At 40.3% G+C, this 116,381-nt stretch overlaps 1 protein-coding gene across 1 annotated transcript; it reads right to left on the reverse strand.

Annotated features, from left to right (window-relative positions):
• Nucleotides 1-13,963: 13,963 nt before the first annotated feature.
• taf2 (TAF2 RNA polymerase II, TATA box binding protein (TBP)-associated factor) lies at nucleotides 13,964-98,809 on the reverse strand. Its single transcript, XM_052022623.1, has 27 exons — nucleotides 98,744-98,809; nucleotides 92,348-92,401; nucleotides 92,095-92,255; nucleotides 87,882-88,000; nucleotides 87,003-87,144; nucleotides 86,100-86,331; nucleotides 78,905-79,089; nucleotides 75,794-75,907; nucleotides 73,187-73,286; nucleotides 70,773-70,858; nucleotides 67,153-67,288; nucleotides 65,558-65,712; nucleotides 65,121-65,235; nucleotides 64,270-64,379; nucleotides 63,077-63,142; nucleotides 62,676-62,928; nucleotides 59,226-59,365; nucleotides 58,820-58,871; nucleotides 58,349-58,459; nucleotides 57,870-58,063; nucleotides 56,851-56,990; nucleotides 52,851-52,920; nucleotides 47,603-47,712; nucleotides 23,347-23,576; nucleotides 17,362-17,514; nucleotides 15,983-16,088; nucleotides 13,964-14,500 (listed from the first exon to the last, which is right to left on the reverse strand). Exons 1-27 carry the CDS (start codon nucleotides 98,795-98,797, stop codon nucleotides 14,235-14,237), a joined length of 3,654 nt encoding a protein of 1,217 aa, XP_051878583.1. The 5' UTR covers nucleotides 98,798-98,809; the 3' UTR covers nucleotides 13,964-14,234.
• Nucleotides 98,810-116,381: the final 17,572 nt, after the last annotated feature.

Below are 116,381 nucleotides of genomic sequence, written 5' to 3' on the forward strand. Positions count from 1 at the left end.
AATAAGGAGGTCCAAAATTATTTTCTTGGGGTAAATCCAGGTGCAAACAAATGGAGGTGGGAAAAGCAGCCATGCTGTCTCTGTTTAAAGCCGGGCGTATCAAAAAGAAAACTGGTGAGGGCTTTCTGCGACAATTGGACATGGAGGGCTGTTATTGGAGGAGCATGTCAAAGAGCAAAGAAAAATACAGCAGAGGAACAGGCCCTTTGGCCCATGATATCTGTATCAACCACGATACCAATTTAAACTAAACCATTTGCCTGCACACGGTCTATGTCCCATTTGGCTGAAGGCAAATTGAAAAAAGGTGAGAATGAATAGTTTCCCAATATTGCCATCACACAGGATGCAATTTACAACTTGAATTTCATGCTAATATTTCAGTCAACAAGTATGTTTATGTCCTTCTGCTCTCCAAATCACTTGTGCTAAGTCAGCTTGATCCTTTTTCTTTTGCATTGTGCAGTCTTAATGCAACAAGTTATTTGTCCTAAAATTATTGGGGCAGAGCTTATACTGGATTTACAGATGCTGGTATTTATGCTGGAATTTGTAGGCAGTCCCATTCAAATTAATGGGAGAAATCAGCAGCTGGATAAAAAAGCTAAGTATCATTATTTATTTAAGACTGCTTTGATGCTATCAAATTGATTTTTTAGTAGCTGATTGTTTTGAATGTAAAATGTGAAAATACTTTTAAAATGTCTTAATTGTTACTGTTTATAAAATGTTTTTGGATACACTGTCAGGAGCAGTTCTCTATCTCACAGCAGGTGAGGCTTCTCTAGCTGTCAGAGCTATTCTGCAAGTTATGCTTCTTGTGGTGGACTACATCAGGTTCCATGCAGGAACAAACAGCGCAGCCAAAGACAGGTAGCCAGCAACTTTGGAAAATCTGGGAGATTTACAACACTGGGGTTAATTCAAAATGAAATTCAGCTGTTTTGGACATAATGAGTTACTACTGTAACATTTTTGTACAGAAAACTTTGCAGATAGATTCACTAGTTAATAACAAAAACAATTAATTAATACGATAACTTTCAGTTTAAGATCTCGTTGAGAGGAAATGAAAGAAAAACTCTCTCATGATGTAACTGTACATATTTTGATTTCATAGGACAAGTGCCCTAATGCAGAATATACATTTACCACATTGAGAAATATTCCCTTCTTTATGAAGGCAACACCTTCATATTTTTTTTCCAATAAGATATCTTCCAATCTAAATTCAAAGCGATTAAATTTAAAGGTCAGCTGGATGTGGTTTAAGGCTTTTATATTCATTGTCATTGCTTTACCATTAATTTATATGACTGATGTAATACTTTCCTTTTACTAATTCAAACCTTGGGGTTTTGGGAACCTTAGGAGGGTTAACGACGTAACAATTAGACATAGGCTGATAAGTGGCAAGTAACATTCATGCCACAGGAAGGGGGGTGGTGCACACGCTCCTGTCTACATCAATGGTGCTGAGGTCGAGAGCGTTGAGTGCTTCAAGTTCCTAGGAGTGAACACCACCAATAGCCTGTCCTGGTCCAACCACGTAGACGCCACGGCAAAGAAAGCACCTCTACTTCCTCAGGAGGCTAAAGAAATTTGGCATGTCCCCTGTGACACTCACCAGTTTTCATTGATGCACCATAGAAAGCATCGTATCTGGATGCATTACGGCTTGGTATGGAATCTACTCTGCCCCTGACTGCAAGAAACTGCAGAGAGTTGTGGACACAGCTCAGCACATCACGGAAACCAGCCTCCCCTCCAGGGACTCTGTCTATACTTCTCGCTGCCTTGGTAAAGCAGCCAGCATAATCAAAGACCCCACCCACCCAGACATTCTCTCTTCTCCCCTCTTCCATCGGGCAGAAGAAACAAAAGCCTGAAAGCACATACCACCAGGCTCAAGGACAGCTTCTATCCCACTGTTATAAGACTATTGAACTGTTCCCTAATACGATAAAATAGACTTTGAGCTCACAATCTACCTCGTTATGACCTTGCACCTTATTGTCTGCCTGCACTTTCTCTGTTGCTGTTACATTTTATTCTGCATCCTGTTATTGTTTTACCCTGTACTACCTCAATGCACTGTGTAATGAATTGATCTGTATGAATGGTATGCAAGACAAGCTTTTCACTGTACCTCAGTACATGTGACAATAAAACAATCCAAGGCAATGAGCATCTCCAACAAGATGGAGTTTAAATCATCCACTCTTGATAATGCAATGGCACTACCATCATCGAGTCCGCACCGTCAAGATTCCAAGGGGAGTTGGTATAGACCAGAAACTCATCTGAACCAGCCACATAAATACTGTGACTACAAGAAGCAGGTATCCTGTGGCAAGTGACACATCTCGTGACACCCCAAGACATTTCCACCATCTATAAGACACATCAATGCGAAGGAAAACTCCCGAATTGCATGGATGAATGTCGCACCAACAACTCTAAAGAAACTCAACACCATTCAGGACAAAGTGGCCCCCTTGCTGGCAACTTATTAACAACACTAACCATTTAATTTCCTCCACCACCAGTGCAGTAGTGTGGACTAACAAAAAATGCAGTGCATTCACTCACCAAAGCTTTTTCTCTTTCTTTTTTATATATTTTTTCCCTTTAAATATAGGGGAAAAATTAGGCCATTCAGCCCATCGAGTTTGCTCCACCATTCAATCATGGTGAACTTTTTTTTCAACTCCATTCTTCCACCTTCTCTCCGTAACCCTTAACCCCCTTAGCAATCAAGAACCTGTCAATCTCTGCCTTAAATACCCCCAATGTCTTGGCCCCCACGGCCTTCTGTGGCAATGAATTCCACAGATTCACCACCCTCTAGCTGAAGGAATTCCTCCTCATCTGTTTTAAAGGGATGCCCCTTTTATTCTGAGGCTGTGCCCTCTCATCCTAGACTCACCTATTAATGGAAACATCCTCTCTACGTCCACTCTATCCAGACCTTTCAGTATCTGGTAGGTTTCAATGAGATCTGCCTCATCCCCTTGAACTCCATCAAGTACAAACCCAGAGACATCAAATGCTCCTCCTATGTTAACCCTTTCAGTCCTGGGATCATTCTTGTGAACCTCCTCTGGACCCTCTCCAGGGCCAGCACATCCTTCCTTAGGTATGCAAAACTACTCCAATAGCATGTCCCAAATCCATGACCTATATCACCAAGTGCAAGGGGAGAGGGACACTACCACCTGCAGGTTCCCCTTAAGGTTGCATATCGTCTTAGCGTGGGAATATATTGCCAGTCCTTCATCATCAGTGAAACTCCCTTCCCAACTACACTGTAGGAGTTCCTTCACCAGAATGACTGCAGCAACTTAAGTAGGTGGCTCACCTCCACTCTAATCTGGATGGGCAATAAATGCTGGTCTTGCTGACAATGCCCAGATCCTAAAAATGAATGAAAGATATTACATATTACAAAATAACCCAGGTTATGATTACTAATCAAAGGTGTGTAACAGCAGGATGATAACAGGATGCAAAAGTGGGTGGTGATGCTTTCAGAAGAATTAAGATGAACATAGAACACTACAGCACAGTGCAGGCTTTTCGGCCCACAGTGTTGTGCCGACATTTTATCCTGCTCTAAGATCTATCTAACCCTTCCCTCCTACATAGTCCCCCATTTTTCTATCATGTGTACATGGTTGGTTGAAGTTTAGAAAATAATCACTTCCCTTCTCTCACAATGCTTTTTTGTCCCCCCAGAAGGGTTAAGGGTCATGCAATTTTTATTTGGCATTGAGTCCAAACCTTCTGTTTCTGGTTAATGTAATGTGCAAAATTACAAAAACTGAGACACTGAAGTGAGATAGTTCAGTTGGATTGCAAGTCCATGCTGGTTTAGCTGATCGCGACCTGCACCCCTCAGTTAGGGAGGTGAAAAAAAAACACCCAGGGTCATTAATCCTAATGACTCGGACTCAGCTGTGATGCCTCCTTTAGTGGACTAACATGATGCAATGCTGTTATCAATCTCCCCATCAACCCAAGCAACAATTCACCAGAGCTGGTCTCATGGCATCTGTGGATTATACCCAAATGAGATAAATAACTGACGTGGGGAAAAATATTAAAATGATTAATATGCAAAGTTATCTAAACATTTCTTCTCTCCAGCCTTGAGATTGAACTATCAAGAAGCAAAACCACTGGAGCTGCGTTTCCCTTGCAGGCAAAAGAGGCAAACATAATCAGAGTTTGCGTAGTAATCAAAAAGCAGAAAAACTGAGATGCTGGAAGTCTGAAATAAAACCAGAGGAAGCAGGTTATGCGACATCTCTAAAGGGGGGGGGGGAAAAAAGAGGTCAATGGAACTATAAAAGAGGAAGCGTGTAGCTGCCGTACAAGGTGGGGCCAGGGACCTGATCCTTGGCAATACAGGGCGGGAGGAATGAAGAAAGATAATAGAATGCATTCCCTCACTATTTATTGGGTGAAAATTTCAGATTGGGCGACTGCTTGGGGAGCACTTCTGTTCAATCCACAGGAGTGGCCCACACAGCTTCCGGCTGCCTGCCACTTGAATTTCCTATTCCACTCCCACAATGACCTTACAACTTCATGAAACTACAAATAGATTTCTGGCCACCTACACCGTTACAACAAAGTCCAATGTGGGCTTGAGGAACAGCAGCTCATCGTCCATCTGGACATGCTGTAGACTTTTGGACTCGATATCAATTTCTCCAACTTCAGGTAGCTTGCTCTTTCATGCTGTTTGTACCAGAACTGACCATTCCTGCCAGTCATCCATCTATGATTTGTCTCTCTCCATTCGTACAGCCTGACCTGGGCATGTCCCATAGCCTTGCTGTTAGCAACAGATAGCACTGGCAAAATAGCATAATCTGAATCTAAATGCCACAGTAACCCATTTGATCTGTCACAGACATGCCCTTTCTCCTATTCATTCCTCCTAGCACCTTCTCTTCAACTTCAAATCAACTATTTTTAAAAAAAATCCATTTCACAGTTTTGATGAATGGTCTTGGACCTGAAATATTAACTCGTTCTTCTTTCCACAGATGCTTCCTGACATGCCGAGTGTTCCCAGAACTTTCTATTTTTATTTGAAATTTTAGGCAACGATTTTTTTCTCTTCAAAACCACTTTGCTGTTAGAGAGGTTAGAAGCCAATGATTCCAGAAACAAATAAATTTCATTCACTTTCAAAGGTATACGTAAAGATGAATTTTGAAAACAAATGCATACCTGTGTCCATTGCTTGGGTTATGACAAAAGAGCCATGCAGAAAGATCTATAAAGCAGATTGTCAATTACAACTGCAGCTCTTGCTAAATAAAGAGAGAAAAAAGTGGTTTGCAAAATGTGGTTGAAGCACACATTGGAATCACACCCGAGGAGAGAATTGTAACACCTGCAAAATAATCACATTTGCTCAATTATTGTAACCTAAAATTTTAGTAAGGATTCAATACCCTTTTGATGATCTACTGTGGTGCTTTAAGAAAAAATATGTACAGACATGCAGTGTGCTGGCATCAGAAACATGGCCTCTTGAAGCAATGTAATAAGACAGACACAAGATGATTTAACAGAAAGCAGTCTGTCTAGAAAGCCACACCGAAGCAAGTTCAAAATATCAAACTACTTTGCATTTAAGAAAATTCTAGCATGAATTGTCCAAAGTAATTTTTTTTTGAAGTATCCAGCATCAATGGATCAAATGTAAAAAACTAAAGCATCAGTTATCTCTTCAAAATGTAGTATTTAACAAAGCACAGTGAAATGCACTGAATTACCACCAGTAGAATGAACAGGAGATCACATCAAACTTCCTGTCTTTGGTCATAAGTTTTTTTGCAACATTTTGCCAATAATTTCCAGACAGTTTACCTCCTGTGGGTCATTGAGACCAAACATAAAAAGTACCCCTGCAACTCTAGACCCAGGAACAGGGATAACATAAAGTCAAAAATAATTAATGCCTGGCTGACAGGTCTTCTAAAGTAACAGAGCAATGCAGATCAAATTAACGTTGGCATTAAAATTCTTGACTGTATTAAAAGCAAAGCTCAGTTTTAAAACAAACTTCACTTTCCCCCACTGTTCAAATTCACTTGCAAACAAGAGACTGGGAAATAGATGGAATAATGGATTTTTTACGTGCCAAGGCTCATGAGCAGAGAAAGACACGGCCAATAGTCTTTACAGTCCTGTGGAATTCTATGGAAGTTTATTGTTGTTTGGTCTGTCATATGAAGACCTGATGTGAACTCCTGCAGTGAAATCTAGCATAAAATAAACATTAAACACCTAAATATTTGTCTAATGAGCCACCAAATATTGATATGTTTATCATCAGTCTCTCTTCAACATCATGACGGTTTACTTAAGGGTGTCCAAACTAAAATGCAGTGGTCCAATAATGCAAGACCTGCATTATGATTAGGGGAACACATTCTTGCTTCCACAAAAATCTGAAGAACTCTAGCTTCTGGCTTCATTCTCTCCTCCGACCATCATTACACACTGAACTTAGCTATTTGGAAATCCAGTGTCATGACTAACACATATCCTCCCCATCACAAATACCATACACTCCATCATCAACACCAAATCGTAACTTAGCAGATCTATCACTGATGTCTTTGTCTAAGCCTACATCACCTTTCAACTCACATCTCGGCTATCCTTCCATCCTCTATAAACTTCATCTTACTCAGGCACGCCTAAGCCTACATGAACCCCCAGTTGTTCATGTTCAGTCTTTGCTGGTTCAGTGGTACAACGTTTCAGACTTGGAACTCCAATTCATTTTCAAGTCCCTTCAAAGCTTTACTTCTCTCATTAATCCTCCCCTATGTTCCTCAGACATCTTGCACATCTCTCCTACTTTTTGTTCCATTATTGATAAATTCTGCTTTTGAAGTAAACTTTCTAACATTTGTTCCTCAACCACCTCCAAATACTCAATGTCCTCCTTAAAACCAATCATTTCAACCAGGCTTTAGTTATCCTTCAATTATTTCCTTTGTTGACATCCAATTAGCCTTTTTGCACCAGTTATATAGTTTTTAATGAAGTGCATCCTGACTCAAAAGATCCTTCGTTCATCTATCCCATACCATCAATTATTTTTCTATCCAATATTTCTGCAAAGACACTATTTCATACTGCTCTACCTGTATTCTGTCTGCTTTCTTCATTTACTTTTCTGTTCTCAAAATCTAGAATCAACTTGAATTTTCTTGCTTTTACCTGAAGCTCTCTCCAATTCCAAGTTTCCATGGGTTCAGATTTTTGGATCACAGGATCAGATGTGTGTCCGGTTATCTATTCATTTCCATAGAACCATAGAGCACAATACAGGCCCTTCGGCCCACCATGTTGTGCCGCCCTTCAAACCACACCTAAGACTATCTAACCCCTTCCTCCCACATATCCCTCTAACTTAAATTCCTCCATATGCTTATCTAACAATCTCTTGAATTTGACCAACGTATCAGCCTCCACCACCACCCCAGGCAGTGCATTCCATGCACCAACCACTCTCTGGGTGAAAAACCTCCCTCTGATATCTCCTTTGCACTTCCCACCCATTACCTTAAAGCCATGACCTCTTGTTTTGAGCATTGGTGCCCTGGGAAAGAGGCACTGGCTGTCCACTCTATCTATTCCTCTAAATATATTGTATACCTCTATCAGGTCTCCCCTCATCCTCCTCCTCTCCAGTGAGAACAGCCCTCGCTCCTTTAGTCTCTCCTCATAATCCATACTCTCTAATCCAGGCAGCATCCTGGTAAATCTCCTCTGCACCCTTTCCAACGCCTCCACATCCTTCCTATAATGAGGCGACCAGAACTGGACACAGTACTCTAAGTGTGGTCTAACCAGAGTTTTGTAAAGCTGCATCATTACTTCGCGGCTCTTAAACTTGATCCCACAACTTATGAAAGCTAACATCCCATAAGCTTTCTTAACTACCCTATCCACCTGTGAGGCAACTTTCAGTGATCTGTGGACATGAACCCCCAGATCCCTCTGCTCCTCTACACTGCCCAGAATCCTGCCATTTACCTTGTACTCTGCCTTGGAGTTTGTCCTTCCACAGTGTACTACCTCACACTTCTCTGGATTGAACTCCATCTGCCACTTACCAGCCCAGCTCTGCATCCCATCAATATCCCTCTGTAAGCTTCGACAGCCCTCCACACTAGCCACAACACCACCGATCTTTGTGTCATCTGCAAACTTGCTAACCCACCCTTCCACCCCCTCATCTAAGTCATTAATAAATATCACAAAAAGTCGAGGTCCCAGAACCCATCCCTGTGGGACACCACTAGTCACAGCCCTCCAATCTGAATGCACTCCCTCCACCACAACCCTCTGCTTTCTACAGGCAAGCCAATTCTGAATCCACACTGCCAAGCCTCCCTGGATCCCTTGGCCTCTGACCTTCTGAAGAAGCCTACCATGTGGAACCTTGTCAAATGCTTTACTAAAATCCATGTAGACCACATCCACTGCACTACCCTCATCAATCTTCCTGGTCACCTCCTCAAAGAACCCTATCAGGCTAGTGAGGCAAGATCTTCCCTTCACAAAGCCATGCTGGCTGTCGCTAATCAGTCCATGATTCTCTAAATGCTCATAGATCCTATCTCATAGAGTCCTTTCTAACAGCTTACCCACCACAGACGTAAGGCTCACTGGTCTGTAATTCCCTGGACTATCCCTATTACCTTTTTTGAATAAGGGGACAACATTCACCACCCTCCAATCCTCCGGTACCATCCCCGTGGACAACGAGGACGCAAAGATCCTAACCAATGGTTCAGCAATCTCCTCCCTCGCCTCACGAAGCAGCCTGGGGAATATTCCGTCAGGCCCTGGGGACTTATCTGTCCTAATATTTTCTAACAACGCCAACACATCCTCTCTCTTGATACCTACATACTCCAGAACATTACCCTTACCAACACTGTCCTCAGCATCATCAAGACCCCTCTCCTTGGTGAATACTGAAGAGAAGTATTCATTGAGAACCTCACCCACTTCCACAGCTTCCAGGCACATCCTCCCACCTTTGTCTCTAATCAGACCTACCTTTACTCTAGTCATCCTTCTGCTCTTCACGTACAAGAAAAAAGCCTTGGGATTCTCCTTAACCATACTCGCCAAAGCCTTTTCATGTCCCCTTCTCGCTCTCCTCAGCCCCTTCTTAAGTTCCTTCCTAGCTACTCTATATTCCTCACGAGCCCTGTCTGATCCTTGCTGCTTACACCATATGTATGCTGCCTTCTTCTTCCTAACTAGTTGTTCCACCTCTTGTCACCCACGGTTCCTTCACCCTGCCATTCCTTCTCTGCCTCACCGGACAAATTTATCCTTAACATCCTGCAAGATATCCCTGAACATCGACCACATCTCCATAGTATATTTCCCTTCAAAAATGTCATCCCAATTTACACTCCGAAGTTCTCGCCTTATAGCCTCATAATTCACCTTTCCCTGATTAAATATCCTCCTGTCCTCTTTGCTCCTATCCCTGTCCATGACAATTCTAAAGGTTATGGAGCAATGGTCACTGTCCCCCAAATGCTCACTCACCAATAGATCTGTCACCTGTCCCGGTTCTTCACCTAAAACTAGATGTAATATGGCATTCCCTCTAGTCGGCCTTATCAGCTTTAAAATTTATCTTCACATGATTTTCCTCACACAGGAGAACATCACCCAACTCTGTTCCAGACTGTGAATTAGCTTTCAACTGTTGAACAAATTTATTAACAATTAAAAATGTGCAAATAGCATGAATAGCATGGAGTTTTCAGCAGTTATTAAACTTGTTGCCCATTCAGTTATTAAACAGTTATCCACTCTGTAAAATTGCTTGGTTTTACCTAATCTACAAATTTTACACTATCCAATGTGAATCCAAGGTGTGAAAAGTCCAGGAACACACAATGGCGAATGAAATTTAAATAATTGCATTGACTAAAGCATATATTTGAAGAAATCTAAAATAATGTTTGTATTTGGCTTAATTCATTCTTTGGACATTTGGTTGGGCTGGAATTTAAATAGACAAAGCAATTTATACATACATATTATGATGGAACAAACAAGCTCGTTCTAAAGCTTAATTTTTTTTTAAACAATCCTTTCCTCCTCCAATAAGTTCAACCACGATCACAGATACATAGATGATACACGTCCACAAGTTCGTTTCTGTCAACAAATACATCAGAAGAGTACAAACATTTAATTTTTGGTCATATGGAGAATAACTGGTCTGTTAAACGCATAGGGATCAACAAGCAATCTGCTGGAGTTAAGCAGCACCTGTGGAGGGGAAAGGAATTGCTGACATTTCATGTCGAAACCTTGTGTCAGGATGTTGCTTTGCATTTGACATCATCAGCACAAAAACATCAAGTTCCATCAAATCAGTGATAATAAAAAAATTATAAACAATATTTCATTGCATTTTTATAGATGTATTGTATTTGAATTACAAACTCAAAATAGTCATAATGCACTTCCAAACTAAAAGTCAGAATATTCACATCTATTTCCTGTTTCTATAAGCAAATGAAACACATTCTCTTTACTTAACAGCATTACCTCCATGAGTTCGAACATCATAAAGACAGCTAAATGCCCTAAATAAAATAATTTCCTTAGTATTCTTAAGAATGCAATCTTGTAGTTTATTCATTGTTCCAGATTCTCATTGTATCAGGAAATATTAAAGTTACATATCTCGTTAAGCAGAAAGCAGCATAAGGTTTTAGATCCTGATTCACTCGCGCCTACTTAGCAGGTATCTTTGGTGCTGAGATGATAAATGGAAAACAATAATTCCATTTAATATTTTAAATACACCATTCAACAAATCTAGTCCTAAGTTAGCAGAGTGCTGGACAAAACAATGTAATGTAAATGTTTAGCTTTATTAAAATACAGTAATATCTGGAGTGAAGTAAATTAAAAAATGTTTAACTTGGAGCCCAATGTCAAATAGTTGACATTCTGACAGCCCTAAATTATGGTGCTCAGCACAAACTTAAATCACTGATATCGCTATTCACTAAACTCTGACGCCTATTCAGATTTAGGGAGCATACAGTGGCATGCAAAAGTTTGGGCACCCCTGGTCAAAATTTCTGTTACTGTGAAAAGCTAAGCGAGTAAAAGATGACCTGATTTCCAAAAGGCATAAAGTTAAAGATGACACATTTCTTTAATATTTTAAGCAAGATTACTTTTTTATTTCCATCTTTTACAGTTCCAAAATAACAAAAAAGGAAAAGGGCCCAAAGCAAAAGTTTGGGCACCCTGCATGGTCAATACTTAGTAACATCCCCTTTGGCAAGTATCACAGCTTGAAAACGCTTTCTGTAGCCAGCTAAGAGTCTTTCAGTTCTTGTTTGGGGGATTTTTGCCCATTCTTCCTTGCAAAAGGCTTCTAGTTCTGTGAGATTCTTGGGCCGTCTTGCATGCACTGCTCTTTTGAGGTCTATCCAAAGATTTTCGATGATGTTTAGGTCGGGGGACTATGAGGGCCATGGCAAAACCTTCAGCTTGTGCCTCTTGAGGTAGTCCATTGTGGATTTTGAGGTGTATTTAGGATCGTTTTCCTGTTGTAGAAGCCATCCTCTTTTCACCTTCAGCTTTTTTTTTACAGACAGTGTGATGTTTGCTTCCAGAATTAGCTGGTATTTAATTGAATTCATTCTTCCTTCTACCAGTGAAATGTTCCCCGTGCCACTGGCTGCAACACAAGCCCAAAGCATGATCGATCCACCCCCGTGCTTAACAGTTGGAGAGGTGTTCTTTTCATGAAATTCTGCACCCTTTTTCTCCAAACATACCTTTGCTCATTGCAGCCAAAAAGTTCTATTTTAACTTCATCAGTCCACAGGACTTCTTTCCAAAATGCATCAGGATTGTTTAGATGTTCCTTTGCAAACTTCTGACGCTAAATTTTGTGGTGAGGATGCAGGAAAGTTTGTTGAAAAAAGGGTGCAGAATTTCATGAAAAGAACACATCTCCAACTGTTAAGCATGGGAGTGGATCGATCATGCTTTGGGCTTGTGTTGCAGCCAGTGGCACGGGGAACATTTCACTGGTAGAGGGAAGAATGAATTCAATTAAATACCAGCTAATTCTGGAAGCAAACATCACACCACCTGTTAAAAAAAAAGCTAAAGATTTAAAGAGGATGGCTTCTACAACAGGATAACGATCCTAAACACACCTCAAAATCACAATGGACTACCTCAAGAGGCACAAGCTGAAGGTTTTGCCATGGCCCTCACAGTCCCCCGACCTAAACATCATCGAAAATCTGTGGATAGAGCTCAAAAGAGCAGTGCATGCAAGACGGCCCAAGAATCTCACAGAACTAGAAGCCTTTTGCAAGGAAGAATGGGCAAAAATCCCCCAAACAAGAATTGAAAGACTTTTAACTGGCTACAGAAAGCGCTTTCAAGCTGTGATACTTGCCAAAGGGGGTGTTACTAAGTACTGACCATGCAGGGTGCCCAAACTTTTGCTTTGGGCCCTTTTCCTTTTTTGTTATTTTGAAACTGTAAAAGATGGAAATAAAAAAGTAATCTTGCTTAAAATATTAAAGAAATGTCATTTTTCACTTTATGCCTTTTGGAAATCAGGTCATCTTTTACTCGCTTATTCACAGTAACAGAAATTTTGACCAGGGGTGCCCAAACTTTTGCATGCCACTGTATGCCACATTCACATTGATCTAATGGCAATTATAAGTTATGTAGTTCCCACATAGCTGAGACTACAAGTCCAGTTGATACCTAACAGTTGAGATGAAGTGTGATTTCTTCAGTTCCAATGTTCAACTTCTCACAGACTTGGAGCTTCATTATTCCTACTTTAAAGAAGGTAGAAATTTTATTTGAAAACTACTAGTGGCTGGAAGGGGACTAATGAAAAACCAAGATTTGTGGGTGTATTATGGGAGAATTGTTTTTGCTGTCATATGACAAGGAAGTTATTTACTGCACTGTGGGGGACTTTGAGGAACAAGATTGGAAAGTGTGAAGTTCGAATCAAAGGTTTATGCAATATTATTCATAAACAAGTATTAAAAATAATACTATTACATTTAATAGAGTAAATAAAAAAACACTGAAGCAATGAGGAGGAAAGGACATTTAGCCAATTAGGAAAAGGAAAGTTACTTGCACTCACAACAGACACAATCACGAAAGACAAAACATTTTATTGTACAAACTTATATGGACCCCATAGCACACTTATAAAACCAGATTAAATGTACTACAAACAATCATTATCTTTTAAAATACCATGTACCATAAGTCCGTGGATGCAAGTAAAAGAATCAGCACCATCATCAATTAACAAGATATCAATGCCAATTAAATAGAGCATAGGTTGACAGCGCTTAGGAACAATTTCTAAAATAACTAAGTTATAAGGAGAGTGGGTTCACTTCATTACCTTGAGCGAACTGTGACTGCTAAGAGACCAGAACATGCTTGACTCCATTCCAGAACTGGGCTTCATTGCTTTCAGGGAATTGGAAAATGTAACATAACCAAAATCCATAACATTCTGCTCCACATTTTCTCCCCTCCTTATCTTAGTGTTTCCCACCACTGTCTCCTGTCCACTGCTCCAACCCCATTTGCATACCTGGGAGAGTCCCTGGATGATCCGAGGCATTTTACCTATTGCCATGTGCAAGCTTCAGCAGTACTCTTGCTGAGGAACTTCTGGGTTGAGCTTTTCCTGCATTGCATGGTAAATACCAATAATGTTCATTGCATCGAGTTTACAACGAACTACATTTCCCCAACAAACTTGTGCAGAACAAAAAGCAGATAAAGAGTGCAATGTACTGCAGGGTTGTGCAAACTAGCAGACCTACTGGAAAGATATGCTTACAAAGAACAGTTGTATGGATGCGTGGAAATGCAAGGGTGGGGGTGGGTTGGAAAGGAAGTTGATTTTGAGCAGTTTGTAAAGGCAAGGGTAATAAGTTTGGAGAAACCAGTAACTGCAGTTTAGGTCAACTAAACATATGTGTTGAGTACATATTCATTTTGTACATGTACGTTACATAATACCAATAGTTTGCAGGAAAAAGTGGGCACAGAGGTTACCACTGTTGCTTTGCAATTGGTCCTTGATTCTTGCACGTTTGTTGGGCTGCTTGGACAATTCACCATTTCATTTAGTCTGAAATTGAAGGAGAGTTAAGAGACCGTCCACTAGCTGGGCTGTTTGCAAAAGTAAACAGGTCTTTTTCTTTATCTTTCCCATCATGTTTGTGTTTATGCTTATGCTTGTGTTTATGTTTTTTCTTCTTTTTCTTGTGTTCATGATGGTGGTGATGATGGTGTTCCCCATGTCTTGATGAACTTGACTCTTTGCCAAGTGAAGGAACCGGCGTGGTTGGCATGGAAATCATGCCAGTTTCTATGGCTGGTGCTTCTTTGCCTAGGAAAATAACAAACACAGTGATACGTTCATCCGTATCGCTTCCTACTCAATTGTATCATCTGTGTAAATGCAGGTGGTGTAATACGTGTTCATGACAAACTCATTACGTGTAATATGCAAATATGTGCACATACACACACAGGGACTGTCAAGGTAAATTGTGCACAGTGGATGATAATGATATTTAAAATAACTATAGTGAAACAACAAACATCCATCCCAACACCATCACTAACATTGGGTCTTACCACACATCCCTATGGAAGTCCCCGTTTCCAGTGCCGGCACTGGCGTAAACTAGCAGCAACATCTTCCACCCTGCTACATATGTTGCTTTGCTGGAATCCTCTGAGCGTAAAGGGGCAGCACCATCTTCTGCTTATACCCTAGACCACAGGCTGGGACATCTGCCCCTGAGTTCATGCTGGATTAAACCTGGCACCGCCAGAAACTCAGGGGCAAAGTTACCATTCGAATTAATGAGAGGCATTGAAAATGCCTGGGAGAAAGGTAAGCAGTTCTAATTTTATAATTTAAGTTAATAATAATGATTTAATTGAGTTTCAGTGCTTGGGTAAGCTTAGTTTAAATGTAAAGACAAAGTAAATTAATTTTTTGTAACAATACCTTTTTAATATGTGCCAAACGTCACCGAATTTTCATGAATATGAAAGATTTAAAGATCCTAATCACATGAATAGCCTTAGCAGCCTGTGAGTCTAGATGAAAGGCAGAGCAGTAGGATGTTGGGGTGGTGGGGCCTCACCAACTGTTAAAGTGATTTCTGTCAGTCCAGCTGGCTGGCTGTGCTGAGACAGTCCCTATGCTTCACTGGGCAACAGCTGACTGCTTACAGCCAAGTCACCGGTGGAAAACTGTGCCAGAAGCCATGCTGGAACAAAGAACATTGATGGCCCAGGCGCAGGTGGATAACAATTTTTTGAGTAACAGAAGATCTGCCCCAATGTTTTCTCCATTTCAGAAATGAAGTTTGAATAGCTTGAAGTCCAAAGAAATGCCAAATTCTATTATTTACGTTTATAGCAATTTCAGTGGCCTCTTGAACTCTCAGCTGGTCTGTAGCATATGCTGCAGATTGGGGATAATTGGCAAGGTGTTTCACTATTCATACAATAAACCAGATCTTGTTCCAATGGTAGCTGATGTTTTTCCAATTATACATTGGCCTCAAACTACTTGACTGAGTAGAGCACTTCATTCAGCAAAACAATTGTTATGTAAGTCACTCCATACAATTTTCAACTATCATTTTTTTTTTGAAATTGTTTTTTTTTTGTTTTTCCAAAAGTATTGGCTCTAAATCTGGCATATTAACTGATGTGATCACCATATATGTTGGTGCTTGGACAATGTGCACTAACCATCTATAAAAACAAATGCACACTCCCATATATCAACCTACTGTAACCGAGGACAACTAGTCCCTTTTTCTACCTTTAATACATCAACTTCTCTTACCTGGAGTAGATGGTCGTTCAAGTATGTTCAGCTGATGATATATGAAAGCCTGACTATCGTGAACCGAGTCCATGTCAATCTCTTCATCTTCTTGAGAATTAGAAAACTAAAAAAAATAGAAGATTTTCCCCCTCAATAGTTATGGTTTGGATTTAAAATGTTAACTAAGTCAGGTCAGTCCCCAGAAATAAACCAAGTGGCAAGTTAACTTCCATCCCAGTGTTACCTTTTCATATTTTTCTTTTTCTTTAAGCTGTTTCAGCTCATATCTATAAATAGAATCTATTATTATGCATGTGTTAACAGGGATATCAAAATCATGTGAGAAAGAGAATCAACTCAATATTATGCAAGTGGAGTTTTGGCTCCTTGAGGCTGTAAACAACAAGGTAGTAAGGATTTCTGCGCATCCAATGTGGTAAATTTGGATTTTCATAAAGCACTTCACTTCACACAAATGGCTGTTATGCACTTAGGATTCTTAAAGCTGGAGACATCATGTTTGCTTGCACTGAAGATTGGTTAACAAGCAAACAAAAGAGAGCAAGAATAAACAGAACATCAGTAAATTGTCAGGTTTTACGTAATTAGTAAGCTAATGCAAGGATCAGTGCTCAGACTTCAGCTATTTACAATCTTTATTCAGTTGGGTGCTGAGTACTTTCTTCAGTTCCCAGTTGATGAGCAACTTGAATTCTTCACCTCACTTCAATTCTGCCCTCAATCTTCTGTGGTATCCCAATGTGGCCAGTGTCAGCTTCAGGAATAGAAACTCGTCAACCTCCTAGCATTGCACAAACTTCAGACTTCTTCCTTGAGTTTAACTTTAGACCTTAACCATCGCTTCCATTTTCTCTCAGATTGCAAGTGCTGGTAATAGAGATAGACTCCAGCAGAGCTACTAGAAGAGGAACTGGGCTGGTTTTTAGGATGGGGATTGGTGCACAGTCAATAGGATAAGTTGTGCTCGGATCCTCCTGCCTTTCTCTTCCTTAGTCTTTGAGTTTTTCCTGTGCTTCCACGACTTTTTGCTGTAGCTATTCACATGTTCCTTGGTCCCTTTTTTTCCTATAATTGTTGTGTTATCATTGCTTTTGCCTTCTAATATTATCACTTGTTATCTAAACACTCATTTCCTTCACTGCTTAACAATATAATTTCTGATCTTTTCCTGCCTCCCTTTCCCTGTACTGTACTTATTTAATACATGCTCTTTAATAACTTCTGCTTCCAATGAAAATTCAACCCTTTTTCTCTTTCCTCACAGATGCTGACAACTGGCCAGATATTTCCAGCAAACTACTACTGCTGCAGTTAAGGTAAAGTATTGCTCTAATTTCAGAAAATTCATTTATAGACATTTAAAAGAACCTCCTTACCTTGATTTTAAGTTTAACTTTGCTGTTATCTTCATCTTTTTCCAGAACTTGGCCAGGTTCCAGTGGAGAACCGAGTGGAGTCTCAGCTTTTCTCTTCACACTCTGAACTCCAGATGCAGTGGATACAGTCTCCTTACCAAGATGCTCTTCTTCCTGTGAAAGAAAGAACTCGTGTTTAAAATATATCTTTCACAGTTTTAAGGTCTCTATAAATGCTTCACAGCTGAAGTATTTCTGAAGTAAATAATAAAATAATGATGCCTTAGTGCAATAGAGAGGAATGACCTAAATTCAGGAAACCTTGATGTAGAAGTTGTTTGGGTGGAGATGACAATTAGTAAAGGAAAGAAGTGACTATGGGACTGGTGTACAGGCCTCTGAACCACACGGTAAGATGGAGTATAAAGGAAGATTAATGGGAGTTTGTCAGAGATATGGTGATAATCATGGGGGATGGTAATCTACACACAAACTGGAAAAATCAAATGCAGAGATAACCTAAATGAGGAATTCAGACAGTGTTTATGGGATGGTTTCTAAGAATAGCACGTTCCGAAGCCAACCAGAAACAAGACTATAGTAAACCTAGCACAGTGCAATAAGATAGGATTAATGACCTCATGGTGAAGATACACCTAGGTAGCAGTGAACATAAATTGACCGAAATTTTAGTTAGTTTATGGGAGAGCAAAATGGGTTCAAGATTAGTATTCAAAACTTAAATAGGGGGAATTAGGTGACCATGAAAGTAAAGCTAGCTAAAACAAGTTAGCAAATTAGATTAGTGGTCAGTTAATTGAGATGCAGTGACAGACATTTAAGTGCATTTTTAAGAATATATGGAAAAGTTATATTCTAACAAGGAATGGCCCACCATTTGTGGTTAACCAAAAATAAAATTTGTGATATCAAGTGTAAAGAAATAGCATGTAATTGCACAATAAATTGGTGGCAGGGAAGGTCGTACAGAAATATAAAAACAGCAAAGAATGATTATAAGATCAATAAAAAAAGATAAAAAGATAAAGATTAGAGTAAGAGACAATGCTAGTTACAAATGCAAAAAAAAAGTTTCTATAGATATTTAAGAAAACGGTTAATCAAGTGAATATTGGTCCTATAGAAGGCATGTCTCAGGAATTAATGGAAAACATGAAAATGATAGTGGAGATAAACAGGTATTTTGCATCAGTCTTCACTGTAAAAGATACAAACAACATCACAGAAATAGCTGTAAATCAGGAATTAGAATGGAAGGAGGGAAGAATTCAGGAAAATTACAATCACCAAAGCATTGGGACTGAGCAAACTGCGGGCTGCAATGCCCAGGTTCTAATGGACTTCATCCATCTATAACTTTGAAATGAAGCCAAAGTAGGAAAGTTATGCTTCAGTTACAATGGACACTGGTGAGACTACATCTGGAGTATTGAGTACAGTGTAGATCTCCTTAATCTAGGACTGTACTAGTCCTAGATTCTCCCACATGAGGAAACATTCTCTTCACATCCATCCTGTCAAGATCCCTCAGGATCTTTCTATCACCCCTTCTCAGTCTTCTAAACTCCAGTAGAGACAAGGCCAATCTGTGCACATTATACCCCACTTGTCAGATAATTGGCTGCTCATTCAGCCTTTCTATAGCATTTATCACTGCCTTCTGTCTTCTTCACAACTTAGAGGTCACTATTTAAAAATAAGACATCACTCATTAAGACACACGTGAGGCAAAATTTATTCTTTGAGAGGACCACGACTCTCTTCCTCAAAGGGTGGTGGAAGTAGAGTCATTGAATATTTTATTTTTAAGCATCAGTTGATAGATTCTTGATAATTAAGGGGTGAAAGGTTACTGGGGGATAGGTGGGAACACAAAGTTGAGGTTATAAACTGATCCTACTGAATGTTAAAGTAGGCTCAAGGGTCTGAGCAACCTACTCCTGCTCTTAATACAGTAGGGTCTCACAAGCTACAATGAGATGAACCCAGCTAATGTTTATGATGTGGTTGATACATATATAGTCTTTGGATTGTTTTTAAATAATCACCAATGCAGGATTCATGATGGGTGAAGAGCAGAAAGCAGGTAACTTATTTAAAAGCTGGCACATCAGACAATATAGCATTCTATTAGCAAGGTACCAGGCTATGTTTTGTACTCAATTACTGGAGTAGAACTTGAATCACAACCTTCCCATTCAAAACCTGGAGAGCTACTTCAAAATTAAGACTGACAATCAGAAAAAACAGCAGATTGAATCTCATTACCATTTTATAACAGACTGCTATTAGAAGGGAGAATTTTTAACATCTCACAACCTCACAAAGTGTTTTATAATCAAATTCGTAATTCTTCCTCACCTTCAAGTAGAAATTTCCAGCAAGTGTGAGCTGATTACAGTTAGGACAAGTGAACATTTGAGACAAATAAAACGGAGTCAAATCAAACACGAGAAAATGAAATAAAAGGGAAACACAAGATTGAATTGAAAACAGAATGGAAGGTTGCTGAGCTAAAATGTTGACTTTCTTTTTCTGCAGACGCTGCCTAGCCTGCTATTTCTCACATTTTCTGTTTTCATGATATAATGAAAGGAAGAAAAGAATATTTTTAAAACAAAAACATTCTCAGAACATATGACAACTTTCATGAATGACACAACCTAAATTTTAATTGCTTCCTGATAATCAAAAAAAACTGCAGATGCTGGAGAGCTGAAATAAAAACAGAAGAGCCTTGAAGTACTCAGCAGGTCAAGCAACATCTATGGGCCTGACCTGCTAAGTATTTATAGCATTTTTTGTTGTTATTTTACCTGTTTCCTTTCCAGCACAAAAAAAAAATTGAGTGGCAATCCAGAAACATAAATCTTGTGATATACTCACCAGAGTTAAGAATCAGAGATATTACTGAAACATACAATATTCCAAGTAGGACTAACAGGGTTGATGTAGAGTCCACTTCCTTTTAGTGGAGAAAAAGGCAGGATAATCTCAGGAGATAGAGTCAGCCACTTAAGACAAACATTCTATTTACATCAAGAATCGTAAATCTTTGCAATTCTCCATCACAGAGAGTTATGGATACTCAGTTGTTAGTATATTCAAGGCTGAGTACAGAAGATTTTGAACACTAAAATAATTAGTAATGGTAATCAGACAGCAAAGTGGTCTTGTGGCACAGGATCAGATATGTTACTGAACAGTGGAGCAGGTTTGAAGGGCTATATGGATATTCCTGTCTTGATTTCTTCAGCTGTCATTATAAAGGGATTTGTGCCATTAAGTATTGACTTTAACGTGAAAGTAAATTACTTAATGTGTAAATACAATTTCTTGCAAGTTAGGGTAGGCTGAAGGGCAATCTGCCTTTTTCACAAGGATATGGGAAACATGACACATATAATGCCCCTTTGCAATTCACTGGCTGCTGATCACTTACATATTAATAACCCCAGACAGGGCAGTTCGGTGTATGGTGACAGCGTCCAGTGAGCTTTCACCCAGCAACTACAAGGACCTTTCACGAGAACAGAGAGAGTGGGAGGAAAAAAAAAAGTTGTGCAATGATATATGCAAAGATGAAAGGCAGCAAAGAGGATTTAAGGATGCTGGTCACTGGAAAAGATCCAGACGACTCAAAACAAAACATAAATCTAAAGCTGGCTGGAACTGCAGAGAATTCACCAGAACCAAGCCTACAGATGGGAAACCTCTGTGGCTCTACTGAAGCGTGTCAAACTTCTTAATAAAACAAACAAACATGGAAAAACAATTTTTAGTCTTGTAACTAATCCAACACAGCTCAAAAAATGCACCAAACTAAACCAAAAGAAAAGCAGATAATCCAAAATAATTTAATTATTGAATTAAAAAATGATTATTTTTCCCTATAAGAAATACATCAGAGAATGGTTAGCAACTGAAAGGCAAGAGGAAAAACTGAAGTAATCAAAACAAAACAGGGCAAAGTAAAGTAAGGTGAGCCGTTTAGAAAGGCACAAAGCTCATAGAGGTAACGTTCTCAGGTAATACATTTTTTTCTATTTTGGAAGACAAAGATCAATTAATGCTTCATTCAATCAACATCAATGTGAATATACAGAGGACAACTAAAACAGAATATGCTGGAAACACTCAACAGTGTTTCCACTCAGCAGCATATGTGGATATAAGTAATTCCCAGACTGAAGACCTGGCTCTCCTTCTACAGATGCTGCCTGATCTGCTGAATGTTTCCAGTATTTTCTGTTTTTATTTCAGACTTCCAGCATCTGCAGTTTTTAAATTTTCATTTACAGAAGACAAGTCACTGGGATTAAAAATGATGTCTCAGAAGAATACACGTAATTCTATATTTCATGATAACAACATTTACCAGTTAATTGATAGCAAAGATAAGGAAATTACATTTAATCTCATAACTCTAAATGTAAATAGAGAAATTTTGTTTAAATTTTTTTGTACAAAATCAGATTCAATACATTTGACGATGCTCGTTTTCACAATTCTTCACTAAACCAAAACTGAACAACTGAAATAACTGCTATTGTTCAGCGAAGGAATCAAGAAACTTTCCAGCACTAAGGCTAACAAATGTACCTTCCAACCAGCTCATCTTGAATTTGAGGACTGGGTCACCTACCATGAGCACCTCCTTAATTTAAAAAGACTTGAAGTAAAGATTATTTCATTCTTCTTCTGGAAGTGATGGCAGTAAATGAGAATATTAATGAATAAGTTATATTTAAATTGTAGCATTGCCCACTCTATTATGGAAGTATGGTATTAATGTAGGAATATCACAAGTCAAGATATTGCTTATTTTTGTTCTTTAGAAAGTTTATATTGTACCTACATAAATTGCTTTAATATATTACCTTAAAAATAATTAATTATCTCAGCTGTTCTACCAGACAAAGTTTGACACATCCACAGAAGGACATATTGGGACAGTTTATAATATGGCATGGTGACACAAAATCAGAATCAGGTTAATTATCACTGACTTATACGCCATGAAATTTGTTGTTTTGCGGCAGCAGTATAGTGCAAAGACATCAAACTAGTATAAATTCCAAAAGAAGATAGTGCAGTTGACATACAACTCTAGGAACCTGGGTATTTTCATGTGTAGTTTGCACATTATCTCCGTGATTGTGTGGGTTTCATCTGGCTGCTCAGGCTTCCTTCCACATCTTAAAGATATACTGGTAGGCTAACTGGCTACTGTAAATTAAGACTGCGTGCAGATTAATGACAAAAAAGTGCCAGAGAAGGTTGTAGAAGCAGATACAATTTACGACATTTGAAAGGCATTTGGGACAGGTACTTGATTAGGAAAGGAGCAGAGGGCCAAATGCAGGCAAAAAGAGTTAGTGTAAACAGGCGTCGTGGTTGGCATACAGAATAAATTACAGGGATACAAGGAAATAAGTAGAGGGGGAATGGAACCAATAGGATTGCTTCCCTGGGAGCCAGCATGGACACGAAAGGGTAAATTGCACTTGTGTTTGTCATGATAAAGAAAACCAAAGAGAATGGATTTTAGGAGGACCTATTAGGAGGAGAAAGAGACAGAAGGAAATCCAGAGGTTAAGGCCAGGTCAACTGACATCAAAATTGTTCATGTGCTTGGTAGGGTGGGAGGGAAGGAAATGGGGATGCACAAGAAGTTGGATTGAAAGGGTGCAGTGATCTTGGAGGGATGAATTTCTGGAGGAGGATGCAGATATAAGAAGTAGCTAGGCCATGGAAAGAATTGTACCTAAAAAAAAAGTAGCTCAGAAGGTGGAATATGAGAGAACATGGGTTGGAGACCACAGGTAAATGGATCCACTCTTGGCTGCATCCTTAGTTTAGGGGAAAATCTGGACAGGCCACAGCCTTACCCACAAGCTTCAGATCCCATGAATAAAGAAAGGAGGTCTTGTAGCATTCATTACCACAGAAATGAAATGTTCAAAAATACTATTACTCACTTACATTAATCTGAAAGCCAGGCATTAATCCATGCATGCTTGCACTGCCCAAGGTTTCTTGGCCACTTGCTCCCGTCTCAGGAATAATAATAGGATTCAGCACAGTCTTCTTTTCCTTTAAGTTGAGAACGAGACCCAACTCCGGTAGAGGAAGGCATGAAGGTCGGCTGAGGCCAAACAAAGTATAGTACATGTCCACAGCATCACAGCGAAGTCTCCAGTCGTGGGAGGTTCCTTTGATTAAATTTTTGAACAAAAGAGGATTTTTTTCATTATCAACATTGTTATTCACAATAGGCACATTATTAAATAATAAAAAAAAGGAAATGCTGGAAATACTCAGCCAGTTAGGCCTAATCTGATTCTAACTGCCTTACTAACTCATTTGGTCTCACTTTTTCAGAATCATTCCCTTTAATTCTACTCATCCCTTCCCTACCTTCACTCCTGCTGAGAACAAGATGTTTTCTCTCTTCAAGCAACACACATAATGCTAGAGGAACTCAGCGGGTCAGGCTGCATCTATGGAGGGAAATGGACAGTTGATGTTTCAGGTTGAGACCCTTCATCTGGACTGGATGTAGTGATCTTGGAGAGACGAAGATCTAGAAGAGGTAGTAGATATAGGACGTGGCTAGGTTGCTAGGCCATGAAAGGAATTGTACATAAGAACAAATATTTCACAAGGTAGAACATGAGAGAACATGGGTGGAAACCACAGATAAATGGATTGACTCTTGACTGCCTCTTTAGCTTAGGGGCAAATCTGGACAGACCACAACCTTGCCAGCAAGCTTCAAATCCCATGAATGAAGAAAGCTGGTCTTGTTGCATTTATTACTATAGTCTAGATGAAAGATCTTGACCCGAAACATCGACTGGCCATTTCCCTCCATTGATGCTGCCTCACCCACTGAGTTCCTCCAGCTTTTTGAGTGCTGCTCCAGATTCCAGAATCTGCAGTGTCTTGTTTTCTCTCTTACCCAGTTCTGACAAAGTTCAAGATTCAAGATTTGCTTTATTGTCATTTCTCTGAGTATTTACATACACAAAAAAACGAAATACTGTTTCTCACCAGCTCATATCAGTGCAACAAAAAGAACAGTGATAAATATCTAAAATAGCCTATAAAAACATCTCAGAGGTGAAACATTAACATCTCAAGTGTCTCAGAGGTGAAACATTAACTTTGTTTCCGTTTCTGCCTGACCTGCTGAGTGCTTCCAACATGGAAAACAGGATGCAGAGTACTGTACACCTGTCTTACAAAGGGGCTGTGTTCCTCAAAAACAGTCCCTATTGCGATGTTCTGTAATATGAACCCTTGATAAAAAAAAATGACAATATTTGTTTCTTTTGCATTTTATTTAGTTATTATTTCTCACGAGTTTTGTAATAGCAAATTTTATTCTGTACCTCAATTTCTTCAGTCGTGATTTTTTGAATTCCATTATGACAAACTGCCATAATGCAGGGATACACTGTAGTAGCATTGCAAATGAGGGGATGGAGTCAAATATAGAAGATATACTAAACAAGTCCAGTAGGCAGAACAGTTGGGGGCATGACAAGGCACAAATGAAGACTGCTTGGCTAAAGTGCATACATTTTAATGCAAAGTGCCTGAGAAGTAAAACTAATGATGATCTTAGAGCATTGATCAACACGTGGAAATACGATATTATTTCAATCACCGAAACTTGATTTAAAGAAGGGCAGGATTGTCAGATCAAGATTCTTGAGTATAGAAGCTTCAGACATGATAGAGGGGGAGGTAAAGAGGGCATCATAATACTGAGTAAGGGGGACAACCCTGCAGTGCTCAGGGAGAATGTCCTAGAAGCCTTGTGTGGAAAGGGGTGATTATTTTGCTGGGAGAAAGAGGAGCACATGTGTAGAAAAATCACCAAAAGGTGCATAAGCAATAGGCTAAGAGTAGTGCTGGATTTTTACCTTCCCAATACTGACTGTGATTTCCTTAGTGCAAGGTGTTTAGATGGGATGGAATTTGTAAAGTGCATCCAGGAAATTTTTTTGAGCCAATATGTAGATAGCCCTATTAGAGACAGGCTACATACATATACATATATATATATATATATATACACACATATACACACACACATTATATATTATAGAACAGTACAGCACAGGACAGGCCCTTCAACCCATGATGTTGTGTCGAACTAATTAAACGTAATTAAATGCCTAACTAAACTAATCCCTTCTGCCTACACAATGTCCATATCCTTCCTTTCTCTGCACATTCATATGCCTATCTAAGAGCCTATTGAACACCTCTTCTGTATTTGCCTCCACCACCACCCCTGGCAGCACATTCCAGGCACCCACCACTTACTGTGTAAAAAAACTTGCCCCACACATCCCCTTTGAACTTACCCCCCCTCACCTTAAATGCATGCCCTCTCATATTAGACATTTCGACCATGAGAAAAAGATACCAGCTGTCTGCTCTATCTGAGACTCTCATAATCTTCTCCACTTCCATCAGGTCTCCCCTCAGCCTCTGCTGCTCCAGAGAAAACAACCCAAGTTTGTCCAACCTCTCCTCATAGCACATGCCCTCTAATCCAGGCAGCATCCTGGTAAACGTCTTCTGCACCCTCTCCGAAACCTCCACATCCTTTCTATAATGGGCGACCAGAATTGAATGCAATACTCCAGATGTGGCCTAACTAGAGTTTCATAAAACTGCAACGTAACTCCCTGACTCTTGAACTAAACACCTTGACTAATGAAGGCAAGCATGCCATACACCTTCTTTACCACCCTATCAACCTGTGCAGCCACTTTCAGACAGCTATGGACTTGGACCTCAAGATCCCCTTGTACATCAGCCCTGCCATTAACAGTGTACTGTCCCTTTACATTTGATCTCCCAAAGTGCAACGCCTCATATTTGGCCAGATTAACCTCGATCTGCCATTTCTCTGTTCATATCTACAACTGATCTATATCCCACTGTATCCTTTGGCAATTTTCTACATCACTCACGACACCACCACTCTTTGTATTGTGGGCGAACTTACCAACCCACCCATCCAAGTTTTCATCCAGGTCATTTATATACATCACAAACAGTAGAGGTCCCAGTACAGATCCCTGCAGAACACTGCTAGTCACCTCCAGCCAGAATAAGTCCCATTGACCACTACCCTCTGTCTTCTACAGGCAAGCCAATACTGAATCTAAACAGCCAAGTCACCGTGGATCCCATGCATCTTAATCTTCTGGACAAGCCTACCATGAGGGACCTTGTCAAATGCCTTAATAAGATCCAAACGGACAACATTCACAGCTCTACCTTCATCAATCAGCTTCGTCACTCCTCGAAAAACTCAATCAAGTTGGTAAGACACAACTTGCCCCGCACAAAGCCATGCTGACCGTCCTTAATTAGGCCACGGTCTTCCAAATGCTCATAAATCCTTTCCCTAAGAATCCTCTCCAATAGCTTCCCTACCACTGATGTGAGACTCACCAGTCTATAGTTACCAGGATTATCCTATTTCCCTTCTAGAATAACAGAACAATATTAGCTACTCGCCAGTCCTGTGGTGAAAGAGGACACAAAGATCTTGGTCCAGGCTCCTGCAATCTCATCTCTTGTCTCTTTCAATAACGTGGGGTATATCCCATCAGGCACTGGGGACTTAATGTTCTTTAAGAGACCCAACACTACCTCCTTCTTTACCTCAAAATGCCCCAGCATATTAGCATGCTCCACACTGATCTCACTATCCTCCACGTGCTTCTATTTGGTAAATACCAATGCAAAATCCTCACTTAGGACTTCACCCACATTCTCTGCCAAGTACATATTCCCTCCTTTATCCTTGAGTGGTCCTACCCTCTCCCTAGTTATCTTCTTGCTCTTGATGTAGATGTAGAATGCCTTGGGATTCTCTTTAATGCTACTTGCCAAGGACTTTTGGTGGCCCCTCCTGGCTCTCCTAATTCTCCATGAGTTCTTTTTTGGCTTCTTTATAATCCTCAAGGGCTCCATTTGATTTTAGCTTCCTAAACCTTACACACGCTTCCTTTTTCTTCCTGACTAAATTCACCACCTCTCGACGTCCATGGTTCCCTGACCTCGTCATCCTTGTCCTTCCTTCTTACTGGAACATAACTGTCCTGTACTCTGTGCAGTTGGTCTTTAAACACCCTCCAAATGTCAGATGTGGACTTTCCCCAAAAACAGCTGTTCCCAATTAACTCTCCCTAGTTCCTGCCTAATACTCTTGTAATTTGCCCTGTGCCAATTTAACACTCTCCCACAAGGTCCATGCTTATCCTTATCTATAGCCATCTTAAAACTTGAGTTGTGGCCACTGTTCCCTAAATATTCTCCCACTGAAAGGGCAGTTACCTGGCCAGGCTTATTTCCCAACACCAGGTCCAGTATTGGACTTAATCTTGGGAAATGAGGCCAGGCAAGTGGTGGAAGTGTCAGTGGGGGAGCCTTTTGGGCATAGTGATCATAATTCTACAAGTTCCAAGGTAGTTATGGAATGGGGTCCTCAAGGTCCTAAATTGGGGGAAGGCCGATTTTAATAACATAAGACAGGACCTGGTGAAAGTAGATTGGGAGCAGCACAATATCTGACAAGTGGAAGTCTTTTAAAAGTGAGATGGAGAGAGATCAGAGCCAGCATGTTCTCACAAGGGTGAAAGGCAAGGATGGCAAGATTAGGGAACCCTGAATAATAAGGGATATTGAGGGTTTGATGAAGAAAAAGAAAGCACATCGCAGGCAGAAGCAACTGAAAACAGGAGAGATCCAGATTTCAGACGGTGTAGGAGAGTACTTTTTAAAAATAAGGAATGCAGAGAGGGGCCATGGGAAAAAAAATCACTGGTAGATGTGATTAAGGAGAATCCCAAGGCATTTGATATGTATTAGGAGCAAGAGCGTAACCAGGGAAAGAATAGGTCCCCTTGAGGACCAAAGGGGCAATCTGTGTGTGGAGCCAGGGGATGTGGCTGAGGTCTTAAATGAATACTCCTCATCTGTATGTAGCAGGGAGAAAGACTTGGTAGATGGAGAGTGCAGGGAGAGGGACAGTGATATTCTAAAGCAAGTTAGCATTAAGGAGGGGGTGTTGAATGTCTTGGAGCAACTAAAGGTGGATAAGTCCCCAGGGCTTGATGAGGTGCATCCTAAGCTGCTATGGGAGGCAAAGGAGGATATTGTTGGGGCCCTCATAGAAAGTTTTATATCTTTCCTAACCACAGGTGAAGAATCCGATGAGGCAAATGTGTTTCCTTAATTCAAGAAGGGCAGCAGGGATAAGCCAGGTAACTACAGGCCAGTGAGTCTTAAATCAATGGCAGGGAAATTATTGGAAAAAAATTCTAAGGAACAGGATTTATTTACACATGGAAAGGCACGAATGGATTTGGGATAACCAGCATGGCTTTGTTCATGGCAAACCTTTTCTCACTAATTTAATTTAATGCTTTTGAAGTGGTAATTAAGTACATTGATGAGGGCAGTGTGGTAGACTTTGTTTACATGAATTTTAGTTAGGCTGCTGAGAAGGTCCCACGTGGTTGACTGGTCCAAAAGGTTAGAGCCTTTGGAATCCAAGACAATCTGGCAAACTGGATCCAAATTTGGCATGTCAATAGGAGGCAGAGGGTGCTATTGCAGGAGGGTTGCCTTTCTGAATGGAGGCCCACAACCAGTTTTCTGCCTGGTCCCATTTATCTGCACCCAGACCACAGCCCACCATACCTCTCTCATCCATGCACCTATCCAAACTTCTCTTAAATGTTACAACTGAACCCACATCCACCGCTTCCACTGGCAGCTCATTCCACACTCGCACCTCCCTCTGAGTGAAGTAGTTCCCTCTCATATTTCACCTTTCACCCAAAACCTATGACCTCTAGTTCTAGACTCACCCAACCTGAGGGGAAAAAGCCTGCATACATTCACCCTGTCTATACTCGTCATAATTTTGTATACCTCTCCCCTCAAGATCTTCCCTCATTCTCTTGCATTCCAGGGAATGAAGTCCTAACCTATTCAACCTTGCCCTATAACTCAGGTCCTCGAGTCCCGGCAACATCTGTGTAAATTTTCTCTGCACTCTTTCAAGCTTATTGATATCTTTCCTGTAGGTAGATGACCAGAACTGCACACAATACTCTAAATTTGGCCTCAACAACATCTTGTACAACGTTAACAGGACATCCCAGCTCCTGTACTCAGTACCCTGATTTATGAAGGCAAATGTGCCAAAAGCTCTCTTTACAACCCTATCTACCCGTGATGCCACTTTCAAGGAATCATGGATCTGTATTCCCAGGTCCCTTTGTTCTACCGCACACCTCAGTGCCCTACCATTCACTGTGTAAGTCTTACCCTGGTTTGTCCTCCCAAAGTGCATCACCTCACACTTGTCTGCATTAAATTCCATCTGCCATTTTCCAGCTGGTCCAGATCACTTTACAAGCTTTGATAGCCTTCCTCGCTGCCCACTACGCCCCCAATCTTGGTGTCATCTGCAAATTTGCTGATCCAGTTTACAACATTATCAGTTAAGTCATTAATATAGATGATAAACAACAATGGACCCAGCACCGATCCCTGCAGCACACCACTAGTCACAGGCCTCCAATCAGAGAGACAACCATCTATTATCACCCAGTTTCCTCCCACATTCTAAAGACGTACGAGTAGGTTAATTTGGGGGTTTAAAAAATGGGTGGCGCGGAATCGTTGGGCCAGAAGGGCCTGTTACCACGCTGTAAATAAAAAAAAAACACACTCCGGCTTCTTCCACTAAGCCAACGTTGAATCCAATTGACTACTTCATCCTGAATGCCAAGCGACTTAACCTTCTGGACCAGCCTCCCATGTGGTACTTTGTCAAGGGCCTTGCTAAAGTCCATGTAGACAATGTCCACCGCCTCCCTTGATCAACCTTCCTGGTAACCTCCTCGAAAAACTCTAGAAGGTTGGTTAGACATGACCTGCCACACACAAAGCCATGTTGACTAATCAGGCCCTGTCTATCCAACTACTTATCCCGTCCCTCAGAATACTTTCCAATAATTTCCCCACGACTGATGTCAGGCTCACAGGCCTATAATTTCCCGGCTTATTCTTGGAGCCTTTCTTAAACAACAGAACAATTTCTGCTGCTTTAGAAAAGGTACTGATGGACTTACAAGTTCTACTTTGGTTTTGCTGAGGTTTGGTGAAGTTTCCTCTGATGTTGACAAAACTAACGAAGGATATTTTAGGATCCTAATTAATTATGAGGGAAATGGCTGCATTTGGGTACCATTGTTTGTTTGCCAAATGCCTTAGCCAGTGTGGTGTGATGCTCAGGACAGTGCTGCTTTGGGCAAGCAACTGAAGGAATATTTCTATTGGTATCTGAAAGATGAATGCAAATATAAAAAGATAAATGAACTCTGAAGAAGTTTGCCAGTAAGGCAATTGTCTCATTTCCAGTCATAGGTTTTATGGACGTCAGGCTCCAGACCACAACTTGACACAGGGAGTGTCTCACTGGTAATGACCTTGAACATTGTTAGTCAATGGGAACAGATTCGATATGATACTATACCTTGTCTGCTATACATTCCAAATTTTCTAATCAAGCTGCTCAAGAGAACATTAATTTAGCAGCTTTCTAAAACAGAGAATAGCTTTGAAAAAGTGTTTGAATTACACGATATTTCACAAACACAATGAACTGTTTTCAATGAACATTTGTTAGCTTAGGAAAACATTTGAACATATTTTGTGCAATAAGAAAAGCAGTGCTTTGCTTTTAAATAGTTAATGCGATATTTCCTTTCTTGAGTTAACTTCTTTAGCTGCCTTCATAACTAAAGGAAAGCTCAAAATCTCAAAGAAATAAAGTGCTAAATCATTATCCTTGAATATACACTTCACACCAAGCTGCAAATAAAATCTTTTCAGAAAATAGGCTTGCATTTTTAATACTGATGTTCCCACTGAACTTAAAGTTATGATTCCTTTAAATCATCCAGGACTCGAAAAAGGCTATTCAGTCCAATGTGATTCTGCCAGTTCACTGAAGGAGCTATTCAAGGTCTCTTCCAGTAGGTGTGCAATTCCCTCACTAATATGTATTTATCAAATCCCCTTTTAAAATATTGAAAACAAAACAGCTGCAAGACCAATCTCTGCAATTCCCAGCTAGTCACCTCTTTCTTTGGCGATGCCTCATACTGAGCAACTATGGCCAAAATGTGGATTGCTGTCCAAGGTTACGTGCAGTACATATTATGAACTATTGCTATGGAGATAACTGAAAATAATGACAAATGTTTTTAGATTTTTAAAAATTGATCAGGGTTGCCTTTAACAGATTATGGCCCAGAAATTTGTCTCTGCAAGTCCAAAATGGACTTTCTGGTGTGAGCTCTGTTTCTCTGCCCTCCAGCTCATAAAAATGACACCAATAGTACAATAACAGAATTTATTTCTGGTGAGATTTTCAACCATATTGGTCTGAATCTTAATTTGTGCCTCAAAGCAGCAGCATTTAATGATGAATGCTCAAAATGATCATCATTGAAAAGGTCAGACATATCTTTCCCAAAGCCATAGGCAGACTGCTTCATAACTCTTGGCAAAACAAACAAATCTGATCCAAACTGGGATCTGTCACTACGTCATTTCAATGGGCTTCCCCTCAAAAGTAAGTGGCCAGAAAAAATCCAGCAAAGTGAGAAGTGGTTCCACGTTCAGCAGGAGAATAGCCGAAAGACATCTGACTAAAGAAATGGTACCAAAAATCTTCTCCACTTGAAATTCACAGGGAGGCAACCTCTAATGAACACTTCCCTCAGCAGCAATACCCCTGTACGATATCCTTCCACAAGATAGTCTTCACTCTCAACTGTGTCCTCTCAAAACCACAAATACAAGCGCACACAAATGTCGGTTTTCCTGTGACCATGATGTCAGGAACTTTGGAGCCAATTTCTACTGTTATGTGCCATATATTACACTTTGCTGCCTACTGCTACAGTGTAGAAGTCAACAAGAACTCGATCAGTGAGTGGGAAGCCTTCAATTTTTAGTCAACGTGACTTTTGCATTCACACCTGGAGAGGGAATTTGCCTATACCACTCAACACCCAAAAACACAGGCAGTCATGCCCTTAACGACACCTCCCTGGTTTCCCGCTATTATAACTGTCCTTTGCACAAGAAGCTTACATCTTCCACACATTGGTCTTCAGAAACTCAACCCAGTTCCTCTGACCTTGTATGGATTCTGTGACTCCCTGCTCCCATCATTATAGCATGCACTTACTCCTCACCATTATACCTGATAGGTGAGTGTTCGTTACATAAGATGGGACTCTTTAAGGACCATTTCTGCAGGTAAGAGAAGGAAAAGAAAGTTGCTTCTAATTTAAATTCCTAATCCTCCTGTTCCTGATACAGAGTGGCATTACACACGGGAGCCTGCTATTGCTGCTTTGCAACTGATGGAAGTGAATTTCAAAATCTTTTCTTAAAACAAAAACATCTTTCCAGCTTTGTAGTGCTCCACATCACCACTACTTGCTTTTACCTCCTGCCCAAAATCCACAAACAGAAGTGAATGACCTGCCCAAGGTTTCAGCCTGTTCTTGCCCCAAACCTATTTCTTCCTACCTTGACTCCATCCTTTCTCCCCTGGTCCAGTCCCTTCCCACTTATATCCTGATACTTCTGATAACTGTGAACTGGAAAAATTTCCAATTCACTGGTCCTAACCAGCTCAGCTTCAACTTGGATGTTCTCTCTGCCCCTCCATCCCACATCAGGTGGTCTGAGGGCCCCAGGTTTCTTTCTTGACTGGAGGCCCAACCAAATCCCCTCCATCAATACACTGATTTGTTTGGCTAAACTCCTCCTCGTATTGAACAACTTCTCCTTCAATGCCACTCACTTTCTCCAGATTAAAAGGTATAGCTCTGGAAACTTTACATGGGCCCAAGCTAAGTCTGTCTTTTTGTGGGGTATGCAGGACAGTCTGTTTCAGTATTACTTGTGCCCTCTTCAACTATTTTTTGGGTGCATCAATGACTTCATTGGCACTGCTTCCTACATCAATAACCCAAAAACTTCATTACTTTTGCTACCCATTTTCACCCTGCTCTCATCACATAGTCCATCTCTGAATCTTCTCTTTCTGGATTTCTTTGTCTCCATCTCAGGAGATGGCAATCCATAAACATCCGTCACAAGCCTACAAACTCCACAGCTATCTTGACTATAGTTCATCCCATCCTGCTTTCTCCAACCCATTCTTCCAGTACCTTCATCTCCATTGTATTTCCTCCAATATGAGACCTTCCTTCTTCCTGAATCATGGCTACCCCTCTGCCATAACTGTTGATGCTTGACTGTATCTCATCTTTTTCCTTCACCTCTACTCTCACCCATCTTCTCTGGACAGACTACAGATAAAGTTCTCCTCATCCTCACCTTCCACCTCACCACCCTCCATAATCTCCGCCAGCTCCAACGAGATTCCACTACCAGACACATCGCACTCTCCCCTTTCAGCACTTAGGGACTTTGCGAATCCCTGGTTCACTATTCCTACTAATCCCAGGTCTTACACCACTTACCCATAAAACCAGAGAAGATGCTACACCTGTCATTTTACCTGCTCCCTCCCCACCATCCAAGACCCCAAACTTCTAAGTAAAGCAATGATTCACTTGCACTTCTCAAATTTAGTGTAATGCATTTGGTGCTCACAATGTGGTCTTTCTAAGCTGGAGAAACCAAACACAGATTGGGTGGCCATGCTGTGGAGCATCAGCAATCAGTCGACAGGGGCCACTTTGAGCTTCTGGTTGCCTGCCACTTTACTTTCTGCATCATATTCCGACCTGTTAGTCTGTGGCCTCTTGCACATCTAAGGATGCCCAATGCAATCTTGAGGAACAACACCTCGTCTTATATCTTAGAACACTATAGCCTTCTGGATTCAATATTTAATTCACCTACTTACTATAACTTGCTTTCTCTGCTAATATCAGAATTGGCTATTTCTGCTGCAAGTCATCAGTCTGTGATATTGGCTGAGTTTTCTTTTCTCCTTTCCATTAACACACATTTATCTGCTATTTGCAAAACATCTTACACTTTTGTAATGGGAATAGTTGGAAGGTGACAAGACGGCCTCACAGCAGCCCTGGTCTTAGACAATAAGATATTGCAGAATTAGGCCGTTCGGTCCATCGAGCCTGTTCTGCCATTCAATCATGGCTGATTTTTTTCAAACCCGTTCTTCGGCCTTCTCCCTGTAACTCTTAACCCCGTTACCAGTCAAGAACCTATCAATCTCTGCCTTAAATACACCCAATGACTTGGCCTCCACAGCCCTCTGTGGCAACAGATTCACCATGCTCTGGCTGAAGAAATTCCTCATCTCTGTTCTAAAGGTACATCCCTTTAACCAGAGGTTGTGCCCTCAGATCCTAAACTCTCCTGCTAATGGAAACATCCTCTCCACGTCCACTCTATCCAGGCCTTTCAGTATCCGGTAGGTTTCGATAGATCCTCCCTCATCTTTCTGAACTCCATTGAGTACAGGCCTAGAGACATCAAATGCTCCTTATTTGTTAAGCCTTTCATTCCTGGGATCATTCTTGTGAACTTCCTCTGGACCCTCTCCAGGGCCAGCACATCTGTCCTTAGATATGGGGCCCAAAATTTGTCACAATATTCCAAATGCGGTCTGAGCAATGCCTTATAAAGCCTCAGCAGTATGTCCTTGCTTTTATATCCTAGTCCTCTCGAAATGAATGCTAACATTGCATTTGCCTTCCTTACTACCAACTCAACCTGCAAGCTAACCTTGAGGGAATCCTGAACTGGGACTCCCAAGTCCCTTTTGCACCTCTGAATTTTCTCCCCATTTAAAAAATAGTCTCCACCTTTATTCTCCCCACAATTCTCTATGCTGTATTCTATCTGTCACTTCTTTGCCCACTCTTCCAAGCTGTCCAAATCCTTCTGCAGACTCCCTGCCCCTCCACCTATCTTGGTATCATCTGCAAAACTGTCCACAATCCCATCAGTTCCTTCATCCAGATCGTTAATGTATGAAGTGAAAAGTTACGGTCTCAACACTGATCCCTGTAGAACTCCACTCATCACCAGCAGCCATCCTGAAAAGGACCCCTTTATCCCCACTCTCTGACTTCTGCCTGTCTGAGCCTACTACAGATACTCCCTCTGTCCTATCCATCCCTCCCCACACGTTCATGGCAGATTGAAACTGACATTACTCTTTCCCAGTTAGAATTACACGTCTTGAACATAAACCCTGTTTCTCTTTCCACAGATGCTACCTGACCTACTAAGTGTTTCCAGCATTTTCTGTTTTTGTCTTTGGAGAGAGGAACAGTTAATTTTCCAGATCAACAATGCTGCTTCACCTGCTGAGTATTTAGAACATTTAGTGTTTTTATTCTGGACAGTTTGACATTTAGTGAAAATGCAAGAACAGCAGATAAGGAGCTGGAAACATGGGTGCAGATTTAACAAAATCATGGATGAGGTTTTCTTTTCTTGAGAGCAAAGATGGAAGCAAAAATAGGTGATATTGCAGGATCAATGCAATTTTGTTGAGCAAGACCTGGGGGTTTGAAGCCAAGCTTGAGGTTGAACGTTTTGTAAGTTCTGTATGGTTTGGTTTAGCCTGAACAAGAGAATATGGACTAACTGGGAAAAGGGCAGAGTTTATTGTGAAAGCGATAATAATGATCTGATCTTTCTAGTGAACTTTTGATTCAACCCTTCTCGTGTTTAGATAAAGCCCCACAAAATTGGAAGTGCAGAAGAAAGTTCTGAGGTAGGGTGAAGAGCCCTCAGGTTACACATGACAGCTCAACCTTATGCCTATGGATATCACAAAGGGCTCGGAAGTGGAGGAAGAATGGATCTTTAGAGGACTTAAAAGGCTACTGTCTTTTCTGATCTGATTTGTAAATAAATAGGGAATATAGATGCTTACCTATCAGTGCAATAGCTCTGAAATGCACAGGTCTCAAAGGGTTTTGCTAGTGAACATTTTGAATATTAAGTTGGTTTCTGCATTGGTTTTTCTATGAACATATTTATAAGATCATGTTCATAAGATAAAAGATACTTATTGGCTGCAAAGGAACTCTTCAAAAAAACCCACAATGTATGTCTTCTCTTATTCCTGTGGCTCCCTTCTCCCGCCTTGGGGGGGGGGGGGGGGGGGGGGCATTTCCTCTCCTCCCCCATCCTTTATTCCAAGGTCCACTGCCCTCTCCTACCGGATTCCTTCTTCTTCAGCCTTTGGCCTCTTCTACCTATCACCTCTCAGGTTATTACATCTTCTCCCCTCCCCCACCCACTACCTTCCCCTCTCACCTGGACTCACCTATCACCTGAACTCACCTATCCCCTGCCCGCGCGTGTTCCTCCCCCTCCTCCCATCTTCTTATTCTGGCTTCTGCCCTCTTCCTTTCCAGTCCTGATGAAGGGTCTTGGCCCAAAACGTTGACTGCTTATTTCCCTCCATGGATGCTGCCTGACCTGCTGAGTTCCTCCAGCACTTTGTGTGTGTTGCTCCAGATTCCAGCATCTGCAGAATCTCTTGTGTCTCCACAATGCATTAGACTGCAATAATGCATTAAAATTATATCTTCAGTTCAATGGTTTGCAAAGTGAACTTCTAAAATAAAATACAGCTTTATCATGATAATTGTTTAACATCTCGCATATGTGCAAGTGTTACTATTTATCAAATTAAGGTTGTTTTTTTTAAAATCACAAATGTAAATTCTCCATTACTGAAACAATATTTCATAGAACCAACTGCAACAGTATTCATTTACCAAACATGTTTAATTTCTCATAAAGTGCAAATGAACCAAGTTTCAGAAATGATGAAAATAGAATGCAGATACATATTTATGCCGAAGAATTGGTCACCAAGTGTAATTATGATCCATACTGCAGGTGCTGGTATAGTAAACTCCCAGTAACTGCCAAAGATCTTTTAGACTCATTCATCCTTGAATCTGAACTGAATGATCAGAACACAAAGACTGTAAGATGGTCTAAAATAATGGTTTATATGCAAGGTTCTGCTAATTTGCCAAGTGATGCAAATTAGTGTATCGGCAACACTGGAAAATATGCCCAACAATAATCACAGAATCAAGAGGCCCTAATAAGCCCCAGTTGTCACACTGGTTTCCTGAGCAGAAAGAAACTGAGTAGTCTTTACGTTCAGGACAAAATAAAACACCAATTGGGCTATAAAGGTAGAACCCACCAAGGTAGATGACCTGGTCACAATGCAAAATGAAACAGGAACATTTGTTGCCTTGACTCCAAGATACATTTCTCCTCATAAAACATGCTCCAGAACTTTTTAGTTTACAACCTATACAGATGGAGTTGTGGTAGCATTTCCTCTCCAATTTTATGAAGTATCAGCTTTTATTGCTTTTGCCAGTATTCACAATTCATCTCATCACCCCGTGAACACAGGATTCTTTTGCTACCCTTTAGGCCCCATAATCCATGGAGAGCTCATGGGGGAGGAAAGATCAAAGAGTCTATGCTAAGTCTCTCCAAATCTGGCTGTGTGCAGATCCTGGCAGCATTAATAAATTGTTAAGATGAAAAGCGAGCTTTGGCTAACCGTGAAGGCCAAGTCAAGCCCAACAAGTCTCTGCTCCTAGTTTGCTGCAATTCCTACAAATAATCAGGACAGTAAGTTCCATCAAAAGTTGGGGAATCTGGGGAGAAACTAACCAATATATTGTATGGCCATTTAATAAAATCGCACCTCATGCTCAACCATAGAGATACTTTCCCAGCCAATCTCCAACTCCCTCGATTCCATTCGTGCCCAAAGATGCCGCACGTACTCAATAAAAGGACCCACAATTCTCTGGGTAGAGAATTCCAAGGTATCATAATCTTTTGAGTAAATATATGGTACTCCTTAAAGCCCTGTGCATTTGCAGCAAAACTTCCTTATTCTTGTACTCCAACCCTTTTGCAAAAAAGTAAACACACCATTTGTCTAATTGGTTGATGGGCCTGCATGTTATCATTCTACTTTTCATGTACCAGCTTTTCCAGATCCCACTGTATAACAACATTCATTAGTTCTCTCACCATCTCAACATTTTTCCCTTAAATTCTTCCCACCAAAATGAATAAAGTGTCTTTCATTAAACCTTTACAGACTCTGCATCCTCCTTGGTACCACAAAGTAGATCTGATCATATTAAAAAGGAGCAATTGACTGATTGTTGGCACATATTCAGTTTCCTGCCACACCCAGTGTTTGGAAGTGTACAGGCGTATTCATTCTATTTGATAATCTATGACTGGGGAAAGAATGCCACTACTTTAATAGGAGGGAACCATGGTCTAATTGCACTGAGCAATGTAAATAAATTAGTGTCACTAAAGAAACTACTGTTGAAATTAAATAGATTAGAGGCCAAGAAACCTCCCAGACATGCTGAGCTGAATCCCAGAGTTGTAAACTTAAGAGTAGTGGAGTCAGTGGATGCAAAAGTGAACATTGCCTAGATCTTGGAGCAATGTCAGCAGATTGGAAGATTATAAATGTAATACTGCTATTCAAAAGAGGGAGAGAGAAAACAGGAAAATATACACCAGATAGTTTAAAATCAGATGACAGCAAAAGGCTGGAATGTATTATTGTGAATATGATAACAGGTCATTCGGAAAATCTTAATATGATTACACAACTAATGAGGAGATTTGAAAGGAAAATTCTGTTTAAGAATAGCTAATGGAACTCTGATAAAGTAATGGGTAGAGTTGATCAGGGAGGGTGAAGAGCTAGTGGATGCAATAACTTGCTGTTTTCAGAAGACATATGAGGCACTACACAACAGATTACAGTACTATCAGGGTTGAAATAACATGTTAGCATGGATAGAGATTAATAGACTTCAGTGATAAAGATAGAATTCAACACATCTATTTGCTAATGATATAAATTTACAGTTCCCTTGCCCATCCAAAAAAGACAGTCTGCAAAGAGGTAAAGGTGAGGCAGGTGGGTGAGAAGGTTAGAAATGGAGCAGGATGTGGGAAACTGTTCATGGTAAGAGGAACAGGAATACAGCATTTTTCAACAGTGGCAAACTAGTAAATATTGGCACACAGGGGAATCTAGGTAGGATGCTTTATGAATTGCAACGCAAATAAGGAGTTGCACCAAGCAATTAGGAAGGCAAATGTAAGTTGGCCTTCATGGCAAGGCTGTTATACTACAATAGGAAGGAAGTCTTGGGATTTTAAGGGGCTTTGGTGAGACTTCATTTGGAGCAGTGTGTGCAACAATGGTTTCTAAACCTATAGGAAGATATACTTAATTTGCAGTCAGTGAAGCACAGATTCACCAGTTTCCTGGGTGTTTCCTATGAGGAAAGATTGAGGAAAATTGTCCCGCATTCACTAAAATTAGAAGAACAAGTTATCATCTCACTGGGACACAGAAGGTTCCGGGAGGGACTGACAGAATTGATCGTGAGAGGCTGTTTTCTCAGGTTATAGAATCTAGAATTTGAGGGTGCAGTCTCAGAATACAATATTTACTATCCAGTACCACAGAAACAAATATTTACTTAAAATGTCTGAATTCTTTGGAACTCTTTACCTGTGTGCTGTGAACACTCAATTGGTGAGTGTATCCAAGATCAAAAAAAATCTTAAACATCAGTGGGATCAAAACATATGGCAAGCAGGTAGGAAAATGGTTATTGTACAAGAGTAACCATGAACTTAGTTACTTACTGGCAAATTATGCTTAAGAGACTGCTTGGCCAATTACAGATTCCATTTCTTACTTTCTTTTTGGTTTACTTATGAACAGCAATAGTAATTTTCTTGATAATTAGAATGAAGGAATATCTGATAAAATGCTGTTTAAATTAGCAAGGGCACAAATGGTAATTAACAGTGGAAAATATCATATCTAACATTGAGTTCAAAATTTGTATTTACTGCATAAAAACCCTCCACCATTGGATGCAGCATGTACAATGTAAACAGTGCACAGAAACAACTTGCTACGTCTTCTTCAGTGGCAACTCCCACACGTACAACACCACGCTGTTTACAATGCAAAATCTCTACAGAGCATGGTGATCCAGACTGCAGAACGGCAGCAAGTCTCATAGAAACATAGAAAACCTACAGCACAATACAGGCCCTTTGGCTCACAAAGTTGTGCTGAACATGTCCCTACCTTAGAAATTACTAGGCTTACCCACAGCCCTCTGTTTTACTAAGCTCCATGTACCTATCCAAAAGTCTCTTAAATGACCCTATTGTATCCGCCTCCACCACCGTTGCCGGCAGCCCATTCCACGCACTCACCACTCTCTGAGTAAAAAACTTACCCCTGACATCTCCTCTATACCTACTCCCCAGCACCTTAAAACTGTGTCCTCTTGTGGCAACCATTTCAGCCGTGGGAAAAAGCCTCTGACTAGCCACACGATCAATGCCTCTTATCATCTTATACACCTCTATCAGGTCACCTCTCATCCTCCGTCGCTCCAAGGAGAAAAGGTTGAGTTCACTCAACCTGTTTTCATAAGGCATGCTCCCCAATCCAGGCAACATCCTTATAAATGTCTTCTGCACCCTCTCTATGGCTTCCACATCCTTCCTGTAGTGAGGTGACCAGAACTGAGCACGGTACTCCAAGTGGGGTCTGACCAGGGTCCTATATAGCTGCAACAATACCTCTCGGCTCCTAAATTCAATTCCACGATTGATGAAGGACAATACACCATATGCCTTCTTAACCACTGAGTCAACCTGTGCAGCTGCTTTGAGCGTCCTATGGACTTGTACCCCAAGATCCCTCTGATCCTCCACACTGCCAAGGGTCTTACCATTAATACTATATTCGGCCGTCATATTTAACCTACCAAAATGAACCACTTCACACTTCCCTCTGCTATCAATCTGGTTCCCTGGATCCACCCAACATTCTGCTCAATTTCACAATGAGAATCAGGCTTAGTATCACTGACACATATCGTGAAATTTGTTGTTTTGTGGCAACAGTACAGTGCAAAACATAAAAATTACTATAAATTACAAAAATAAATAAATAGTGCAAACGAGGAATAAAGAGGTCATGTTCATGAGTTCATGGACCGATCAGAAATCTGATGGCGGAGTGGAAGAAGCTGTTCCTGAATCATTGAGTGTGGGTCTTCAGGCTCCTGTACCTCCTCCCTGATGGTAGTAACGTGAAGAGGGCATGTCCTGGGTGGTGAGGGTCCTTAATGATGGATGCCACCTTCTTGAGGCACCACTTCTGCGGTCCACTCAATGCTGGCCCATGGGACTCACCATTGCCAGAAATGGCCTCAGGAACCCAGAAACCAAGGGACCAGACTGGGCCCAGTACAATCTTTTGGGCCTGATTACAAATCCAGCTGCCTATTGAGTTCAAGATCCAGGGGTTCAGGAATGGTAGGCACCGACCTGTCACCATAAAACACTGGGACACGATACTGGTGGTCATGGGTCTATCACCATATAATGCTGGGTACATTACTGGTAGGCACAGATCAGGCATATACGATGGGGTACAGTACTGGTGGGCATGGGTCTACTAGCATATAATACTAATAAGGACATGTCTATCTCCATATAAAACTCGAATATGGTAATAGTTGGCACATATCTATCACTATAAAACACTGGGACACAATAATCATCAGCAAATAGGTCTCCATATAAAACTGGGGTACAGAACTGACCTCTCACTGGCACTAAATGCAACTTCAAAGAACTCTTTTAAAGAGCTGGTAGGGCAACAATGGGCTGTAACATTCTTTGAATTACCATTTCTTCTCTCTTCTTCCCAGATTTTACTCTTGGTAAAGGCTCATACACGTGAAGGAAATCCCAGATAAAGCTAATACTGTGAAGCACAGTAATTATTGAAGTTTGAAGAGGAAGACATGTATCCAGTTTCCAACATCAGGGTAGTAACAAATGTTTGCCTTGAGAGGAAAATGTGAACAATTGCTTTCTTTTTAAAAGAAAGTGTCTCCCCCTCCCCACCCCCCCCCCCTAATAGATTGGAGTGTTGCCTTTAGAGTTTGCCTCTAAATGTAACAGAACACATTTTGAGGACTGCATTCCCTTAAAATAAAATTCAGATGCCTGGAATGGGTATCTGTCAGATCTTGTGTTCTATTTTCTTATTTGTCTTTCACTCATATAATATAATTTCAGACAATGCCAATGGTTATAGGAGACAGTCTGGCCCGATAAACTTGTGCCGCTCCCGGGATCTCGTTATACAACGGGACTTGTGGCTCTGCCCATGAGCCACACCCAGAGCAAGCCTCACCAACAACCTACACCTTATTGTTAGAATTCAATAGTGGCAAACCCAACCACAGACTGCAATTACTCAAAAACGCAGCTTATTATCTCCTCCTCAATGGAAAAACAGGTTAGGAAATAAATGCTGGTCTCACCAGCAACATTTACATTCCAAGAATAAATAAAAAGAACCAACAAAACTGTGTGATGATCAAAAAGTGAAAAGGCACCTTTCCAGATGCTTCATAATGCTAAATGATACTGAATGGCATTACTTGGGATCAGTGAAGCTGAAGAGAGTACTGTACATTAACCAAAACATCAGTATATACTTGCAACAGTTTTTCCTTTTAGGTCATTATGACAAAGCAAATAGGCTAGGCAACATGAGTATATTTGAAAACATTTAGTTTCCTTCTTCAAGGTCAATAATTTTGTTCATTTTAGACCATATAATTTATAGAACACCATATTCAATGGCTGACCTCCTCGGTCACCAGGAACATGCAATTTGGCAGCTCTTCATTTTTCAAAGCCTATGTTTGTCAGTTAGATTTCATAAATCTATCATCCCCTACAAAGGCACAAAGTATTTCAAAAATAATCAGTAGCCTGAGGATTTCCAGGTGTCAACTGACAAATTCTAGGCAATTCCTAGAAATCTGCACGCCAAGCTGTGGAAACTTGGATTTGCCATCTATGCAAGTATTGATATATATACAAAACTGCTTGTGTTTCAGGGTAAACCACATAACCTCAATGGACTAAAGTGTAATAATCATTCCTATGCATGCATTTGCTGTGAAAATATAAAGTTAAACTGCAGTCCAGTAAGAGTAATAGGGTTTAATGATTTGCAAAGACCATGATGCTAATTATGTAATGGTATGATGAATAACGATTTGACAGGCAACTTAGTATAAAAGTTGAAATTGGTCAAGAAATTATAATACAATTCTTATAATACAAAATATTATGATAAAATATTGTTTCCTTTCCTTTGCAGGAAATTGCCTTTATGTCAATACCGCATAATTCTATTAATGACTCCTGGCTCTTGAGAGATTTATGATTTTAAACTTTCAGAATTAGTTTTTGTCCTTAAAAAAATAAATTAGCACACAAAACTCAGACAACTATTAAACAAACTAAATACTGCATAGAAAATTTAGTCATTACCGTGTCAATCTAACATGACTAATTTTAACTGCAAAACTAAGGAGAATTTATTAAACTGTCTGCTTGCAATACAGCATTACAAAAGGAACAAACTGGGACACTGATCCTAAAGACAGACTTAGTTCATGAAATGCAGTTAAAATCAAAAGCATAAGCAAATGCAAATAGATCCAAACTAAGTCAGTAACCTACCTTTCAGAAGCTTTCAAACTGAACTGGAGTAACTCATGTATTTCATTTAAGATGCAGACTAATTTGTTGCTGAGCAGATCTTGAACACATGGTCTCAATATTGAAAGCCACCTGCACAAGTGTGTCTATATTTTACAGTGTACCTGCCATGGCTGTTATGCAGGACTTTTTGAAAATGACAAAAGTCATTAGACTTTTGAATGTATTATCATTTCTCAAGTTAAAATTTACTTTTAACCAGCTATAGAAGATTGGAGCAAAACCACGGTTCAGCAAGTGTGCTTTATCTAGAGTTGGTTTGAGCAATAGAAAAAAAATCTGCAAGTCTCCTTCTGCTCAATGATCAAAGCAATCATTGTATATTTCACTTCCTATTAATAATTAATATTCTTCTAGAAATCAAGTGTTTCTTCATTTTATGTCTATTTACTAAATGAAAACTTTCATAAAAGCCTTGCTCAGTCATTACATCGTCAACTTTTGAGATTACAAAAACATAAAATTCATTTTCCATTAAATCTTGGATTCTAAATTTGTTTGAAACCATCAAACCAAGTAAACAAAATACTCATGTCTAAAATTGAACAGACTTCAAAGCAACTGCTTCCAACAATTTGAAAGTTGCTACATTGAAAGAAAAAACATCTGGAGCAGACTTTCATAACATAAAACACTGAAAACTAAACCTAGCCAGAACCTCTGGTGCCCCAGTGACTGACATTTTTATTGAGCATATCAGAAAACACAGTTAACAAGTAAAAAGAATAACCATTTCACTACCAGAGTATTTGAAATTATTAAATTCAGAACAACTTTGAAAAATATTTTGTTTGAAACTTGACACACAATGATAAACTGTATTGGTAAAGAGTCTTGTATGTCCTATAAAAATCTGGAGAACAGTAGAAAGACACAACTTGTCAAATTCTTGTAGGAACAATTTGAGGACCACCAGACATAGCGCGAAAACCTCCAGTAATCAAAAGGTTGCTGCTGTCATAGCAGCAGTGAGCTACACTTGACAAGAGATTGCTGCGTATAATGGTATCTTGCACACAGTGAGTGGGTATGTTACTAACAGCAATTCCAGAGATATGGATTGATGAAAAGAAGCCTCAAATTTGAATCCCACCATGGCAGCAGAGAAGCTTAAATTCAGTTAATTAAACTGACCTGGGATTAAAAGGTAACAATGGAACTACCAGGTTCTTGAAAGGAACCCCAGCTGTGGTTCAATGATGTCTTTTCAGGAAGGCAACCAGCCATCCTGACGCTGTCTAGCTTAAATGCAATTCCAAATTCTCAGCAACATTTTCCACTGATCTACCTTTTGAATTGGTCTAAGCAAGTTAGATGGTCATATTGAATGATAATAAAACCCTACAATAGGAATAAGAAAAAACGGACAGGCCATCCATTGCAAACCCACACAGTGGATTCTGATATGACAAAGGTAAATCCAGCCCAGTCAATCATGCAACATTCTCTTCAATAACATCAAGGATTTGTCAAAATTGACAGTCCCAGGATCAGAAATATACTTTTCAAAGACACAGATATCACAATCACCATTTCTGGATCTGTCGTATCCCCAGACCTACAAGGGGTAACGGCACAATCAGGAGGGAGAGGCCCCAAAAAAAGTAACAGACCACATGAAGTCACATAGCATCAGGAGAATCATGTGGTGCTGATTAACACCCATCACCTTTTTCTTAACTAACAAATCATTATCCTATGCTTAACACCACATGGAAGTCATTAAATGTAAAGGCACACCTAGATGATAACCAAAAACAAGGTGTTATTTAACAGAACCACAACTAACCAGGCTCTGAGGATACAGCTGCCAGTACAGCCTTGCAACAGGTCATGAGAGAACAAAAGCATTTTCTGCATTCTCCACCATTTCCAAAGCACAAGTTAGGAGTGTGATGAAATACAATCCATTTGCCTCGATGAATACAGCTCCAAAAGCACTGAAGAAGCTGGATTTCATCCAGGAGAAACAGTCTTGTCAATTGTTAGCCCCATCCAAAAACCTGTGAACAACTGCAGGCCAGTACAATTACTTTCCATTTTGCTTTCACATACCACCTAATTCTCTCCAGGAAACATATTGTCAGTTCCTTCATTGGCATTAAATCAAAATTCTACCCAACATTACTGAAGTACCTTTAAGATACAGTTTTAGGTGGTTCAAGGTGTCATCTCACCACCTTCTCCTTGAGGACAATTAGATGTAGGAAATAAATGCTCTTCTTGCCAGCAACCTCTACATCTCATGAATATAAAGTTTGGAATATTATGTGAATTTTAAATTTAGCAGCTGTTGACAATGTCTCTGCAATAGTTATAATTTTTTGAAACAGTAGTTTGCACTCTTAAACCATTTTCTTTAAATACATTGTGGCCCTAAAGGGGAAAGATGAACAAAAAGGATGGCAGTTCAACAATCAATATTATTTTTAATGTTTGATTTGTCACATATGCACGATAAACATCTCATCCACCTGGCAATGCAATCCAAGAGTTTGATGCTAACATATTACTTAGCAGGAAGTGTTCGCTTTGATTGTTAATGTAGTCCATACAAAAGTGGGATGCACTACATTTCAATCAAGGTAAGTATAACTGCTGAAATGGTATGGCAAAATATTTCAAAATGTACTTGAAATTAAAGAGAATACTTCTAGAAACTAATTGTTTGTTGATTAAAGCTATTACTCTCAACTCTTAAAGTAAATATGCCAAGAAATTCAATTGCACGAGGGTATCTTTTCACCACTTCGAAACAGAAAGTCCATTTTTTTTTTGTGAAACGTGATAACAACAAATTTCTGCGTCACTCCAGAAATTTGGCGGGTCACTTCTGGGTTAAGTTACTCTTGTACTCCTAATGCATGGTATTCATTATGCAATGCTCTCGTTGGTCTTGAACTTGCCCTTGGGGCACTTGCCATTAAGCACCATGACAACATGACTTTGCATACATAGCTACTGGCTGGGCTTTCTCTGCACTCGCCTGTTCTCCTGGATGTGCTACTGGTTCCTTATCCCTGTAACAAGTGTTGGTCTCCTGCTTCTGATTTCTACTAAATGCCAATTTACCAATCTCCACCCCTGAAAACCCAATCTAATATGAAGTGCTGGTCTCCAGTCCCCAGTTCACCTCTAAGACTGTACCATTCTCCTGATTGACCTCTTAACCCCTAACCCACACTTTCATATGCTATGCTCTAACAGACCCCTTACCCACACCCTGGCCACTGGACAGGGCAAGTCAGGCCTATGGTCAGCAACTGCCCAAGCCTGGCCTCTGAATGGAGCTACTGTGCCTAAGGGCTTGGCATCCTGCTGAAGTTTACTTTAAGGTGCATTAGAGGTTTTAAATAATAATCCTTCATTGAACAGACCACAAAGAAGAAAATGACCAAATAACATGTCGTAAATAACTGTCTCATCTGTAGGGATTGCATACCTGAGTTCATTAGTTTCCAGAGCTGATCCACCAATGCCTCAGTGCACAAGGAAGAGTCTGCATTCTTGGTGAAAGGGGGATTTTTGTTGAGCATGCTCAAAACTTTATGCCTGTAAGATGTGAAACAGAAAGATTGGTTTTCAGTTACAAACATTCACGATAGTTTGATGACAGTACTTTGGAGAAATACGCCAAAAGGTTTGTGCAACCCGCTGGCTGGTACTCATTTAACTGTTTTCACAATATGGCAGCTCTGGCAGGTAAGATAAAGGGGAATCCTAAGAGACTTTTCAAGTTTATTAAGACCAAAAGAGTAACTAGGGCAAGAATAGGTTCCTTTAAGGATCAATTTCATCATCTATGTGTGGAGCCACGGGAGATGCACAAGCTGTTAAATGAATATTTCTCATCTGTATATACTGTGGAGAATGTCATGGAAGCTAAGGAATTGAAGGAAATGAATAGTGATATATTGGAACATATCCACATTACAACAGAGGAGGTGCCAGTGGTCTTAAGGTAATATTACGTGGGATAAATCCCTCAGGCTTGATCAAGTGCATCTTCGAACCTTGTGGGAACCTAGGGAAGAAATTGCAGGGGCTTTGGCAGAGATATTTGCATCATCTTTAACCACAGGTGAGGTACCAGAAGACTGGAGGATGGCTAATGTTGTGCCTTTATTTAAGAAGGGTTGCAAGGACAAGCCGGGGAACTACAGGCTGGTGAGTGTAATATCAGTGGTGGGAAAGTTACTGGAGGGGGTTCTGAGAGACAGATCTACAAGCATTTGGAAAGGCAAGGACTGATGAGGATAGTCATGGAATCATACAGCAGAGAAACAGGCCCTTTGGCCCAACTGGTCCATGCCGACCAAGATTCTCATCCAAGCTAGTCCCATTTGCCCGCATTAAACCAGAACAGGGCTTGCACAATAAATGGTAAGGCCCTGGACTCTGTTGTAGAACAGAGACACCAAGGAATAAAGGTACATAGTTCCCTGAAAGTGGCAACACAGGTAGACAGGGTGGTAAAGAATGTGGTTAGCATGTTTGCTTTCATTGGTCAGGACACTGAATACAGGAGTTGGATCGTCATGTTGCAACTGTATAAGTCGTTGGTAAGACCACATGTGGAGTATTGTGTGCAGTTCTGGTCGCCCAGCTTTAGGACGAATGTCATTAAGCTGGAAAGGGTGCAGAAAAGATTCACAAGGATGTTACTGGGACTGAAGGACTTGAGTTACAAGGGAAGGCTGGGACTTTTTTCCCTGGAGCATAGGAGGCTGATGGGTGACCTGAAAGAAGGATATAAGTGGTAGAGGCGGGTACAATTAGAATGTTTAAGAGACATTTGGACAGGTACGTGGATAGAAAAGGTTTAGAGGGAAGTAGCCTAAATGCAGGCAAATGGGACTAGCTCAGATAGACATCCTGGTTGGCTTGGAGAAATTGGGCCGGGGGTGGGGGTGGGGGGGGGGGGGGCTGTTTCAATGCTGTACAACTCTGACTCTGAAGCATAAAAACAATATTATCTGGTCATTATCACATTGTTCTTTGTACGACCCTGCTGTGTGCAAATTGACTGTAAAGGTTCCATCATCACTACAGTTACCATACTTCAAAAGTACTTCATTGGCTGTAAAATGTTTTGGCATGACAAGTCAATACAAAAAAGGGTCAGTCTAAATGCAAGTTGTCCTTTTTTCTCTCCTGCCTGCTGAATGTTAAACTTTTCGTTCTTACTCAATGTCTGGTCACTACGTTTCCATCTATTCTTACACTTCCCATAAAGGTTCAATGCTCCTCTCCCCCCCACCCCTGTCCCCCTCATTTTGCTCCAGTTTGTTATTTTCCCATCTTCTCAATGACTTTCGTTTTTCTTTTAAAAGTCACTCCTTTCTCAAACTGTCAATTTTATTTTCTCAAATCATTCCCTAGATGCAAACTTTCAATCACTCTGGGCTGAAGGACTTTCGGAGTTTCAAACATCTACCAATCCGAGGGATGAGACAGAGAATCCTTTTCACTTTACTTTGGCTTATTTTCTTTTACAAAAAATCTTGGGTCAGAAGTGTTGTCCCTCAATTTTGGAATCGATAGAACATCACAGTAGATCATTTGTTGTACAGTAGTAAAATACATGAAACAGAGCAATGACACAACACAGATCTTATTAGTTAATAACCATTCCCTTCCCTGTTTACAAAAGTTACCTGGCCTGACTACCACACCGAGTTAAAGACCAATTCTGCAAATTTAATCAGTTGTACAAAAGAAACAGGACCAATCCAAATTAAACAAGGGACTTTTCAGTTTTGACACATCGGTCATAATTTCCCCGGATATCAAAGATTCTTTAATCACAAAGTGAAGAGTGCCACATGATGTTTTAAAAGTAGAATGTCCGCCTGGCAGTTGTGTGTGCCCTAAATGATTTTCTCCTCCTTCTCTTTTGCTCCTTTCCTTTTCACTTTCATTTTCAATCTATTCATTTCCAGTTCATTCTTCCTATTATCTTTTGCTATTCTTGCCCAATCTCTCTTGCCCTTTAAAGTAAAATTTCCCTGGCCTCTTCAGTGCTGCAGGGTGCAAGTGGAGGCTGGGGAAAGAGTTAGTGATCACACCAAAAGTCAGCATTTCAGTCAGTGGAGTGGATCAGGCAATGAAATCATCAGGATCAGAAAGGGCCACAGGCTGGTGTTGGAGCAAAAATAAAATTACAGAAGCCTGGAGGAGACAATAGGTTTCAAAAACGTAAGAATTAAAGAATACCCCAAAAAAGAAATGCTTTTAAAATGAAAAACCACAAAAAAGCTCAAAAACACGAGATGTAGAAGTAATAACTTGGGATTTTAAAAAAAACTCAAAAATTGAAGAATAAACAAAAAAGAAAAGAGAACTGATCAAATATCTGTGCTTCCTCCTCCCCTATTATGAGATCTGCTTAAGTACAAAATTGAAACCTGACTATGGATATCCAACATAAACACTAGAAATTTTTTTCGTAGAAAACCATCACTGCAAATGTAAGATTCTCAAAGATGCTGATGATCTGAATGAGGATGGAACACTAAAAACTGATCAACAACATAAGACACAAGCAATAATACAAAACAAATCAGGATGAAGTATTATATTGTACATAGCTCTAAATATTTTAATCGGAACATGCACCAGGCCTGACCCAAACCCACAACATATGGTCAGTTGTCTTGGGCTTGGGTTGGCTGGCCATTGCCTAAAATCCTTGGGATTAAAGGAGCAACATTTGTGAGGTTGTGAAATTTACTAAGGGACTTAAGAAAAAGCTAAGAGGTACTCAGTAGTCTACAGACTGAAGTAACCCCATAAATTGAGGGGGGATTGCTGCTCTGTACAAAGCATAAATTTCACAGCTTGCAATTGTCATGAACCTTGAAATTGTGGTAAATAGGATGGATGACTGTAGCTACCAGAGGACATAAGTTGATGACATGGCCAGACACACGACAGATGAAATTTAACACAGGGAAGTATGAAATGATTCAGATTGTTGAGAAGAATTATAAGAAGCAATACAAACCAAAGAGTATAACTGAATGACTGCAGAAAAACAAAAGCAATGCACACAAATTTTTGCAAGTGACTGGAAAAGTTGAGAAGGTTGTTTAAAACAAAAATCAAATGGGACCTTTAGCTTTATAAACAGCAGAGTGAACAAAACCAAAGTTACACCAAACACTGACTAGGTCCAAAGGAGCATGGGGTGAATTCTGTAAATCACAATTTAGGAAGGATTTCAATAATTTATTTGGACTACAGAGTTTTAGTAAAATTGTACAAGGAATAATAATAAAAACTTCAGTTCCACAGAAAGATCAGAGAAACTGGGCATGTTCTCCTAGCAGCAGAGAAGGCTAGTTGAGGATTTGATGGAGGAATTCAAAATCAGAAATGTTTTGATCAGTAAAAATGGAAAAATAATATTTCCAGGAATGAAAGTGTCGGTAACTGGAGGATATGGAATTCAGGTAATTATTAAAAGGACCAGAGGTAACACGAGGAACTGTAGCAAATTAAGGCAACCATGAACGCAATGGCTGGAAGGGTGCTGTAAACAGATTCAAGAGAATTTTTCAAAAGGAAAATGGATAAATATTTGAAAAATATTTCATGGCTCTGAAGAAAAATGAAGGGAGTGAAAGGAATTGGGATGCCTTATTCAAGAAACCATGATCAAACGGTCAAGGAAAAATTTTGAAACCACGATCAAGTATTTATACTTGGCCTGGAGGCAATATAGTACAGAATACAATACTGAGATTTATCCCTGGCATAAGGTGTCGCCTTGTTAAAAAAAAGAGATCATTTTATGCTCACTGAAATTTAAAAGAACGAGAAGTGATTTCATTCAGAAGATAGGGGATAGAGGATCCATTTAGAAACGAGGAGGGAAAGTGTCTTTGACAGGAATTGATAGAATAGATTCAGAAAGACAACTGTAAAGTGTAGTACTGCTGGTATGGAGAATAAGGGAGTCACCCATTTGGAAATGAGTAAAAAAATATATCTTTGCTAAGAAAACTGTGAATTTTTGAAATGTTATATCCAGTGACATTATTTTATGCTCAGTTATTGAGTTTACTAAAGGCAGAAATTGAACACTGAAGAAATCATAGAATATGGGGATAGGGAAGAAAGTGGACTTTAGGTAAGGAATAGCCACAATCTGATAATGAGGGAGTTATTGTGCCGTTTTCTCATTTTCATTTTTATTTTATTTTATTATTTACTGTATTTTTATTGCTGGTCCTATTGTGCTCCAAACAGACCAGGATATCCCGTTATTTCTGCATATCCTTGGCACCAAGTCTACCCTCTTCCCTGGTTTATTCTTGACCTATTTAGTGTCAGCTCTGAAGATAATTCCATTTGCTTTGTCTCCTGATGTGATCCCTTCACAAGATAAATGTAGTTTTGCACAAATAAATGTATTTTAAATAAACAAGAAAATAACTGTGTTTAACACTAAAAGACTTAAGATAGCAGAAGTAAACTATGAATTAGAAATTTAAAAATATATCTTGCCATATAAAAGAAGCACAATCAAGGGATACTGTGGTACTAAACAATTTCCAAATACTATTTTAAAATCAAACATCCACAAATAACATCATCGACATATTGATTGGTCATATCTGATTAGCTCAACTCTTAAAAGTTCATAAGGATTCTGCCGTAGCTACGATTGCTTTAAAAACACTAACCTTATGTAGGGCACAGCATCGTTCTGGACCAGATCTAACAGCCACTGTAATTCATCAGTGCTCCTGTCCACTGGAGAAGAAAAAAGATTGAAAATTTAAAAAGGGACAAAACAAACATGAGTATTCAAAATGAAACTATCACACCGGATTAAATATGTAACAGTTCTACTCTTTTAAATCTAAATTCTATGTCTCTAAGAATTGCTCACCTGCTCTATAGCTGTTACACTCTATTCTACATTCTGCTATTGCTTTACCTCAATGCACTGTGTAATTAATTGATCTGTATGAATATTATGCAACACAAGTTTTTCACTGCACTTCAGTACGTGATGATAATAAACCAATTCAAATTTTTATTTAAGAGTTAAAGATTCATTGATTATAAAGTATTTTACAATATTTTTTAGATATCATACACTGGATAAAGGCAAGCTAACTTGGTTTGATAATCATTAGTCAATTCTGCATTTTTGTGGTATTTGCTAATTACAATCTGACAATTTGCACTGCTTTTAAATACCACAGTAGTTACACACATTTTTTTTATATAGGAATTTAGTTCTTGACTAAAGAACAATCAACATAGATGCAAGGCTTTCAAACATAACTCCTACTAAACTTCAGTTTTCAAACTTGCCACAAGTCACAAGAAAAAAGGAACATTGGACCACCTGGTCCTCAAGCCTGCCCCACCGTTCAATATGATCATGGCTGACCTGCCCCAGGCCTTAACTCTTCCTCTGTACCTGATCCCCATCGCCCTTCATTCCCTGATCTTTCAAAAATCTATCCATCTTCACTTTAAATTCTTCTAATGAGCTAACTTCAACAACTGACCAGAGTCAAAAATTCCAAGGATTCACTACCCTCTGTGAGAAGAATTGTATGCCCAAAGCAGGCAGAAGGCTCCATATCATAATTGAACTCTGCATATCAAAGCTTTTCCTCACGTGCCTCCTATACCTTTTGCCCTCAACTTCTAACCCATGTCCTGTGGTCTTTGAACCACCTGCTAATGGGACCAGCTCCACACATTTGCCAAATCTAAACACATCATCATGTCTCATTCTTTATTTCAGGGGAAGATCCCCAGCTCTTCACTCTAAATGAATAAAATCTGTCTTTCTTGGATTTCCTCAAGTAAATACTTTTTATACTCTCTTTAGGATCTTCATATCCCATAGACTTTACTAACTGCTCCCTGAACTTGTCCCATTGCCTTCAAAGATCTCTGCAAATGTTTAACCCAGGTCTCTCTCCTCCTCTGCATTGTTCACAACTTTGCCATTTCTTTCTACATCATTTCTCCTCATTCTTTCTACCAAAATACATCATTTCACACTTGCTTGTATTGAATTTCATCTGCCACTTATTTGTCCAATCTACTGGGCTATGAATGCTTGCAGTGCATTATTATCCTTCTCAACTAAACATTTACCACACATCTAAGTTTGGTGTAATCTACAAATTTATTTTCATTTAAGAGTGGTAGAAGTAAAGAAAGATTTAAAGTTCTTCTACAACTATGTAATATGGAAAGATTAGCAAACAAAGATGTGAAAGGCATGTAGAAAAGAATTAGGCAGAATCTTAATCTTTCATCCAGAAAGCAACCCCCACACCCCCCACTTACTAAATTCCTTCCAACATGCCCTCAAAGTTTACAGCAATCAGGGCCCTTTAGATAGAGGTATTTCTATACCAGGTATAGTTAGGTCCATATTATCATGAACTGATTTTTCTGGATTAGAGTTGAATTTCTAAGGCATGCTCTTCATTTCAAATAAATATTTTTAAAGAAAAGTAATATGAACACACCACTCCACTGCCCTGTGCATGATAGCCTATAGAATAAAATGCATACTGCATTAGACATCACATTCAGGTGAAAATTCATTGTCAGCTGTTTCCACTAATCATACAACATAGTGACTCCTGTTCTTCCAAAATTTGGTTTCAATGAAACTCGTAAACTTTAATGCCAGAACCAGAATTAAGTATGAACTTATCACTTCATTGCAAGCTTAGCTCAAGTGACCATGAACTTTTATTTACCTCACAATCTTTTTTGAAGTTCTCTAATAAAAGATCTTTTATTCTAGAATACTACAGATATGTTCCAGTGATTTTTTAAAAATTTACAGGAACTTGAGGTTGAATGCTCTGAATCTAAAATTCTAAGTAATACTGAGAATCTGTAAAATTCCAAGTAATATCAAGAAACATTATGCAGAACATTTTTTTAAACAAAAGAACATGACCATTTTCTGATCTCATTGTGCCATATGGTGACTCACTGATAAACAATATGTTTTCAAGGCTAGATGCCAACAAGTCCATGAAAAGATTTAAGGACAGTACACTTCCAATTGTAGAAGGACCAGTCAAGAACTTGCTGACTCTTTACAGAAGAAAATCCAAGGTCAGAAACTCAATTTAGAATAGAAAGGATAAGTTTATATCCCAGTATCGCTTTGCAGACCAGATGAAACAATACACACAGGCCATACATACAATCAAGCGTTTGGGAGACCAGCAGGACAGATGGAGATGGATTTGCTGGCTGCTGCAGGCTTCTTCTGTCAGGTGGGAACAGGGCATTTCTCCTTGCTTTCTCTTCCCACCCACCCCACCCACCCACCTCCACCCAAAGCTGCAACAATTATGGGCTTGGTCAAGCCAAGCAGAGCTGGGAGCACAGAGCAGACTCACTCACAGAGTCAGTGAGGCCGGCTGGCAGCACCTGCTCGCTCTCTCATCACAGCTTTTCTGTTCATTTCTGACTTACAGAGCATCTGGGAGGTGAACAGTTCTCAGGGACAGAACCCTGACGTAACCTGGGGACTTCCTGTGCATCAACAAGTTGCACAATACTTCCAGGACAAAAATTGTACAGAAAAGCTTTCACGTGATAGTTATACCATTGGTTTTGGTACAATCCCTGCCAATCTTTTTTTTCTCCACACTTTCATCAGTGCTGTCATATTCTTTTGATCAGTTACAGGCCTTCCGTAATGCTGGCCAGAGGTTAGAAATTGTCCTCAATAACAAAAGTATGCTTGAATTGTGAATGTATTATTTTTGTGGCATAATTTCAAGTCACTTAAGTAATGAATGAAATACTCGTTGAAAATAATGAAATTAATGAGAATGTTAAATAGAGAAATCTCATTGAAATAAGGAAAAGCAAATAACATGGAAAATACATAATTGTAGATATTTGAGGTTAAAAATTGGAGTTACATAAGCGAAATTCATTAAACGGTACATTAAAAGAAAATTGTGTAATGTATGTATAAAGTAGGCGTTGATCACTTGCGATAATTATTAAATGAGCTGAAGACCTTGGTTTATAGTGATAAGGTTGGGTAACAACCAAAATATAGCACAGCATGCAATACCTGCAACATTGAAAGGAGGTCTTGTGTGCAACATGCACCAGTGCATTATAGATTATAAAAATTTAGGTACAATAAGTATTTATAAAATAATAACCATCAATCACGCTCAAGAAGTTTTGTATTTATGTGGTGTTAATATATCTGCTAATTGGACTACAAGCTTGAAGCTGAATGCTATTGGGAAGATGGATACTATGAAACTAAGAGCTGTGCAGAGGATTAAAGCATTTGAAAGGAGAGGCAACAGTGAGGTCCAGAGATGTCATTGTCAGGGTGTCAGAAAGATGCTAGCAATAGGTGAGCAGCGAAAGTTAAGTCACAGAAGATAGTGAATAGTAATAGGTCCATTTTAAAAAAAGTTGGGTAATCTGGTGGCAATGAGCACTAAAAAGATTGGGTGGGAGAAAGTTTGAAAAAAAGAATTATGTTTCCATGCAATCTTCTGTTTATCATCTCAATCGCTGATTAAGAGTTACATACTAAAATTAACCACTAAAATCATTTGTGATAACTGAAAACAACTCATTATCCAATGTTCACAATATTTTGTCGTGGGAAGGAAAATATTGCTATAAGTTCACAGATCAAGATCATACCTTGTGTATAATCTACAACTGCTTCCAGAGCTGCAATGCGAACATCAACAAAGTGCCCATATTCTGCATATGACTTAAAGAGTGATGGATCACTGGGAATATGGCCATTCTTCTGAAGCACACGGATAGCTTTCAGGCAGCTGCAAAATGAAGAGGAATGGTCTTAAAAAAGAAACTTTTCGAGAAACACTTTTGGGCACACTGACCTGTCCAAGCAGCACATGTGGAGTGGCAGTTTCTATGACTGTTGTCAGGAATTACATTCAGTGTCATATGTAATTATCTTTCGCACATTGTTTCTGCTATATAGGGCAATTTCCACATTACCATGATGCATTATTTTAAATATGAATAAAAGTAAATCAACATAGAAGAAAAATACAAATCCTCCAACTCCTCCAGTAAAACATAGGTACACAGGCCAATCATCATTTGATGAATGCTCACTGACATTAAAATTATCTCTTCCTCTCCCCGAAGATGCTGCCAAATGAACTGAGTATTTCTAGCACTCTCTGTTTTAATTCCAATCATCATTATTTGTTTGTTCATATTTTCTTGAATGACCTCAGCTTGAATACTGCTATTTATCAAGGATACTAAAACAATTTAATTGACAATCATTGTTAAAATAATAAATAACAAAACTGATAATGTTAAGTAAAAGGGTTGCAAATCACACATTGCACCTCACAATGAATGCCATAGGCTGATAAAATATGTACTTAAATGTCCCTCATCCACAACCTATATTTACATGCTATAGCTTATTAAAAGACTACCATGAAATATGGTGAACTGTTGCCTTTACACTTAAGATGCAATTCTTCAGATAGTCTCATCAGGTAGGGATGAAAAAGAACAGAAAATATTCAGAAAGTTTTGCTAAAGTGAAAAAGAGTGGGAATAAGGAGAATTTTCACCGTTGTTATTACTGAAACTTAAATATTCAGGAACAAGAATTCCATTCATTTGATATCATGGTCGTGTGGATTTGTAAATGTTTATCAATTAAATACCTGACAGTTATTGTATTTCTGTAACTTGGTAGCAACTTCTCCATATTTAGAAATCTGGTTATCTCCTCCAAAATCAATCGTACATCAGGATTGAGATTATCCAATGTCCGGACCTCATTATTGATGCTAATTGCAGGTGTTACTGAATTTGAAAGTGCATCAATAAGTTCAGCACGATAGTAGTTGTCTGAAAACTAAAATGGAAAAGGATATTATTAAATGTAATGATTAAAATAAACTTGGCGCAAAGAACAACAACTAAGTAACATTGTTTTTTGGTTTTGTGTCCACATGGTTTTAAAATTAACACAGATGTATTTGAAAAAGAATGGTTGAAGGATATGTGAATTTTTCTCAATTTCTACCGATACACAAAAACCAGGAAGCACAAAGAAAAATGAAATCAGTTGTTCTAAGGCAATAATTGTAGAATCCCAGAGGTTTTAAAGATTTAAAAGGAAACTTTGATGATGTATTACCTTGTTCTTTCTGTTGTCATTATATTTAATTAAGTCCAAAATAAAGGCCAACACTTCTTTAGGACACTGATTATGGATATCCCGTAGCAATGCCATAGCAACAGGCATGGTCTGCGAGACAAATGAAATGCATTAGCTTACTTTCAGAGATACATTTTTTATAACCTGAGACATCAACTGTTTTTCAAAATAATCTGCTGCTATAGTCATGAATTTTAAATAAATGAATAAGTGTATACTTTCTTAACAATGAGAGATTCATCAATGTGCTTAGGTAATTGAGGTTGGTTATAGAAGCAAGAATGAATTGTAAAAAAAAATCCAACACAATTTCCTTAGCAGCGCATAATCGATACCAGAGGAATGAAAGAATTTACACTTGAGTAGCATCTGTCCCACCCTTGGCTCCACATCCAATTTAATATTATTGAAGTATAGTCACGTTTAAGCAGCCAAACAAGGTTGACAAACTGCACAGAAGGACCCATCAACTTGAAGCGGCTTATCTGTTTGGTGGTTATGCCTGAGGGGTTAATGATAGGCAAAATGCAGAAAAAAATCATACTCTTCTTCAAATTAGTTTGTTGGAACATTTAACAATTTAACATTAGTCTAATGCTCAAGTATCAGTGTTGATTCTGCTCTTAATTTCCTGAGCAGGGCTTAAACCCAAACCCTAACTTTGAACCAAAATATACTACCATTGGAGTCAAGCTGGCAGCTTAATTTTGATTGAATTTCCCAATTTAGAAATTTGGGGGAAGAAAACAAAACAAGAAAAATAGCATGATACTGTCCGCTCTATAGTTTCTAACTCAATTTAAGTACTATCAAGTATCATCAACTCACAATAGAGGCATTTGTGAAAAGCTTTTACCTTCTGTAAAAGTAACTCTGGAAGTTCATGAAATTGTTGGTCTTAACAATATTTGAACAGCTTTTGCAGCAAAACATTCGAGTAAAGAGTGACTTCATGGCTGGAGGGCCTGTCCAAGTGTTCACCATGGCATTTGCAATCTGAAGGAACAATTCCAGATACTGTGTACTGTTGAAGTTCATGTACTGCTCAAGTTTAAAGAGATATTGTACATAAAATATACAAGCCTAGCTAATGGGAATGCAATAATTCTGCACTTATGAAAAAATACACTTGCTGAAAATCAGACTGATTGGCTCCAAATACTGGACTTGTCCATTTGGTTGAGTCAGTGCCATGCTGTCAACCACTGATCTGGTTTATGGTTCATGTGAATCTCAGAAAATATATGACAGAAGTAACTCATTGGCCCAGTGTTTCTGTGCTAGATAGATATCTTTAGATATCTTCATTAGTCACACGTACATCAAAACACACAGTGAAATACATCTTTGCATAGAGTGTTCTGGAGGGCAGCCTGCAAGTGTCGCGACGCTTCCAGCGCCAACATAGCATGCCCACAACTTCCTAACCCATACATCTTTGGAATGTGGGAGGAAACCGGAGACCTGGAGGAAACCCACACAGACACGGGGAGAACGTACAAGCTCCTTACAGATAGCGGCCGGAATTGAATCTGGGTCGCTGGTGCTGTAATAGCGTTACGCTAACTGCTACACTACCGTGCCAACCTAATCCCACATTCCAGCACTAGGCCTGTGGCTCGGCAGGTCACAACTCTTCAAGTACATATCCGAATACTGTTCAAGTGCGATGAAGAATGCTGCATTGACCATTCTTTCAGGCAATGAGCTCCAGACACCTATCATGCTTTGGGAAGAAACAAAATGCCTTCACTTTCCCCGCTCCCAATCTTTCTACCAATTACTTTAAATCTATACCCCCTATTTTTTGACCCTTCTGTTAAGGTCAATAGTCCATCCTATTTATCTGGGTGTCTCATAGTTTTATACATCTCAAGCAAATCTTCTCACACCAACATCTGTTCCACAGAAAACATTCCTAGCTTATCCAATCTTTTCTCATAACTGTAATTTTCTAGTGTATAAACTCTTCCTGTACAATCACATCTACTCAATAATGATTGTAATATGCAAGAGAGGCTCTGCCACTTCCGCCATCTCCAACAGGACCACAGCACCAAGCATACCTTCCCCTCCTTACCCCTTTCAGCCTTTCGTAGGGACCACTCTCTCTGCAACTTAGTTCACTCCTCCCTCCCCACCCATCCCACTCCCACCCCGGGGACTCTCCACTGCCCCCGCCAATAGCAGTAACACCTGCCCCTACACCACCTCCATCCAGGGACCCAAACAGTCCTTTCAGGTGAGACTGAGATTTACCTGCACCTCCCTTAATATCACCTAATGCATTTGGAGCTCCAAGTGTGGCCTCCTCTACATTGGCGAGACCAAATGCAGACGAGGTGACCATTTCGAAGAGCACCTGCGCTGCTCCGTCCGTAACCGTGATCTGCATCTCCCCGTTGCCAACCACTTCAACTCCCCCTCCCACTCCATCACTGATATGTCAGTCCTCGGCCTCCTCCACTCCCAGGAGAAGTCCAAATGCCAATTGGAGGAACAACACCTCATTTTCCATCTTTGGACCAATGCAGCCTAACGGTATGAACATTGAATTCTCCCACTTAAAGTAAACTAAACCCTCCCCTCCCCCCCCCCCCCCCATTCCTCTTCTTTCCTTCCCTTTCCTAGCCTCTCTCTTTTTTTCTCCTTGCCTATTTTTTTTCCTCCCTCCCTGGTGGATCTGCTCTCCCCTCCTCCCCCACACCCACCTATCACTATCTCTTATCTGCATCTACCTATCACCACCTTGTGCCTATCCCACCTCCCCTCTTTTGTCCACCTATCACTGCTCTGCTTTTCCTTCCTATATATTGGGTTCCCCTTTTCCTATCTTCAGTCCTGAAGAAGGGTTCTGACCCGTAACATTGCCCGCCTGCTTTTCTCCACGGATGCTGCCTGGCCTGCTGAGTTCCTCCAACATTTTGTTGTCTTTTTCATCTAGATTCCAGTATCTGCAGTCCTTTGTTTCTCTGCAAGAAAGGCTCAACAGGTCAGGCAGCATCTGTAAAGAAGGAAACAGTTAACATTTTTGGTCCATGAAGATTGAGCAGGGGAAACCCAGGGAGGGAATGAGCATGAGGGAGGGGACAGGGAATAGCTGATTTAGGTTTCTGCAAAGTAGAAGAAACTACATCGTCAATACTGTATGCAATATACCAAACTGGTAGTTGTACAAGTGAATTGCTGCTTCCCTGGAAGAAATGACAATTAGCTGTAATTCATAAGCCTTCACAACCCTTTCCCAACCAGTATTACCACTTCTCTCACTCTTCCCCATTTCTCTGCAACTTAAAATGTGCTCTTTTTCTAACTTTCTCAAAATCTGATGAAAGATCATCAACCAAAAATGGAATATTTTTGTCTCCCCACAGATTCCACTTGTCCTGCCAATTATTTCTAACATTTTCTGGTTTTATTTCAGATTTCCAACATCGGCAGTCTTTTGCGTCTCAATTTCACATCATTCCGAAATTGCAGTGATCAGAAATGGATACAGTACTCAAACTGTGGCCTAACCAGTGTTCAAACAGACCTAGCATAATTTCACTTTTTCATATCCTTTGCCTTGACAGACAGCATATGGGAGAGCTGGGGCATGGAATATGAAAGCAGGAAGGAAATTGTGCAGCTATATAAAATATTAGTTAGGCTGCAAAACTGTGTGCATTTCTGGTATGAAGGATGTAACTGCACCGGAAAGGGTGCACAGGAAATTCACTTGGATGTTGTCCGAGATAGTTTCATGTACAAGGACAGAGTGGATAGGTTGGGTTTCTTTTCATTGGCATGAAGGTGGTTTAGGGGTGACCCAAGTGAGGTATACAAAATTATGAGGGGCACAATAAGATAGATAGTAAGAAACTTTTCACTTTAACAGATGCGTCTACGACCAGAGGACACAGGGTTAAGTTAATGGTAGATTTAGAGAGGATTTTAAGAAGAACTTTCTCCCAAAAGCTGACTGAAATCTGGAACTCACTGATGGCGAAGATAGAGGCAGGTACTCTCACAACATTTAAGTAGTATTTAGATGAGCACTTAAAGCACCATGACGTAGGAGACTAAGGGGCAAGGCAGGAAAATGGGATTAGTATCGACGGATATTTGATAGCCGACGTGGACAAGGTGGGTGGAAGGGCCTGTTTCTGTGATGTATGACTTCAAATCAAAACATAGATGACATAATTTTGTTTTTCAAAAAAAAAATCAAAGGAGTAATCCCATACATAGTGCACACCCAACCAAGCATCTCAATAAATCATACTCCATAATCATATAATTACAAAATTCCATCACGGTTCACCTTTGCTAGCCGGAAGCAGGCATGCATTCGGACTTTGTAAAAGCATTGCTCTTGCTCCAGGATATCTGTTAGTGCGAGTCGAGACGCTGGAGTGGGAAACTTTTCTAAAGCGTGAATTGATTCCTCTTGTGCAACAACGTCCCTCTCATAACGAAGCTGGTATTGCCACATGAAGTCAGCCTGCTCAAATTCCACCTTTCTCAAAACGGACATGTCTGGATCTATCCTAATCCAGAGCAGTGGGGAATCAGCACTAAAAAAAACCAAAAATACGTCTTTTAATCCCACTAAGCTATAAGAAAAATATTAATTTTGTGTTAAATGCTTTTGCAAACCAAAAGATACCTGTAAAAGTTACTACTTTCACTGATAAAAATTTTAGTGCAATGAAAAAGACCTACTCCATTGCAGAAAGATCCATGTCCACTTCCTCCCCATTCAACAACGGGATCTTCTTTTTCTTATTTCTGAACAGAAAGAAAAATGACTAACATAATGAACTAAAATAATGAACAGAAGTGTGAAAAGTCACTCTAAGATAAATAATAATTAAAATATTTCCTTTCAATTATCTCCCATGCTCAGAAACATTTTTTTATTTGTTTTGACCTGATATTTCAAAATCTTATTAAGAGTGAAGTTTCATTGTGTAGCCAATTGGTGGCAGTTAATGACGGTGTATCAGTGTTTTGAAGTACTTCAGTTCTGCCTTATCACATTTGGCCTCCAGTGATTGGTCTGCAATAACTTGGTCTAGGCCAAAAGAGACACTGCTACTCTTGTAGTTCCATTGCACAGTTCATTTCCTCTTGGTTTGACTGGAGGGAGACGCAGGGAGAGGAGCTGGCGAGAGAGGGAGACTCGGGGAGGGGAGGTGGCGAGAGAGGGAGACTCAGGGAGGGGAGGTGGCGAGAGAGGGAGATGTGGGGAGGGCAGGTGGTGAGAGAGAGATGTGGGGAGGGGAGGGTGGCTCAGATACTGGTTCTCAACAGGAGGCACAAGAAAAAACCTTCATCATCATCAGGTATAAAAGATGTTTAAGTATATATCATTCAGCTTTCTGCAATTTTTTTTCTCCAAATATAAATACCAGCTGAAGTTTGCATAATACTCCTATGAATAAAAAGGCATTATTGCTTTTCTGAAATTTGTGGCAGATTTACATACAAGAAGGAACAAGTATTGAAGATTATCCCGCAAATTCATTGGGCCTGTGTCCAAATACATGCTGGAGAGTCTGTTCTAATCTAAGTAATACAGGTGTTAATGCATAATCTTTCTTTTATCAAGGTTGCAAAGAGAAAAAAATAGAAAATAATTCATAAACCAATGAATATCTCAGACTGATTCAAGAAATTTGTCATCAAAAGGCATCTTATGGAATAAACCACACTACTGATTTTGACACATTTATTCTTATACTAATGCAAAATCTGCTTTAATTAATTTCTTATCGACATTTTCATAGCCATGAAAGATATTTCATGATGAATTACAATGCACATGGACAACATCTTAAAAAGTGCACATTTTAAACCAGGACAATTTTGGATAAACTTAGTAAATTCTGACCTTCCCAGACATCAATACCTACCGTCTGCTCTTGGAATGGCAAGGAATATCATGCTTTAGGCTGTTTTCCTCAATTTGTAGAGTGTGGTTAAACGACCCATCGAGTTCTTGTACGGTAACTTTCAGTGGTCCCTGAGAAAGGTTGAGAATGTTTGTGGAATATGTAATATTAATACAACAAGGCTTTCATTTAACATGGCAAAATGTCCCAACTCACTTCAAAGGAGCATTATCAAACTAGAAAGTAGATGCATAACCACTAAAGACAAATTGGGGCAGATAACCAACAGATTAGTCGAAGAGGTACATTTCAATAAGCGTCTTGAAAGAAGTTGGAGCAATTTAAGGACGGAATTCCAGACTTTATAGACTTGGGAGCTGAAGGCATAGGATCCAACGGGGGAATAATTATGTCTGGGTATGAACACAAGGTCAGAATTAGAAGAGCAGAAATAACTCAAAGTTATGAGCAGGAAATTACAGAGATAAGGAAAGGCAAGAATGTTAATGGATTTGGAAATAAGAATATGCATGATTAAATAATACTTGAGGATGGTTGGCAGAATAATACGTCCAATGTGAAACAGTCTGTTAATAAAATTAAACCAAGATTGTTTTACAATTTCTCTGACTTGTGAAGATGTTCCAAATATGTACTTTGAGAGTAAACCTGCTGGATTCACTGCACTCATCTTTGTTAGAAACCAGCCATCAAATTTCACAAATATATCTGAACTATCAGTATGCAGCTCCAACAATTGTAATTGGGAACATGCAGCATTTATGCTGTCAGATTCCAAGCTGAACTCTGCATTATTTAGTGATTTAGGACTAAACTTTTCAATCGCAAAGCTGAACTTGAGTTGGTCTTACCACGTATTTCTGAGTTCCCAAAGAAGTGTAATCTTGCTTCAGTTCCAGTTCCAAGATGTTCCTTTTCCTATTAAATGCAAAACTGCCGAAGAACTTCACCACACCACTCTGGTCACTACAGAATACAATTAAGGATTTTCCAAGTACTAAACAGTGTAACCGAGTCTGACTGTGGCATAAATGAAAAGGATACCCAGTCAAATTTGATATGCAACATCTACTTCTGAATTGACAGGAAAGGACTTGTAAAACCAAACATTAGCAAAGCTGAGGGAAGAAACATGTGTATGTATTTTGAGGCAGTTATCTGTCACAAATGGGATGATTTGCATTTTGAAAGAATAACATTAAAGAGCAACTATTGCGTGCCGAGCTAACGTTCTGATCGTTATAAATGATCACATGTTCAGAAGTAATAGGAAAAACACAAAGGATACACCCATTGCTTTATTAGAGGTTGAATATCTTTTCCAGACACATTTGAAATTGATTTTAAAAATCCGGTTGTCGAAAGCAGCATCTGGCTCCACATATGTGATTGGAACTTCTGTGAAGAAGCAGTGCTGGCCAAACTCAACAGTTTGTTGAAGACCTAAAGTAGTGAACAAACTTTGTTGGACAGCAATGTACTGTTTTGCAACTACAAAGTTTATAGTATTTGGAAGCTACAAGTTTTAGTTGATGAATGCCTACAGTTCATTTATCCTAACAGTGGCTTCTACAGATTCATTACTTTTCTGTTTAAGGAAAAAAAAAACAGCCTTAAGTTACTCCAATGGAATATCAGTAAATAAATGGATTATGTTCTTTCTTTATTTTGTTAAGAACCAAAATGGTGAAGCGGAGAACTTTGGCTTAATGTATTAAGTATCCCAGGGGGCAATTTTAAGGCTATAAAAATCTTTCCACAACTTTGCCTGGTGGCAAAGGATGCCGAGGATGCCCAATTTTCAGTGAAATTTCTGCTACTTTGAAGACTCGTAAAAGGGTACAGCGGATATATAGCAACAAGGGCTAAGTGCAATTGACGTACAGATTAGCCATGATATAATGAATGGCTGAACAATATTGAAGGACTACAAGTCCTGCACATCTTCCTTAATTATGCTCTGCTGGAATTGATGGCCTGTATTTTTCTAGTAAATGGAAGCAAGCTTGGGACTTCTGTGCACAAACTGTCAATTGTGGAAGTCCCAAATTTAGACATCTGGAAGGTTGTCAGACAACATATGCCACAAGGAAGAAAAAACACTTCTAAGATCCTGCAACAGCTTATAGCAGGTGTCAGATGTGCAAACCCAATAATTTCAGCAAGGACCATAGGTTTGGTGGACACAAAAGGAGATAGAAAGTTCCTTTCTATTTTTCAAAACTATTTCAAGAATTGAAAAAAATTTCATTTACTTCATTTGAATAATCTTTAAATGTATGAGTATCTCTAAATGTCAGTGACATTTAAAAACCCTCAAGGGTTTGGCAAACTGGGAGCAGGGCTATTCCAGCTGTCACATCTATCAGGGGTGCTACAAGGATGAGGTTCTTCACTAAGCCATTAGAAGCCCTGCTACTGCTCAGGCCATGTCTCTGGAGCACAGAATGCTTTAAGCCAGTAAGACAGACACTCTACATCCACACGAGGAAAGACAGATGTAGAGTGATCAGAGTGACTGATTCTGGGCAGCAGGTGATGCCATTAAGAACTGGTCCAAAGTTTCTAAATTATCATAGGGTTCTGGATATGAATCTACAACTTCAACTGATGCCTAAAAACAGCCAACACCAGAGTCAGTGAACTCCATGTCACTGAAATTCCTGAATCAATGTGGCAATTTTCACTGGCAGTCATACTTCATATTTCACTGACTGTAAGTGACTGTAGTGCCTGCTGACTAAAAAATCTAGGCTTGAACTTTATGGCGTGTGAGTGGAGAGAATCCAATAAAGCAAGTGAAGATGAAAAAAATTTAAAAATAAATTAGTTCTTCAGGAAACAACTCTTCCAACACGTAAATGAATTAATTTTCCCACAAACCTGAAGCATGAATTCCATGCTGATCCTGTTTTCAATGAGTCGCATTACAAGGTGGGCTTTGCACTGAAACATCTTGTAATACTTCCAGGACAAAGTGTGCGGATGTCGAATTGAAAAGTGCAAGTGCGGTGCTGGGCTGCAAGGGTTTAAAGAGAACTGAAATATTACTGTGGCACATGCAACAACAATATTTCACAAAGATTTAACGTTGTTTAAGTAAACAAATAGTGACCAGTTTTCATTTTGTTTTAAATTTCAACTTCAGTTACATATAACATGGTAACACTTTAAACACAAAATAAATTTTGAATAAACATCTAAAAAAAAGTATTTGGTCTGGACCGAAGGAAATTTGTAAGATTCTATCAGACTAGTACTTCCCCCTTAACACACCCTGCAGAGTGCTGATTCCATTCTGGTGCTTCCACATACTTTAAAAAAACACATCCACTTGGGCTGCGTGCTGCTGTGGTGAGAACCTGGCTCTCCTACAGCAAGGAAATGATCGCCTCATTATGGAGTGAACCACCAAGACAGCGTGCAATGAGTAATTGCAAGGCTGGGGCAAGCTACGAGGCCATTCACACTAAGATGCAAGACTCAGGGGTGCCTTCGGCTGAGCGAGACCATCAGCAGTTATGCCTTGAGTTGACAGCCACCTGAATCCTAGAGTCTCCATTACCATCTCTCACTGGATGTAATGGAAGCTACTCCCCCCAGCAATATCCACATTCACCATGTTGACACTGCTTAGTCAGCCCATCCAGCAGGAAGCCAGTTCACATTGTCTCAGTGGCTCACTGCACAATGAGCTATGCAGCAATGAGGTCACTATCAATTTGGTTTCTGTAGGGGCACAAGCGCAAGGTTGAGCCCTTAACCAAATACCCTGCAGAGCACGAGGAGGGGCAGGGGTTCATGTTTCTAGGCAAAGCTACATGGTCAGCAATGCATCTCTCTATATACAGTATATCATTCAGTTAGCACTCTCATTCTTGGGAACTCATCCTCATTCTTAATAATGATAAAGTGACTGTAGGTAGTAATCAGAAGAGAACTGAACTCAGCTTGACTGTGATGACCAGCAGTGGGAGTGAAATTGGACTGTCTTCGTGATGGGGGGATGGGGGTGAGATAGGAATTTCAAGGCATACACAGAGGAAAATAGTGAGATTCCAACCATGTAACAGGGCCACAAATGGATATAGGGAAATAATATTATAGTTGGATGAAAATCAAAATACAGCACATTCTGGAAAATTAAAACAAAAAAAATGTTGAAAACGTTCAGTAGGTCAAGCAGCATCCATGGAAAGATCAACAGAATGAATATTTCAGGCCAAAGGACTTTCTGACGAAGGGTCTTTGACCTGAAGTGTCAACACAAATATTATACCTGGTTACACAAGAGAAACTGCAGATGCTGGAAATCTGGAGCAACACACACACAAAATGCTAGAGGAACTCAGCAGGTCAGACAGCATCTATGGAGGGAAATGAACAGTCGACGTTTCGGGCCGAGACCCTTCATCAGGCCTAGTTTTATTTTTACGCTCAACAAGTAACTATTCAAAGTTGGATATGGTGGCACACTGGTTACTTAAGTGGATGAGTAACCCAGAAGCCTGAACAAATGATCCGGAGGCATGAATTTATATCCCAGAATCGCAACTGAATATAAAAAAACAACTAATTATCAGTAATAGTATGAGCTATGAAAATACCATTCTTATTATTTAGAATAATCTGGTTCATTAATTCTTAAAATCCATCACATTAACTGGTTTGGTCTGGAGTGAGATGAGAATGACTGCCATTGACATCAAGGCACTACTAGGGTTCACAGGGCCCCAGTAAAACTGGAGTCTACAAGTATTGTGGGGAAAATACCCAATGTGGTTGTCGGTAGTCAATTATCACAGCCCCAAGACAATCCTGCAGGATTTCCTCATGGCAGTGTCTTAGTCCTAATCATCTTCAGTGGCTTCATCAATAAACTTCCTTCAACTATTATGTCATAAGAGAGGACATTTGTTGACAACTGCACCATCAATTTGTGACTCTGTGGAGAAACCTACACAACGTTCAAGTTACATTTGCACCACAGAAGTACCACTGCTGATTCCCCCGCACGTCAACATCTTGGGGAATGTGAATGTCAGCACCAATCAGAAATTAAACTGAACTAGCCACATCAATGGCTGGAAAATCAGGCCAGAAGCTGGGTTTGCTGACACCCCAAAGTCTTTCCACTATCTACAAGGCACGCATCAGTAGTATAATGCAATATTTCCCACTTCTCTGGATGAGTGCAGTTCTAACAACTCTCAAGAAGCTCAACACCATTTAGGACAAAGCAGTCCACTTCAATGACCCCATATCACCACAAACATCCATTCATTCCCTCCGCCATTGGCATTTCATGACTAAGTACAAAGTGTAGTGCAGTTACTTACTTAGGCTACACCAACAGAACCTTCAAAATTTGCAACTGCAAATGAAGCAACACTATCTGAAGTTCCCCGCCAAGTCGTACACTGTTCTCATGGAAATACATCACCATTACTTCACTTTCCCTGGGTCCAAATCCTAAACCCCTTTCCCAACAACATTTTGTGGAAGCATCAACAAGACAAGGAGTGCAACGGCCCAATAAGGTGGCACACTTGCACCTTTTGCGAGAAATTAAAAAAGGGCAATATACGTTGCCTTTGCTAGTAGTGCCCACATCCTGTGAATAAATATATTTTTTTAAAATGATGAGATTTTAATGGCTGCATTAAGTGTAGACAGTAGGGACATCAGATAGCAGTTTACAGTAAATCTGATGAGAAAAAGTACATAGGGGAGCACAAGCAAATAAGAAACGAGAGGTAAATTGCATGGAAATAAACCATTCACAGTTCAAATTGGTGGCAGGTCATATAGCATGGAAACAGGCCCTTCAGCCCACCATCTCTGTGCAGATCATCTACACTGATCCCATCTTTCTTCTCATATGCCCGTCAACTCCACCCCCCATCCCTAATTCTCCCGCCACCCATTTACACAAGGAGAAATTTATAGTAGCGAATTAACCTTCCAACCAACGTATTTTTAGGATGTGGGAGGAAATCACAGCACCCAAGGGAAACTGACAAGGAGAACACACAAACTGCACCCAAGGTTGGTATTGAATCTGGATCTCTGGAGCTGTGAGACAGTAGTGCAAATGGCTGCACCACTGTCAAAGAATGTTATTAGTTTTAATTTAGCGCCCAAATTTTAGAAGCATCTGAATCGATGGCAGTGGATGGATTGTTTAAATGCTCTGAGGAGTATTAAATTAGGAACATAAAATGGGTTTAGTGCATTTTCATCAATAATAATTACTACCAAATGATAGGACAGACCTCAGTGACTAAAAAAAGTTACAAACTCTACCAAAATATCTACCCATGGCAATCAGTATCTTTGGTTGGATTCCTGAACGTAATGAATTATGGACTGAGTGCGGAAGATGAACATACACCACCAAAGGTCCTATATTGAACTGGTCTTGCCTATTTGACAGGAAATGGACAAATGAAGAACTATCTGTAACCTTCCATGTCAGCCAAGACAAATAAAGGACTACTTACGTTTCTTTCTCTTTCACCCCAGTAAATGTTGGATGCAGCAAAACACCACCAGTTTTCAATTCATAGTCCACAATTTTGTCCAGTTCCTTCAAAATACAAATATTTTACTCCATCGTATTAATCAAATGAACTATTCTGAATAAGCCTCATCCATGCTTTTATATCCAAAACTATGGTGCCTATATTCTAACACACCAATTACCATTCACCATCACCCCTGTGCTCGTTAACCCGTACTGGTTTCCGACTGAGCAACATCTCAATTTTAAAATAGTCATTTTGCATATCATTCCACGGCCACGCCCCTCCCTTTTGCTGCAGCTTTCTTCAGTCTTGTAATCAGTCATTTCTGTACTCCAGTTCTGGCTTCTTGCTCATCTCAACTTTAAATTCACCCAGCTTTGGTAGCCACATATAATTGGTACTTCATTTACTATTGTCACATGTACCGAGATACAGTGAAAAGCTTTTGTATACATGTCATCCAGACACATCATTCCATATACAAGTACAATGAGGTAGTATAAAAAGAAAACAATAAAATAGTGCAGAATAAAGTGTTACAGTTAGACAAATAAGGTGCAAGAGCCATGACGAGGTGGACTGAAAGATCATGAGTGCATCTTCATCTTATAAGAGGGCCGTTCAAGAGTCTTACAGCAGTGGGATAGAAGCTGTTGTTGAGCCTGGTGGTATGTGTTCTCAAGCTTTTGTATCTTCTGCCCAATGGAAGGGGGGAGAAGAGAGAATGACTGGGGTGGGAGGAGTCCTTGATGATGTTCACTGCAGAAACTGTGGACAGAGTCAATGGAGGGGAGGCTGGTTTGCATAATAGACTGGGCTGCATTTGCAACTCTCTGAAATTTCTTGCAGTCTTGAGCACAGCAGTTGCCATACCAAGCTGTGATGCTTCTAGATAGGGTACTTTCTAAGGTACATATGTAAAAATTGGTGAGGGTCATTGGGGACATGCCGAATTTCCTTAGCCTTCTGAGGAAGTAGAGGCATGGTGCACTTTCTTGGTCATAGCATCTACGTGGCTGGACCCGAAGTTGTTGGTGATGTATACACCCAGAAACTCTCAACCATCTTCACCACAGTACCACTGATACAGACAGGGGTGTGTACTCCGCCCCACTTCCTGAAGTTAGTGACCAGCTCTTTTGTTTTGCTGACACTGAGGGAGGGTTGTTGTCTTGACACCATACCACTAGGCTCTCTACCTCCTTCCTGTACTCCATCTTGTCATTGTTTGAGATCAAGCCTGCTATGGTGGTGTCATCTGCAAACTTGTAAATGGAGTTAGAGCAGAATCTGGCCACGCAGTCGTGAGTGGATAGGAAGTAAAGGTCCGAGGACACAGCCTTGTGGAAGACCAGTGTTGAGGATAACTGTGGCGGAGGTGTTGCTGCCTATCCTTCTTGATTGTGGATTATTGGTCAGGAAGTCAAGGATCCAGTTGCAGAGTGGGGTGCCGAGTAAGTAGGTCTAGGAGTGCGGAGAAGAGCTTGTTTGGAATTATGATATTGAAGGCAGAGCTATTCAGTCACTGAGGACAAGGTATCTGACATTTCCTCCACAATTCTCTTCCCTCCTTTAGGATCCTCCTTAAAATTTAGGTTTTTAACCAAGGTTTTGGTCACGTCCCTTAATGTGATTGAATCCCCAGATGAGATTTGTCTCAGAAGACATTTTGGAAAGAATGGGCCTATATTCTAAACTGTCTAGAAGAACAGGAATCAATTTCATGGAAATATGCAAGACACACAAGGTACTCACTCAAGAGTCCATTTCCCCTTGCTAAAAAATTTGGAACTAGGAAGCAGTCTCAGAAAAGAATATAACAATATATTCTTGGATACAAAGGGAATCAAGAGATATTGAAATTAATCAGGATATTGTATGAGATCAGCTACAACATATCAGATATTTATTGACATATCAGGCTTCAGGAGCTACATGGCCCTCTCCTGCACCAATTGTGACTGTTTTTATGTATAAAAAGTATCAAATTGATTTCTGGTAGCAGTCAATTTTGGCTGTGCATTTAGTGACACCTTAGGCTGTGACAAATGGAGATAATTGATTAATATCCACTGTTAATCAACCCCAGAGACAGCACGATTTCAATAGACTGGGATAGATCTTACATATAATTTGTATTATGTAACAACCTTCCACTCACTGTATTTGGCTGGAAATATAATCCTGCTTCTATTTCTGAACTTCAGCATATTGTAGGTTTTCAGAGATACTGATTAACTGCACTTTGATCCCTATAAGGTAGACTACTTGCTAGAAGTCCCTTTAAAAGTGTCACCCTATTTCTAGTTCACTTAGCACATCCATGCCAGTCAACTGCCTTACCAAAAATAAACCTTGTACTATTAACAGTAAAATTTAGTTTGTGCTACCTCTTTAATCCAGTGTCTGTACTCATTAACACCAAATGTTTTTTTCATCCAAAGGCCATAAATGTATCCAGAGATTCCTTTTAACACCCATTCATCGGACCTACAAAGGCAAAGATGAAAAGATGGTAATCAAAAGAATGAATTTAAAATTAGTGCAAGAAAATCATCTTTTTCACCTCATTCTTCATTTGTGAGAGAGTAAAAGAAAAGAACTGAGTAAATTTTAACTGAATCTTCAGGATTTGGGGGAAAGAAAATCACCACAAAAAATGTGTTTGCAAACACAATTTTTCAAGTACGGTCAGAATGGACTATGAAAGATGTCGCTACTATGTCACACTCTAGAAATAACTGTGGGGATTTTACAATGTGACTTCCAGGTACATGCAGCTTCCAGTTGGTGTTCTGAAAATATAACTTGCATTTTACAAAAAAAAAAGATTTGTACCTATACTTGATTTGAATTGGCACACTGCAAACTTTATAAATGATTCCAAGATGAGATGAGTTACAAGCTAGGTATAATCTGTAACTCATCACCTCATGTCATTTTCATTCTTAATATAAAACACATTCACTTCATTATAAATAGTCATTGGAGCATTTCAATTAAAAAAATGAGTACTGAATTTCCTTTAGAGTTTTCAATGTATGCTTCCCAGGTTGTAGGATCTAATTAAGACACATGCTCTCTGGAAAATTCTTCATCTTTTGTCTATTGCCAATATTTAATTACAGTTAATTATAGAAAACCAACTTAAAATAAAAGGCCCTGAATTTGTCCCAGTCATTACCTAAGCCTGTCACCCATTAAAAGACTATCCCCATGACTTTAAACATTGGCATTAAAGCTCTATTATTAGAGGGAATCTCTTCTTGCAGTTACCAGTGATTCCACGTTGCAAGAGGACTACCACTAAGAGGCCACAATATTTTTCTACATCATTTCGGAAAGGGAAAAATGCCATTCTTACATGAGCAAAATATTGCAGATACTAGAAAATAGAAGAAGATTTTTCCTGATTATTTGGATGAGTTATCATCACCAGAATCTAAAAATATCCAGCTGACAGATGGGTCTGCTACCAAGAAAGTCATCATTCATGGCGAAGATCCATATGCAAAAATGTCTTTGCAGGGGCTTCAACAACACAGCACACTGAAGCTTCAACACACGTATCACCAGGTGATAGAATGTAACTGCTGCCTGTGAACTATCCACATAAAGACCCTAATTTTAAAATATTACCAAGGAAAGGTGTGTGTCAGAAATAAGACAGTGCTTCACAGAGAGAATGGTGGCATGGTCAATTATGTAAGTCCTTATTGAGCTCTAATAGCAGTTCTGTCTAAATCAGCTTGGAAGCTATCTTCTTTGCCAGTGATGGGGAAATCAAATTATGTACGGAGGAGAAGAGGAGGAGAACATTTGGTACGTATATCAGATATCGATACGCATATACTTAGTCCCAGATTTTGAAGAAACTATCAAGTGAAAGACTAAATTCAAAATGAAATATGAAAACATGCATTACAGTGACAATAAACTATCAAAAATTTGTTTTAATCTTCACAATGATTTTGTGAGTAATTAAAATGAACATGGAAGCACATATTGTTTGATTAAAAAGCTTATCATTCCTGTCAGTGGAATAAACTAAGTATTTCACAGTTGTACACTCCATGAACTCTGTTTACATAGCCAAGTAGTTTTTGAATAAACTTCTAGATTAACAACTTTTCGAGTTTACAAAAAAAAGAGGTTGAATGAGACATCAGGAGTTTGTTTTCTTAGTGCAAAATAAATCACCACCTAGAACATTCTAGAATTCAGTATATTGTATTGAACATTTCCCTAATAATACTTCTCAATGTTGTGGATCCTAACCTTACTCTGAACACTTAATGAAGGAATTTGAAAATATGTAATGGCATTCACAATTTTATGATGTCCCAGAATGCAATTATTTTTCAAGTGTAGTCTTTGTCGTTATGCTGACAAACACAACCAATTATATTCATTTACTAAGAGATCGGTGGATCTACAGAATTTTTTGTTATTTTATTGTTTTTTATGGTTATATATGCTATGACTGTTATCCTAATCTCTTTGTATTACATGTATAAATATTGATGCTATATATCAATCTGTATTAATTTGAAAACTAATAAAAAGATTGAAAAAGACAAACACAACCAGCAATTTGTATGTTACAAATGACATGACTATTTCATCTGTTGTCATCCTGCTCAAAATATACATTTTGGCAAAAACTGACAGGACTTCTTTGAAAGGTGCACCAACGTAATTACATGCACTTGAACAGGCAGCCAATTTAATGTTTCGCCCTCCATTAATTTACCATTCCCCATGGAACTCTCCTGAATTATGCACTTAAGTTTCTGTGGGCTTGAATCCATATTTTAATCCAAGGTGAGCTCCAGCAAATGAATCAAGCTGATACCAATATTAGTTCAGTCTGTTCATTATTAACTTTTTATATATATTGTGAAGGTTTCAAAGCACAGGAGGAGTCTATCCAAAGCAATCAATGTGGTGAATTTATTTAGGTGCATGTTCTTGGCTCCACCATTTTATATACTCACCAAGACATTCTAGAAATGAAACAGCCAAAGAACTGCTGAGCCAAAGCTTGTGCTAAACATCGTCTGGTAAGTGGCGTCTGATCTATAATCATGGCACTGTGCAGGAGGTTTGTGCTAAGTGAGAGGTGAGAAAATAGGACAAGAGTTACAGACAAGAAAGACATTTTATATATATTTTTTAAAACAAATATTATGGTCTAAAAGGTAACAAAAAAATCAGTTAAGGCTAAATGCTGCATGTAGTCAGCTCCTCGAATCACTGGAAGCTTGCCAGTCCTTTCATATTCACTCTTTAAACTTGCACTTCATGGCAATAACGTAACAATTGGCTGTGGTTTTCATCAACCACATGTCAAAGTTAAGAACAAACACATGAAAATGTACAACTATTAATGACTACGAATAACTAAAAGAACTAGCAATGAGCACAAAACCTGTTTAGAGAGCTTAATATTTCAGAAGAGTATGTACTATAAGAGGAGGAATTCTGATCTGTGGACAATAACATCTTGTTTTGAATGCACACATCAAACAGCACAAAGTACTTATCTGATATTTCTCTCTGCAGTAATGATACCAACTAGACAAACTTTATCATTTCTGCTCTTATGTAATATTGTGATTTTCCTGCCCTTTTATTGCTTTCCTAATGCAGTAAATTATACTGTGGACATCAAACTAGATTACCAGAATTTCTGTTAAGACATGCTCTTCACTTTAAACTGTTGTCCCATGTGTGGAAGGGTCCAACCTAACTTTAATTTCTGACTGAGTTTTTGACTCAGTTTCTTAGTGAATAGATTGGGTGTTTGCCATGTTGTATGACCAAGCCACCAGGGAAACAGCAATTTACTAAGGTTCCATGTTTCTGCAACATCTGAGCCATATAGACCACACACTTGGTAATATCTGTTTTGTCTAGTTTGCTAATCTCACCTAGCCTCTGCATCAGATGAAAGGGAAAAATGGATTGCACAGATTATCTACTACTGATGCATGACAACCTCAGCTAGCACTTGGCTCCCTTATTGGCTCAAATGTCAGTTAAGTTGACTTTTAAAGTGGCTTACAATGACCACTGCTGGGGATATCAATTACAAGCAAAATTCAATACAAATGAATAATGGTCATCTGAGTAAGGTAACAAGAAAGCTGAAAGTGCCAGGGAAATGCTCCCACTGACAAACTGAGTCTTAGATGTCGAAAAAATAGATGCAACAAGTATAGACCATCAAAATATCATATTTAAATAAAAGTGATACCAGATACTTTGGAAATTAACCCAATTTCTTTAAATCAAGTTAAACACCAGAGACTGCGCAGAGTGCAATAACTTAAGTTTTTTTTCTACATGTCAGTCTTGGAGAAAGCTCAAAATAATCTAAAATCTGAAACAAATGTGTTAACTCAGTTCAGTTCCAGGTGGAAGTAGACCCATGGTGCAACACATCATAAAAGTGGTTCTGCCACAACTTGAGCATTGTGTCCAGTTCCTTGGATGTAAAGGCTTTAGCAAGGGTGCAGAGAGATTTATTAAAAATGATTCAAGGGATGAGGGGCTTTACTTACGTGGGTAGAATGGTGAAGCTGTAGTTATTCTCATTATAGCGGTGATCTGATGCTGATACTGAAAATCATGAATGGAAGAGAACAGGCAAGAGAAAGTGCTCCCATTCAGAATCAAGAACTAGGGATCATAGAATAAAGGTGACTGGTAAAGGAATGAAAAGAAACAGGAGGATAAACTTCTCTTATGCAGCATATGATTAGGGTCTGGAGTGTCCTGCTGGGGGCAGTGGTGAGGACAGATTCAAATGTAACATTCAGAAAGGAAACTAAATAACTACTTGAATTTTCAGCATTATAGGGTGATGGTACACAAGTGGGCCTTCTCCCATGCTACAGTATGACCTTTTGTGAAATATACCATACTTTAGGACAAATGAGATACTAAACTAGTAATCTGGGTAATTATAACATTTGCTGTTGTGGGAAACTTGAAACTAGTATCATCATCATGATGGGCCTCGTCTCTGCAACTTGCTACATCTGACCTCGATTTCACTGTACCAGTACAATCAAATAAACTTGCACTTTAGCCATAACTTTTATTCAAACAGCCAAATAAAATTAAACAACCATTTTTGTGTTCCATCTTACAGTCATTTTATTGATTAATAGAAGTCATTCATTTAACTGGAAAATTAAATAATAATGAATCTTTTTCTTTAATCTTAGCTCTCATGTGTAAACATGGAGCTTCAGTTCAAAAACCACAACACAATTTTGGCCTGGGATGGAAAAACTCTTGGACAGACCACACTGTTCCTGTACCATTGAACATTTCACATTTAACTTGATATTTGAAATGATCTTCTGCTTAGAAACTTAGGAACAACATGACTTGCTGGGATAAGGTGACATAAAAGCTCACATGGTGCTGGAATTCCATTCAAAGGAAATCTCATTTAAGTCTAACTCACAAAGCTTTACCTAGCCTGATAGGTCAATTCATTACCACCCAATACTATTGCACAGAGAAAACATTTGAAAAGTTATGGGCTCAATCCATAATTGATGTCCAGTTAGATAATTGCTGTTAAGATGGTGGTAGGACATGACAACTGGCTTCAGTACCCCTGAGCAGAAAAAGTTGGTAAAAATGGGCATGCACAGAAGATCAACTCAAAAAAGTCAACCATTCAACGGTTCTCCAATTCCAATATAAAACTTTAACCAGAGATATTATGCTTTAAACTGTGTCCCTTAACAAACAACAACTAGTTAGCACAAACAATTAACTGAAAACCATAATCCTCCTGGTACAAATGACTATTTCTCTGGACTGTACCTTTACCAATGAAAGCATCACAGATGTGCACTGCACTCCATCTAAAGCTTCAAAGAGCTTTAATTGTCAAGCATAGTTTTGAAAATTATTTTCTACTTTGCACTTTTCAATTTTCCTAAGAAGCTTCTGCCACTTCCATCTGAACAGGCAGCTAACAAGTATTTGCATGCAGTCTAAGCTCATTTGAAGTTGTCTTACTATGGGGAATGTCTGCTGATCAGTCAACACCTCCAACAAAAGAGATATTCCAATAAACTCACCTTAAAATACTCATAGATGCATATGAAGCTACTTCTACATAGGCTTCATCAACAAATACAGTCTTATAATAAGCATAGGGGTATCTGCAGGTCAGAATCTCTTCATAGAACTCAAAAATCTCATGAAGAAAGGATGTGGTGTGTTTCAGGAGTGGCAACAATTGGGGCAGGCAGAAATGAGTCACCTGGAAAGTATGACATCAAAATGTGAAACGTGTCCTTCCAATGTAATAGAAATACCTTTTAAAATTACATCAAAATCAAAGATAATTTGTTTAATTTCACTCCACATACAACTTCTGTTGCAATGAATTCATTCAGCCCAATTCACAAGCTCTATCAAATGGATTTTCTTAGCTAGGTTTTCACCTGACTAGAGAAAAATATTCAAGCTATTAAAAATGTCATCCTTATTAAACATGTCATGCAGACTTCCAACAAATGACACCATGACATAGAGTACTGTATTTCTTATTTTATAGTTATTAAATGCTGTACCATGGAAGAATATAAGAAATAGGAGATCATTCCATCCCTCAGTCCTGTTCAATTATCAGAGAGATCATGGCTGATCTTTTACCTCACTGCCATCTTTCTGCAAGAACCCCTTATTCCTTGATTCTCCTAAACCTCTAAAATTCTATCAACCCGTCTTGAATATACTGGCAACTGAGACTCTAAAACTCCCTGAAATAGGGAATCCCGCACATTTACTGCCCCTTGCATGAAGAAGTTGTTCCTCATCTTTGTCCTGAATGGTCGACTTTTTACACTCTTGTTCTCAAATCCTCTTGCAGTGATGGTCAACATACCACTTGCCTTCCTAAACGCTTGCTGAACCTGCACGTTAACATTCTGTGATTTTTGTGCAAGGGCACCCAGATCCCTCTGAACACTAACACCTTCCAATCTGTCACATTTTTTTAAGAATTCTCTTTTTTTCTAGCAAAGTGGATGACCTCACAATTTTTCAACATCATATTCCATCTGCAACATCCTTCCCCATTCACTTAATCTGTCCATAGTGCTGAAGCATCTCTGCATTCTCTTCACTGCCCACACTGCCACCTATGTATACTATGTCACAAACCAGCAACAAAAGAAACACACTGAGCATGATTCAGTGTTAAAAACTATTTTATTAATCACTACTATTGATAATACGTAAAATAAAAGTAAAAATGTTAGTATGTTAGAATTCAAGAATGTTAAACCTCGAACGTTAACCCCAAAACTAAACTCTTCGTGTGTGTGTGTGTGACAAAGTCCAAAACTCCCAGTTCCGGAATGGTTCTTAAAGTTCAGTTCCGCAAGCCATAAGGTGAAACGTGAGCAAGGGCTTCTTCAACAACCACCGTTGTCTGAAGATAAGTGTAGATGTAGAAAAACATAGAGAGAGTACATACGAAATCCAAATGTTCCACGATGGAACCCAAACGACACTTCAGTGTTTACTCGGTAGTGACTTCCTCACCCCGAAAAGCATCCGAACCGTGGTCGTCCACACACGAATACCTGTTTCCTTCTACAGGTCAGCAACAAAGTGAACTCCACCGGATTACTTCCAACTTCCATACATGGATTTCAGTGGCAAACACAGTTATTGTTTCTCATCCATCGATAGAGAAAACAAGCAGGCTGGTGTCTCTCTCCCTTCTCTCTCTCTCCTCTTCTTCTTCTTCAACAACGTCATTACGTCCTTTATCTTCTATTGACGTAAGCACGCCCCACACACACATACACACACACTCTCTATCTTAAAGGGACTTTCACTGAGTCCGTAACAACTATATCTACAAGTTTGCATCATCAGCATTGCAGACAATACCAAGATTGGTGGAGTTGTGAATAGTGTAGAAGACTGGCGACGGATACAGCGGGATATAGATCAGTTGCAGATGTGGGCAGAGAAATGGCAGATGGAGTTTAACCCAGATAAATGTGAGATGTTGCACCTTGGTAGGACTAATGTCAAGAGGTAGTACACTCTTAAGGGCAAGACCCTTGACAGTGTTGAAGAGCAGAGACACCTTGGGGTGCAAGTCCATGACTCATTGAAAGTAGCTACACAGGTAGACAGGGTGGTTAAGAAGGCTTATGGAATACTTGCATTTATTAATCGATGTATTGAGTATTGGAGTCAAGAAGTTATGATGCATCTATATAGAACTCTGGTTAGGCTGCATTTAGAGTCTTGCATGCAATTTCTGGTCACCTCACTATAGGAAGGATGTTGAGGCTTTGGAGAGGTTGCAGAGGAGTTTTACTAGGATGCTGCCTGGATTAGAGGGCATGTGCTATAGGAGAGGCTGGACAAACTTGGCCTCTTTTCTCTGGAGCGGCAGAGGCTGAGGGGTGATCTGTTGGGTGTATAAAATTATAAGGGGCATAGATAGGGTGGACAAGCAATATCTTTTTCCCATTATTGAGCGATCCAATACCAGAGGGCATGCATCTAAGGTGAGAGGGGGTAGGTTCAGAACAGACGTGAGGGGTATGTTTTTTTACCAGGAGAGTGGTGGATGCCTGGAATGCGTTGCCTGATAGGGTGTCGGAGGCAAATTCGTTGGGGGCATTTAAGGGGGGCTTGGATGGGCACATGAATGAGAGAAAAATAGAGGGATATGGGCATTCTGTAGGTAGGAGGGAATAGCTATGTTGGTAAACATCGTGGGCCGAAGGGCCTGTTCTATGCTGTATTGTTCTATATTTCATCAGCCGAATCATTGATATAAAATGTGAACAGCTTGGTCCTCGGTATTGCACCCTGATCTTTGCCTCCCAATCCAAAAACAACCCATTTATTCCAACTCTGTTTTCTGTCCATTAACCAAACCTCAGTCCACACCAGTATACTGCTCCAATCTCACATCTTCTATTTTTGGTCAGTCAACTCTGGTGTGACACCAAATCAAAGGGCCTCCAAAATTACATAGATATTTTATCAACCAGTTTACTTTAATCTATTCTGCTCATTACAATATCAAAAACTTTCAATAGATCTATCAAACATGATTTCCCTTTCATGGATCTATGTTGATTCTGTTTGTTCATATTATTATTCTCATTCACTACGGAAAAAGATCTGAGGGATTGTATTGGGGACTTGCAGCGGGCTGGAAAGCTTGAGCATGTAGATATTAGGAAAGAAGAGGTGCTGAAACTTTTGGAAAGCATCAAGTTAGATAAGTCGCCAGGACCGGATGAGATGTACCCCAGGGTGCTGTGGGAGGCGAGGGAGGAGATTGCAGAGTCTCTGACGATGATCTTTGCGTCGTCGATGGAGACGGGAGAGGTTCCGGAAGATTGGAGGGTTGCGGATGTTGTTCCCTTATTCAAGAAGGGGAGTAGGGATAGCCCAGGGAATTATAGACCGGTGAGTCTTACCTCAGTGGTTGGTAAGCTGATGGAGAAGATCCTGAGAGGCAGGATTTATGAACATCTGGAGAGGTATAATATGATTAGGAACAATCAGCATGGCTTTGTCAAGGGCAGGTCCTGCCTTACAAGCCTGATTAAATTTTTTGAGGATGTGACTAAACACATCGATGAAGGGAGAGCAGTAGATATAGTGTACATGGATTTCAGCAAGGCATTTAATAAGGTACCCCATGCAAGGCTTATGGAGAAAGTGGGGAGGCATGGGATCCAAGGGGGCATTGCAGAGTGGATCCAGAACTGGCTGGCTCACAGAAGGCAAAGAGTGGTTGTTGAAGGGTCGTATTCTGAGTGGAGGTCAGTGACCAGTGGTGTACCTCAGGGATCTGTACTGGGACCCTTACTCTTTGTGATTTTTATAAACAACCTGGATGAGGAAGTGGAGGGGTGGGTTAGTAAGTTTGCGGATGACATGAAGGTTAGGGGTGTCGTGGATAGTTTGGAGGGCTGTCAGAAGTTATAGAGGGACTTAGATAGGATGTACCGTTGGGCTGAGAAGTGGCAGATGCAGTTCAACCCAGATAAGTGTGAAGTGGTTCATTCTGGTAGGTCAAATATGATGGCGGAATATAGTAATAACGGTAGAACTCTTGGCAGTGTGGAGGATCAGAGGGATCTTGGGGTCCGAGTCCATAGGACGCTCAAAGCGGCCACGCAGGTAGACTCTGTGGTTAAGAAGGCATATGGTGTACCGTCCTTCATCAATCGGGGGATTGAATTTAGGAGCCGAGAGGTATTGTTGCAGCTATATAGGTCCCTGGTCAGCCCCCACTTGGAGTATTGTGCTCAGTTCTGGTCACCTCACTACAGGAAGGATGTGGAAACCGTAGAGAGGATGCAGAGGAGATTTACAAGGATGCTGCCTGGAGTGCGGAGCATGCCTTGTGAAAGCAGGTTGAGGGAATTCGGCCTTTTCTCCTTGGAGCGACGGAGGATAAGGGGGGACCTGATAGAGGTGTACAAGATGATGAGAGGTATTGATCGGGTAGATAGTCAGAGGCTTTTCCCCAGGGCTGAAATGGTAGCCACAAGAGGACATAGGTTTAAGGTGCTGGGGAGTAGATATAGAGGAGATGTCAGGGGTGAGTTTTTTTACTCAGAGAGTGGTGAGTGCTTGGAATGGGCTGCCGGCAACGGTGGTGGAGGTGGAAACGATTGGGTCTTTCAAAAGACTGTTGGATAGGTACATGGAGCTGAGTAAAATAGAGAGCTATGGGTAAGCCTAGTAATTTCTAGGGTAGGGGCATGTTCGGCACAGCTTTGTGGGCCAAAGGGCCTGAATTGTGCTGTAGTTTTTCTATGTTTCTAACCACTTTCTTAAAAAGATTCCAGCATTTCCGCTACTACGCATATCATACTAAATGGTCTATAATTCCCCATTTTTTTCTCTTCCTCTTTTATTATATAGCGGGTTTACATTTGCTACCTTCCAACCTGTGGGAACAGTTCTAGAGTCGATAGAAGTTTAGAAGACTCCATAGCCACCACATTCAAAACCCCATGATGTATGTCATGAGGTCTTGGGATTTAGGAATACTGAATTTTTTGACCTCCTCAGTCGTTCCAGACCTGTCCTCCTTAAGTGTTTCCAAGAGGTTTTCTATGCTTTCTTCCATGAAGAGAGGTAGAATTTGTTTAAGTTGTCTCTCACGTCCTTCTTCCCAATATAATGCTCTACTATGATGCAGGATTCAAAAGGTTTGATACTGGTCAAGTTTGGAACTTTAACTAACTTGGCTAGTTATTCCCAAATTATTAAGTATAGTTTTAGCTAGCAAAACAATTTGCCTGAAAATTACTGCTTTTATAAGAATGGCAGTGAGTTCAGAAACATGCGGTGCTTAAATTATACTTGCATCTGAACTACTCAGTTTCTTTCTGAACTACTTTCATCCATTGCTTGTTGCTGCCCCCATGTGTACTTTTCAATTATAACATTTTTAAACTACCATCCACAGTTCTCAGAAATGGATATTACATTCCAATTGGTCCTCCCACCATTGGTCAAATATTTCTCAGCAAGTGACCAATGGATGCTAAAGAAAAACATACACTATCCAGAATGCAAGTGGAGTTTGTGCTATAATTCAATATTTCGTATTATGCCCAGCCATCACCACCCCAAGATTCTTCTGAAAAATCTAATAAGTCGGCTGCAACATTGGTAGGTCAACAGACAGTTCACATCATTAAGGATTTCATTACATGAGACTGTTTGGTCCTAAACTGATTCTGAACACAATAACAAACAGTTTATCCATACATGAAACAAAAATTTTCTCCAATGTGCTTGATGCAAATCAAGTCAAAATCCATAAAACAGAGCCTCAGAAAACTACCGACGAAGAATAAGTCTTTCACATTAAACAGGAAAGTATTTATACTACTGCACTGGACTGTGATCAGTTATGACATGAAACTGACAAGGACAACAACTGGCATTCACACAGTGCCTGACGCGTAAATGAAACATTCATGGCACTGAAGGGTATGAAAACATTGACATCTTGAAGAATCAGGACAAAAGGCTTTGGCAAATATGCAACTTTAAAGAGAGTCATAAAGAAGAGAGATGAGGTGGATAAGAAGGCAATAACACAAAAGAGAGGCTTGATATTAAAGTTGAATATTTGGAAATTGAGGCATTGTCAGCGTGAAATCCAGTGCAATTAAGTACAGTAATGGTTAAATGAGACTTGGATCTGGGAAAGGTCCAGGAAATGGTTTTGGATGATCACAAGTTTACATCGGAGAGAAGATAGGACATCAGTCAGTAGTGCGCTGAAATAACTATCTAAACATTATAAAGGCATGGATGACAGTTTTAACAATAGATGAGGCAAGGCATCACTGAGTCACACAATGTTACAGAGGTGGAATTCAGCAATTTTAGGTATGAAGCACATTTGGGATGAAAGCTCTGCTCAGCATCAAATACAACACTATGGTGGCAAACAGCCTGGATTTACTTCAGACAATTTCTTGAGGTGAGGATAGTAGAGTGGGAGGGGAATATATGGCAGAGACCAAATTTCTCCTTGAGACGAGCGTAGGCAGCAGTGGGGTGAGTGCAAGCTGGATGTTGTGCACCATTGGTATACACTGTCATGGTGTTCCAGTCTCCTATAATCTCCTAATCATGCCACTGTCTGGCATATGTTCTAACATTAAGTATGTTGAAAGTGCTCAAAGAACCCAAATTTTAGGAAACAATACAGAATATTTATTGGACATTAAAGGTCTGTGGCTGAAATGACCCCTACAGGGCTTATGCACCACACAAGCTTCCTCCCATCCGTTCAGCCCAATCGATAGACTCTCCAATCCCCCTCTCCGTCCTGTGTTTACCTAGATTTCCTGTTTTCTTTTCCCATTTTAACTCATATAATTTGCTGATAAGATCAACATACCACATTCTTTGCCTTTGCAGTGAATTCTATAAATTCATCTCTCTGGGGAAAATGTCTTTTTACATTTTCTAAATTACTTTGTTGCAACAGTGTTAAATATGTTTACATTAGCTTTAGGGAATGAACAGTTATTTGTTAGGAGATCCTTAATGACCAAATTTCCAAAAGGCTCACTCTGTCAGTCCTGATATTCACAGCTTAAACTTTTCATGCAATTTCCATAATATAGAAAAATATAAAATATTTAGTGGTAAAAATAGTCAAAATGCAGGTGATAAGCATAGAAAATCAGGCATTCAAAGGTTCTTACTCCTAACAAGCAGACCAAATAATTTAATTTCACTTACTTCATGCATGTAAGGATCAACCAGTATTTCAAAGGGGCCAACAGCCAATGAAATGTTCGGGGCTGCTGTTGGGATCGTTAACATGTAATGAAAAGTTTTTTTTCTCATGTCATGGGTATAAACAGACTCCACCAAATCTCCATTGGAAACAGCTACCATGGCAGCGTCAACTGTGAACTCCAATTTCCATGTGCATAGTTCAGAGAAAGAGTCCACACAAGGAAACCAAAACCTAAACAATTTAGAAAAAAGTGTAACCTGTCAATATACTTAAAGATCCTTCTGTCCTCCAAATTCATCAAAGATTGAATTTACACAATACTGAAGTTTGTTTTCTCCTTTGTTCCTTTTCCTTGGATCCTAAACAATCCCCTCCTTTTAAACCCACTACCATTCAATGTGATCCAGACCATGAACTAATAATCACAATTATTACTTCTTGCAATTTACTGGAAATTACAAATATTTATTACAAACCTTGTAGTATAGAATACCAAAGGAAGTTTGAACAAAGGCATTCAAAATCAATCAAAATATTTAAAAGCTTTAATAAAGAGATCTATTTCCAGGAGTGGAAAGACAAAGCTTTGAGATAACTGGTCAAAGAATCAGAAGGTGAAGTGGTTTTTTATTTAATGCAATGATTTATGAAGTTCTCAAACACAATGCCTAAAAGCGGTGGAAGCTTACTCAATAGCAACTTTCAAAAAGGGAACTGGATAAACAGATGAAAGGGAAAAGTCAATAGAAATTTGGTAAAAAGGGTAGGGTAATGGGTTTGATCAGATAGCTCTTTCCAAGACACAGAGCAAGCACGATGGCTCAAATAGTTATAGCAACACATTTTAAAATGTGGTCATTATAAAAGTATTAAAAAAAACTCTTGAGAGTTTAATTACTCACCTTGTAGAGTTTTCATATCCAAAGGAAAAGACATGTGCACCTCGCTCAGCCATGCTGCCTTCCACATTGGGCACAACAAAATGAAGCCCTCCTTTTGGCTGGTCCAAGGAAAATTCAATATATACCTTCAAAACTTTCATCTCTAACAGTGAAAAAAGAGACAATAATGACAGTACATTTCTAAGATACTGTATATTGTAATCTTTCAATATAATTAACAAAAATGTTTTATGTTATTCATCAACATCTCCTGTGAAGTGATTTGCAAATTTGATGTATAGATTATTCCTTAATAAAATATCAATGTAAAGTACTCATTGAATATCCTAGCTTTGTCCTATGTCTTCAACGATACATCACCTTCACACATAACTGCTTCTACCCTGCCTCTGCCTGCTTGCTGACATTTACATGTCCATTGAACATTTTTGAGTTCTCACTTATGCTAATTGCATTCTGGTCGTAATCTCTTTTTGCTTCTCCTGTTTTCCTCTTTACTTCTCCTCTCAACTTATTGCATTCAGCATATCCTCCTAGAGAATTCACCTGAAAAGCATCATAAACCTACATTTTTTGTCTTGTAATATTCTGCTCCGCCTTTCTGAAATATACAATGGAATTTGCTTCTATCACATTTGCAGTTGCTTGTTCACCAGCATGAACTCCAATAGTTTAACAATTCTTCATTCTTCTGCATCCTTGATTTTTTTTTAATGCATAATCAAATCATTTGGTGCCAGGCCAGTGATAAATAAATTTATTGAGTTCAATTTCATAACTTTGCCATGATCATATATGAACCTGATTTCCAGGCAGATCATCGAATACCACAAATAACTGACTGAACACCTGCATTCTGCGGTGACCATTTAAACTTACCATCAACATGTTTCCATAGTTCAGATGGAACTTTGATACACAGCTCTCCATTTCCAGTGTCAGGATCAACTGCACTGACTGCTGCTGCATAGGCATTGGAAAAATAATTAAGATTTCGCCTAGAATATAAAAGAAGAAACAAAAATATATTTGTTTCATTTTTTGAAACTCTACAATACTATCAGCTTTTCAGGCAAACCAACAGAATGGGTTTCAAAATTATGTAGAGAAAATTCTGTGTAGTCAATCCAAATTTAATATATATCATAGATTTGTCCTCTGAATGTTTCTTAAACTTTGTTGCAAACATGTTTTTGATCACACAAACAAGTTAAAAAGAATAATTCTACTGGATATAAAAATTGCAGAGATAATCAGGTGCGTTATCATTTCAAATGCAGTTATAAAATTAGCATCACTTCCATAATCTGTCAAACATTGATGTTCTAATTTTAACTTCAAAATTAGAACATCAATGTAAATATTAATTTTACTCCTCATATTTAAACTTCAAATTACATAGGTATGATTCCTTTTACTTGTCTATAAATTTTGCACCTCTGACACATTTATCATTTCATATCTTTCAGAAGGATCACACTTTAGTTGGCCACACCACAATTGAACATATGTAATTAACAATTTAATAGATAATTCCATATTTCAGCCAAACGTCGACTGTGCTTTGTATTCATATTTGGTGTTTTAGACATAGATAACTGGCTAAGTTTAATATTTTTCTGTAGAAATAAAATCTTAATATTTCTTCTAGCATTTCCACCTAAACCAATATGTCATTTTACTTCCCAAGGCTTAGAATGATTTCAGTAATTGACGCACCCTTTTTATCTTTAACAAATATATCTTATATTAAAATTATATTTTGTTGAACTTGGAAAGTAAAGTGGAAGATTTCATATTGGTACTGCAGTTAGAGGTACCACCTCTCGGCTCCGGTGACCTGGGTTTGATCATGACCTGGAGGGTTAGCTGAGTGGAACGCACATCCTCTCTGTGACCACATGGATTTCTGCTGAATGTTCTGATTCTCTCCCACATCCCAAAGGTGTGCTGGCAGGTAAATTGGCTCCTATAAGCTACCCATTCGTGTAGGTAAATGGTTAAAACAGAATCAAAAGGGAGTTGTTGGGTATCCAAGAGAGTAAGTTGCAGGGGAACTGAAAATGCCATTGTTCCACTGGGAACCAGCATGGACTTGATGCGCTGAATGTCCTCCTACTGTGTCATTCCAGGTAGCTATTGACTACATTAAAAGTCCACCAAGGACAGGAACAGCATTATGCCTTGGTCATTTCCATATTGTGTATCCATATCAGTCCTTAGCATAGGAATTCAGCCTCTTGAGCTGGTTCCACAATCAAATTAGATTACATCTGCCCAATAGTCTTCCCCAAAAATTTATAAACCTTGCTTCTGAAAATTTCAATTGATTCAACACCTACTGATGTTCGATGGAACAAGTTTCTTTTTCCACTACCCTCCACCTGAAAAGTACTTCTTGATATCACTGCTAAATAACTGACTCTAATTTTAAGATCAAGTCTCCTTGTCCTACATTACACCCACAGAAGAACTTTATCTTCCCTGCTCCAATTAATTTCTTAATCAATCTGAATACATCAATTAGATTATTCCTTAGTTTCCATTACTCAAATTCAGAAAAATTGAGGTTAAGTCTACCGTCATCATAACTAACTCTTGGCCTGGTCTCATTCTGGTAAATGCACAATGTTCTCCTTCCAAAGCCAATTACAGTTTCTGATGTGTCATACCCAAAACTGAACACATTAACTCGACCAAAATTCTGCACGACTGAATTATCATCTATATGCTTTTTAATTTCAAATTACTTCAAGCTAAAAGAAAGCAATCATTAGCCTTTATGTATCTGTGGCCAAACATTTTGTAACCTGTATACCGCAATCCTTCTACTGTTCCACAGTTCCTAGGAAATGTTCCAATTTCTCAGTCTCTGATCCAAACTAATGGACTTCATTTTTGCCCATACAGAATTCCATCTGGCACAGTCAATGCTCCTTTTTAACTTCCAACTTCTAACTATACAATTTACTAACTTCGTTTGCAACCTTGAATATTTCCCTCTCTATTTTTTCATCCAAAAGATGAGGCCCAGAAATGATATCCAGGAAACAAACACCTGTCACTTCCCTTAACAGAACCAACCTTTTATCCCGACTTTCTGTACCTCCGACCTCCCAATTACAAGTCCATTTCACAATGTTACCTTCAATTCCTTGCATTTTCACTTCTGCTAACTCTCTCTTCCATGAAACTTTTCAAGTATCTCCTGAAAAGCTATATGAAGCTCATGACGCTCTCAAAAATGGCAACTAGATTAGTCAGAGATGATCCTCACTTTACAATATGTACTCATTTCCTTGCATCAATTGAAAGATTTGTTTATAAGTGCTCATTAATAGTGTCTCTACACAGATTCTCGTAACTTCACTATGATCGATAAGCTGATGGTCACTTTGTTATCTGGTTTCTCTTTCTCTCTCCTGCACAGAAGTAATATTTTCCAATTTCCAATCCAAAAGCACAATTCCTGACTCTATACTGTTCTGGAAATATATAACCAATGTATCTGGAATGCCTTCAACCATTTCAATGAACATTCTGGGATCAAAGCCATCACAGCGAAGGAGGCCGAGGGTGACCATATAGAGGTTTATATAAACATGAGGGGCATAGATAGGGTAGATAAGTCAGAGTCTTTTTCCCAGCGTAGGGGAGTCTAAAACTAGAGGAAATAGGTTGAAGGTGAGAGGGAAAGATTTACAGGGGATCCAAGGAGCAAGTTTTTCCACAGAGGGCGGTGGGTATATGGAACGATCTGCCAGAGGAGGAAAGAGAGGCAGGTATAATTACAATGTTTTAAAAAAACATTTGAACAGGTACATGGATAGGAAAGGTTTAGTATGGGCCATATGGGGATCATGTCATAATATGGACCAAATGCAGGCAAATGGGATTAGCTTAGAAAGGCACCTTGGTCAGTATGAACAAATTGGGCCAAAGGGCCTGTTTCCGTACTCTAGAGTTATAGGATCTTTAGAATTATAATCGTAGAAATACGTCCACTGAAAGTTCCAGAATCCCATCCAGACTATCCTTGTGCTCCATGTTGTCTAGATGAATAATATAAACTACCACTTAAATTAAAAAGGAATGCTCTATGCATGCTTTGGTTGTGCCACAGTATATTACTAGTTGATTATACAGTAGTTACAATGAAATTTTAAGTCTGTTGAGGGAAAGTTTGTGCACTTGATACCAACCAAGATGATAGTGGGGCACTAAAGCATTCCTTACAGAGCTGAGTTAACCTAGTATTCCTCTAATTCAGTAGATCATGTCAGAAGTGCACGTCCATAAACCTTAGGTTACATAGCCCATCATCCACTGCAATGTAGCCTTCCAACAAATTATTTCCATATCTGAGGAAATGTCATTTCGACTGCCAGCTCCAAGCAACCATTTCCCAATACAAATCATTTACAAGTGAAGAAAGAAAAGCAGAATACAGAGAGAATTGTTATTTTACAATCCTTCGTCTCATTAGTATCCCAGAATTGAACCTAAGAATTTAAGAAACAGTAGGAGTCAGCCATTCAGACCCTCATGCCTGCGCTGCCATTCAATAAAATCATGGCCTATCTTTTACCTCTGCACTACTTATCTCTACTAACCCTATATGCCTCGATTCCTTTAATATCTAAAATTCTTGAATATACTCAGTTACTGTGCCTCCAGAGCCCTTTTGGTCACAGAATTCCAAAGGTTCACTACCCACTGGTTGAAAAAAAGTTTCATCAACTCTATCCCAAATGGCCGATCTCTTACTTGGCGGCCATGACCACATCTTGGCTGTTAAGTTCTTTAAGAATTTTGTATCTCTCAATGAGATCATCTCTCATTCTGCTTAATCTCTCTTCATGTGATGTAGCCAGCAAATTGTGACTGGTAACATTTCTAGATTTCTTTTTAAACATAATTCGAAAATGTTAAGTTACAAAATTATGAAGAATTTGTGTTCAAAGTATAATGAAGATTTCTTAGACTGAGAAACTTTGGCCCATCTTCCACTTGAAAGCCTAGCACTCTCCCGGCCCTTTCAGGATGTTTTCCATCACTCTTAATTTGAGCACAGTGCTAATGTCATACTCACTGCTTTGATTCATGGTGGCAGACCTCCAAGGTTGGATCATTGTAAATGAAAGCAGCTTCCAAGTCATTTATTCTTACTCTGTAAATCCGACATTGCTTGCTATTCAGTTTAATTCTACTGAGGTTTGCAAGTAATGGGAAAATGGTCAACTCCACATACCCCTGTATACATAAAACATAAAAGAGCTCTGTTTAGAATGTCTGAATTTATATTTTGTACAAAAAAATTGGAAAGAAAAATAGAGGTTACTTACTATAACAGACTTCCTCTGAAAGTTTATATTATTTATGCAGACCACCTGGTGAGTTGTATAAAGACATAAATCAAAGGTAAATTACAGCTCAGTAAACAGCATTCATTCAAATGCATTAATTGAACTACTGCAATAACTTAAGCAGTTTTGGGGGGAGTGGGGGGTGGGATATAATACCTATACTGAATGAAAATTTAAGTCACTTCATTCCCTGCACTAAGATAATAGAAAGATTGCTACTTTCAAATAAGGTGAAGATCTTTTCAGAGTTTTGGACTACATGGCAAAAATATATACTTGCAGCTTTAACATCACAATCCAAATCTGTACACAAGATAATACATGCTTAGAAATAAAACTATATTATTTGAGAAAATGTCAAGAATCTAAACATTTTTAACAAATTTCTCTCAAAAATATTGGACAAGTTAGTTTGTAGGCATCATTTACTGGCACTGTGAGGTGCATTAACAACAACAGGATTGATAATACAATGGAAATGAAACAGGAATTTATGCTGTGTCGCATTTCATCGCATGTGAAATAACTATAAAAAAATGTGAAATATTTCAAAATGGGTTCCATAACCAACTGCAAGACCAGAATAACTTGCTCCACATTAGCTAAAGCTTCGGCCCCCTAAACGTGCTCCACCCAAACACCACACCAGCAGCCCCACCCCGTCACTCCAGACTTTGCTAGCAATTCTCGCTAAGCAACCTTTCAACTTTCTTCTCATTCAGCTCCAATTATTTTTGTGATGCCAATTAAAAATAACATTCACAAAACTTGACTTCTGCGCTTATATTATTTCTGACCAGTGAGAAGCCAAACCTATAAGAAACCAGGTTGCATGAACTTATTGTACAACTGTTTAGTTTTTCTATTTTGGTACTTTAAATTTGCTTCTGTACAATGCACTTGAGCCTGAACCATGAGGAATTATTAGCAACCCTGGCTAGGCCCAAGTTAGTGTTGAGAACATCAGTAATATTGTTGAACACGGTTACGATGAGAAGGTAATGTTTGCGACTAAGTGCAATAAGTTAGTAGACAATCTTAGTTACAAGGCAGCTATAATGGCCATAAGCGTACAGTCCATGATTGCCTGCACTTTGGGAAAGCCAACAATAGTCAAACATCCCCATGCCTGATCTGCATGCACATATGGGCTGAAGGATACTGGGTATGGGGAGGATGCTAACAGGGTTTGTTGAATGAAGTGGAGAGAGCCGAGAGGGATCTATTTGCCACTGGACCGGGACCTCACCGTCTATTCCAAGACGTAGCTGTTGTGTAACAGCCACTCCAGGTTAAAGAAAATTCACTCACAGGGGTCTCCTTTTGCTGAGAACTGGATTGGATGCAAGTCATCCTTGACCTGAGGGATTGCCTAAGATGAAGGAGGTTGACAATTGCTTAAAATGTGAGAGAATAACAAGGCGTTTTGGTCCTTGCTAAATGAAAGGGACGAAAGCCTACATAATCAATTAAACTTAAAGGTTAAAGTCATCAACTGAGTAGGTACTCCTGATAAAAACTCGTTAATTCACATATTTAGAGTAGAATGTGGTTGGGAGGGGAGATGAAGAAGAAGTTGGGCCCCAACTCCAAATAAGTTTAAACAGTATTCCGGATCAACTCCACTCCCATCCAGAATACACAACAAAACACTTGAATTCACAAGTTTAATGTGTTAAGATAAAAAGTCCAAAGTCATGACTGCATAGTTTGTGCAGAACAAAACTGTCTATTAACTGGGTCCTATTGCCACTGAACAGCAGCCCTAACTATCTGCACTGCATAAATTAATTTCTACAATGCAAATGGAACTCATGGGAGATTGACAACAAACTTTTTTTAAAAAATGACAGGTAACACAATGTTACTTCACTAGAAGTTACTGAACTCCAAACAGTTCCTTCCAGAAACATGAAAAACCACTCAAACGAAATGGCACACATTCCAAAGTAGAATTGTTCATTTTAAAATATAGGACTGTGAACTGATGGCAGCCAGAATAACAAATCATTTTTCAAAAGTAAACTGACCTGAACTTACAAATCATCTCTATGGCAGGGAATTTGTCAATCCACCAATGAAAGCGTGAACTGGACCTCATTCTCAACATTGTATATTTTCTGAACTACCAGGGCACCAACATTTGCCAATAATATCCCTACATGTATACGTATATGATTAACGTTTAAACACACAAATCTGCAGAGCACCTGCTCTATAGATAAATAATTTTCAAAGGCATCTTTCTTTTACTATTAACATTCATAGAGAAACTAAATTCAGGAAGCTCTAAAGCAATTGAAGTTTCACCATCCTATATTAAAAGAAATACAACATTGTTCCATTGTACCTGAGTTTGTACATTGCTGCACATCTCAAAAGCTCACCTTGCTGGCTTAAAAAAAATTATGTGGCTCTTTCCAACAAGTAACAATGGAACTACATGCACAGGTATTCCTCTCTCAAATTTTATATTCCACTAAGCTGTTCCAAATATTAAAAAAGGTAAATATTAAGCTGGCATTGTCCTTGTTTAACCATGCTGAAGGTGGCTTCTGAATTCTTGACTTTAGTTAGCTGGTTGTCATCCATATTATTTGTGCATACACACAATCCTGACCTTAGTAATTTGTCAGGAGGTCCACAGAAAATCAAGTCCAAATTGTGAAATCCAATTCAGCACCTGGATGAATCTGGCACTGACTTGATAAAAACAGGCCTTGTAAATCTGCCCAATGTGAAGAAGCGCTTTCTAACAGTATTCTTGGACAATCCACCTCTTGATCTGGAGTCCACATCCAGAGAAGTAACTCTCACCATATACCCTATCACCATTTATCAAATGGATCATCAATTAAACTTCACTATCATCGTGGTACCTAAGAAAAATAAGGTAACGTGCCTTAATGACTGCCGCCTGGTGGCTCTGACATCCACCATCATGAAGTGCTTTGAGAGGCTGGTCATGGCACACATCAACTCCAGCCTCCCAGAAAACCTCGACCCACTGCAATTCACCTACTGCCGAAACAGGTCTACGGTGGATGCCATCTTCCTGGTCCTACACTCAGCTCTGGAGCATCTAGACAGTAAAGACACCTACATTAGACTATTGTTTTTTGACTACAGATCTGTCTTCAATACTATAATTCCAAGCAAGCTCATCACCAAACACCGAGACCTGGGACTCGACACCTCCCTCTGCAGCTGGATCCTTGACTTCCTGATCAACAGACCTTAATCAGTAAGGATAGGCAGCAACACCACTGGCACGACTATTCTCAATACTGGTGCCCCACAAGGCTGTGTCCTCAGCCCTCTACTGTACTCCCTATATACTCATGACTGCGTGGCCAGATTCTGCTCCAACTGCATCTATAAATTTGCAGATGATACCACCGTAGCAGCCCGTATCTCAAATAATGATGAGTCAGAGTACAGGAAGGAGATAGCTTCGTGACATGGTGTCATGACAACAACCTTTCTCTCAATATCAACAAAAGAGCTGGTCATTGACTTCATGAAGGGGGGCAGTGCACATGCACCTGTCTACATTAACGGTGCTGAGGTCAAGAGGGTTGAGAACTTCAAGTTCCGAGCAGTGAACATCACCAATAGCCTGTCCTGGTCCAACCACGTAGTCGCCACGGCCAAGAAAGCTCAGCAGCGCCTCTACTTCCTCAGAAGGCTAAAGAAATTTGGCATGTCCCCCTTGACATTCACCAACTTTTATCAATGCACCATAGAAAGCATCCTATCTGGATGCATCACTGCTCTGCCCATGACTGCAAGAAACTGCAGAGAGTTGTGGACACAGCTCAGCACATCACAGAAACCAGCCTGCCCTCCATGGACTATGTCTGTACTTCTCGCTGCCTCAGTAAAGCAGTCAGCATAACCAAAGGCCATTGCCCACCCTGGACATTCTCTCTTCTCCCCTCCCATCAGGCAGAAGATACAAAAGCCTGAAAGCATGTACCACCAGGCTCAAGGACAGCTTCCATCCCTCTGTTATAAGACTACTAAATGGTTCCCCAGTATGAAAAAATGGACTCTTGACCTCACAATCTACCTCGTTATGACCTTGCACCTTATTGTCTACCTGCACTGCACTTTAAGATTTTAAGATTTCTTTATTAGTCACATGTACATCAAAGCACACCAAAGCACACAGTGAAATGCATCTTTGCATAGAACGTTCTGGGGGTAGCCCACTTTCTCTATAGTTGTGACACTTTACTCTGTATTCCGTATTGTTTTACCCTGTACTACCTCAATGCACTGTGTAATGAATTGATCTGTATGAATAGTATGCAAGACAAGTTTTTCACTGTACCTCGGTACAAGTGACAACATCAGCAAATCTGAACATATCCCAATTGTTCACTTTGAACCAAATGCTACTCAAAACTAAACGGGTGAGCGAGCTGTGGGTGGAAGCAAGTCATCTGCAAAAATTAACCAAGTGGGCAAGGTGGTGGTAGATGCAGTACAACGTGGAAAAATGCACTGTTATTTGCTTTGCTAAGAAACATGGAAGATCACTATGTTTTTACATGTGAAACTAGCAAATATTGATTTATGGAAAGATCCTGATGTACTGGTTCACATGATACAGAAAGTAAATAAGTAGAGCAGGCAACTTGGAAGGCAAATAGTATGTTGACCTCATTTCATGAAGGTTGGAGTACAAGGGTAAGGAAGTCTTGCTGCGTGTCCTTCAGAGTCCTGTTCACATGATGAGGGAAGTACTTGCCTTCAATTCAGTGAAGTACATATTCACTATTTTGATTGCAAGGATGAAGGGTTGCTCTTCAAGAAGAGATTACACAAGACTGAGAAGTGATATCACTGAAACTGAGAAGATTGAGAGGGACTGGCAGGGAAGATACCAAAGATACGCGCTGGAGGGTCTAGATCTAGAAGGGTAGTCTCACAAGCCATCTTTGCTCATTTAAGTGTGAAATGAGGATAAATTTCTAAAAGCAAATGGTTGTAAGTCATCAGAATTCTCTGTCTCAAAGGGTGATGGATGCTCAGTCATTAAATAAGTTCAACGCTTGCATCAAGAGATTTCTGGGCACCAAGAGAATTGGAGGTAGAATTGAGCACAAATGTAGTTGAGCTAGATTCCAGCATCTGCATTTTTATTTATTTGCCAAAGTAGATATTTTTTAAGATATTTATTAGTCACATGTACATCGAAACATACAGTGAAATGTGTCTTTTTACATTACTGAGAATGTGCTGGGGGCAGCCCGCAAGTGTTGCCACTCTTCAGGTGCCAACATAGCAGGCCCACAGCTCCTAACCTGTACATCTTTGGAGTGTGGAAGGAATCCAGAGCACCCAGAGGAAACCCACGCAGTCACGGGGAGAATGTACAAACTCCTTACAGACAGCGGCCGGAATTGAACCCAGGTCACTGGTGCTAAAATAGCATCACGCTAGCTGCTACATCTTTGTCCATTCAGAATGAAATTATCTCAGATTCTTTCCTGGTTCTTCATAAATATCAGCTGTTTCCAGAATGAAGTTCAAGACCTCAACAAACACCAAGTACACCCACACAAAAACCGCACATGACCAAGAATGAAGACTGTCAGTGAGTTATTTGCATCCATGTCTCTTATCTCCATCACTGCCTCATTTGTGTCTTAATCACATTCAAACAGATCTTCGCCAATTAACTACTGGCGTGCCCTACTTTGCACACATCTCCTGCAGCCTTACAGCTAAGATTTATGTCTATCTAATTCTGGCCATTTGTATATCCCCAGTATCCAATGCCTCAGTAATAGCAGCTGTGCTTGGTCATGATCTCACAGCTTTGGATTCTGTCCTAAATGTATCCAGGTATTTGATCCTTTATGATATTGCTTAGCTGTTTTTCACTGTCACTCAGTATAAGAATGCATATAGAAGGATCCTGAAGTATCTTTAACACATTTAAAGATGCCCTATAAATATAAACTGTTACTACTCCAATGAAAAACACGATGATGCTGGAGGAACTCAGCAGGCCAGGCAGCATCCATGGAGAAAAGCAGGCGGTCAATGTTTCGGGTCAGGACCCTTCTTCAGGACTGAAGATAGAAAAAGGGGAAGCCCAATATATAGGAGAAGAGCATCATCGTGTTTTTCATCTAGACTCCAGCATCCGCAGTCGTGTGTTTCTCTGGTGTTACTACTCCGATTCCTCCAAGACCTTTCTGGACAGTGCTGTTCACTTCCCTTCAATCCAAGAGCTGCTCTGTGCCAACTTTAAAGCTGCCGTTACATTATTGCTATCCTGCTTTCCTCAGAGTGCGGTGTAAATACGGGACCACGAAAAGTAACACTTAAAGCACACAACCAAGAGAAGGAAGATACTTATAACTTATAGGGCCTCGGGCTCTCGAACCCCTTGTCGCCTTTCTTCCTGTTCATGTCTCCGGCCGCTCTTCCTCCTGCTCAGATCCCTCGCCAGTTCGCGCCACCTTTTCCCATCTCAGACCCGGGGGGTAGGTGGGGGTGGTTGGTGGGGGGGGGGGGTGGTGGGGGGGGGGGGGGGGGGGGGTTGGGGGGGTGGGGTGGGGGGTGTTGGGGGAGGGGGTGGGGGGTGGTTGGGAGAGGGGGTGGGGGGTGGTTGGTGGGGTGGTTGGGGGGAGGTGGGGGTGGTTGGGGGGGTGGGGTGGAGGGTGGTTGGGGGAGGGGGTGGGGTGGTTGGTGGGGTGGTTGGGGGGGTGGGATGGGGGGTGGTTGGGGGGGTGGGGGGGTGGTGGAGGGGCCGCTGCCCACGCCTTGCGGAGGGTTGGGTCAGTGACCAGCGGGCTGCCCGGCGGAGGGGTCGGGGGGGGGGGGGGGTCCCGCTGCGGGAGGGATCGAGGGGTGACTGGGCTGCGAACGGGCGGGTAACGGATCAGTGGGCCGTCGGAGGTGAGGGGCGATCGGGGGGCGAGAGCAGGGAGCCGGGGGGGGGGGTTGATGGGTCACCGGGTACCGGCGGGTCAGGGGGTACGGGCGGGTGGACGGGTCACCGGGTACCGGCGGGTGGGTCAGGGGGTACCGGCGGCTCACCGGGTACCGGCGGGTCAGGGGGTACAGGCGGGTCACCGGGTACCGGCGGGCGGGTCAGGGGGCACCGGCAGGTCACCGGCCGCGGGAACCGGTCAGCAACCGGGGGCGCGCGCTCCCCAACCGCCGTCTGTGACAGCGGCCATTTTGATTGTAACCTTTAACCTGCGGTTCAAAGTTACTTCTGTTTTATACAAAAAATAAAATCGACTGCGGCCTCCTACAAAAGCTCTGCACCGCAGCCGGGGGACGGAGAAAAAAAACCTTCGACAATCGCTGCATCTGTCGGGAAAAACAAACCTCCTCCGCCCCCTCCCTCAGTCGTGAGCGGGAAAGGTGCGGGAGGAGGGGGGGGGGGGGCCGCGGTTGCCATGGGTTTCAGCGCTCGGCCGGTGATTGGAGGAAGCGGTGACGTCAGTGAGTGACGAGCGCGGAAGCTGGAGCAGGCGGACTTGTCCCGCTGCAGTGAAGGGCGACCTGCAGCGGCGCCGGATCATCAGCACCGGATCAGCACCGGATCATCAGCACCGGATCATCAGCACCGGATCAGCACCGGATCATCAGCACCGGATCAGCGCCGGATCATCAGCACCGGATCATCAGCACCGGATCATCAGCACCGGATCATCAGCACCGGATCATCAGCACCGGATCATCAGCACCGGATCAGCGCCGGATCATCAGCACCGGATCAGCGCCGGATCATCAGCACCGGATCAGCACCGGATCATCAGCAGCACCGGATCAGCGCCGGATCATCAGCACCGGATCATCAGCACCGGATCAGCGCCGGATCATCAGCACCGGATCATCAGCACCGGATCATCAGCACCGGATCATCAGCACCGGATCAGCGCCGGATCATCAGCACCGGATCAGCACCGGATCATCAGCAGCACCGGATCAGCGCCGGATCATCAGCACCGGATCATCAGCAGCGGCGCCGGATCATCAGCACCGGATCAGCACCGGATCATCAGCAGCGGCGCCGGATCATCATCAGCGGATCAGCAGCGCCGGATCAGCGCCGGATCATCAGCAGCACCGGGTCAGCAGCACCGGGTCAGCAGCACCGGGTCAGCAGCAGCGCAGCAGCAGCAGCGGGTCAGCAGCACCGGGTCAGCAGCAGTGGATCAGCAGCACCGGATCAGCGCCGGATCATCAGCACCGGATCATCATCAGCACTGGGTCAGCAGCACCGGGTCAGCAGCAGCGGATCAGCAGCAGCAGCACCGGATCAGCGCCGGATCATCAGCAGCAGCGCCGGATCATCAGCAGCGGCGCCGGATCATCAGCAGCACCGGGTCAGCAGCACCGGGTCAGCAGCAGCGGATCAGCAGCAGCAGCAGCGGGTCAGCAGCACCGGGTCAGCAGCAGCAGCACCGGGTCAGCAGCAGCGGCGCCGGATCAGCAGCAGCAGATCAGCAGCAGCAGATCAGCAGCATGCACAAAAACATAAATTGTACACAGTTTTTGCAAGGGAAAAACAATTAGAGCAAAGAAAACATTTTTGTGCAAAGTAATCAAGCGGTCAGAGTGTTGCTCACCTGTACTGATTGGGGTTGTGCAGGTTAATATAAGATCTTTATTAGTCACATGTACATCGAAACACACAGTGAGATGCATCTTTTGCGTAGAGTGTTCTGGGGTCAGCCCGCAAGTGTCACCATGCTTCTGGCGCCAACATAGCACGCCCACAGCTTCCTAACCCGTACGTCTTTGGAATGTGGGAGGAAACCGGAGCACCCGGAGGAAACCCACGCAGACACGGGGAGAACGTACAAACTCCTTACAGACAGTGGCCGGAATTGAACCCGGGTCACTGGCGCTGTAATAGCGTTACACTAACCACTGGTGGAAGGGAAGTAGCTGTTCTTGCACCTGGTGGCGTGGGAATTCAGGCTTCTGTACCTCCTGTCTGATGGTAGCTGCAAGAAGATGGCATGGCCTGGGTGGTGGGGATCTTTGCTGATGGATGTTGCCTTCTTGAGGCAGCGCCTCATAGTTGGAGGGGATGAGCAATAGTTGTCACTGGACAGTGTTGTTCAGGAAGGATTGGTACTGTATGTATTTAGTGGAGCGATCTCGGTCGTGATTTCTGAATTTGTATGGTTTTGTATGTATGTACTCAAAATAAACCACTGTATTTAATGGGAAACAAATAAAACTGTAGGTGTTGGATTCTGAAACCCCACCCCCAGTTCTCTAGTTCTGAGAAAGGGTCACTGACCTGAAACGTTGACTGCATTCTCTTTCCACAGATGCTGCACAGCCTGGCTGAGTTCCTCCAGCATTTCTGTTACTGTATTTATTTTTTTTTAAATTGAGATCATGGTAGCTATAAAATTGCTCGGTATGGAAAAATATGTTGGACTGGACAAGGTCCTTCACAGCTGTGATATACTGAAATCTCTGCATGTTAAACCATTCTTGATAAATGAAGTGCTAGCTTGCAAAATGGGAAGAAAGTCTTGCCTTACCAAACAGCTTATGTTTGCAATTCACAAGCTCGGGACATCCCAAATCACCTACAATCATTTATTTATTTTCTATATTAAATATGCAATTTTGATACAGTTGAATGATTATACGTCCCTGCTATCTGGGGGACACTAGCAGGTGGACAGTGTTTACAAAAAGAGCTCATGAAATTGTGCCCTGACACTTGAGCAATCAGTGTCAGTCCTCCTTGCTGAATTCCCTACCACTTACACAAAGTCCCGCAACCCTGCATTGGGACGTGGAACAGATGGACAGACATGTGACATTCCAACAAGAGAAATGCACAACGAACAATTCCAGATGAAATCCTCCGACTTCCAACAAGCGTCCACCGTATGCGCATGTCCCATGCCCATGCAGCTCGCAGCACCTGAACTTAAAGCATATCCATAGTGTAATATCACATGGATGATAATTTCATGGACAGTATACATGCCCAACTGTCTGACTCACTTCTATTGCCAATGTGTGTTTTTCTGGTTACTGGCCTTGTAAGTCTAATTTCAGTGAAAATAACAGAAGAAATGCAGCAGTGAATTTGTGCATTGTAAGGTCTCACTGACACTTATGTGCGACCCCCATTTCTTGGAAACCACATTGTTATATGAAATTTTGATTGAGTAGGCAATTAGTTAAGGACACAAAAGTATCTATTATAAGACACAGCCAAACAGTTGTTGGTTGAGGAAACTGATCAAACTCTTTGTTGATTAGCTGATGCAGTACGAACAAATGATACCTGCTGCATTTAAGCATGAAGTGCTGTGTTTGTCCATGTATCTTTTGAACTGCTATCTGCAATTTTTAAATTATTTTTGTAGCACACTAGGGAAAGAAGGCTCCAAAATGGGCTTCGCTACATGATTATCTAGAGCTTTGTAAAATTAGACATCACTGAAACCTGTGTTTAATTGGACTATAAAAGTTGGCCTGTGGTCCCCTGCTAGATTTCAAAATTATGGCATGAAATCTTTTCCATCCACTTAATAGAAAAGTGGATATTTTTGCGTAATGTATCTTCCAACAAGTGACATCTTTGACAGTGCAGTACTCCATCTATATCACATTGGAATGTCAGCTAAAATGATTATATTTTAGCATTCTAAGGTGGGAGTTTGCAGACAAGATTGATCTTGAAGAAAATGGCCCACAAAATTCCAGCAACCTCTGTGTCATAGATTTCTCTTTTCCCTTAACGATGTAAACAATTGGGCATTTCCGTGACACAAGAAATTCTGCAGATGCTGGAAGTTAGGGGCATGCTATGTTGGCCCCAGAAGCGTGGGGACACGTGCGGGCTGCCGCCAGAATATTCTACACAAAGATGCACTTCACTGTGTGTTTTGATGTACATGTGACTAATAAAGAAATCTTAAATCTGGAGCAACACACACGAAACGCTGGAGGAACTTAACAAGTCAGGCAGTATCTATGGAGGGAAATGAACAGTCTCCAAGTGTCGAGAGTGTCTTCAAGAGGATGTCTGCTTGTCGTGATGAATAAAGACCATTTATATCACCCAGCTTCAGTGTCTCTCTGCTGACTCAGTTCACAGTCACAACATGGACGCCAGTGGAAACTAAAATCGAAATACCTTCTTCATGTGCAATGTGATCTGAAGACACCAACTGAGGGAGACAATGAGAAATGCAAATGTAGCAGAAACCCAAAATGCACTTCAGGCAGCATTGGCAATGAAGGAAATGAGTGGTCCTTTGTAAACCTGCAAAGAGATTTATTCTAGGAGTGTTTTCCTGGATGAAGGTCTGCTCCTCTGAGGTAATTTATGGATTATTTCTATTGCCTGTTTTCCTTAATAGTTATACTCTTACTTGTGTTTTGATCATCTTTGTTCTTAGTTTAATAGTCACACCCTGTTCCTTGCCAACTGTTTCCAAGTTTGGATAATTTCTCCTCACTTTCACTCTTCCCTATTTGAACCTACCTATCATTTCTGAGGAACCAGAGCCATTTGAATTCACACAAATTCAGCTCTGGATCCAACTCAGACACAACCCCATGACTGACCGCTTCACCACCCAGATTTGGTTCATCTCCTGCATAGGTAATTCAGTCGACATGAACACTTCAGATTGCATAACCAATTTCAGCCAAGTATCTCTCCATTCCATAAACCTTGATTATGGTTCCTACTTCCCACTTATGTAAGCTCAACTTCCTTGGGGTGGGGGGAGTACACATAATGCCCTTGTTTTGCCTGAAACTGCATGTTTTCTTATTGTTGCCATAATGACACTTGCGACTCAATTGTTTCTGTTCAACTAAATAAGTCACATTTGGTTAGACAAGGCTCTAACATGTTTCCAATATTCTATTTATCCAAAGTTCGGAAGGTATTCACCCTGTGATGCTGAGCTGTGTTGTTCTATACATCAATAATTAATTGGCAAAATGATGTTTCATGCTGAGTTTTGAATATCCCTGCAACACTTTCTTCTTGAGGGTTTCCTTAACTCTTCTGACTGACTTCTTGGTTGCTTCATTTTTAAGTCAAAGGAAGGAAGGAAAGTATCTTGAATGTTGGTTCATTTCATAACGTCTTCAAACATAATGGACTGAAACCGAAGCCATTGTCAGAACCAAATTTTTCAGGTAAACCAGGACATGCACATGTAGACCCAGCTCTTCTTTTGTGCATTCAACAATGGTATATGAACCTATGTGTTTCACTTAAGAACACTTTGAATGACTATCGATCAGCACCAGGACATTTTCATTTGCTTTTTCAAACAAGAATTTGTGTACTATCAGGAAAGGTCTATTAGACCAGGACCATGACTGGGAAAGAGTTTTTGGTAGACACCAGAAAGTGCAGCTGCTGAAATCTGGAGCAAACAACAAACTCCGGAGGAACTCAGCGGGTGAGTCAGCATCTGTGGAAGGAAGTGGACGGTCGATGTTTTGGGTCGGGACCCTTCACCTGAACTGCAATCATGAAGAAGGCATGCCAGTGGCTCCACTTCATTTGAGGAGATTTGGTACGTCACCAAATACTCTTACAAATTTCTACAGATGTATGGTGCAGAGCATTCTGACTGGTTTCATCACCACCTGATATGGAGGCTCCAATGTTCAGGATCGAAAGAGGCCGCAGAGGGTTGTAGACTCAGCCAGCTCCATCACGGGCACAACCCTCCCCACCATCAAGGACATCTTCAAGAGGCGGCGCCTCAAGAAGGCGGCATCCATCATTAAGAACCCTCACCACCCGGAACATGCCCTTTTCTCATTACTACCATCAGGGAGGAGGTACAGGAGCCTGAAGGCCCACACTCAACATTTTAGGAACAGCTTCTTCCCCTCCACCAGATTTCTGAACTGTCCATGAACACTACCTCATTTTTCCTCTTCCGCACTATTTATCTATTTATTTATTAATTTTGTGGCTTGTAGTAATTTTTATGCCTTGCACCGTACTGCTGTCGCAAAACAACAAATTTCGACATATGTCAGTGATAATAAACCTGATTCTGAGAGATTTTGGTAGTCTGTAACAACAATTTTGACAAATTGTGCATTGGCTAATCATTCAAGATTATGTCCAAGCAGGTCCAGTAAACAAAGTTTATTGCAGTTGCTGTCGTATCAACCATTCCTGTGTGTTAAGTACAAAATTCTCTCAACGTAACATAATTTCTCTCAAGTGGGTCGGTTTTAGCACTCGATAAACCCACTTGTCACACTCCTGTTCATAGAACAATTCATTACACCGTTTGTGGAACAGTTTCAATTCTTTTTTGTACATCGATCAATTTCAATCCATCCCTTCGAAGGGTGTTCATAGAATTTTTTCATCACCAGCTCTTCCCAGATGCTGCCCATGATTTCAGACACAGTCACCTGAGAGTCCTCACTGACTGCATTGAAAGTGTAGATTTCACATCCACTCCCAGCATCAGAGTTCTACGCAGTGGTCACAACATAGTACAGTATCTGCCCTGGTGTTCTGCTTTTAACCCCTAAAGGTATCTAGTCTAGTACAAATAAGACCATTGCACCCTATTTTACCAGTGGAGCTGTTATTGAACACAGTGTGATACATTTCCAACAATGTGTCAAAGTGCAACTTCAAAGTATCAGCACTGAAAATACGTTTCCAATCTAGTCCAAGTTGTCTTAAACAGTCGTTCCTGAATAAATTTGCCTGCTTTCATCATTTGACATGGTGATGAATAGCTGACAGTCTATTGTTTTGCACTTAGCACCCTTGTTTGTCCAAACGTCTGTAAATCAGCATCCGAATAGGTTTATAGAAGGGATGAATGGCCTTGACCAGAGCTGCTGAGTTTTTCCAGCATTTTCTTTTGTTATTTCAGATTTTTAGCATTGACAGTTCTTTTGATTTTCAATTGCTGCAGTGGTTTGACCCCTTACCAAACAATCTATTGTAGTATCACATCACATGTAACCGCACTTAATTTGATCAATACCCTTACTCGGAAATCCATCTGTTTGCTGCCAATGCTTGATTGTGGCACCGATTCTGTACAATTCCAGTTCCTCACTGAATGAATGAACCACCAAACCACAAAGTCTTTATCTCTATTGACATTTCAAATTACTCTGAAAATGCTTTAGTTGTCTTTCTTAGCTTGGGATCTGCAGGCTGTCAAAATGTGACATTTCTTTTGGCAATTGAAACATCTGGCCTTTCCACATTGATGAGGCTGTGGTGATGAAGGCCATTGTATTGATAACAACTGACTAAACTGATCTTGACAGTAGACTTTGGACACAGTTTCATAGTCTTGAATTTTGCTATGGTTCTCTGTCTCTGGACTATACCAGTTGCTTGTGCTGGATAAAATTTGCCAGCATATTTGGATGCCATTTCCATCAATGTGGACGTTTTGCATGTTTAAAGATATTGATTTTGATTGACAAGTAAATACTAGCCAGGACCCTGAGGATAGTTCTCCTGCTTATTTTCAAAATGGCAAAATGAGATTTTTTACATTTGCTTGCAAAACTATCATTCAAAACCCAGTACATCAACAGGGTAGCACTCTATCATTGGTATTGGTACAGTATATTATTGTCACTTGTATTGAGGTCAGTGAAACACTTGTCTTTCATACCGTTCGTACAGATCAATTCATTACACAGTGCATTGAGGTAGTACAGGGTAAAAACAATAACAGAATACAGAGTACAGTGTCACAGCTACAGAGGAAGTGCAGTGCAGGTAGACAATAAGGTGCAAGGTCATAACAAGGTAGATTGTGAGGTCAAGAGTCCATCTCATCGTATAAGGGACTGTCAATAGTCTTATTACAGTGGGTTAGAAGCTGTCCTTGAGCCTGGTGGTACGTGCCCTCAGGCTCCTGTATCTTCTGCCTGATGGGAGAGGGGAGAAGAGAGAATGACCCATGTGGGTGGGGTCTTTGATTATGCTGGCTGCTTCACCAAGGCAGCGAGAGGTAAAGACAGAGTCCAAGGAGGGGAGGCTGGTTTCCACGATGCGCTGGGCTGTATTCACAATTTCTACATTGAAGCATCCACCTTGACTTTTCTTCAGGTTACCAGAGTGGAACTTGAATTCAGAGCCCTCTGGCTCAGAGGCAACATTGCTTTCAATTTATGCTACAGCTGAGATAGGTTTATGTGGTCTTATATAGTTACAATATCCTGTATTGCCACAATGCAACCACTAACATGATACATAAAACTGATTATAATGAATGAATATGTCAACATTTATAACTACAAATTGCACTAACGGAGATCCCACTCATTGTCTTCCACTAGAGGGAGCAAAGCTTGCCCAGAATTAAGACTGAAAAGAGACATCTGATAGTAATCTTGGTTTTCTTGAAACGATTGTTAATTTCTGGATGTAAATGTAAGCAGCACTGTAAAGAAATTTGCAATTTACAATATTGACCATGTGGTTGAGTGAGGAGAAAAGGTCCAAACGGTAAGATATCGGTGGACTGGTTAGAGAGTGGGAAGTGTAATTCAGTCCGAAGAAGTGTCCGGTCATGCACTTGGGAGGTGCCACAAGGCACAGAAATACACAATGGGAAGATACTGAGAAATGGGGAACAGGAAGTTGCTTCTGTAGCTCCTTAAAGGGAGCAGAGGTCCATAAAGTGTTTGTAAAGGGATGTGGATGGTTTCTGTTATTGGCCAAAGCCTGGAGTTTTATACAACACTAGTTAGGGCACAGTTTGGCTGCTGCACATGGTTCTGATCACCACAGTAAAGATGTGATTGCACCAAAGAGGTACACAAATTATGAGGATCTCTCCAGGAAGCAGAAAATATTAGATATGAGGAAAGATTGGATAAATTGGTTTTGTTTTCTTTGAAAAGGGCATATATAAAAAAATAATTGGAACTTAGAATGGAGATCCATGTCATATGCTGGCACTTCTCTGATGGCAGCAAAATCCAAGACAGTAACTCAGTTTCTCTCTGTTTGATGCAGCATGACCTGTTGAGTATTCCCAGCATTCTCTTCTAATTTATGAGAAATAACTTTTAAGTATGATAAAAGCTCATTTATAAACAGAACATTCTGGTATAAATATTGACGGAATGCATGGTATTAACAAACAACAGTTTGCTACATACATAATTTCATCAATTTTCCATGATTTCAACACTCTCTCATAACAAATGGCAACTCCATGGTTCATGTAAAGGCTTAGTAGGGTCAGGTTCAGTAAATGCCAAAACCTGGACTGAACCCATTTACATCCTGTTTTCTGCAAACTGAAAGTTGCCATCTGTTGGCAGGGAGCCAAAGAGTGTGTGATCCAGTCACAGAGCAACTTGTGGAGAATTCTGCATCAATTGAAAATAATTGAAGTTTGCTGGGTTCTTTGGGGGATGTTTAGCAGTTTTGAGCTATGATCTTATCCATGTATGTAATGTAATTTATAGATTTTATAACACAAGAATGACAGTGAAAAATTCACACAGAACTTTAGATTGACAACAATCAAGAAATGCTTATGGATAGCCTTGGCACTGCAGCATGATAACAAGAATGATGCAAAAATTTATGAAAGGCATAGTGAACAAAATTTTCAGCCCTTCCTAAACCTGTTTACTATAGACGGGCTTGCTTAGAAGATTTAGGTAGTAAATGGCTGAACAACAAGGGTTCTAATACAATAGTTAAGTTGGCTGATCTCAGGGCAGTGACAGCGGAACTAAAATTGATCTCTCCACATCTGGTTTAGGGGAAGGAAAAGTGTGCAGGAATTCCTCTGCTCCCAATTGCAATCCACTGAGCTGACGAGGCATACAGATGTGTGGCCAATGACTAATCAAGAACAGAATCAAACTTAGTTTGGTTCTTCCCCATAGAGTACTTGCAGAATTGGTGTACATTCATCTCAACTTTCCAACTCACACCATAGAAAGGTGAGATGAATACACGACACTTGTGCAACATTTTGGCAAAAGCTTTCAAGTGAGCATGTGAAATGGAAGGAGAATGGAGGGAAAAATTGCCCTAAGAGATTACAGTGAATCACATGTTTATCATTCAATTCAAGGTGTAGAACCCAAAATAATGGAATTTAAGATCCCTCTATCTCCTGTGTGAAGATACAATGTGCAATGAGCAGGCTCAATCCATAGACCAAGAAATTTAAACCTAGACTAGAAAGCCCCTTTTTTCAGGACACGGGGAATGATTGTAGACAAGAGCTGTTAAATTTACCACTGCATAGACTGTAGAAACTGAAACAATCTATGCATTCACTATTCCAGGTGCAGAAGGGTGGATCTTCAATTCAGTGTGCAGCAAAGGAATTGCTGTCTCCTGGATGGGATCGGTGTTTATAAGTATGGTGATGGAACTGTTTCTTTTACTAATTTACAGGATGTGGACATCGTGGGCAATGTCCATCCCTAAGTGCCACCCGGAAACTGGTGGTGAGCTGCTTTCGTGAATCTCCGCAAAATCTCTGCTGATGGTACCAGTAGTGCTGTTGGGTATGGAATTTCAGGATTTAGACAATTAAGCTATGGCAATATATTTTCAAGTTCAGATGGTGTCCAATTCGAGGTGAACAGGAGGTGGTGGTGTTCTCCTGTGCCTATTGCCCTTGTGCTTCTTAGTAGCAGATTTCTCTGGTGCAGTTGGAGCAGTCTAGCCTAGTAATGACAATACATTTTGTAGCTGGTCCACAATGCACCCACGATGTGCCAGTGGTGGCGGGATGGTGGATGAGGATGTCGATCGAGCAGGCTTCTTTGTTCTGAAGGGTGCAAAGTTTCTATGTGTTGATGGAGCTGGACTCGTCGAGGTAAGAGTATTCCAACACATTCTTGATTTGTACCTTGTAAGTGGTGGAAAGGCTTTGGGGCATTAGCCATAGTCATAGAGTTATACAGCACGGAAACAGACCCTTTGGCCCAACTCGTCCATGCCAACCAAGATGTCCATCTAAGCTAGTCCCTTTTGCTCACATTTGGCCCACACCCCCCTAAACCTTTCCTATCCATATGCCTACCCAAGTGTCTTTTAAATGCTGTATTTGTACCTGCCTCACCCACTTCATCTGGCAGCTCGTTCCATATACGCACCACCCTCTGTGTGAAGAAGTTGCCCCTCAGGTCCCTTTTAAATCTTTCCCCTCTCATCTTAAACCTATGCCCCCTAGTTTAAGATTCCCTTTCCCTGGGGAAAAAGACTATGTGCATTCATCCTATCTGTGCACATCATTTTATACACCTCCATAAGGTCACCCCTCAGTCTCCTACACTCCAAGGAATAAAGTCCTAGCCTGCCCAACCCCTCCTTATAACTCAGAGCCTCAAATCCTGGCAACATTCTTGTAAATCTTCTTGGCACTCTTTCCAGCCTAGTCCATTTCTGAAATATGGCAACCATGCAGGAAACAGGAATCCTGCAATGCTCAGTAATCTCCCACTGGTGTTGACCCTCAGGTGGGCATTGCTTTGCAACCGGCTAACTTGTTTATGCCCTTACAGAACACTGATGCCCTCATAGCACATGTTTCTCTGTCCTTTGTTTGCAGTTCATTATTTAAGCTTGAAACAGCACACTGAGAGGAGCCTCTGAAGTTGACTACAGTCATGTCTGATGTCCACATTTAGCACGTAAAATGAAAATGATCATTCCACAGCACAAGTCACAATGATGTTGTAGAAACATTTCTGGTGCCATTGTGGCTTCTTCCATACAACAGGAAAGTGCAATATGCCACCAATCTCATCTGGACCATCTAGTTTTCTATAATGTTCCCTTTTTATTTCCACCAAGGCTCTTTAGGATTACAGTCCTTTGATAAACACATAAACTGATTGTGGGTAATTATACCAATTTAATCCAATTGTGGGACAATAGAAGCAGCATTTTATCCTTTTACCAATTTCTTTAAATTCTTAGTGTAGGTTTCTTTAACATATGTTTAAGGAAGCAAGTTCTCCTAGGACAGATTTTTCTTTGTGTAATTGGATAAATGTTCTAATTTTATCATAACTGTGGGCATCCTTCAACCATAATATTTTACATGATTGGTGACTTGCATGTAGTTTGAAGGCATTTTTGAAACATGGTGAATGTTCTCACCTTTTCGTGATGCACCAGGTAAGATACCCTTCCTTTACACAAGGTAAGTCAGGAAATAATGAAAATGAAAACCAATCTACAGTGCAGAGTGCAGCTAAGGTAGGGAGTTGCTGAATGCAGAGTAAGGTATTATTGAGGATTTGGACACTAAATGTCTGCCTGCAATGCACTTTCTCTATAAATGCAACACAATATTCTGCATTCTGTTTTCCTTCTACTGCGTTGACGTAAGATCATCTGTCTGGATGTCATGCAAAACAAAAGCTTGTCACTGCATGTGACAATAATAAACCAATACCAATATCCAGGATGTGAGAACTGGGAGAGAAGGTGGGCGAGTTGTTGGATGGATGATGGTATGGAGCCATACAGCATGGAAACAGGCCTTTCAGCCCAACTCGTTCATGCTGACTGTGTTGCCAAGTGACCTAGTCCCACCTGCCTGCATTTGGCCCTTAGCCCTCTAAACCCCTCCTATCCATGTACTTATCTAGATGGCTTTTCAATGCTGCCAATGTGCCCACCTCAACCACTATTTCTGGCAGCTCATTCCAAATACACACCACCCTTTGTGTGAAGAAGCTGCCCCTGATGTGCCTTTTAAATCTCTCACCTCTGATCTTAAACCTATTAACACCTTCTCGCTGGGAGAAAGACTATGTACTTTCATCTTGTCTATGCCCCTCATGATCTTACATACCTCTATCGAGTCACCCCTCAATCTCCCACGTTCCAGGGAAAAAAGTCCTAGTCTACCCAACCTCTACTTGTAACTCAGGCCCCTGAGTCCAGGCAATGTCCTGGTAAATTTTCTCTGCGCTCTTTCTAGTTTAGTAACATCTTTCCTATAATAGGGGGATCAAAACCGTACAAAATTCTGCAAGTGCGGCCTCACCAACATCTTGTATAACTACATCAGCACTTCCCAACTTCTGTACTCAATGCCCTAACTGAAGGCCAGCAGACCAAATGCCTTCTTCACCACCTTATCTACCCATGACATCGTTTTCAGCGAACTATGCACTTGCACTCCAAGGTCCCTCTGTTCCATAATGCTCCCCAGGGCTCTACCATTCACTTTATAAGTCTGTATAATTAGAAGTGATCTCTTGCTGCAGGATATCCAGTTGCACATAGAGCCAAAGTATGTATGTGGCTGCTGCAGTTGAACTGCTGATTAATGGTGACCCACAAGAAGTTGATGGTCCTAAACACACTGACGGTAAAGTTGTTGAATGTCATAGGTAGATGATCAAGTTTCTCTCATTGATGGCTGTTGTTACTTGCCATGTATCAGCCTATGGCTGCAGTGTTGTTCATGTTTATGCTACATACAAATAGATATTACAAGTATCATAGAACATTCTCATTTCTGACTTTAGATTAGAATTACATTCACTGATGAACTACCTGAAGGTGGGTGGGCCTGAGGAACATCTGCAGTGCTCTACTGGAACGGAAATGATCAACTGCCAACAACCACATCCAGCTTTCTGTGCACGAGTACTTCTCTGTCCAAAGGAGGATTTACCCCTTGATTCCCAATTGCTGCAGCTTTGCCAGAGCTCAATCCATTAAATGCTCCACGACATCAATGACTTGCCTGTGGAATACAACTCTACTGTCGATATTTGGACTGAGGCTAAAATGAGGACGGAGCAAAGTAGTCTGGATAAAACCCAATCTCAGCACTGCCAAGCCTTATACATGTGGATACCAGACCTTCACTACAGAATGCCTATCCTCTGTCCTTCTATTGAGAGGGTTTGCAGTGGCTGGTCTGAGTAAAATATGCTTGTAGTGATGGTAGACAAATGAGATAGAGGGGCTGTTTTGTTAAAAACGGTAACCACCATCAGGTTAGGTCTGTCTGAAATCAGATTGCACACCCTCTATTTAAAGATTGTTATGAATTACTGACAATTCTTTGTCTGCATCACATGAATATCTGTGGAGAGGAAGAAAATGCGTACTTTATTCTCAGAGGGTCAGGAGATCCACACATACTTTTTCAAAATCATTCTGAAGAGAAACACCCAATCAGCCTATGCATTAAGAAGCATCTGATGCTGTTAGTCGGGCAAAGAAATACATGTAAAACCTTCTATAAGTATATTAGAAGAGGGTAGCTAAGAGTAGGTGCCCTCAGGGACCAAAAGTGAGCAGATGATCAACACGCAGACAGGGGATATGAGTTAGGTCCTAAATGAATACTTCTCATTGGTATTAGCTAGGGAGAAGGACGTGGAGGCTGGAGAGTGAGGGGTATGCTGATATTCTGGAGCACTTCTGCATCATGAAGAAATATTGGAGCACATTTGGTGGATAAATCCCCAGGGCCTGACAGGATCTACCCCATGGAAGCAATGGAGGAGATTGCTGGGCTCTTATAAGAGATTTTTGCTTCTTCATTAGCCACGAGTGAGGTATCAAAAGGCTGAAGGATAGCTAATATTGTCCCCTTATTTAAAAAGGGCAGTAGGGATAAGCCGGGAAACTAGTCTGGTAAGACTTACACCAATGTAAGGAAGTTGGAGATTGATGAAGGAAACACAGTTGATGTGGTTTACATGGACTTCAGTAAGGCTGTTGACCAGGTCCTGGATGGTTGGCTGGCTCAGAAGGTCAAGGCAAGGGATCCAAGGCGTGTTGGCAAATTGGATCCAAAATTGGCTTGGTGACGGGAGGCAGTCGGTAATGGTGCTCATGTGTTTATCTGACTGAAAGTGTGTAGCAATGGTGCACCGCAGGGATCAATGCTGGGACCTTTGTTGTTTGAAATATACATACAGGTGGCCCCTGCGTTACGGCCATTCGTGTTACAGAAATTCACACTTACAAGCTTTACAAGTCACTACCCAAAAATCTGAGATACAGAGTAAAATTTGCTCTTACAGAATTTATGAGGGCAAATAAAAACACAAAACGCAGAAGGAACAGTTTGTTCATATTTTTAAACTTGCATTTCTTAACACATGTGCAGATAATGTGGTGAGTTTTTTTTGATCGTGATAGGTTCATTTTGCTGCTAACAGTATTTTCCCCCCAAAACCTTTTCCATAAGTAATGTAGCAAAATCTTACCACAGATATAAAGTACCTGACTTGCTGCCCATGAATGATGGCTGAAATATTGCTGTGGTCCTGTAAATTGAAGGGTTATGGTAAATGATAAATCAATTCTTATCAAGTCTGCTTGCGGGGGAAAAATCAATACAGTTGCAAAAGGCTGGCCAAGTCCATGTGCTCCGGAAAGGGCTTCTCAACATAATATCCAGACACTGGATCAAAGACAATATAACCCAAAAGGATGACAGATGAGCAGGAGGCTGGAATCTAATGGAAGGATTCAGGGGGCTTATATATAGAATAACTGATACCCAGGAGTGAGTAGCAGACTGGCATTCAATCAAGTGTCTGCAATTTTTATATATAGAATGAAAGACATCCAGGCATGCGTTACAGGCTGGATCTAAGAGATTCTGAGGGTTGCGAATTTATATATGGACTGATAGATAACCAGGAGCGAGTTACAGGCTGGATTCTAATCAAGGGTTATAGATATTGTCAGGGAATAGGTTTCAGGCTAGAATTTAATCAGGGAGTTTGGGGAGGGGTAAAGGTGGGGAGTAAACATATAAAATTTAATCAGACAGCTGGTAGTGAGCTATTATTTACCCTCAAGATATCTAAGACAGAGCCAGCAAGCTTAAGCACAAGTTGTAAACCTAAATGACCACTGTTATTTGTTGTGAGTTGTATCATTAACCTTGCCTATATTTGATATGTACTTAAAAGTGTACATCTCCATTCAAACTGAAGGCTACAAGGTGATAAGCAGCTTGGGTCTCCAAACGCAGCTGCTGGCCACTTAGATGCCTTGTCAGTTTCCAAAGCAAATCTCGTAAGTGGTCTCCCATCATGAACCAGCAGTTGCGGTACATTTCGTTACTGTTGAGAGGAAAACATCCCCTAGGAACGCATCTCCACTTATAACATGGGATTCAATGGAAAATAGAGTTCCATTTTACAGAAAATCAGGATACGGACAATCTTCTAGGAACACAACCCCTCTGTAATACGGGGGTCACCTGTAAATGACTTAGAATGGAAATGCAGGTGGTCTGATTAGTAAGTCTGCAGACGACACAAAAATTGGTGGACTTATAGAAGTTAAGAAGGTTATCCATGGATACAGCAGGACATAGATCAACTGGAAATTTGGACAGAATGGTGGCAGATACAATTTAATCCAGACAAGTGCAAGATAATACACTTTGGGAAGTCAAATTCTAACAGGATGTATCGAGTAAATAGCAGGGACCTTAGGAGCATTGATGGACAGAGGGACCTTGGGGGTGTGGGGGTGGGGCCAAATCCATAGCTCACTGAGTGATGACACAGGTGGATAGGATGGTGAAGAAACCATTTGGTATGCTTTGTATTTTTTAAATTCTAAATATAAATATTGACATTTGGTATTGCCTTTATAGGCTGAGCCATTCAGTACAAGAGTTGGGACGTCATGTTGCAGTTCTACAAAACATTGGTTAGACTGCATTTTGAGTACTGGGTACAGTTCCCATCACCACACTGCAGGAAGGACATGGTAGCAATAGAGAGAGTGCAGAAGAGACTCACAAGGATGTGGCCTGGAATGAAGGACTGTAGTTATATGGAGAGATTGGATAGGCTGTGTTTGTTCACACTGGAATGTAGGAGGCTGAGGAATGACCTTATCAAGGTTTAGAAAATTGAGCAGCATAGATAGGAGGAGTGTTTTTCCCAGGGCAGGGAGCTCTTGAACTTAAGGGCACAGGTTTACAGTGAGAGGGAGAAACTTAAAGGAGATCTGAAGGGTAAGTTTTTCTACACAGAGCAT

This window comes from Pristis pectinata, chromosome 9 (assembly GCF_009764475.1).
Source record: "Pristis pectinata isolate sPriPec2 chromosome 9, sPriPec2.1.pri, whole genome shotgun sequence".
Lineage (NCBI taxonomy): Eukaryota > Metazoa > Chordata > Chondrichthyes > Rhinopristiformes > Pristidae > Pristis > Pristis pectinata.

Coding starts and splice junctions, on each gene's coding strand:
- taf2 (XM_052022623.1), bottom strand. CDS start 98,797: ATGAACAGGAAGAAAGGCGACAAGGGGTTCGAGAGCCCGAGGCCCTAT. Junction 63,143..64,269: donor TGCCATTCCAAGAGCAGACG/GTAGGTATTGAT, acceptor CTTTCTGTTCAG/AAATAAGAAAAAGAAGATCC. Junction 14,501..15,982: donor TGAACGACCATCTACTCCAG/GTAAGAGAAGTT, acceptor TTATTTTCCTAG/GCAAAGAAGCACCAGCCATA.